The sequence below is a fragment of the Spermophilus citellus genome (genome assembly GCF_964194105.1).
Source record: "Spermophilus citellus genome assembly, chromosome: 5".
Classification (NCBI taxonomy): Eukaryota; Metazoa; Chordata; class Mammalia; order Rodentia; family Sciuridae; genus Spermophilus; species Spermophilus citellus.
In genome coordinates, this window is record NC_138186.1 from 150,728,874 (window position 1) to 150,864,515 (window position 135,642).

General features: G+C 34.1%; 2 protein-coding genes across 2 annotated transcripts; both read left to right on the plus strand.

Annotated features, from left to right (window-relative positions):
- Positions 1-19,737: 19,737 nt before the first annotated feature.
- Positions 19,738-21,448, plus strand: GJE1 (gap junction protein epsilon 1; the record flags this gene model as incomplete). Its single annotated transcript, XM_081295409.1, has 3 exons — positions 19,738-19,776; positions 20,393-20,575; positions 21,053-21,448. The coding sequence occupies 3 exons, from the start codon at positions 19,738-19,740 to the stop codon at positions 21,446-21,448; spliced, it is 618 nt and encodes a 205-aa protein (XP_081151535.1).
- A 9,362-nt stretch (positions 21,449-30,810) lies between these two features.
- On the plus strand, positions 30,811-107,397 carry VTA1 (vesicle trafficking 1). Its single transcript, XM_081295383.1, has 8 exons — positions 30,811-30,988; positions 52,455-52,549; positions 53,869-53,996; positions 54,675-54,750; positions 71,863-71,971; positions 89,535-89,714; positions 95,942-96,022; positions 106,767-107,397. Exons 1-8 carry the CDS (start codon positions 30,877-30,879, stop codon positions 106,910-106,912), a joined length of 927 nt encoding a protein of 308 aa, XP_081151509.1. The 5' UTR covers positions 30,811-30,876; the 3' UTR covers positions 106,913-107,397.
- Positions 107,398-135,642: the final 28,245 nt, after the last annotated feature.

The following is a 135,642-nucleotide window of genomic DNA, read 5'->3' on the forward strand; positions in this document are numbered from 1 at the left end:
TAGGTTGATTCCATAGTTTGGCTAATGTAAATTGGGCTATTACAACATGGGTAGTATGTATCACTGTAGTTAAGATGACTTTAATTCTGCAGGATAAATACTGAGGAGTGGTATAGCTGGGTTATGGAGTGGTTCCATACCTAGTCTTTTGAGGATCCTCCACACTGATTTCCATGGTGGAAAGGTTTTCTTTTATAATCTAAAGTCATATTTATTTTTCAGTTTTGAAGACAGATTGAGTCATTTACACAAAACATGACATATGAAGACTTCATTTATGAAAATAAACATTGGTGATTCAAAATTTTGACTTTTCTGAAACTACTGAAAGATTCATAAAGCACATGAAAAAATTAATATGGTTAAAAATCAAGCTCAATGACATTTAACCATTGGTGAGATTTATAAAACAGGAATATTCTATACAGAAAAAGCTTCACTCACAAACTTAAGCTCTTTCTTGTCTGAAATAATAAAACAATGTAATTTATAATAAAATAAAAATGAAGTAATTCCATATATGACTAAACACATTTATTATACTCATTTTTTCTACTATATACCTAACACAGGTAGAACATAAATTTTGGGTTTTTTGCAGGCTTATTTGTTTTGCAGTGCTGGGGATGTAACTCAGGGGCCCCTGCATGCTAGGCAAGCGCTCTACCACTAACTAAGCCACAAGCCAGGCCAGAACATCAGTTCTAAGGAATCAAACAATGCTCACACTGCATGTGTTCTTATCTACAGCATCCAAGTGTAAAAAGTAGCTTTACCAAAATTGGAGGCATCTAAATATCTACAAGTATTGAAATGATTGTCATGAACATAACTGCCTGGAATGTTACCTCCTCACATGGAGGCTTTGACATTTTGTAAATATAATCATAGCTCAAAATCAAAGTCAATCCCACTGTCCATGTGCAAATGTATTATTCCTTAATGGAAATCATCCTCACATACAGTTTCCCAAGCCTTCTCATGTTTGTGGCTATTCTTCCTGATCCCCTAGAGGCTTCTCAGCATGAAGAGCCCAATTATAAAATAGGAAAAGTTCCACTCAAAGCCAATACAGGCAGTTACAAAGTGCTCTGTAGAGGTTAAAAGACTGATATGAATTTGGTCCACAGAATATAACCTTCAGTGATATTACCAGAGAAGACAAGAATTTGAATGAGTCTAGGTTGGAAAACAAATTACCTTGTCGGCTTGAAGGCAATCTCCATGGGTCAGAGCTGAGACCTTTTACTTTGGTATTGTGTGGAGAATTATCTCTATCACTTTTTCCTTTCCTTTTCTTCTTTTTCAGAAAACTAGGTGATTTTGACATTTTTGTTGTTTGTAATCTGATATTTTTCCACAAATTATCTTTCAGAAAGTGGAAATTGTTCTCATTAATTACAGGAGTGATGAAATTGTGCTATTATCTTTCTCAAAACCCATTATAACTTTAAATCAAATTCAAGGTATTAATTATTAATACCTTTCTCATATTTATTTTCCTTCTGGTTTCAAATGTCTGTATATGTCTAGCTGATATCAATATTAGAAGAAAATAATATCATAGTTTTAAAAATGTAGTCCTGTTAATATTTCCTTAAAAGGCATTCAATTGATAATGATCACCAGGAAACTCTTCATCAAAAAAACACATTTGCATCTCCAAACATACTTAACTTACATACCAGAAACTTTAATTCAAGGAGAAAATACAGAAGGATCCTGAGCATAAGGATGGTAACATAACACATAATTATTGCAATTGTCAATAGAATTTAATGACTAGGGTTTATGTCCCTGGTGTTGAACTAGGTGATTTATACCCATTATTCCTTTCTATATTCATAACAACTGTATGAATTGCATATTATTATTACCACTTTTCAGGTGACAAAAAGAAATCTAGAGCAGTAAAATAATATAGTCACCCAGCTAGACAGCAATAGAATAGAGAAGCAAACTTTTATGAATTCCATGCGCTAAGCCAGGCAAACTGGCTGCAAAAATTAAGTGAGGAACAGAAAGGCATCTACCACGTGTTCTCTCTTGCATGTGGAGGTTTAAAAAGCTGATCCCATAGAAATAGATTAGAATAGTGATTGCCTGCAGCTGGTAAGGAGGAAAGTAGAGGGAAATGGAGGGAGGATAGTTAAGGAGCACAAGGGTGTAGCTGAATAGGAGGGATAGCTCTAATGTCGTATAGCACCATAGAGTCACCATGGTTGACAAAAAGTATTTATATATTTCAAAATTGCTAGTAGAGATTTTGAATATTCACAACACAAAGAAATGATAAATGCTTGAGGAGATAGATAAATCAGTTACCTTGATCTACAGTATAATTTGAATCCTTTTTTTTTATCAGAGCTTTATAGTTATTCAGAGTAGCTGGGTTCATCCGGACAAACTACTTTGAATCTTGAATGTCTCTCAAAGACCCATGAGTTAAAGCCAGTCCCCCAATTGAGCTGCTATTGAGGTGTAGAATAACCTTCAAGAGGCAGGGCTTAATAGGTCTTTAGTTGATCAGAACCATGCTCCCAAAGAGGCATGTGGGACACTAACCTGCCTTGCTCTCTCTTGTTTCCTGGTGATGAGGTGAGCAGTTTTGCTCTATCACATCCTCCCACCACAACATGTTGCTTCTCCACAGGTCCAAAAGCAATAAGGGCAAATAAGTCATGGACTGGAATCTCAAAAATGTAAACCAAAATGAACCATTTCTCTTTATATGGTTAATTGATTATGTCATATTTTTATGATGACAGATAAGAGGCTAACAATTTGATCATTGTACATTGTGTTCATGTATTTAGATATCACACTATACCCAATAAATATGTACAACTTCCAAGGGCCAATTAAAAACTGTTGTGTGTGTGTGTGTGTGTGTACTTATTTTAATTATATTTTTTTTTACATTTTTTTTATTGGTTGTTCACAACATTACAAAGCTCTTGACATATTATATTTCATACATTAGATTGAAGTGGGTTATGAACTCCCAATTTTACCCCAAATGCAGATTGCAGAATCACGTCAGTTACACATCCACAATTTTACATAATGCACTAATAGTAATTGTTGTATTCTGCTACCTTTCCTATCCCCTACTATCCCCCCTCCCCTCCCCTCCCATCTTCTCTCTCTACCCCATCTACTGTAATTCATTTCTCTCTTTGTTTATTTTCCCATTCCCCTCACAACCTCTTATATGTAATTTTGTTTAGCAATGAGTGTCTCCCTTCATTTCCATGCAATTTCCCTTTTCTCTCCCTTTCCCTCCCATCTCAAGTCTCTGTTTAATGTTAATCTTTTCTTCCTACTCTTCCTCCCTGCTCTGTTCATAGTTGCTCTCATTATATCAAAGAAGACATTTGGTATCTGTTTTTTAGGGTTTGGCTAGCTTCACTAAGCATAATCTGCTCTAATGCCATCCATTTCCCTGAAAATTCTATGATTTTGTCATTTTTTATTGCTGCATAGTACTCCATTGTGTATAAATGCCACATTTTTTTTATCCATTCATCTATTGAAGGGCATCTGGGTTGGTTCCACAGTCTAGCTATTGTGAATTGTGCTGCTATGAACATCGATGTGGCAGTGTCCCTGTAGCATGCTCTTTTAAGGTCTTCAGGGAATAGTCCGAGAAGGGCATTTTTAAAGGCACTTTTAAAAAATTAATTCAGAGAAGTAATTTGCTCACCAAGCTATGTGTCTTCAGGATTTGGGGCCAAATGAAGTTTGTTTTGTTTTGTTTTGTTTCGTTTTCCTTAATTTACACAAAGATGTCAAACAACCTTATAATATACCTGGTATTGCAAGTGTTCTAAAAATTCAGGAGAAAAGTTTGTTTTTACCTCAGTTGATCAAGGATGGAATTCTTCAGCTAAGAGATTTAAATTCAACCTAAAAATAAATACAATTTTAATTGGGAAGATAAAGAGAAGGGGGAGTAAAATAGAGCATTTTGAATTCACATGTGGAAAAAATATTAGGCACGTTTTAGATACAGGATATAGTTAGAAGTGGCTGAAGCACAGATTTTCTAACAAGATGATAACTGAAAGGCCAATTTGTGGAATGCTCAGAACACTAAATTAAGGGATGAAGTCCATGGTTATTAAGCTGTGAGAAGATATGAGGATTAAGAAGGGAAACAACAAAACCACACAGAGAATGATTATTCTGGCATTGGATGTAGATTTTTTCAGATCTAACATTTTCCCACAATCATCAAATTTAAATACCAGAATCTTTTGGAATTTGACATAGAGATAAGACTTGTGAAAAATTATCCAAAGACTTTAAATAATGATCTTAATAAAGATAAACCGAGATATATTTTTGGCAACCCTATCTATCCTCATAGTCTCACAAAAAGATACATCTACCCAAACATACATATTCACACCAATAGAAAAATACCTGTCAAGTTTACAGTTACAATAGAAAGCTGTATGTAGATCATTTGACTCTAAGAGTTATCAAAATATTTTTGGACATAGATAGGTTTTCAAGGAATTTTATTTTCAGAATCTTTTAGGAAAGACTCATGGGAAAATTAGTTGGACCATACATCTACTAAATGATAGTCTTGAAACTCTACAGTTTGTTACTGCTTTTGAATTCTGAAATGTAAGGAATCAAAAGAAATTTAAATGCCATTCAATTCCAAATTCTTCTTCCTATCAACTCCATGGAATTCATTTCAGCAGTGACTTACTTTTTGTCTATGTCTCTTTGTGTCATTGGACAATTAATAAGCAATTTGTAGCCAAGTATTTTTAGGACACATTCTTTTTAATTCTTACACATTCATGTTTCATTAATAATTTAGTGTTAAATATTTTTATATTGATTGATATAAGATCACTTTCAGCTTATTATACTGTAAATTTTAGCTACTATTATCCAAATAAGCGGTAATTATCATTATTATTGTCACATAATTGTTTTAAAACTGTTATTAACTACTACTAATGTTATAATTATTGATATCCTTGAAAACATGTTGTCTCACCAAAAATAATTTTTAAAATTCTGTATGTACAGTTTACAGATAAAACCTCTTGGAACACATAAACTCATCTGCAGTTGTTTGTGTTCCAATCTTGGTAACATAATGCTGGGGTTGGTTTCCACTCATTTGTATGTACAATAACACTTGCAGTGATAAGGTCATTAAAGGTCACCAAGATATTTACAGAACTTTCACTACACGTTGTAAAATACATACCCCTAACACATCAAGCTGGAAAACCATTCATTCTAAAATTATCAGAAAACATGAGATGGTTTTAGTGGTGTTGGTTTATATGATTCATAAAACTCAATTATAGTAAGTAACATATTAATAGAATCATCTCACATATGGTTTTATATTTTTCCAGCAACAGTATATCTGCATTATAAGATACACATTAACATTTTAAAGATAAATTAACATATACCAATACTTAATAAATAGAAATTCCTGGGAAAAATGGACATTACATTTTCCTTATAAAAAAGAGCCAAGGTGATTTATAAATTACGTGTTCATAACAGGAAAAGGCATTAATCAGCTTTCAAAAGCTAAATTTGTCTGGAGCTCATTATTATTCAAAGCAGTGAATTTTCCCTGGTAACATGTCACAAAGGGAATAAGAAACGGAAGTTCTAATGATAGCCCAGCAATTTGGCACAAGATTTAATTCAGTAACCTGCAGTTTATGCACATAAGACTGATTATATGCACAAAAGTTCACTTCCAGAAGCATTTCATAAATTAAAGGAATGCTCTATATTTCAATATACAAAATATGATTCAGTATATACTGAAATCAAGAAGCAGTTACAGTATAGTGCTTTGTTAAACATAAAGCAATCATTAATTTTCCCCAAACTAAAGCATGAACCAAAAGCATCTACAATTTCCCATTATGTACAACATTGAAAAATGACAACAAATTGATGACTTGTGGAATTATATTGATGAAAATTGTAATGAAGTCAGGAATAAGCACTGACAAAGAAGTAGCAGTAAGCATAGGCATTCTAAGTTTGATTTTGTATTAAATAATTTCATAAAGCCATTGTACATACATCTACAGATATTTGGTTCACAAAAAGAAGAAAAAAGGAAAGAAAACTGGACATGCACAAATTTTAAAATTTAATATTTATCAGAAAGATAAATATAATCTTCCTATCAGTAAATCTACATAATTACTAACTTTTTTGGTATTCATGTGATTTGAAATAACACAAAAACCTAAGTATGTTGAATGATACAGCTAATACTCCAATTGTAGCAGATTTGTAATCACCACCTAATTTATTACTAAGAATGTCATTATATGCATACAGCCAACTTTAATGGCCAAGTTCCTCATTTTCTGATGGCAATGTGTGGTGACTTCAGATTAAAGCCCTCCAAATGCAGATTGTCTCATAGTAGAGAATTCTATTAACTAAAGTTCTCTTATACCCCTCGATGATTATATAGGAATCACTGATTGGAGAAATGCCCATGTTCAAACATCTTTTGGAATAGATGGGCTATTCCAAGAGTGACAGGAGGCATGGATACTTTAGGAAGTTGACATGAATCTGAGAGACTGGAACAGTCCATCCTCTGGCATGTCTGAAGGGAAACACAGTTGCCTAAAGCTGTCATTTTATGATTTCAGTTCATGTAGCTATATCCAGCCTTTCTATGCCTCTTTCATATCCCTTCTTCCTCTTTAATCCTTGCTCAGCAGGCATGAAAAGTACTGAGGAATGCATGTATTATAAAGGTCTTTTAGTTTAAAAACATAAAACATTTTCACACTTGTTAACGTGATATAGGTCATGCTTAAGAAACATAGGGAAGAGAGGATAAAGAAATCATCTTAACAGTTGTACAACTGTTGATCCAATAGGTTGGCCATTACCAAATCTCAGGGAGAACCAGAAGAATGGGTTGGTTGCATTCAGAATGCAGCATCCTCTCATTTGCATATTTCCTACATTATTGCTCCCCAAGTGCTATAGTTTAGACCCCCAAAGTCCAGCTATTAAAAGACTTAGATCTCAGTGTGGCAGTATTGAAAGGTGATGGAATCTTTAAGAAGTGGTCCCCAACTGGGCACAGTGATGCATGCCTATAATCCCAGCAGCTTGGGAGGCTGAGACAGGAAGATCGAGAATTCAAAGCCAGCCTCAGCAAAAGTGAGGCACTAAGCAATTCAGTGAGACCCTGTCTCTAAATAAAATACAAAATAGGGCTGAGGATGTGGCTCAGTGGTCAAGTGCTCCTGAGTTCAATCCCCAGTACCAAAGAAGAAGAAGAAGAAGAAGGAGGAGGAGGAGGAGGAGGAGGAGGAGGAGGAGGAGGAGAAGGAGGAGGAGGAGGGGAGGAGCTCAGTAGGATATCTTCAGGTCATTTGAGACATGCCTTTGAAGAGGACAGTGGAACTCCAACCCCTTCCTCTTTCTTTTCCATTCTCTCTTAGGCCATGAGGTGAGCAGTTTTGCTCTACCACACGCCTCTTTCCATGATGTGCTGCCTCATCACAGGCCCAGAGCAACAAAGTCAAGCAGTCATGGATTGAAACCTCTAAAATCATAAACCAAAAACCATTTCTCTTTCTAAGTTGATTTTCTCAGTGGTTATAGTGTTAGAAAATTGACTAACCCCTCAAGTGTGTTAGACTGGGTTTCATATGAACAGATTCTAAGGTGTACAAGACACTTATCAAAGAGGACTTTCAAGAGTTTTCTCCACAAGGAAATGAGGAAGACAGGACTGAGTAGAAGAAACCCCTGCATTATGGTGGAGGCTAAAGTTTTGGTCAATACGAAGAGGAGCCCTGCAGGTGGGATAACACTGGACTATTCTTCTAGATTGAAATGGGAGTAGGCCTGCATTGGCCAGTTACAGGTCAGCCATGTGTCACCCTCTGGGAAAGGACATAAGCTCAGGGAGAAACTTCCCTGCCAGGCAGAGCTATGCTCAATAAAGGATATAGTTGTGCACTGTCAGCAATCTACATTCCCAGCAGCCTGAGAATGGTTATGTAGGTGAAGCATCATAACATTCCTGACTTCTGGGTCAAGCCCTCTCCCCATATAAACAGAACTATCTCATTAGGCCTGGCCTCCTGTACCAAGACTATTCATGGCTACTACTGGCTGCTGCCCTAGGAGCTGATCCACACAGCTGTGGCCAGAAAAATTGGTCTATTTTCACCCAAACTAGAGCACAAAGGATTGTCAAGAACCCTTAGGCATAGCAGGAACTTAAAATTTTATAGACTCATCTAAGTATGTCAAATGACCAGTTTCGAACAATATACTAATATTTCTATGTTTATTTGGTGCTTACAATCTAGGTATGTTAAATGCTTTACACAGTCTCTCTTATTTGATCCTAACAGCAATCTTATGTGGTAAGTATTATTGTTTTTCAGTTGCAAATGGGAAATTGAAACCTGGAAAAAAGCATATACCTAATACATGTAATATTATACAACCAATAACTTACAGAACTTGAAATTCAAGTGTGTCAGTGTCTTTTGTTTTAAAAACTCAACTACACAACCTACATAGCCTGGCTTATTACTGACCACATAATAACTTGACACTTTCATGGAACTCTGTTGACATCCCAATTTTAAGTATCAAGTTATATCCTCTATATTGCAAATATTGTAAAATTGACATTATATTTATTCAGAGATCACATATCCAATAACCTTAGCTCTTGAGAACATTGTTGAGTACCACAAGACCAGTGTAAGACTCAGTAAGAATTGGAGTGATAGGATTGCATGTTTGCTTCTGCTTTGGAAAGTTAGAAAAAAGGTCCCCAAAAAACCTGCAATGATCATTATAAAAGATGAGACAGACATTGAAAAATAAGCAGCATAGAACCTAAGAAAAAAAGAAACAAACCAAGCAAGCCCTGAAGGGGAAATCCTAACACAACCAGTGATCTCACTAAATCGAGGAACCAGAAATCAATATTGGAGGAAGTAAAAATGGCTTGAAGTTGCTGGTAAGACCATTGTAGAAGGGGACCTAAATAGAGAACTCCAGACATTTGCAGAGGGATCTTACTTGAATCTTTGGCTGAGTATTGAGCTGCTTTTGAATGAAAAGTAACTGCTCAAGACCAGAGAAAGAACCATCTGTAAGGGTTTGAAGTACAACCTGGGCTGAAAGTAGTTTGTGTCTCTACAGCACAATGGAAAGACCTTGTAAGGCAAGATAAATTCTAGAGAATTCAGTCATGCACCACATGACATTTCCGTAATGATGTACCACTTATACAACAGTAGTCCCACAACGTCTAGTGATAACACAGTCATCTTAGTTTGTAAGGGCACACTATGATATTCACATAACAATGGAATCACCTAACAATGCATTTCTCACAGGGAGCCTTATCATTGAGCAGTGCATGACTATACTCAGAAGAACATTACTTTAGTTATGAGCTTAAATTTGCCCTATAATAAAAGACTATTCTAAACCCATCTTAAAAATGTCTAAATCAAGCCTCAAAGACATCCGAATGATTCCAGTAGACTTACTGCACACCAGAACAAATTCTAACAAGGTTTAAAGAAGACAATAAAAAACAACAAAGTAAAATTTACAATGTCAGGCAACCAGTCAAAAAATATCAGGTATATAAAGTGCCAGAAAATATAACTAATTAAGAGGAGAAAATCAATCGTTAGTGTTATGGTTTAGATATGGTGTTCCCCCAAAACTCACATGTGACACAATGCAAGAAGGTGGAGGAGAAGCAATTGGGTTATAGCCTTAATATAATCAGTGAGTTAATCCCTGATGGGATTTACTGAGTGGTAACTGGAGGTAGGTGGGGTGTGGCTGGAAGAAGTGATTCACTGGAGGCATGGATATGAGGTATATATTTTGTATCTGAAGTGTGAACTCTCTCTGCTTTCGGATCACCATGTGAGCTGCTTCCCTCTGCCACACTCTTCCTCCTTAATATCCTACCTCACCTTGAGCCCTGAGGAATGGAGCCAGCCACGTATGGACTGAGACTTCTGATCCCATGAACCCCTAAATAAACCTTTCCTCCTCTACAGTTGTTCTGGTTGGGTCCTTAGTCATAGCAGCAAAAAAGCTGACTAAAATGATTAGAAAAAGACCTAAAATGACAGATGTGATGAAACTAGAAAACAAAGATATTAAAAAGCTATTAAATTATGCTCCATCTGTTTAAGATAGGTAGAGAAAAATATTAGCATGACTACTAGAGGAGAAGATTAAGAAGAGATCCTCAAATTCATCCTCTTGAGTAAGATTGACTCTAGAACGGCAGGCAAGCTTTTTCTTAGTGGGCCAGATGGTAAATACTTTAGCTTTATAAGACCATATTTCTGTAGCAATTATTCAACACTGACCCTGTGGCAAAAGCAATCAGAGATAATATGTAAATGACTATGCATAACTATGCTGCAATAAAAGCATGTTTCATAAAAAGGATGGCGGACCCATGGGCTATAGTTCACTGACCCCTTCTTAAGGATAAAAGTACAGCATCAGAAAGGAAAAATGCCCTGAATAGAAAAGATCAGTGAAATTAGCTAATTAACTAAATGAAACTAAAGATATTTTGAAAGCAGAAGATGGTAAGGATTCGTTACTATCTGCATCTGTTTTGGTTTTTTGTTTGTTTGTTTGTTTGTTTGTTTGTTTGTTTTGCTGCTATAACAAAATATAAGTTCCCTTCATTCAGTTTCACATCCCATGATTTCAGTTACGCACAGTGAACCACTGTCAAATGCCACAGTCTTGGCTGGGCACAGAATCATGAGCCACCACACACCTTGTAGTTCAAACAGCAATTCTTTATTCCCGAACTCACACCGGCCTCTACACACGTTCTGGGGAAATCCCAGTTCTGCCGCACAATTCACACACGTTCTCGGGAAATCCCAATCTGCCGCACAATTCATGTCCCCAAATACTTTTCAATTCCACGAGAACTCAACGGGAACTCAAGGATCGGGCGTGCCTGAGGCAGCAGGATACGCCCTATTCCCCCCCCACACACACCGGGTACACCTTAAACCTGGAACTTCCCTAAACCCAAGGACCGCATACTCCCTAAAACCTGATCAGCTCTAAACCCGGATCCGCCCTGGTCCTTGAGCAAGGTCACCTTACTAAAGCATACATGCAATGTCACAGCGAATAAGCAACATGGGGTACGCTGGCAAGGAAATTTTGATGCGTCATGTCATTCCTACTTGGCAATGGCCCTCAGCAGTCAAAAATACTAGATAGAATGTTCCAGAAATAAACAATTCTTAAGTTTTAAAGGATGCACCATTCTAAATGATGTGATGAAATCTCTCTGGTCTCACTCCATTCTGCTTGAGAAGAAAACCTTCCCTTAATTAAGCATCCACTCTGCTTATGTGATCCATGCATTGGTCACTCAGCTGTCCCAGTTATCATAACAACTATTGCAGCATCAGTATCACAGGACTTGTGTTCAAGTAATCCCTACATAGTATCAATGTTCCAATGCTTAAGTCATTCACCTCATTTGATATTGTTACTGCGGCTTTGAACATCTCACATCATCACAAGAAGGCTGAGTACAGTACAATAAGATATGTTGTGAGAGAGACTACCCTCACATAACTTTTATTACAGGTAGAATTGTCCTATTTTATTATTAGTTATTGTTAATCTCTGACTTGCCTAATTTATAAATTAACTTTCTCAAAGGTACTATGAACAGCAAAATATGTAGTATACATATATAGAGAATTCGTCACTACCTAGTTTCAGGCATCTACGTGAGCACTTGGATTGTATCCCCCATAGATAAAGTGGGCTACCATACCACAGACTGGGTAAATTATAGATAAAAGAAATATGTTGGGCTTCTGGTTCTAGATGTTTTGAAGTCCAAGAGCATGATGCTGTCTACAATGAGTCTGATGTCCATGGTAAGAGTGAAAATATTATTTACTGAAAAATCAAGTGCATTTTCAGACATTGTGCAAGATATCACCTTACATACTCTCATTTGATCACAACAAATCACAACACCTCTTTTAGCAAGAATTATGTCCCCCTATTTTACAGATTAAAATGCTGAAGCTCAAGAATTAATGCAAAATGCTATAATAATAATTAGTAATGGGAGAAAAAAGACATAAACTGAGTGAGGTCTTTTGGATATGCAGGCAATGTTTGACTTTAGAGTATGGCTGTGTGGATGGAGTATACAAAAAATAAATTGCTGTATCTGTTACCCAGCTAGAAGTCATACAGAAACATCTGAAATACAAACTCACCGAAAAAGAAGAAAAATAAAGCCTTTAGTTTAACTGTTGGGACAAGCAATTGCTGGCACCATTCGAATTGCTGACAATAAATCTCAAAGGTAGTCCAAGAGCTGCAAGTATATACTTAGAATCATAAAACCATAAAATTGTGAAATTACTTACAGATACTTCCTGTTAAAAAATCGGAAACATAACCCAGAAGTTTAAACCATTTACCCAAAATAACATCATTGGTTATTGACCTTTCTATGAAACCATCCCCCATTCCATTCCAGAAAATATAAATTATTCATACAGAAAGAAAAACCCAATGTTGTCAGGTCAGAGATTTCAGTGAGATGCGAATTGATTAAGGGGTGTGATTTATGAATCTAGGCAGCTACCCAGATTGCCTTATCTCAGCTGTCCTTCTGGGAAACCTACTATTGTGAGTACCTAAATTGACCCCAGTTCCACCCATTCAGCAGTCACTGGGTATCTCATGAGGAGGAAGGTAAATTACTATGACACAATATATAAAATACTTAGAATCAAAGAATATTAGAGAGGAAATTTATATTGAGATCATTTACCTTTGTTTGCCAGATATAAGAATAAGAGTATGTGACCATACTCCCAATGATTAAATTTAAATCATGTTCCATTTTAAGCAAATTCTCAGCAGCATGCATCTCAAACATATATTCATATACATATGTACATACATACACATGCACACATGCTCTTATGTAAGCTTTTTGAAGGCAAGGGCTCCATTGGTCTCACAGTAGCTGGTACTGTAGATGCTCAGTATTTATTGAATAAATGCAAAAATCATCAAATAAGTACAAAAACATAGAAAAGCCTGGCTCTATAGCAATACATGTAAATGAACTTACTTTTTTATCTTCAGCTTACTGAGGTCTCTGACAAAAAGTTATATATATTTAAATTGTACAGTATAATGTTTAAATATTCATATACATTGTGAAATTAAATCACCACAGTGATACTAATTAACACATCCATCCTTCTCATAGTTACCTTTGTGTGTGCTTGTGCCTGTGTGTGTGAGTCTTGGAAACACTCAGATCTATTCTTTAGTAAATTTAAAGTACACAATACAATATTGTTAACTCTAGTCACACTGCTGTGCGTTAGGTCTCCAGAAGTTATTCATCTTGAACAACTAAAATTTTGCCTTCATCTCCCTGTTGGCCTTTCTCCCTATCCCTAGCAATCACCATTTTACTCTCTACTTCTATAAGTTGGACTGTTTTAGATTCCACATAAGTGAGATCACATAAGATTTATCTTTCTGTAATCTGGCTTATTTTGCTTAGCATTTGTCCTCTTTTTTACCCATATTGTTGGAAATGACAGGATTTCATTTTTTTAAGTCAGAATAATATTCCTTATCTGTACATTCAGCATCTGCAGACAGACATTTAGTTTGTTGGGTATCTTGGTTATTGTTGAATAATACTGAAAAATGCTCCAAAGAACATAGGAGCACAGGCAGATAGCTCTCTAAGGTGTGGTTCATTTCTTAACATACAAACCAGAAGTGGGATTGCTGGATCATTAAGGAATTTCTAATTTTTTGAGGAACCTTCATTATCTTTTCTATAATGGCTGTACCAAGTTACATTCCCAACAGCAGGCAAAGCTTCCCTCTTCTCGACATCCTTGCTAATACTAATCTTTCTGTTTTGTTTTACTTACTTTTTTCCAGATAGCTTGCTACCTATTTACAGAAATGCCGCTTCTTTTTTGTAGTTTGATTTTCATAACCTTCAATTTCACTGAATTCATCTGTCAGTTTTAAGAGTTTTTTTGAGAGGTGGTGGTAGTGAGTCTCCATTATTTTTCTCATATGACTATGCTATTTGCAAACACAGATACTTTCACTTTTTTTTCTTTCTGAGCTAGATTTTTTCAAATTACTCTGGGTAGGACTTCCAGTATTATACTCACTAAAAGTGGTGAGTGTACAAATCCTCCTTGCCTTTATCAGATCTTAGAGGGACAGTTTTCCATTTTTTCCCCTTTGATAATGATGGTGGCTGTGGGCTTTTTATATAGGGCCTGTGTTGTGTTGAGGTCTGTTCCTTCTACACTTATTCCATTGAGAGTTTTATACTGAATAGTCATTCACATTTGTCAAATGGCTTCTCTGTGTTTATTGAAATGATCATGTGGCTTTTATCTTTCATTCTGCTAATGTGGTATATCACATTGATTTGCATGTGCTGAATATTTTGCATCACAGGGAAAAGTTCTTGTTATTATGTATGATCCTTGTAGTGTTCTATTGAGTTTAATTTGCTAACGTTTTATGAAGGGTTTGGCTCTTATGACCATCAGGAATCTAACCTGCAGTATTTTTATGGTGTCTTTGGCTTTGGCACATTGGTGATACCGGTCTATAAAATTAGTTTGGAGGTGTATGCTTTTCTTTCATTTTTTTAAAAGAGTGTAACAAGGATTCTTATTTGTTAGAGTCTGTAAACAAGTCAGGATGGCGCCTGGCATTTTGCCAGAGGGAGTGGTTTGTGAAGTAACGCCAGTGAGCCATTAAGTGTGGAGATTCCTTATTGGTTGACTGCTGTATCTAGTTTATGTTAATTAGATAAGCTGTGTGGAATGTATATATACCACTCCTGTCCTACAATAAACGGTTCCCACTCCTGCTGTATCAATCTACACAAGTTATTCGTCACCCCCCAGTTATTTTGCTGCAGCCGGACTCCGGCACTTATTAACTCTATGAATGTTTTGTTACATACTTTTAAAATACTAAATTACAGTAAATAGTATCATATATAGCATTTACAAATTTGTTTTCATGTCTTAGTCATCATGCATAGTGCTTTTACACATTTTTATTTCTTTCAGTCCTTACCTTGGGTTCTGCACAAAATTAGAGGTTTATTCACTTCTGAGTTAGAGCAGATAAGTCCTAATTTTATTTTTAATCTTAGACAGAAATGTTAGGATACCAACAAGGTCTGTCAAAATATTATACATTATTTCCAGGTCTTAGATTTGCACTGGCAAACCACAGTGATCATTAAGTGTCAGCAACTAATTTTTCGCACTAACACCAATAATAGTAGGTCTGAACTTGTCTTCCCTCCTTTGTCTGAAAGTGAAAGTTTTAAGTTAAGTTTGAGCAAGTAAGCTGGTAATTTTCCCTCAAGTTTTAATCCATTTACTTAGGAAACTCATGCAGTTATCCTGCTCATTTTTCAACTCCATAGGGCTAGGAGAACAGAGGTAAATTTTAATAATCACATTTAGTTAATGCCTTCCCCCACTAGACATGGTTGCAGAAATGAATGCCTTGGCACATAAATAGACTCTAAAGGAAGAGAATTCTCCTTCCCAAGTAGATTAAACAGAGACAGAAGAGAAACTGAAAACAGATGTGGGATTTGCATTTGATATTCATCCTTCTCTAAAATGTTTTTACTCTGGCTAACACAAAGGTTCTGTACCTGAATAAAATAGTGACACATCCTTCTTTAAAAATAATCATTGTGCTCAGTTGGTAGAATTTTTGCCCCATATGAATAAGGCCCTGGGTTCAATCCCCAGAACCATTAATAATAATAATAATAATAATAATAATAATAATAATAATAACAACAACAGATTTGTTAATATTCTGTAATATTAGGAAAATTAATTGAAAACAACAGGTGGCTTACTCTCATTGAGTACTGGAGAAATGTTCCCTGAATTTTTTGATGATCCACCTACAACAACCATAAGAGGCAAATACTTTTGTCAATTAGAGAATCTGAGATTCAGATGTGGTAAATAATTTGCTTGAGATCTCAAATCTTTAGTTTGAGAGCCCAAGATATTAGGCACTGTGTGCTCTTCCCATTCACAGTGATGCCACTGATTTCTTTACTACTCCACTGGTATGCACTGTCCTCTGCTTGGTCTTTTCTCTTAATGAGAATGGTCAGGAGTGTAATATAAGGTCAAACTCCACAGCACCATCCACCTACTATGTACCCCATAATCCCCTAACATTTTCACAGGAGAAAATAAGAGAAAAATAAAGAGAGTACAAAATATTTTCCCTCTTAATTTCCCATGTTTCTGGGTCCTAGCAATCAGTCTACATATATTACTTTGTCTAGAAGCCTAAAAATAAATTTATAAGCAAAATTTGGAAAAAATACATCGGAGTCAGGACATCCTACCTGGGAATGGAAATCTTTTGCTCACCTTAATCTCCCTGGATGGTAGAAATTTCTAATGTAAGAAATGGTCTTGGGATAAAATTAAATTAATGGTGTGGCTATAATGTGCTTATGTTACTTAAAAATTTAAGGCATGAGTAGTGAGTATCTCAGTTTGGTAAAAAGATTTCTAAAAATCTTAAAAGCATGGTCTCAGAGAAAGTCTAATAAAAAAATAATAGTAAATATATATTTAGAAAGAGAAACATGGCCTTAAAATAACAGTATTCCTGTAACCCCCATGGCTCAGGAGGCTGAGGCAGGAGGATCTCAAATTCAAAGCCAGCCTTAGCAATTCAGCAAGGCACTAAACAACTTAGGAGACTCTGTCTCAAAATTTAAAAATAAATAAATAAAGACGGGGGCTGCGAATGTGGCTCAGTAGGTAAGTGATCCTGGGTTAAATTCCCAGGATAATAATAATAATAATAATAATAATAATAATAATAATAGAATAATTGTATGATTTTTGTCAAGCTAAGTATATTAAATCTAATTCATAGAAAGGCAAAAATGTGATTAAGAGTGTTGTACCAACAAAAGTACCTTTAAGATGAATTAAAACAGCCAGATATTGGTCAAATTATAAAAAGGCACTGCTGGTTCTCCAGTTTTCTTCTAGCAGAATAAAGCATAAAGCAAACTGAAGAAGCTATTCAGCTTCTAACATATCATTTTTTTCTAATGTCAAAGGGAAAATACTTTCAGCCAAGAACACAGAGTACAGAACTACAGGCCACTGAATATCTACAGACTATTGTCAGCAAAAGCGAATCCCTTCTATTAGATATGAAAGCACAGTAGGCTGGAGAGCAGCTTTCAAAGAATAGTACTATGCCCTAGTCATGGAATGTTCCCTTTGTCCGAAGTAGGAAAAACTGACAACAATTCTCCTTGTGAGATTTCAGAATTTATGGACCAGAGACACTTATGTGCCTCTGGTTCTTCCAGTTTGGGATTAGAATTATCTATTGTGATCAACCTATACCTGTATCACCATTTTGTGTTAATATATCTGTTGTAACTCCAGGTTCTGGAGTAAGAAAGTCACATTGGAGCCATATCTAGATGTAATGCAAGTCATAAAGCCATAGATTTTAGCATTGATGCTATAATTAGAGAAGGGTTTCAGCATCCTGGGATAACAGTTAAAGATGGCTGGAAGAAATAAAAATACTTATGATAGAGTATTTGTAAAAGAATACAAAAACAACCGCCCACAATTTTTTCCTGTCTTTGAACCCATACCTCTGTGATATGATTTTGCAGATCCATGAAGAAGCAGAAAGCTGTTTCTCAATTCTGGATTAGCAAACATGTGCCAAGCAAATTCCTAAGCAATGTTTGTATATTGGGGGGCTTCCTCTCTTGCTGCTTTTTAAAACCTGCAACTATTAGAATGCAAAAGAGCCCACGGCATTACCTTAACAGCCCTGCCAATGGTCAGAGTGTGACTCCCGTCTCACAAAAGCTGCTATCTTATTTATTGTCCAGCATTTTCTTCCTGTGAGTAAGTTGCCCTACAAAGATCAGCAGTTCTATCTTGCTCTTTTCATGCCTTGACTCTTATAGTGGCGGGCAGGCACCCCACACAGGCAGGAAAAGCAACCATGATGTAGCATTGACTATGACACAACAATTTACTAAGAATCACAATTTCCTAAAGAGAGAAACCACAGCCCTCGTCAACCTCTAATTTTTATGTGTAATAAGGATAATATTTTGGCACCTTTATACCTTATTCCTTTGTCTTATTTCTCAGTTTGGTCAGAACCTGTAAGGGGAAAAACTGATATTATTCATTTGGCCCCTCATAGATTACCCAGCAATGAAGATGTTTCTGCATTTCCCTCTTCTACACGTACCATCATTTTTTAGGCACTTATCTACATCCCTTAAAGGACCAATGAAGATGCTGATGATTCATAGATGTCCAACACTTATATATATTTAACTATACAGTAACATTCATTACTGCACAATGTTAGAAGTCAAAACAGGATTTCTCCCATGCATATGACTCTTAGGGCTTTTAGATGTCCCTTCATAGGAATCGACACAAAGGAAACCTGGAATTCTGATTCTGGAAAGATGAGAACCTTTTCTCCAATACTTTTATCTAATCATTCTGAGGAATCATCAAGTTGCTTGTTTTTATTGCTTCCTATCCATCACATTAATCCTATTCAGCCCTGCTATCACCTTTGCCCTTTGCCCATAGTGACAAGTACCATGCAGTCACTTCTCCACTGCTAGAATACAGTGTGAAGTCTGGAGTTACGATCTTCAACAAATCACAAGACAAATAAAGATGAGAAAGACAGGTAAGGAAAGCAAATATGTTCCATCATTGGCATTATAGGTGGATGGAAGATAGAAAATAGATGCATCAATTAGAAGTAGTTACTTGTCTGTCTTGGTTAGTGAAGATCCTGAACACCCACAGCAAGAGGAACAGAGAAACTTATCTATTGAAGGATGAAAGAAAAAAAATATCATTCTGATGGTTCGGGCTAGACCCCAGTCTCACCTTGATTAGTAGTCCAATAAGTGTGTTCTTAGAATTGACACCTAATTGTGTTTCCATATATGTGGCAAGTATTCAGCAAAAAGACAAAGGAACACACTAGTAATATTCAATGATAATATTTATCATAGCCTTGTTATTATTTCTTATACTTGCTAGAAGTTAGTTATACTCCATGGAAGTAAACAAGAAGGGGTCTGGGATATTGCCCATATACTTATCTTTTAGGACACACCTAATGGAACCCCAAGCTAAAGAGTCCACTGGTTTACATGCAGACAATTCTCAGGTAATTGCAGAGGCACTGAGTGCTCAGAGCCTTTGTCCAGCTGGCCTCTTGCTTTGCTGGCACTCCTGGCTGACTGGCTGGCTTTGCTGATAGTGCAAGTCAAGGGATTATTAGATTGACCACATGCCCTCCGCTTTTGTGTCTTTGTTTTTGTTTTCTTTTGGGACAGAGATAGGAAAGTTGACTGGGGAACCAGAGATCTATGAAAAAAAAAAAGATAGAAAAGGAGGAGGGGAGAGAAATTTGCAATGATAACTGTTTTCTGCTCTAAGAGTCATGAGAGAATATAGGAGTTTGATTCTGGCAGAAGCGAACCAGCAACGTGGGTCAAGAATTAACCCACAGGGATGCCAGGATAGCATCTCCTGAGACATGTCTCTAAATTACATCAAAAACTTCTATGAAGGATGTGTAAGTATTATACCAAAAAATAATCAATTTTTATGATATTTGTTTGTGTTTATTGACCTGATTTGCATGAGTGGTGATAGGTAAGTTCCTCTATGTTTATGGTGAATAATATAAATAACAACCTTATACTTCAAAATATTCTGAAGTTAAATCTATAAATAGAAGAATTCAGTATGTACCTTTAGATGTTGATGTCTTAAAGTGATTCATTCTTTCAATTCCATAATTAAGAAGTCAAAAAATTTGTAGTGACAACTAAATAAACAATATTTAAGATAGTGTTTAATATTCAATCTGTCATCTAATTTTCCAAAGGGATTAGAGGGGAAGAGGATATTAATTGAACTCAAAGCTGCTTAAAATATTTTTAAAAATTACACATTTCATTGACAATATGTCCCTATTTGACTGTTGCATTTCATATTTTGAGGGTGAAAAGGCATGAGAAATCTCATAATACAGGCATTGTATTTGTCTGATGATTGCTACAAATCTATCTTGCTTCAAAACTTCTTGAACCTGAAGTTTTAAAAATGTGATCATGAGAACATCCTTTAGAATATTCCTTTATTAATGTTTATTTTCAATGACCTTTTTCCTCCTGAAACTATAAAAGGTTAAACCTCCGACTGTGATTGGTCAATTCCACACACTTTTCTTTGGATCTGTCCGAATGTTCTTCCTGGGAGTGTTAGGTTTTGCAGTTTATGGGAACGAGGCTCTGCACTTCAGCTGTGATCCAGACAAAAGAGACATAAACCTTTTCTGCTACAATCAATTCAGGCCGATCACTCCACAAGTAAGTTTTTCTGTGAGCACATTAACGTTGGCTCCACAACACACAATTTTTTTTTAAGTAAAATAATATCAGTAAAAGGAGTACTTCAACAGGCATGGTTTCCAGAATTAATATTACTTTTTCTCTCATTAGCTGTGTATTCAGAAATTCTATTATCTATTGATACTAAAATTATACTCCAGATTTGTATTTAGAATATAGAAATTAAGTAGCTACTAAAATTAAGTAATTCATTGTTGACAGGTAAAATATCATCGTATTTTAACAATTACTGTGTTTAAGGTTTTAAATGTCCTAGTAATTAAATATGATATGTCAAACATTGCTGTGCTTATGATCTTCTATTTACTGTTTGTAAGATTTCTATGAAACTTAGAATTTTTAATTTAGCTTCTGTCAAGAATCGGCATTTTTTAGGGTATTTTTGGTTATATATTGATCCATTGATTTGACTAAGATATTTCTGACATACATTAGGTATTCTGGGCATTACAACTAGTGATTGTCCTGGTTCCTGGAGCTATTTTCCATCTTTATGCTGCATGTAAAAGCATCAATCAAGAATGTATTCTTCAAAAGCCCATCTACACTGTGATCTACATCTTCTCAGTTTTATTAAGAATTACTCTAGAGGTGATAGCATTTTGGCTTCAGATTCACCTCTTTGGTTTCCAAGTAAAACCACTTTACTTGTGTGATGCTGCATCTCTTGGGAAAAAAATGACTATTATAAAATGCATGGTTCCAGAACATGTTGAAAAGACCATTTTTCTCATTGCAATGTATACATTTACTGTAATCACAGTGGTATTATGTGTCGCTGAGGTTTTTGAGATTGTATTTAGAAGATTATGTTTTCTAATTAGGCAATGACAAGGGTTAATCATGCCATAGTTATGTATCATTTTTATTTAGTTTCATCTTATTCAGTGAGTACCTCAATTTCAAATATAAATATATGTTCTTAAAATTTACTTTGGTGTGTCTGAAATTTATGTCTACTATAAAGTATAATACTAAGTTCTAAGACAGAGATTGTTGAACAAATGTTTCATTCTACTTTAATTTTAGCATTTATTTTATTATAAAATATATAGAAAACTAATGTCAACTCATCAACATTAGTTAATCATCTCTTCCCTCACAAACAACATCTTAGTTGATCAGATCATTTTGTGGCTAAACTTTCATTATCTTTTAGCATACTGAAAATTAATGTTTAGAGATGGTAATTTACGTGTTCAAAGTCATAGAAACTAGAATCCAGATCTTCCTATTTCCATTTCCTCTGAATCATGCAGTTTTAACTTTGAGGATGTAACTATTTTTGCATTCATATAAAATATAACTTACTGAAACACAAAAGTTATAATTATTGAAGGAGTAATTCCATAGTTTGATCACTAACTTGAAGAAATGGAGCAATTACATTTTTAATACTTACATTGTTTTCTTGAAATTTTTAATATTAAATGATTTGGAAATATAACCACCAAATAAATTTAAAATTTTATGAATATTATTGTGCATGGTTTCCTCTTTTCTTGTTGTTCCCGTAAGTATCAAGTAAAAATAACCTTTACTTGATTGAAATAAAAATTATGTTTACATTAAGTTAGACTTCCTCCATAGCTAGACTTCCTCCATAGCTATAAAACTATTTAAAATAATTTCATATTGATTTATACCTTTCTGTCTGCCTGTCTTACCAATAGTCATCTTCATTTTATATCATTTAAAATCCTTATGTAATATTGCCTTACATTGTTGTCTTATTAGAGAAATAGCCATATCAACCAAATACTGAGGATTTTAGTATTTTATTAAGCATTATTGAGCCTATGTTTACTATTATGATTTTCTGGGTTTAATTTTTTTACATCATTAAGCTTTCTCTATATGAAAGCATAGGAGTAAATATAACTTTCCTTCATTCAATAAGTAGCTACTGAATAGCTAGTTTTAACATGTACTGCATTGGGAATTCATTTAAAAAGATAGTTGAAATTTAGTATCTATATGAGAACACATTCTAATGAGCAGTCTAGTACCAAGCCAAGATAGTGAGGACTGGAATAATAACTTACCCTAAAGAAAAATAATATTTATTTATTGTCTTTGTTTAAGATATCTGATCTTTGGTATCAATAAACCAAAATATTAAATTATTATTATTATTATATTTAAATTATCTAAGATAACATACCCCTTTATTGCTTATATCCAAATTGAACTGTTCTCACCAATCTGCCCACAAAGATACACATATTATTATGAGTCATATTTTCTTTCCCACAACTTGGCAAGGCTGCTAATCGTCAATTGGATGTCAGTCATAGTGTCTTCTACCTTGTTGGATGCTAAATAGTTTTCTATTGAGAGATATTCCTAATGTTTCTTCTGGAACATAGTTACATTACTTGAAAATGGTAGTTGCCTCTGCTTCCTTTTAAATTTTGCTAGATGGGACCAGTATAGTCCTTACTTTGCCCAGTGACAAAGGCAGAAACCTTTCTGAGTGCCCTATGAGGTGTCCTTTTAATGGTTAGGAAATGTTTTCCTTCCACTACTTAAAATCCTAAGTAGCATCCTCACACTGGTTGACCCATGGCTGCCGAATAAACTGTTGCATTTGCAGGGACAGGTCCTCATTGTGCCCAAGGAAAGAATGAATGCACAACGGGGAAAAGGACTTCTTCCTGGTTTGCCTCTCATTATTATCCTTCGGGAAGATCATGTTTTCAAAAAAAAAAAAAAAAAGGGCACAGCCGATTTTCTCTTAATGTATGCCCATTCATACACAAATATTTTGATTTTTTTTTTATTTAATTCATCCTTTAAAGTTGGGCACTGTCAAAGTTGCCCCTTCAATAAGAGATTTTTCCACTCTCACAGTTGGGAACAGCAACGATTTTTCAGTCCTGTGTACATCTCATGTATTGTTCCTTTAAATCCTTTTAAGCAGTTCTTGCCCGAAAAATATGTTTGAAGATGTTACTCTACCCAAAACTCAGCTGAAGACCTTTGCAGATCTCAGGTGTCTTGCTTTGTGGCTTCACCTCTAACTACAACAGTGTGGCCTTTGAATTCCATCCTCTCTGGCCTTCTTGGACTGTTTCTCCTCTACTGACAATGTAGACAGATGGATTTATGAGCCCCCAAAGGAACTCTGCTTATCTCTACGTCTTTTAAGAAAACAGCACTGCAAAAGTTGGAACATGTCTCCAAAAGTTCATGTGGTAGATACTTATTCCTTAATGCAACAGTGTTGAAAAGAGAGATCTTTATTAGGTCATGAGGGCCCGGCTCACATGAATGGATCCATGTTGTTATCAGGGAGAGGGCTTGTTATCAGAAGAGTGAATTTGTTATTTAAGCAAGTTTGGTCTTTTGCTCTCTCACCATGTGATTGACTCCTTTTGCCATAAAGGTCATCTCCTGATGCCAGATCTCTGTTCTTGGAATTCTCAACCTGCAGAATTCCAAGAAATAAATTTCTTTTCTTTATGAATTACCCAGTCTGTGATATTTTATTATAGCAAGAAAAAAAATGAAACAAGACAAATATAAATTGTCATGTTTAAAGATAGAGATAAGGTGAGAATTTGTTTGGACAATCTTTTTAATTTCTTACTGAACCACTGTTCTATTATTTCATTTTGTAGTACCTACATCAGGAGTGTTAGCAAACAGTATATCGTCCTGGATAATAAATGTTATATGTAAAAAAATTGAGATTTAAATATAAAAATTCATTTTCTGACCAAAATGAAAATATAGTAAACCTAAAAAGAACAGTTTCACTAAAACTAAACAAATTGGCTGGTGTGGTGGCTCATGCCTATAATCCAAGTTGCTAGGGAAGCTGAGACAGGAGAATAGTGAGTTCAAAGCCAGACTCAGCAAAGGCGAAGCACTAAGCAACTCAGTGAGATCCTATCTCTAAATAAAATACAAAACAGGGCTGGTAATGTGGCTCAACCTGAGTTCAAATTCCAGTACAAAAAAAAAAAAAAACAAAACTAAGCTAAACAAATTATATCTATTCGAAAAGATATTTTAAACTATTTATATAAAAAGCTCTTAAACCAAATAAATAATTTAAACTAAAGTTTTTCAGACTATTTATGTATGAACAATAGGCAGAATATTACATATAAAAATGCATGGGCTATAACTAACTTTGTAGTGCTTAGAAAATGGACAGCAGAAAATAAGTCAATAATGAACACAGAAACAATAAAGGTAATTCAAAAACAAACTTAAGAACTTCCAAATAAAAATAAGAACAAAGATAGTTTTTAAATGATGTAGGCAGATAGTTATAAATTATAAAACAAATGATATAGAATAAATAAATCCAAAATGGCTTTGGAAAATAACAATAAAATAGATAAGCCTCTGACAAATCAATTTAAGTATAGAAGTATACTACTATAATATTCATAAATATATATGTAAGTTATATATTGTCATTGGCAGATATTGTGATGATTTTAAAGATATATTATATATGATATAAAATATAATACAACCAACAAATCAAATCAACAAAATTTTGGTTAACAAGCCAACAAAGAAAATTAAATAGAAATTAAGTAGAATCATAAAACATTAATCATAAAACATTCACTTAATATCACTTAATCTCAAAGTGAATTCCTACAATTTTTTTATAAATTGTGTTTGTATTATCATTTCATTTTCACTTGCAAAAAAAAAAAAGAAAAAAAATAAGACAAATAGAAAACAACAAGAAGTTAGTAGACTTAAACCCAAATACATCAATAGCTACAATAAATATAAAAGATTTTGAAAGTCTATATAAAAACAGAGATTATCTATCTTAATGTATTTTTTTAATTGAGACAAAATTATTAACAGGAACCCCATTTTAAACATTTAAAAATATTTAATATTCAAAACATTTAAATATAGATGGTAAAAATAAAAGTTATATCATGAAACACTAAACATCAGAGAGCTCAACTGGCTATATCAATAGGAAAAAACCCAAGCAAATTTCAGGGCAAGAAATAATAACAGGAATTTAAAAAACATTTCCTATTGAGATATATATATATATATATATATATATATATATATATATATGAAGCAAAGATAGATTAAAAAGAGAAATGAATCTAATTGCAGTTTAAGATTTCAATATTTCTCAGTATTCAGTTAAATAGTAAACAAACATCATAAAGATAAAACAAAATTAAACATTACTAATAACCAACTTGAACCTATTGATTCTTATACACCACTCCTTACAATGCCAGAAGAATATATATTCTCTTCAAGTGTTATGCAAAACATTCACAGAGAGATCATTGCTTGGCCATAAGGTTGGAAATCATACAGAATACATTTATTGATAACAATGGAATTAAACTAGAAATCAACAAAAATAACAAGAATATGCCCAAATGTTTGAAAAAGTAATGATGCACTTTTACTAATCCATGGATCAAAGAATAAATTACAATGGAAATTAAAAACAAAATGATAATATAAACACAATTTATTAAAAGAAAAATTGTAGGAAGCATTAAAACAGTGTTTATCAGAATACTGAAAGTTTGTTCTAAATATTACATTTGAAAAAAATTATAAAATAGTTTAAGCATCTCATATTATGAAATTAGAAATATGATAATTTAAATATAAATTAAATAGAAGAATGGGGGAAAAGCATATAAAACATAGAGATAGAAACTGAAAGATAATAAAGAAAATTCATTAAACAAAAAGCTGGTTCATTGAAATCTTCATAAAACTAATAGATTTTAAAGTAGACCATTATAGATAATACAGGATATATAAAAAATTATCCATACAATGAAGGGAAAAAAGGGATTTCATGATAGGACATTAAAATGATTACAAGGACTCTTGAATAATGTATAACAATAAGTTTGGTACTTGGAAAAGATGGAAAAATTCCTTGAAACACATTTTCCTAAAAGCTGATTCAACAGAAAACAATTAGTATAAATAGAAGAAACATCCCTGAATCTATTAAAGAAATCAATTTTAAATCCAAACCCTTTTCAAGAAGAAAACTGCAGGTTCACATGAACTTGCTTGTAATTCTATCAAATGTTTAGAAAGAAATCATACTCCAAGATCTCTTTTGGAAATGAAGAGGGAATATTTCCCATTTCATTTAATGAAACCAGCATATCTTTGATTTTAAAAAATCTTAGCAAAAGTGTATTAACAAATGTAATCCCTCTACGTATGTGCAGATAATACATTATGTTCAAGTGCAGTTTAATGCCAGGAATGAAAGTTTAACACTGTAAATCAATTAATGTAATTGAACTATATTAAATGAATGAAGAAGTCCACAGATATCTTAATAGATACATATAAAGGCATTTGATTAAATTTAACACCCACTTATGAGGAAACAAATGATTCAAGCCTTTCATTCTAAAAAAGAATTACCTAAACTTAATAAAAGCATCTTAGGAAATCTTCAGTAAACATCTCATTTAATATCAACAGAATGAATAATTTTTCCTATAATCTGGAAAAAGGCAAGGATATCCACTTTTATCACTTCTATTTCATGTTGAACTAGAATTCAATGAAAGAAATCAAAAAAAGCAAAATATATACTTGAACATACATTTATTCAATAAATAAAGCAAACAAAGCAAAACACAAATTGGAAAAAAAGAAAATTATCTTTACTCATAAACATAATAAAGCACATAAAAAATTCTAAAGAATGTACAAAACCCTACTTGAAAAATGAAATTTATCAAAGTTAACATTTCTGCAGAATATTTCAAACAAAAAAATTTAATGTTGAAAATCTTAATCATTTTTAACTTCAATCACTTCAAATTGATCTATAAATTCACTATAATTCCAGTCAAAATCCAGCAAATTTTTGTAGAAATTGACAAATTGTTTCTAAAATTTATGTGGAAATACAATAGACCTAAAATACCTCTTGCAATTGTGAAAAAGTAAAATAAGAAGGGGGACTTATACCAAATACTCTCAAGTTTTCTTTAAAGCTATATTAAGCAGAATCTGGAGCTGGAAAGAGGATAAGCATCCTAAATAGGAACAACAGAGGGAGCAGAAATAATTCAGCATATACACGTTAATTCTTTCTAAATGTATTCATGTAATTCAATGATGCTGTAGAACTAACTATGCATGTTGAAAATGTAAACTGTAACTTTTATGGTTTCAAAAATGTCACAGCCATAGCAGAGTAAATGTGCCTATCCCAGTTTTCAGGATCTTCCCTTATTTTTCTGATAGATTTTTTCTAACAAGAAACATCTTTATTTGGGGGGATTTCAACAAATTAGGATGTGAGTCTCATGATATTTGGATGGGGGTAACACATGCAGGATACCCAAAAGATATAGCTACAGATATAACTCTTACTACATAGATTGATTTGTCTTTTACCATCAAATTAATTCTGACCACAATGGAATAGAAACTTTTACTGTGAGGTGAACATACATACACAAGGAGTCCAGTGGGCATGCAAAACTTTTAACTTTTCCCATTGAAACATGGTTCAGTTCTAATTTCTCTCCCTTTTCTTCTTCCCCTAGTCACCCTCACCCCCATCTCGCTCTGCATCTCTACCAACCCCTCACTTACCAAGGTCCTGGAAAGTAAGGGCAGATCCCTCCGAAACTGGCCAGACAGAAGGGGAATTTAGGCAAAATATCATAGTAAGTTCTTCATATAGTAAAAGAAGAACAACAAACATCACTGTTGTTAATATTTGTTTCATCTCATCGCATAATTCCAAAGTGCTGTAGTGCTAACACAGTCTGAATTTCTTTTTTTCTTATTTATTCATTTAGTTTTCCTTTTTGTTAAAATTTGTTCTAATTAGTTATACATGGCAGCTTAAAGCATTTTGGTTCATTGTACACAAATGGAGCACAACTTTTCATTTCTTTGGTTGTACACAATGTAGAGTTGCACTATATGTGCAGTCATACATGTACCTAGAGTAATGATGTCCTTCTAATTCCACCATCTTTCCTACCCCCATGCCTCTCCCTCCCCTTTGCCCAAAGTTCCTCTATTCTTTCCATGGCACCCCATCATATCAATTATTCTCTCATGAAGGTATACAGTTAAGAAAAAAGACAGTTGTGTGTTGATACAATGGGGCAAAAGCCAATTCCATCCCTTTCACATATTTGTTTACCCCTAACACCTTTCCAACCTGCCCACATAAGCAAATGAAGGACTGGAAAATTGGGGTCCCAAAGGGAGAGGTCAGGAAATAACCGGAAGGTGCAGCCTTCACAAGAAAGAGGATGATGGAATAGGATAATGGAATAGAGCAAAGATAAAATACAAGAATATATTGGTCTACCGAGACAACCCGGTCCAGTGGTAATGGTTAGGTACACAGGTTCTGAAAGCAAAACACTTAGTTTTCAATGTTAAACACTCATCCTTACTGACTGTGACTTGTGCAAATTACCTAAACTCTGTGACCCATTTTCTCATCTGTAAAATAATTATGATATCTGCCTTACAGGTTATGGTGAAATTAAATAAATTAATAGAAAGACACTAGCAACATGCATGATATGTAGTAGAGGCTCAGCAAATGCTAGCTACAATTACTTTGAGTTGTGACAGAGGGAAGGTGAAAGAATTCGTATCTGTGGCCTCATAGCAGGAAGTAAATTGTTTGTCAAAGCAATTAGGGCAGAAGTCCTGACTTGAAAAAAGTAGGCAAATCTTGAAATATTATCTATGAACACTCACTAGGGCACTGGTCCTTGACTCTAGTACATGCACCATTAAAATTTCATTAGGACCTTTTAAAATACTGATATATAGGATACGACCCAGAACAATTGAATATGAATGACTAGGGGTTAGTACCTGGATACAATCCTTTTTAAAAGCTTCTAAATAGATCCTTAAGGGTAGCCACAGTTGAAAATGAAGAAGTTATAGGTAAATAATAAATGACAAGTTGTGTGGTTGGAAAGAAGACATATATAGGTTCCAGTCTGTGTTTCTTCATTGATTTCTCTACTGACCCAGAAACTTTAAGAAGTCAAGAGAGGTGAAAAGAGAAAGACAAAGAAGAAATACAATCTCAAGATATCATTTGAGAATGTATTGCTGAGATTGGTGAAGGGTACAGAAATCTGTTCATGCTGGGTAAAAAAAAACCAAACCCACAGTGATACCATGAATTCTGCAAACAATGAATGCAGAGTGTAATAATATAAAGATGCGGAATGAGTTATTGGTGGTAGGGAGAGGGGAGTAATTAAAAAAATTGTAGCCAAAGAGAAATTCTAGAGCTTGAGAGTGTGGTTCTTGAAAATAATAGGATTTCAATGGAAATGAGTTTTAAGAAAAACCCTCAAAACTGGGGAGAGACAAAGCAAAGATGCAGGTTGTTAAAGGAGGTAAATAAAACGTAAAGTCTTGAAGTATGATTTTATGTGATGAAAATGAAAGCAAAGAGAATTGAGATCACTGATGGTAGAAAGAAAGGCTGATGCCTGTTGCACCACGGTATGAGACAACAGCATTGAATAAGTCCCCAACACTCTGTATAGAGGACAAGATAATGAATGTGAAAATACTTTGCAAATTGCTAATCATTCTTCAGTAATAGCAGTCTACAGAACATTCATTCACTAAAAATACTCACTAGCAAGTTCACAACAGAAGTTTGATTTTAGCTTCATGCATTTAGTATTTATGTTGAAAAAATCTGGTTATTTTATCCAATGTATCAACACAGAATTTTCAAATTTGAAATTTAAACTCACAATTTCTCTTCTCATGCAATAATGTAAATTAAAATTCTAATCAAAAAAGGTTACTATGGACACTATTAAGATTACTTGAGGAAATAAATGAAAGGGATAAATGCTGAATGATGCCAAAAGCAATTGGGCTTTTACTCTTTCTCCCAGTCAATAAACATTATTTTCTTGTTTTTCCCTTTGTTATCTCTCCTTTTGCCACTAGCCAAATCAACAAACGAAAAAAGCAAAACAAAACAATTCTTCTTCTTTCTACCAGCAGAGAGCGCCGGTGTCATGTACAACATCGCTGCCGAGGCGCTCAGCCCTCTTTGGGCTATAAACGCCAAGAGCCAGGCGCGCACTGCTTGTCCCTACTGAGCATCCGTAGTTGACTTGACGTCGCTGAGCAACGAGAGATAGACTGGGATGTGCCCGACGCTCGCGCGCGCGACCGCCCAGACGGAAGCGGAAGTGTCGGTGACGCGCGAGTAGGAAGAGGTGATTCCTGGAGTAGAGATGGCTGCTCTTGCACCCCTGCCCCCGCTCCCCCCCCAATTTAAGAGCATACAGCATCATCTGAGGACCGCTCAGGAGCATGACAAGCGGGACCCTGTGGTGGCCTATTACTGTGAGTCTTTCCGAGTCGCCGCGCCCCTCCCCTCTCAGTTACACCCGGGGCCCACAGGCCACCCAGGGTTCTCGGGGCACGCCCCGCCCCCCCGGCTTTCGACCTGAGCTTTGACCTCTGGGAACGCCTGGGTCCCCGCCCTTCTCAGGGAGCCAGACCTTTTCACAAGCCCCAGAATGGCCCAAACTCCAAAAGCACCATAGTGTCCACCGCCTCTCCCGTTTCTTTCTGTTGCGTTCCAGAACTGACTAAAGGGGTTGATGAACTCTGGAACACACCCCCAGGTTTTCTGAGCTTCCTGCCCGCTGGAAATAGTCTGCATACTTGAGTAACTGAGATGAGGTAAAAACAAAAAAGTGTCTCAAAGCTAGTAGAGATTTGGATAAAAAGGAAGATAGACTCTGAAAACGGGGTAAGTGCAGGTTGGTTTTGACAGCACTCAGGTTCAGTACAGAATTCGGAAATGGTAATTAGAGAGTATATCCTACTAAACAGTTGAATTTGACAATTCCTGTTTCGCCTCCCAACTGCTCTTTCCCACCAATGGCAGTATTTACTCCTAGCTTCTTTTTCTAGTTGAAAAGTTTGTTAGCAGTATTCCCACTTTGTGCTACATATTGTGTATCTAGAGCTTATGGGAAAACAGGTTAAGTTTGTTTAGACTTTTTCCTTTACATTAGTTAAAGAGAATAGTGTGGGTATTTTTATATAAACTTTATTATATATGTGGTACTCCAAATACAACAAGTGACCTAATAAATCTTCTAAAAGGTTTTTTAGAGTAGAGAAGCTCTGTATATGTCCTCTGTTGTTGGCATTGTAAGGTCAGCTAAAATCCGATCATCTCTACTGTACTCCACATATACCCCATTCCCAAATGTCCCAGAATGCCCCCTTTTTTCTCTGCTTGGCAGACTCCTGATTTAAGATGCAACTCAATTTTCACCTCTTCTGTAGGCAGTAAATTGATTATACTGTATGCCTGACTTCATTTTGTTAAAATGTTACAGCATTGTTTTCACTATACTTCTTTAAGCAGGAACCATTAATCATTCATTTCGCATGTATTTGTTGAGCTTTTATCTTTTACCAAGAATTACTAAAAACCTTAACTGCGGTCCAAATTCACGAACCTTACATACAATGGGATTAAGGAAGTTAAACAATCAAATATATGTGCTATACAATATTAGAAGATAATGAATAAAAATAAGGCAGAGAAAGGAAATAGGGAGTACTAGAGTGGTGGTAGAGAGTGTGAAGGGGATTTTAGTTTCAAATTGGTCAGAGAACACACCTGAGTTGACATTTGATGAAAGGAAGGATTGGAAAGCAACTCTTCATGTACATTTGGGAAGGAGTATTCTTTATAGAGGGATTGAAGTATAAAAATCCTTAGGCAGAGGCCTGCTTGAAGGAAGAGTAAGGACACCATTGTGACTGGAGTGGATAGAGCTAGAGGAAAATGATAGGAGAACAACAAAGAAATAATCTCTCATAACAGTGAAATAGGAACCCTCGTTCTCATCTAAAATTAATCCTTATTCATGAGTTATTTTGTACCTTTGTGACCGCCCCAGACTCTTTATTTCTAATGTGATTATCCTTACCCTTTTGTTATTTCTTTCTAAGCCCGTCTGATTTTCTTTATTCAAAAAATAAAAACAACAGAAACTTTCACCAGGACTTCCCCCTAAAGCTGCAGCTCTATCTACCCAACCCCATACATAAGCTTGAATTGTCTATAGTCTGTAGTTGCCTTTATATTCTTAAAGAGCCTTTTCAGCCTATTGCAGTCTAGTTTTCATCCCCACTATTTCACTGAAATGGCTCTCCCCAGGGTGATGAACACACATTTTATTGCAAAGTCCAGGTATTAATAAAATTTTTCATATATAAGAACATGCATAATGTGCATACTGAGTTTAAGGAATAGTAAAATGAACGTTAATGTACTCATCATGTTTGATGTTATTAGACTTTTTAATTTTTACAAATCTGGTGGGGGTGAATGGTGTCTCATTGGAATTATATTTGCAATTCTCTGAGTCTTAATGATGTTCAACATCTTTTCATATGTTAATTACCCATATGTGATTTCCCCTTTGAAATGCCCATTTACCACTTTTGCCCTTTTATCTATTGTACTGTCTTTTCTTGATAATATATACATTAATGCTTTGTTATTTGTGTTGCAGATGTCTTCTCCAGTTCATAGTTTGATTTTTTTCTATGAAATTCTTTTTCAAAAATTCAGTTTTAAACTATTAAAATTTATCAGTCTCTTGCTTTATGGTTTACATTCTAATTTTCTAGGCCTGTATTTATCTATCTATTTATTTATTTCTGTCTACTTGTTTGGGACTTTTAGCTTCCTGAATCTGTAGATAGATACCTTTCATCAGTTTTAGAAAAATATTTAGAATCTATTCAGATATTACTTCTACTTTCTCTCTGTTCCCTAGTGAAACTGATTAATGTTGCACTTTCCCTCTTTAACTTCTTTATTCTTAATTCTTCCACAATTTTTCATTTTTGTTTGTTCTACATTCTGTTGATTTTTTTGGAGGCCTGTCTTCATCTCCATGAACCTTATTGTTTATCCCATTTATTGAGTTTACTTTTATTTTTTGTTTCCAGATTGTTTTGTATGGGTACATATTGAATTCCAACTCCTAATATAGTAACTAAGATAGTGAATACTTGTAAATTTTTTGGTTTTTGAATAAATAAATTATACAGCAGTTTGTTACTTTTTAAGATGCTATCCCTAATTAATTATCCCTAATTATTAAGGACATGTAATAGTATCCCAATATGTGTATTTTATAATTCATATATATCATATATACATCTCTCTTTTAAGGATAATGCCTCATGTTAAAAACTGTTCTGTGCTGCAGTGTTCCAGATTCCCAAAATGAAAAAAAAAAAAAAAAAAACCTCATCAAATGACCTTAACTGCTTAACTGTTCATAAGTAAAGACTATCATTCTAAGTTAATAGGGAAGGGGGAAAAAAAAGACTATTTCAGATAGTTTTGTTACCACTGATATTTTTTAAATACTTTTTACTTTGAATAATTCAAATGTTTGTATTTGCCATCTGATGATTGCTTTAGCTGCTGTATTTGTGGATCTTATTCTGCTGTTCAACAGAACACTAATCAAGATTTCTTTTCTGGTAATTGTCCATTAAGCATACATAACCAGCACTTTTCAAACTGGGGATTCTATAATATTCTTCGAAGTCTAAAGGAATCAATTTTCCAATTCACAACTTCCAAGCTCTTTTTCTAAAATTGTTCTTCCTGACAAGTGCTTTTGATCAGGAAAGCAAAGTATGCCACTGTCTTTGCCTACATCCTGTTTCCAGTTGCCTTTCTATTTTAACAAAGAAATGTATATTGTCAAATTTCTTCTTGTTATGGTATATTGCCCTGAGGGAGAAGGTAGAAAATCCAAAGTGTCTAGAAAAATGAGACAGTTCAAATTGCTGGTGTTAGTGAAGCCTCTATTAATTAAGATAATAGGTAGAGCTTCTTGTCTTTCCCTGTCTTGTAGGGAAGAAAATTAACTAGAGCAATGATTAAGCCCTTATTTTAAAATACTAGTCATGAAATTTTTAAAAAAAATCTAGTTTGAGGAAAGAGGGTAGAACATTGTGTTAGCAGGATGCAGGGAGTCACCTTGAGTTTTTCTCTTTTTAGGAACAGTTGAATACGAATGAATCTCAAAAGAGGGAGAAATTGTTCTGGAATATTAGCACCCACATTTTTTTATTTTATCAAGGGGGCTAGCAGGAGTGGTTTGGGGCCTAGGTCATGCATAAGAGGGTTTGGGGAGGGAGCTTTGGGAAAATTACCTGCAAGGGCCAGAGGGGGAAATTCTTCTGCTCTTAGGGGTAATGCTTCATTTTAAACACTGTCCTGTGTTGCAGTGTTCCAAATTCTCAAAATGATATGAATTTTCATTAGATGACCTTATTGCTGCATGCTTTGTTCATTAATTCCTAAGTTGAGAGCAACACATAACAATCAAAAGAAAAATACCAAAAGCAAAAGTTCTCTATTTCATCCAAACAACAAGCTCCTCTAGGGGCTCTGTGGCTTCTTGCTCTATTGAATTAGAATTTAGAAAAGGGATGGTTGATATTCCAGTTGGAATATTAAGTTATATTTTTCTGAAAAAGTAGTTTGGCATTAACAACTGGCTTTGTCATTTATCTAATATGTTAGACATTTCTCCTTAAACTAATGAGCTAAATCTTTGGCTCTGAGGTTCTCTTGTCTAGTTTTGTTTTTATTTGTTTATGCTTTGTTTTGTTTAAACAAAAATATATTTGAAACAGACGATGGGATAAAAACATTTAAACCTTTTTTTTTTGGCAAAATCATGTTGAAATTAATGTTTTTAACTGTGTCGTACAATAAACAAGAAGACTGATTCAAGGGAAACGATGAATCTTTGTAATATCATTTTTGTATATGTCATAGAAATTGAGAAAATGAGTTATTGGAATGGTAGCCTAACAAATCCATTTCTAGTTTTTAAAGAAATTTTGAAACACACCTAATTCAATTGTCAACCAAGATATTATTAAAAATATTGTTTGAAGGGAGGTAATTATATGGTTTTTAGCATATAAACCAGAAGGAATTTAAATGATTCAAGGATTTTTTTGTGACAAACTCCTTTCATTCTCTTCTAACTTTTTATGTGAATTGTTTCTTCCATGTTAAATTCATAAAAAAGTATTAATCATATTAATTTGATTTAACTGATTATAAGACACATTTCCAATAAAAATTTATTTTTTATATTTAACACTAAAATGTAAAATACGTATTTGTGTGGTTGTCAATTATATATTAACAATAATTGTAAAGACTCAAAATACTTTATTTCATGGAAATTTTGTAAATTTTTTAACACTTTTTGTTGCAGAAGTATAAAGGAGAACCAAGAATGGACTCTTAAGCATACAAATGCATCCTTTATTGTGAAATTCTACAGGCTAAGTAATAGAAATATCAGAAAAAGATATTTTCAAAAGAAAAAGGTACAATTAAACTTTCTTGACTCTTAGGAGCTTTTTATAATCAGAAGATTATGATAGTTACCACATTGTTAAAATATTTAAAATTGGAAGAGTGATGTATTTTTTAGATATCAGTATTGGATATAGTCTGTGAAAGAAAACTGAGAAGCGAGAGACAGGGGAGCCAGAAATGAAGGATGGAGATCCACATGAACGTTTATTTGTCAGAGCTGACAAATAAAGGCCATCCCTCTATAGAGTAGAGAGAGGCCCTGAGATGTTCAGGGTTAGGCTGGGGGTCCTTGTGTCAGCTAGGTGGGGGGGGAATAGCATGGGATTGGCTTAGGTCGATGGCACCATGGGGCTTTCAAGGGGTCATGTCCTTGGGATTGGCATAGGGTTATGGTACCATGGGGTAAGTCACTGTGGAGGGTGGGGAGTGTTCCCGCAGAGGAAGTACAGGAAAGGGAAACTCATAAGATGGCGGTTAACATTTAAGATGACTGCTCAGATGTTAAGTCAGTTCCCTATAGTATAGAATTCACTTTTTTAAAACCTGTTTAAACTTCTTGAAGAAAAGGTTTATATGTCAGCTTCTGAATGTGTGAAGGGATACTCTTCTATTTTATAGCAAATAATACTTTTCTAAACTCATAGAGTAAGGAAGAATTTTTTGTGAGAAAAAGATTAAAATTATATTGCTAAACTACATTCTGATTCATAAAAGCTTTATATCAGCTGCTCTTTGCCAGAATCCCCTTCTGACGTCGTCTGAATTTGACTAACTTATACTTACTGGTTCACTACAATCTTATTTCTTATAGATTGCTTTTTATGACCTCTTAAGGATGGTCTAGAAATTATTCTAGTATGGTCCTTGTCTTAACACATTGTGTTGTTTATAAACATCTATTTTCCTTTCAATCTTGGTCCTCCTGGAGGACAAGAATTAATATCTTGTTTTCTTTCACTAAGACATAGTGAATGATTCTTATTTCTTTAATTGAATAAGTAAATATACAGCAATTCATTACTTTTAGTTTTCTACCACTAATCTAGAAGGGAAATGTAATAGGATCCCAATACTGTATATTTTATAATTTATTTACAGGTTGTGTATCCTTAATCCAAAATCCAAACTCTCTAAGTATCTGAAGCTTTGAGTGCTGCATGTCACAAGTAGAAGGTTCCACATCATGAAACTATTTCATACACAAAATTAATAAAATTATTATAGAAAATGGCCTTCAAAATGTGTACAGAACATTAAAAAAATTCACTTTGAGACTTGAGTACCTTCCCCAGGATATCTCATTATGTTTATTCAAATATTCCAAAATTTGAAACATTGCTGGTCCCAAGCATTTTGAATAAAGGATTCTCAACCTGTGCCTTACTATGTTTGTTATCAGTTTTCAAATAAGTCATAGGTCATATCATGATAGAATATACACATTGTGCCTTCTCTTTTCTAGTATTTATTATAATTTACAAAAATGACCTATCTCTGGCCTTAATGGTAATTCTCCAGTGTTTAACCATATTCGAAAATTGCCTTAATTTTGTTTCTAGGTTGTTTGCTCTTTTATTTTCAGAACACTTCAGAAATGCTGAAACAATGTAAGTCAGATTACTTTTTGTCTATTTATAGAGATAACGTGTATATTGTTTCCCTGTTTGAATTTTGAGATAATTTGAGATTCATATGCAGTTTTAAGAAATTCAGAGAGAGGGACCCTATGTGCCTTTTACACAGTGGAAATATCTTACCAAATTAAAATATATCATCACAACCAAAATGTTAATATTAATACAATTCACAAGTCTTACTCAGACTTTCCCAGTTTTACTTACATTTGTTTGTGTGTATACATTCTGAGTTCTTAACAGTTTTGTCAAGTATATACTTCTGTAGCTATAGCCTTAATCAAGAAAGAATAGTCCACGAGAAAAATCATTCATTTTGCCTACTGATAACCATATTACTTTCCATTCTAGCCTCACCTCACCTCTGTCTCCTGGTAAACTCTAACCTGTTCTCTGGTTCTTAAATTTTATCATCAAAAATGTTATATAAATGAAATCATACATTATGTAAGTTATTGGAATTAGCTTTTATTTACTTGGTACAATTCTCTGGAAATTGATCCAAGTTAGTTTGCTTAGTCATATTCCATCATGTGTCTATACTAAAACTTAACAATTTGACCATTGAAGGATGTTTGTTTCCAATATATACATATTACAAATAATGCTAGAATGTTTATATACAGTTTTTTGTGTGAACATAAGTTATCATTTCTCTGAGATAAAAGACCAGAAGTATAATTTCTGGATCTTATATATACAGCAATTCATTACTTTTAGTTTTCTACCATTAATCTAGAAAATTAGTAATTGTACATTTTATTTTAAAGGAAATTAGTATGATTTTCCAGAGTGACTGTATCTTATTACATTCGACTTACAACATATGAATGAGTGAACCTGTTTCTCCAAAACCTCAGCACAGCATTTATTTATTTATTTATTTGGTTTTTTGTTTATTTAGATTCTAGGGATTGAACCCAGGGGCACTTAACCACTGAGTCATATATCCTCAACACACACAAACCTTTTTTTTTTTTTTTTTTTTGGAGACAGGGTCTCACTAAGTTGGTTAGGGCCTCCCTAAATTTCTGAGGCTGACTTTGAATTTGTTATCCTCCTGCCTTAGGCTCCTGAGCTGCTGAGATTATAGATGTGCACTCCTGTACCTAGCATTAATTTGTGTGTCAGAGTTTTAATTTTTGTTTTCATGATGGCTCATGAAGTTGAGCATCTTATCATGTGCTTTTTTTACTACATGCTTATCATCTTTGGTGAAATTTTTAAGTTTCTGCCCCCACCCCCTTTTTTTAAATCATTGGGTTACTAGTCCTCTGTCAGGTATTTGTTTTGCACATATTTTCTCCCAGTCATTAGCTTGTCTTTTTGTCTTCATAACAAAGTATTGCACAAACAAAAAGGTGGTAATTTTGGTACATCTATCTTTTCCTATTTTTTTTAATTCTTTTTGTATTGTGCTTTGGGACATCAAGACTCTAACTATTATTTTTCTTACTTAGTTCATTTTATTTTGTCTGTGTTCTCCCAAGAATGTTTTTAAGTGAGACTATTTAGTTCTTTCATTATCATTATTTTTAAGTTACCATTTTGGGATTTTGGGTGACAATGTTATGCTGGTTTCTTAAATATTCTTGAGAAGAGCACATCTTTTTCAACTTGAGTTGGGTTAAGAAGTCATCAATAAAGCAAAACTCTTGTAATCTTTGGAAAGTTTAATGTATTTCTTAAATTCTATTGAAAAAAATCTGCTTGAGCTAATGTTGATATATTGTTTTCTAGAATATCTTCTATTTCTGCCATACTTTCAAATTGCTGAAAATTAAAAGCTGAACTTCCCTTCACTCACAACTGACCACTCATTAATTTTTCATCTCAGTTTTTCTGGTATACCCTCACCTTATACTTGCACTGTTGTGTCTTCCTAGCTTCTGCTTCAAACAGGTGATTCCTGTTGCCTCAAATGTTTAATGAAAGAACTCAAGTAAATGGCATAGTGTACTCTAACCATGTAGAACTTCTGTGATACAACTTCTGCATATTACAAATTAATGTAATAGATAATGCATTAGGAAAACATTTTCAGTAACAGGACAAAGGATCAGTATTTCTAATGTATAAAACACAAATATATATATTTTTAAAACTGAGATTCCCATTTTAATTACTGAACAAAAAAAAACATGTACATACAAATCATGGAAAAGTAAATAGTAACTATTAACATTCAGCTTAGTAATAAGTGTGAATTAAAATGGTAAAGTTTTACCTGAGTGCCAATCAATGTTGTAAAGCCTGTAATGACATAGCAGGGTTGATTGATAGAAAGTTTTTGAAGGCTTTTGGGTAAAATAAAAATATCTATAATGAAGTATTCTGGTTTTAGGAAATTCATCTTTAGGAATTAATCACAAATATACTAAGAAACTTTTGCAGACTTCCTGAGTAGTTATTTATACATTTGTGATATCACATATATAAATATACACATAAATGTTACACATATATAAATGTTATATTATATAAATGTTAATATATATAAAAATGTTATTGTGGAAATGATTACTTTAATCATGTAAAAATTACAAAGCATTTTTTTCTGTAAGGGGAAAGTTATATGAAAATGTAGGGTACACAATTCTATATATACAATGATCTGATATATATTTTTGTATGTGTGTACTTAGGGGAAAGTTGTGGCTTTTAGGTTCAGAGATGGTGATTTTTTTTTTTTTAAGTTTTCTGTTTTCTTTTAAGGAGGCATATTTCAGACCACAAAAATAAGATAAAGCTTTATGAAAAGCAAAAAATGTTTTTAAAGCCACCTGTTAGGAGCTCCATATGTCAGTCAGAAAAAAAAAATGTGTCCTCAGTGGCCCCTTATGATTTGAATTTCGAATAATAGTTTGTAGTTTTAATCAATTTCATTCCACTCTTGGTACCTTACTTTCTCTTGTTTCCAAGACTTGAACATTATTTTTTCTACTTCCACACCTCTTCCTTTTCCCACCACACAAACTCCATTTTTATCTTGAAAGTACTACTAGCCTGAAGTAATTTTTCCTGGGAGGCCTTCATTTAAACCCCTAGTTTTCAGGTACATATTTGCTTTGTCTTTTCTGTCTTATGTGGCTATACCTTAGTTTTGTTTTTATTTGTCTTCTCTTCTAAACTGTATACTTATGGAAGCCAACTTGTTCCCTTGCTGCTTTGAAAGAATAGGAACTCCAGAAATATTTGCTAAAAGGACCTGGATTTTATTGCAATAGTGGTCCCTGGAGGGAACAATAACCATATAGTTGTCACCAAAACAAGAAGCCAGGCAACTGACATGCAGCTGTTGGCATTTGTAACAATAATGATTTCCTTCAAGATACCTCATTTGGTCTTTGCTGTGATTCTGGTCCTTTTGTTACTAAGTGATAGACTCAGGAACTTATTGTCAGATGTCAAAAGAGAAATGGCTGAATAAAAAATTGTCAGTAGCCTATAATGAGAGGACAAGTTGTTGAATAAGCAGCAGAGTGATTGAGGGGAAAGGGGATAGTTAAACTGGGAGGACAAAAAGACAGTGAAAAAGTGGAGACTGGAAATGAAGGACAGACTTTCTGTTAACACTATATCTTTGAATTGCATCTCCCTTCCCTTTAATAAAGCAGAAATTTTTTTTGCATTTCTAGTAACAGCAGACAGTGTGTGATAAATATTTTGATACTGCCAAGTTTAATCCTGTAGGTAAAGCTAAAGCCAGAAAGATCTTCCTTTCCCTTTTTAAGTTTGTTATAACTAAAAGTATAAAGTTTCATGCTTGTTTTTTTGAAGTTTCCTCTAGGGGGTGACATTGTAAAATCAATAGACTTTCAGTGAAGGTATATAAATGTTCCTGAGAGATTTCACTTGCTTATATGATCAAAGGGAAAATTAAATATTTAGGAAGTTGTTAGTTCATCTGCTTATTTTATTTCAGAGATGATATAGGACATATAGAAAAATTTAACTTAGTATAAGTAAAAGCTAAATAATACTGGATTTCTTTGTTATTAGATGGTAATCCACATAGAGATTAGCCATTAATAATCTATTTCCTATTGTTATTTTGATCACACAGAAATTGGATTTTTAAAAGTCAGACAAGCTTAACTAGTAAATAAAAGCAGTTCTTTTATTTCTTTGCTGGTTTCAGAATCTGAATGGTAAATTGGAGACCATAGTTCTTTTGCTTAAATACTTCTTTTTTTATTATAGACTACCTCAGGATACTATACTGTGGGAATGACAGGTTAATAACAAAAATTCACAGAAGAGTATACTACTAACTTAATCAGCATTCTGTTCATCATTTGTTTTTATGGGCATACATACAAATACTAATTTTATTTTGTAACAATAGTCATTTTAATACTCTTTTCTTGAATAAAATAAATCATTTTATATCTCTTAAGAAAAAAAAAACATGAGCTTGAAGGAATAGGGGTCTGTGGAGTCAAATAACACATCTTGAGCTTTCGTTTCTTTCTTTAGTACCCAGGCAAATGTAAACATCTTTGATAAAGATTTTTTTAAAATATTAATTACATTTGCTTTTCAAAGTGTAACTTTATGTCCTTTTTGAGCAGCATAGGATTCTCTATAATAGGTTTACCATGTTTGTTCAGTTCCTGCTTTTGCTCAAATTCATCACAGATGGATCATATTTACCCTCCCATCCAACTGTGCTTTAACAGGGCTTCTCAGTTTTGTTTTTTGTGTGTTTTTTTGGTTTTAACCTCAATTTATTATTGTTTATCTTTGGAAACACTGTTAGCGTCTTAAAGGGCGAATTCTTGTCAGGACTGCCCAGCACATTTCAGTATATCACTGTTTTAAATGGTCCCCCCAGACATTTCATTAACAGATTACAAAATTAAAAAATAAGTAAGCCTCCACTTTTCTGGCTTCCCCAAAAAACAGTGTTATTTTTGCCTCCCTTGAAAACCATTGGTCTAAATAATATGTACTTATAATAGAAAATTTGTAATGCATAGAAAAAAATAAAGGAAGCACATGGCTTCATACTTAAAATCATCACCATTAGCATTTTGCCACATTCCATTCAGTTTTCTTTAGTGAGCATCATTTTCTTGAACTAAAATTTAAAATTATATGCATTACCATCTGTTCTATAACTTCAGGTACCACCTACTCTCCTAAGGCCTCAGTTCTTTCAAGAAAAAAAAAATCAGCCAATTAATGATTGGGTCAGTAAGATTCCTATCAGATTAATATCTTCTTAATCTGTAATGATCACAAGTTGATTAAACAGTCACCATATGAAGAGAACTAGACTTTTTAATGTGTTAGTCCAGTGTATTAGACTTTACCTAAAGGCAATGTTGACACTGTAAAAAATAGACATATAAAGGTATCTTAACTGTTTTTTATAATAAATAAAATTGAGAAATCTAAATGCCAGTATGGGCAAGTTCAGGTACATTATTGTACATTAATATAATAGAATATTATGTAACTAGGTAAATGATATGGAGATATATTTATTACAGAAGATGTCTACAACATAGTATACAAAAGCATGGTGCAGAAAACATATTTTTCATCTCTAGGAATTTCCATTTGAGTTCCTTTGTGTTATGTTCCATTTCTCCATTTATTCAATTTCTTTAAATATTTTCATAACATATTTCCTACTATTGACTTATATCTGCTAATTCCATTATTTTGATACTGTTTGATATGTTGATTGTTGGTTTATTTCTTCTGGTTATGGGTCACATTTTCTTATGGGTCACAAACTTAAATATGTGGTTATATATAATATTATGTGCATGTATAAAGAAAGATGACTCTGGTGCCAAACTTAACCTAACACTTGTTTGCTGTGTGCCCTTGGGCAAATATACCTCACTTTGTGAAACTTTACTTTCTTTGATAATAAACTCAAAATAATAGATCAGGTTCATAATTTTTTTATATAACTCTTAATTTTATTTACTTATTTCAGTGCTGTATCATCAACTCCTTATTTTTTATTTTGAAATATGGTCTTGCTAAGTTGCCCAGGCTTCCCTCTAAACTTTCAGTCTTCCTGCCTCAGCTTCCTTTCCAAGTAGCTGTGATCATAGCCATGTCCCACCACACCCAGCTCCTCTTTATTATTATCATGGTATAATATATAACCTCACATATAAGGTAATTACTTTTTTTCACCTCTCCTGTCATTTTCTGTGGTTGTCTTATAATGTACATACACATATGCTATATAGCCTCTAATAGATTTTTTTTCTTTTTAAGTATACATTCCAATTAAAGATGCTTATAAAATGAGAAAATAATTTTTTTAAACTTGACCACATGAATACAATTTTCATCTCTTTTTTATTCTTTTGTGTAGATCCAAGTTTTAAATCTGATGTCTTTTTGTTCCCTTGAAGATCGTTATCATTTATTTTGCAGGTTTGCTGTCATTTAATTCTTTTAACTTTTGTTGTTTGAAAAATAAGCTTTCTTTCCCATCTTCATTTTTGAAAAATGTGAAATTTTTTCAGCGGTTTTTTGTTTTTGTTTTTGTTTTTTTGCCACTCTTCTCCCTTCTTTAGGAATTCAGTTACATGGATAATCCAAAAACAAGGTCTTTGAGCCTTGTAGATTTTGTGGGTTTTTTGTTTTGTTTTGTTTTGTTTTTAACAATCATTTTTCTCCCTGTTTTATTTTAGGTTAGTTTCTAATGCCCCATGTTCTGAAGTTCACTAATCATTTCCTTTTTGGTATCTATAATATTAATCATAGCCAGTTAATTTTTCATGTCAGGTATTATATTTTTAATCCCTAGGAATTTCCATTTGAATTCCTTTGTGTTATGTTCCATTTCTCCTTTTTACTCAGTTTCTTTAAATATTTTTCGTAGTATATTTCCTAGTATTGACTTACATCTGCTATTTCCATTATTTTGATATTGTTTGATCTGTTCATTGTTTTGTTATGGGTCACATTTTCTTAATCTGTTGGCATACTTAGTGATTTTTTGTTGTTGTTGAATGCAGGACATGGTGAATTTAAGTTCATTAATATCTGACATTTGTGGTCTTACTTTAAATTTAAATGGGTTTGATCTGGCCAAGTTATTTGCAGTTCATTTTAATCCTTTTGTGCCTTTGTTGTTGTTTCGTTTTTGTTTTTAGCTTTGAGGCAAGTATAAAATAGCCTTTGCTCCATGGACAGGTAAACCATACTATTAAGGTATGGATGTTGGAGTCTACTGAACACCCAGGGCAAACATCTGGTTCTACTCTCATTGGAACTTGAATGTTCTGTAGCTCTTGTTTGTTCTGCTGGCCTTTTGGAGTTTTCCCTTATACATGAACATAGTAGCATTCAGCTAATCACTCTTCACAACTCTGCTGCCTTTCAACTTATAACTGCCTCAGTCTCCTTGAACTCAGATTTCTCAACTCAACTGGAGGACACAGTCTTCTTGGAATTCTCCTCTTTGACCCTTAATTTGGAATGTGCCTCCAGGCACAGTGCAGGGCTAGTCAATGATGTCACCACTTCTGTTCTTTTCTCCAGCTCTGATGATCTGCTGTCTTTTTCTGTTTTCTGAAAACTTGTTTCCTATATTTTGTGCAGGTATATAAAATGGAATGATAAGTTGTTGTTTCATCATTACCAGAGGTAGACTCTGTGGTCTCATTTTAATCAAATATAGTCAGTGCCTGCTCTGTATTGGCACAGTGCTAACATTCAGGATCAAAGTGAATGTCTGCTTATTTTATAGAAAATAAAAAACCTGCATATTACTTTTTCATAACTTTTTTTTAAATTTTAGAAGGTCTGAAGTAATTGTTAACTTCATATTGTTATATTATAACATGTGCTCCAAAAATATTTATTTAATGGATAAGGAAATACCCTTTAGTACATACCCATTCATGCTTCCTTCCTTTTTTTTTTTTAATGTCAAATTGTGTACAAGGGGGTGTTTTTGTTATTTTACTTTGGAAAGTAGTAAAGTATACCTACATAAAAATTTTGTAATTTAATATTTGACTTAGAAGTCCCTTCACAAACAATAATGCTAATCATGTAGCAGGTATTTTCAATATACTTAGAATAATATATTCAGTTCTACTTTGGGGAATGAAATTTTGCTTCAAAATATCAATAAATATCCTATTTGAGTGCCACATTTCTTTAACCTAAGAAGCTTCACTCTTCACAATTGCTTTGATATATCTTTTTGTGCTTATATCATGTGTTTTATTTTTGTCGAGGATAAGCAAACTGTTAGAACGTTTATGTTCAGGCATATGGAACTTTGAATTACATATGCCTTTAGGATTAATAAATGTTGTTTCCTAAATGCCTCACATTAAACTAACATCAGGTTAGAAGTATTTAATCCTTTTGCAAACATGCCTCATAACTTAACATTGAATGATATTTATTCATAAAAATAAACATTTCTGTTATGAAATAAATCAGATTATTTTCTTATAGATGATTTTAACTACACATTTATTTGTTCTGCTTTGGTAGGTATTTTCCATGTTAAACATTAATTTTTCATATTGCTGTTGCTGAAATGAATTGTTTGTCTTTAATAGAGTTCCGTATTAAAGTAATCATTTTTACATCCCTATGGCAAAAAATATTTTAGTATACTTACAAATTTTAATAAGTAGATCTAAGATCTTCTCACTTTTGTTTATATTAGAAAATATAGCTTGTGATAATTTTCTGTACTTAAGAATTGTAAATCACTGAACTTATTATGAAACTATGCCAAACCAATTTTTGTCCTAAGGCATTCTGAGAGGATCCAGTTTTTCAATTAAGAATGTTACTATATAATAATGTCCTTATTATTTGCTAAGACTAAAAAAGTATGTATATACACACACATATATATGTATATATACACACATATATATATATATATATATATATATATATATATATATATGCATGCAAGTCCCATAAACTGTCTTATCATTTACACTTAATTTCAGGTGCATTAGGTTAACTCTAAAGGATAAGAGTTCAATGATCAAGGTGGGGATGGTGAAATGGAACCAACTTGATCTTTTTTTCAGAGAAGATATATGTATGTACATTTTACCCAGATGTAAAATATTATGGAGATTTCTCAAAAAACTAGAAATGGAACCACCATCTGACCCAGCTGTCCCACTCCTCAGCATATATCCAAAAGATCTAAAATCAGTGCACTCCAGGGATTCAGTCACATCAGTATTTGTAGCAGCACACTTCACAGTAGCCAAGCTGTGGAACCAACCTAGGTGCCCTTCAGCAGATGAATGGATAAAATAATTTGGTGAATATATGCAATAGTGTATTACTCAACCATAAAGAAGGATGATGAAATTGTGGCATTTTCTGGTAAGTGGATGGAACTGGAGACAATCATGTTAAGTGAAATAAGCCAGACTTAGAAAGCCAAAGATCAAATGGTTTCTCTGATATGCAGAGCTAGTATAAAATAAGGGGGATGGGGGGAGAAGTAAGGAAGGATTCCATCAAAATAGAAGATTGGTGGACTAGATGAAGGGAACGAAGGGAAAGGGAGTGGGAAGAACAGTGGAATGTTTATATTTTTAATGATGCTATCTTCTATCAGTTTTTGCTATTTAGATGCAGGCATAGAGGAAAAAGATAAATGGGATTATATACAAGTATGCTTTTGCCAGAGGGATGTAATAAAAAGTTTTAGAGGTAGAGGAGATAGGACAATAACATTGTTGAAAAGTATATTATAAAATTAAGTCTGGTTTCACAAAATAGTGAAGGGAATAGAGAGGAGCCAGCTGACTGGAAGCCTGTAGTAATGTGCACAGTTAAATGTTGGAAGAAAAGGAGATTGCATTCAGAGAGTGGGTGATTATTTTGGCACTATAGCGTTTTGTAATGTTAATTTAATTGTGGGATGGTCAGAGTGTAATTTAGAGTACATAAAATTATTGGGGTCAGTAAGAATTAAGAACATGTTGCTGGGGTTGCATTAGAATTAGATTTGCTTGCTTATTGCAAAAAACTAATGTTAATAATGGCTAAGTAAAATAAGGATTGAATCCCTTTTAAGAAAGGCTTATAGTGGCAGTGCCATTGTGCCATCTCCCTGAAGCTCATTCTAGTTTCAAAGCTACTAACTAGCACAGTTGTAATTTTTAGGGTTGCATGTAGACTAAGATGAATGCTAAAACCTAGTCATCTCACATATTCATTCTCGGCAGTAAGGAGGAGAAAAGAGAGAGAGGATCAGTAAGATCTTTCCTCTGATGTCATTTTTCCTTTTAAGGAGACTTTCCATAAGTTGTATGATGTTAGTCTTACTTACATGGCCTTAGTTTGCTTTGAAGAATACTAGGGAATCTACTCTTGGCTAAGTACATTATAATCCTTGATGATAGAGGTATCTTTTAGAAGGGAAGATAGGAAGAATCAAGTGAAATAGTTACTGTCTTTACCACGGTATTGATTATCTATGTAACAACAAAGTTTTCAAGATGATGAAGGGACAAGAAAAGACCCCAAGGTTCATAGGCGATTACAAGAGTAACATGTTTAGATGGCAGAGGGTGGCATGAGCCCAAGACCGGAATGTTGAGAAGACATTGAGAAAATATTGAAATTTAAGTAGCAGTAGAATTTAAGTATGTGAAGAGGAAAACATGCCAATCTTAAGAGGAATGTGAGAGAATTTTTTTTTAATTTCTTCATGTGACATCAGGTTTTAGTTAAGTCAGAGAAAGAGATAAAGGGTTATGCTGATTAAACAGTAGTAATCCAGGGACCTGAAATAGGGGGAATGAGGGCGTAGGGAGGAAACTGTTGGGGCAAGAAAATATCTCATCATAATTAAGAGAATTGGTCATGCAGTAGGGCCATGATCCTCAACCTTTTGATTGATCACCTGCCCATATATATATTTTTAAATGAACCTAAATCTCTTTTATGTATATTATTTGTAAATTATATTGATGTATTGATGTACTAATATATATCATGAGATATGTAAAAATATAAAATTTAGAAGAATGAAATAAAAATACCCAGTCAAAAATGGTAATGTTTTCTTTGTACACTCCAGGCAGTTGTTTTCTGAATCCTGGGATATGTGAGTCTCAAAGATCTTAGCTTCAGTGTAACTGAGGGTACTGGCTCTGTTAAGAAAATATGAGCAATGTGCATGCGACCTGGCATTCTAATTCCTATTCTCTACTGGAAGCCACCTTCTTAAAAATAAGAGCAAGGACCCTATTAGCCTTCAGGAATTTTGGCAGTACAGTAAGGCATAGTAAGATTAAATTTAGGGAAAGAAAAATTATATTATCATTTATAGATGTTATTGTGGAAGAAGATGACATGATCTGGGATGTTAGCAAAATCAAATAGCCAAAAAGCATTACAGAAGAAACCATAAACCACTGTAGAAAAGATTAGCATATTAAGTGATTTTGAAACAGATACCAGTAATTGTGGGAAATACAAGTTAGACTAGAGTTAAATTGAAAAGATTAAACCATAGGAAAAAAAAAACCAGAAAAGTCATATAACTGATTATTTAATTCTCTGGAGATAAAAGAACTTTCCAAACAGATTTGTTGGGGTTGGAGGATTGTCACAAATAGTAGATTGGGCTATATAAGCATTATAAGGTACTTTATTTAAAAATAACATTCAAAAATTAAAAGACTGGGCATAGTATTTACAGCCAATATTTTTATTAAAGAGCTCCATATGATACACTTTAAAAAAAAGAAATATAGGACAAACTCTGAAAGGACAAGGACAGCACACAGAAAAGAAGTGGTAAGGGAGTTCTAATAGTCTTAAGTAAAACAGCATGCTTTAGTCAGGCACAAGACTTGAATAACTCAAAAGAAATATGACTGGTTTTGGAAGCATTTTTTTCATGGCATTATTTTTTATTCTTACTTGCATCCCTTGAGTATTTTTATGTAATTTTTTTATTTATATATCACAGAAGAATGCATTACAATTCTTATTACATATAAAGAGTACAATTTTTCATATCTTTGGTTGTATACATAGTATATTCACACCAATTCATGTCTTCATACCTGTACTTGGATCGTAATGATCATCACATTCCACTTCATTAACTACCCCATGCCCGCTGTCTTCCCGTCCAACCCCTCTGCCCTATCTAAAGTTTGTCTATTACTCCCATGCTCCCACTCCCTATCCCACTGTGAATCAGCCTTGGAAGCATTTTTAATAGGGATTGAGGCAACTGATTAAAATCTAGCATAGTTAAGTGGGAAAAAGGCCTAGATATTTGGTAGATAATGTGAATGGTTAAAAAGAGAAATGAAAAGGAGAGAGAATTTAAGTCAGATGTGTGATCAAAGCAATGGATATTTAAGCTATTCAACATTTTTTTTTTTTTTTGCCTTTCAAATTAGTATCTGTACATCAAAGTGATCACTTTTGCTGGCTAGTATACAATAAAAGGACCATGCCTTTACTCTGTTATGGGAGTATCAAATGTGTATGGCATTTTTAAAATTTTTTTTTAGTTGTTGATAGACCTTTTATTGTTTTTATTTATATGTGGTGCTAAGAATCAAACTTGGTGCTTCACACATGCCGTGCAAGTGTATTACCGCTGAGCCCCAGCCCCAGCCCATGTATGGCATTTTGAACCTCCATGTTTTCCTTCTGAAACTGGATTTAATCCTTAGTTTTGGTATGAGGAAATAAATACATTAGTAAATTTCAAGCTAACATGAGAGGTCTAAAAGTCTTATTAGACATTAAAAAGTATAAAATTAGGGGCTGGGGTTGTGGTTCAGTGGTAGAGTACTCACCTAGTATGTGTGAGACAATAGATTCGATCCTCAGCACCACATAAATTAAATAAAATAAAGATATTGTGTCTATCTACAACTAAAAAAAATTGTGTAAGTACAAAATCAGATAATATCATTAAAATTAACAGTGGGTACAGTAAATCACTATCATGAATGTATTAATACATTTTCAAAGAGGAGTTTATCAGGTAGACATAATTGAATTGTAAATCCTAGGAGTAACTAACATATCCCATTATAATACTATAGTAAAGCAAATGGTGATAAGCTAATGGACTAAAAGCAGGATGAACAATTGAGTCCTATTTCATGAAAACATAATGGATGATAAAAGTGACATTTTTATCAGTGGGGCAGAATGCACTTTATTTCATTTATGTTTGTATCTATTCAGAAAATGTTTATTCAGAGCCAAGCGCTAGCCTAGATGCCAGGGATACATCAGCAACAAGATAGGATAAAATCCTCGTTATCATGAAGTTTGAATTGTGGTTAGATAAATACTAAGCATTATTAAATATAAGATGATTTTGTCCTTAGGTGAAAAGCAGGGAGGGAAGATAGTTTCACAAAGATTCCAGTGAAGGGGAAGGAATTTATATTTCTACTTCATAACCTGTAAGGAATTTTGCTACAAATCATTTTGTTAAAAAGAAAACCAATCTGAGTCAGCACCATGGTGCACACTTGTAATTCCAGTGGCTTGGGAGGCTGAGGCAGGAGGATCACAAGTTCAAGGTCAGCTTCAGCAACTTAACAAGGCCCTAAGCAACCTATCAAGACCCAGTCTCAAAATAAAAAAAAAAATATATAAAGATCTGGGGATGTGATTCAGTGGTTAAGTGGTCAATCCCTGGTACCAGAAAAAAGAAAAGAAAACCAATTTAGCAAAAGTTTGGTTTTTTTTTTTTTTTTTTTTTTTTTTTTCTGTATCCACAAAGGAGAATATAGAGCTATCCCATAAACATCTAATACCTTTTTAGAATTCAGGAAAATGCAAACTTAAAGAGTGAACTACTATTTTCAGTCTTCTGATTGACAAGAATTTTTAGGTTTAATTTGTGAGTTGAGAGAAAAATGGGTGCTTGCATATATTATAGATAGGAATGCACTTATATCTATATGCACCCTGATATGTGTGCCTTTTTTCATTTTGGGAATGTCTAAAATTTAGACATTTAAAAGACAATCCCAAAATGAAAAAAGGCACACATACCAGGACCTGAGAATTGCACCTAGCTCAGGAAACTCTCCTGTGTATATACAAAGAGATATGGTATCACAGCATCATTTGTAACAATGAAAAACATAATTTATAAAAAATGAAAATTTGAAAACTACATAAATATGCTTTAGTTTGAATGATACATGTATACTGTGGAAACTAGTGCTGACACTGATTGCTAGGGGATATAGTTGAATTTATATTAGAGGAAATGACAGACCCTGAATGTATATACCAGTGATAAGAGTAATTACACCAAAACTGTTCACAGCTCTTGTCACTGAGAATGCTATTAAAATTGTAATGTTTGTCACAAAGGTCTTTAGTCTTATCTCAAATGTTTTTATTCTTTTTTAAAGAGAAGGTTTATTTAAAGAGATACTACATAAAAATAACTAAAAGAGTTCTAACTATCTCTGTTCAGAAAGTCTGAGTGTTCTTGTACATATGGTTGTTCTGAATGTCTTGACTTGCTAATTAAATTGTAGATTGTTTTGACAAGTTAACCTACCTAGTCATTTCTTCGTTTTTTTTGTTTTGAAGCATAATCCAAAATATAATTTCTTACTTAGTGAAAATGTGCTATCATTAGGGACCTCCTTTTATTATTTGGATGATACTTTTGTGTCCTTCATATTTATAAATAAAATTCATAGTAAATGAGAATTTTATTTTAGTTATTAGGCAAAACTTTCTGTCATTTAAAAGGAAATTTAAAATCAACTTATTGTTCTTTCCTTTGTAGGTCGTTTATATGCTATGCAAACTGGAATGAAGATTGATAGTAAAACTCCTGAATGTCGTAAATTTTTATCAAAGTTAATGGATCAATTAGAAGCCGTAAGTTAAACACGGATAATTTATTATCAGAATGAGTTTTAAATGCCATTTTATTTTGTGTGTTTGTGTACTCGTGTGTATATATTGGTCATTTTTGTTCTTTCCCTTGGCAACGTTCAGCAGTATCATTATACCTGAGGAAAAAAAATGACACACCTTTTTTTGTATTTACATCATACTCTAAGAGGAATTGTTGAGTATAAATTAGGTTGAACTGTTTACTTATATAGATTATATCTTTTTCCCCATTTTTGTAGATCACTTTTGGCTTATCATCTGTTGAGTGTCAAACCCTTTCTAACCTTCCCTCACATAGTCCTATGGATGATTGTTTTGGAAGGCCTTAAATAGCTCTTATGATGAAGTAGGTTATTTTCTTTAGTGGAAGATGAAAAAGGAAATGACACCAGTTACTTATCTTCTCTTCCTCCCCTTCTGAGTGTCAGGGCATGCTACTCTTAGGGTTTAGCATCATTCCCTCCTAGCAGGAATGTGGGGGTGACTAATAAGTCACATTCTTGAACATTTTATAACTTCACCAGTCACTGTAGAGTTGGCTATTGAGGAAAACTCAAGTGGGTTGGATTGAATGTCAGTGCATAAAGCATGCAGTGCCAGTCATAGTAGTTTCACTTCATAATCAGGCTGCCCTGTGATTTTTGTGGCCAGCTGTCCCGGCGTTTGCTTTTAACAAAGTTAAGGGCTAGTCCATATTGATGCATCTTCTCCTAGGCTATTACACTGATAGCTGTGGCTTATTTTCTATTGTCTAAATTTTTAAAACTTCCATAATCTAATTCTAAGTTGGTCATTAGAGTTAAATTTTTTTTACACATTGTGCTCTAAGAGATACTGTTTTTAGACATAATGATTCTTCTAGTCTTCTTTTTTATATTTGATAGAAGAAATTTAAATGAGAATAAATTAAGATTTTTAATTATATATTTTTGGGGAATAATTTTCTAATTTTACTATTAGGGTAACTTATAGTATATGGGATAATATTGTTGAAATATTTTTCTGATGCTTCATAAGAATACTTGCATATATTATCTGATTGTTCTTGGTTATTTTTTGTCTTTAGAACTAAATTATACTATTATGTTATCATAAGTGTATTTCTTCATAGTTGTATAAAAATTGGATTTTGTTTTAAATACATTGGACTAAGAGACAACCACTTTCTGTAAGATTTCATTGATACATTTTATTGAAATGAATATAAAATAATTTAATTTAAATGATTATTAGTTTTGTGTGCAGTTAAGCAGAGACTTAAAAATTCAGAACTATGAGCTATGTATCTGATTTTGTTTCAGCTTAAGAAACAGTTGGGTGATAATGAAGCTATTACTCAAGAAATAGTTGGTTGTGCTCATTTGGAGAATTATGCTTTGAAAATGTTTTTGTATGCAGACAATGAAGATCGTGCTGGGCGATTTCACAAGTAAGTAAAGAAAGAAGAAACTAAAATTTACTTTATAAGTTTATTTATTGCCTGATATGAATTATCTTGTTTTCATTTGAAACTTTAATGATTTAGTTTTTTGTTTGTTTGTTTGTTTGTTTTGTTTTAAATTATAGACCTTCAGGATGACTTGGGGTTATAAATATGGGGCTTTCTTTTTAGAGAAATGGCTGAAAAAGGGCATGCTTTGCTGTTTTTTGTTTTTTTCCCCCAGGTAAATTTACTCTAATTAGCCATTAGCCATTCTTAACATTTAGGAAAATCTAAGAGTATGTTTTCACCAAAATCACAGCCTAACCCGATAATGTTGATTTTTAAAGTGTTCCTCCCAATTCGAATGATTTGTCATTATTATAATTTAATAATTAAATGTACAGAAGTGCATTATGATATGGTATAGATTCAGGTAGTACTCTAATTACATTTTATAAAATCAAAACCATACTATAAAACCTTGTTTTAGTATTTTTGTAAGTGTTGTTACTTTCTTCTAATAACATTAGTATAGGAGTTCCATTGTGTTCTTGAAATCTGATTTTATTTAAACATTAGTTTCAAAGTGATTTTATAAACCTTCAATTTTTCTTCTTCAAGCTAGGTGGCTAATCTTACATTGTAATTTTTTTCATTTAAACTAGACTCTCTTTTTTCTTCTAGAAACATGATCAAGTCCTTCTATACTGCAAGCCTTTTAATAGATGTCATAACCGTATTTGGAGAACTCACTGATGAAGTGAGTGTATATTCTTTATTGTCTTATTAGTTGAAGATGAGTAATGTTGCCATTTATCAATTTTATTATTTTATGATTTATTTAAAGCAATGTATCCTTCAGAAATATAATGGAAACAAAGCATAATTTAAAAAATTTTTATTAGCCACTGTTTAAAAGTGAAAAGAAATGGGTAAATTATTTTTAATAGTATATTTTATTTTTTGTACTAAGTTCTTTAAATCCAGCATGTATTTTACTCTTCACCACATGTATAACAGCTTTATTAGCCAGCTACAAGTTTAGAATTTGATTTTATTAAGTGTTCATATGTTATTAATCCTGTATAGTATTAAATTTCTATGCTATTATCTGATAAAATTAACAGAGGTAAGTCTTTAGGACTTTTTTTCCATTTCATTTCTAGTCAGAAGTGTTATTGCTCATGAAGTACATATGGAACTTGATATTTTAAAAGCTACTTTATATCCATTTTATTAATTTGTTTCTCATAATGATTCTAAGATAAGCATAGTACATAATTATTTTATACATGCCCACATAGAGGCTACGTGACACAAGTCATTGCTTTGAATTCAGTTTTGTTTTCACGGTAACAGGCTTTACAATTGGCATGAAAATTTTGTTTTGTGAAAGGAAAGATATTTATCTGGAAAGAGATAAAGAGAGCTACATACTCGACTGATGCAGTCATGATATATGGTGGTTTAAATACTACAAAGAGCATCATGTTCCATGATAGGATTTTTTAAAAATAATTTGCAGCTCTTAGTAAAATTCCAAGCAAAAAGTACTGTCTATCTGTGAGATATATGCATTTTTAAAAAAAAAAAAAAAGATTGCATATGGAAACTGCAGAAGTTCTTTTTATTTGTACATAAAATGTAGTTATGCTATAGCTTAGATGATTAGAAGTAGGGACTTTGCCAGCTTAAAAGTTGTATAGGACATTCCAGAGTTGTGACAAATAACAACCAATTATTTGACTGGATTTTTCTGTCCTTTCTATTCAAGAACATCAAGCATTCCTGGCCCTTTCTCACACAATGCCAGTAGCTTTCATTAGTCATTGAAATAACCAAGTACTACCTTTTTGTATTCTGAAGGCCTTATAAGTACATCCTACTTAACTGCCTTTATGGTTTTCAAGAAAACCAGGACAGTGAAGGAGAATAGTAAGAAAAGTAAGTTATAAGCCAGATTAGACTGATAATAGAAGGCCTGCAATCTTTGATTCGTGTAGTGTTGTAGTAAAGAACTGTACTTTGCGGGTGTTTATATGATAGGAATCTGTAGAAGGAGAGAACTGCAAGCCATTTGGCAAAGGAGGAATGATTTGATGAATTCTGTACACCTTAATTACAAAGTAGAGAGTCATACACATTGGATTGTTTTGATTGGAGAAAATAATATGTTCAGACTATGATTTCAAAATTTGAAGCATAAGTGACATCAAAAAGAAATCACTCTTGGAAGTAAATAGGTAAGAAATGGCAAAGTAGAGAGAACAGTTCAAGTTATGAAAGTCAGGTTGGATTATTTTAAAAGAGAGGAGAACATGTTCAACTAGATATCTTGGTAAACATCTGTATTTAAAATACAAGAGGAGAAAGTAAAGTTATAAATACTAGAAATGTTCAGATAATATGAAAAAAACAAGATAAAGAGAACAAAATTTCTAGAAATCTCAAGTAATAGGTTCTTCTCATTTAAAGGATACCTAAACACTTTCACACACACAAAGCGTATGATTTTTCTGCATTTCAGAAGAAACATCTAATTTCATGTACCCTTGACGACAGTTTCCCTAGTTGTTTGAATATTGTATCTAAGACAAAGACTTCAAATGAGGCCACTGAGAAGGCTTCCCACGAAGTTCAGGATGGTGAGGCAGAATTTGCATTATACTACCAATAAGATAGCATAAAACATTTTCCCAAAATGTTGACACTCTTCCCACTTAGGTAGCTCACTACCCAGTCAGCTACCTAAGCACTTCCTGTGCCCTGCACTTGCACTAAAACAAAATAAGAAATAGCATCTTTATTGTTGAATAAGGGACTCTAGATACCTGGAGGGGTCTGGAATGGTACAGGAAAAGAAAAAAAAGAAACAGAGAGAGGAAGAGAGAGAAAGAAAGAAAATTAAACAATTTAAGGCCAAAGTTGAAAGGGAAGCCCCTATTGTCACCTGATTGTTCTGAGGTTTATTCTTAGGCCTTCATGTAAATTCCACATTTTTAAGTTAGAAAATATGTGAGTACACAGTTAACAGGTAATTATGTAGCTGTTTTCATAACCATTATGCTATAGTGATCTTATCCTTACATGACTAAGGATTTTCTACTATGAATGAAGATTAACTAAATGTATAAAGTCAACCTACAAGGAAAGGGTGCCAGTAAGACTGGCCATATGCCATCAGCATAATTCTGAAACCAATTAGTTTGATCATCCTTGTTTCAAATTTGTTTTCTCTTAATTTTATTCCATTTTGTTGTTGTTGTTATTGTTCCATTGTTTTTTGTTTCTAGAAATGGAGTTTTCATAATGATTACTGAGATTAACTTTTAAAAAAAATAATGGCCTAAAATACCACTAATTTTAAATGATGCTCTGTTTCAGTAGAACAGGGAGAAATACACTCTAGCTGTGATTTTTTTTTTTTTTATCCTACAAATATGGATAGACAGAGCAATCAGTGGCATTAGCCCTTTCTCATAGTTCCTTTGTGTAAATGTAAGACTTGTATATACTGGTGATATAAGTATAAGGTACCTAAAATAAGACACAAACTATTGTAAAATTTCTTATTTTAAAAACTAATAAAAAGCTTAGTTGTATAAACTGGTTACTTAAAGCATTTAGCAGTTGTAACTCATTCCCTCCTTTCCACTTCCACTTTAGTTTCATCCTGTACTTTGAAAAAACTAACAGAAACAAAGACAGGAAACAGAAAAGTGGGAAAAGAATGAGTTTGAGGATTTCAGGTAGGCAGATTTTATTTTAAATATATAATCTTTAGATGTACTTCAGGACTCTATAACTAGTGTATTCATTTATAAGGGAAAAGCAGTGGTGGTACTGAACTGCAACATATTCCAGAGATTTGCAGCACAGTCGAAACTCTCTTCAAAATTGTTCCTTCCCTTGCTCCTCAAAATATGCTGTTTGAGAAACACTAAAATAGCATCAGAAAATGGGGAGAAGAGCGTTATAATTGTTTTTGTTATTTTATTTTTAAATTATATTTCCAGGGTTGGGGCTGTGACTCTGTGGGAGAGCACTTGCCTAGTTAACAATAGGCCCTGGGTTCAGTCTTCCAATTGTCTCTTACTGGCCCTAAAAATTATGCTAAAAAGAAAAGAGACTCTGGTTGTCAGAGCCAGGCTTCACTGAACTCCAGAACAAGAAGTCATCTTACCTCTCTGGATTGAATTACTCTCCTATAAAGCAGAAAGCTTAGATAAGACAATCACTGCAGTCATTTCAACTGTACCAGGCTGTGATTATATATGCAGGCACATGAGAAGTAATGGGAAAAGGAGAATAAATAAATAAAGAAGATGAAAAAGCAGACCAAAAAATGAAAAGGCAGAGAGAAACTAAAAGTTTTTAATTAGGAGCTAGGAGGGTGGGGGGTAAAAAATTGACTAGTGATAAGTAGAACCTGAAAAATATGGCAGCAAAGGAAGAAAGTTCTGGGAAGAAGGGGGATGTCAGGTCTCATAGCAACAATACTAGGAGGTTCAAAATACCAATATAACACAAAATATAAAAATAATAGAAGGTAATAAGCATAGAAGAAGCAACCTGAACACCTGAAGCCTTTTGTAGGATATTTGTAGCATAATGTTTGTGAATCTTCCAGTTAGGTTTTTATTTGAAATTTCAGCACTTTGCATAAAAATCACTGGATCACAAGCTGACATAGTGTAATTTACCTAATTTATTTATCTTCCTATTTTGACCTCTGTTTCTTCACAGACTGTTCTCTTCTGTCATTGTTTTATTAAAGAACGTTCAGGGACTTTTGTTTCCTGGCACTGCAAGTCTAGGCTCTCCTGCTAGATTTCCAGGCTTTCTATCATAGTTTTCCGTGCCTGACTTATACTACTTACCTGTCCTAATTTTTGTTTGTCTGACTTGTCTGCTCACCATCCTGTCAGTTTTCATTTGGAAAATGCATTTTTAGCCTGCTTTGCCTACGTTTTACCTTCTCTTCAAGTCTTAACTATCTTATTATAGCCTGTGTATGAATGAATTTGTCCATTTTCTCAATTCTTTACCCTTTATTTAGAGTTACTTATACTTACATTGTAACTTTAATGACTTTTTTTATATTATAATTCAGAATGTCTCATTTTCTTCTTTTCCTTCTGAAACATTAAGTATAAATTTATACACTGAGTAAAATATCAGATTAAAGAAGTGACTGATTACTTGATGTTTCAAACATTGCTATAGTCAGCCTTTTATTTTTCTATCTGTAGATCAAAATATTTAGACTTTTGTACACATAATTTCTTTCCTAATTCTCCTCAAAAGTAATAAATCTCATTTACTCACCAAATTTTTCTTGGTCCATTTCCTGGTATTTTTTTTTCCTCTTCATATTATTACTCATACAAAACTAAATAAGTGTATATTTTCCTTAGTCTTCAACTCATTTGTTGTTAGTTTTTAAAGTATAATTGATCTGCCCCTATTTCTTTCTCAACTCTCTTATCTCTGTTTTAAATATATACATTTAACTTATATCATTTCTTTTCAGCATTTTAGTTAAATTTCTTGCTATATAAACCTTTAGTATTCCTGTGGCTCTCTTTGAGTCAGTGTCCCAATTTGAGGAATAGAAACACCAGAGTATATATTACTTTTTTAAAAACATTTTATATCTTAGAGCAAGGGATCTTCAAAATACAATTATTTTTCTTCTATAATGGTATTTTATGTAATCTGCATCCAGTATTATTCATGGGCTTCCTTTTATTATATTTTAGATTTATTTTACTACCAACAATATTTGAGGAATGGATAACATTTTACCTTTTTACTATCGTAATCTTAGGTTAAAGTTTCATACTGCTAATTTAGAAAAAATATGAAATTGCAGGTAAAAGATAATATTGTCCTTATTTGTTGTTTCTGTTAATTTGGGAGGATCAGATTAATGAAATATATTTTCATACCTTCACAGAGCTTATATTCTAATGTAGAGAAGTAAAATAACTATGATGCTACTTGGTTGACTAATGAAGTGAAAGGAAGGGACCATGTGCAGCACCTGCCATTTGCCTGGCACTGTACTTACACATTTCACATACATCATGTTCCACCTTTCACATCTTTGAATTATACTGAGAAAATGGAGGGTCATAAAAATATGAGTACCATGTCCCAGGTACTATAGTCCAGAATAATGTTCCTCAAACACTCTATGATAAAATATACAAATAAGACTTTTTAAAATTTTTACTTTTTAATTCCCAATCCTTTTCAGAGTGATTGTTTTTATAAAATGTAAAGAATAAATGAATTATTAGAAAAATTAAAATTTAGAAAGAAAATATGAGCCTAATTTGCTGTGAGTTTTTTAAATACAGTCTCTGTGTTACAGGTTAAGTATCCATTATTCAAAATGCTTAGGACCTGAAGTTTTTTAGATTTCCAAGATTTTGGCATTTTGGAATAACTGCATAAACTTTACCATTTGAGTATGCTAATATGATATTCTGAAATGTTCCAGAATCTAAAATTATTTTGGCTTGTAACCTGAGTCTGAACCATACTTTTACTATATAATAAGGAATAATTAATATAATAAAGAATAATAACCCTGTTTAATAATGTTCTTGTAAAATGTATTTAGAGATATCAACAAATAGATGAGAATTTCAACAGAAACTACCCTAATCAAACTTATATATTTATTCTATTTTTAAATGAACTTATGCAGAAATACCTAAGCATTATGTATCATTGCCACTATATTTGGAAATCTAAAATACACATTTGGAGTTCCACAAAAGGTGCAGTATAAGGAAAATGAAAAGGAAAAGATACTTTAATAAAGACCATAGATTTTCCAGATTTTATGGAAAATCAGTTACAGTCTCCAAAAGTTCAGTACATACTAGATAAGATAAACATAAAGAAAATCACACCTATACCAATAAAAGCAGAGGGATTTTAAAAAGCAGGGAGGAGTTTTTTAAAAAGGGAGGGGAAATAAAATTAATTAATTAATTACTTTTTAAAGAAAAAATTTACACCTATGAGCATCCTAGTCAAACCAAGGAAAGTCTTGAAAAAAGTAGAGAGCAGAAGATAATAATGAACTTTTTAAAGTGGCGACAGAAAAAATAAAGGCCTATAAACTCAAGATTCTATCTATAGCAGTGATATACTTCAAAAAATGAAGATTAAAGTAAACATTGATTTATTGATAACAGATGAGTACTAAAGATGTAAACAACAGCTATAAGTTTTTCAGGCAGAAGGAAAATTATACCAAATGAAAACTTCAGTTTACAGGAAGGAATGAATACTAGGCATGGTGATGTGTGGAAATGTAAAAAACTATATACTTTCTTTATTTCTTTAAAAGATATGTAACTATGTAAAAATTTTATAACTCTACATTTTATATATGTTTATTTGTATGTGTGTGCATGTCTCTGTGAGTGTGCGTGTGTGTATGTGTGTGTGTGTGTGTGTGTGTATATATATATATATATATATAGTTAAACCCAGAAGAAGGGAAAGAAAGGGAAACAAAAACAAATGGAATCAATACAAAACAACTAGCAAATTTTAGGCCTAAATACAACTATGTTAATATGTGATATAAGTGCAAATGAACTAACACTTCATTATAAAAGTAGAAAATTTCAGTCTGGATGAAAGCAGCAAGCCTTAACTATATGCTGTTTACAAGAAACAAATACAGAGACAAGCATTTTGAAAATGAGAACATGGGAAAGACATCAAATACAGATACTAAGTAAACAAAATCACAAGTGACAATATTAGGTAAAGTAAATTTTAAGATGTTACTGGAAGTGAAATGGGATATTTCACAATAATAAAAGGGCTAGTTCATAAGAAAAACATTATAGTTACAAATGTCTATGCACCTAATAATGAGAGCTTCAAATTCTATGAAATAAAAATTGACAAGTAAAATATAGAAAAATTCTTAATCATATGTGGAGATTTTAACATGCTCCTCAGTCATTAATAGACTAAATATATTTAAAAATTAGTAATATTAACTAAAATGAATAAATACCAACCAACCACATCAGATGTTTTCCAGAATGTGGAAAAATAAGAGCTTTCATACATTGCTTGGTGGAAATATTAGATGTTATAACTACTTTGGGAAAAGATTTGGCAGATTTTTGTAAAGTTAAACATACTCCCACCCTTTTACCCAGCAATTCCTTTTCTGGTATTTATCCAAGAGAAATGAAAACATATGTCCAGAAAAAGACTTGTTCAGGAGTGCTCATAGGAAATTTATTCATAATACCCCAAAGCTGGAAACAACCCAGATGTCTACCAACAGGGGAATTGATAAACAAATTGTGCTATTACTTAGACACAAAAAGGAACTGACTACTAGTATAGTCTACATGGATGAATCATGCAGACATACTGAGTAAAAGAATAGTCAATACAGTTTCTGTGATTCCCTTCTTATCAAGTACTATTACAAATTGTAACTAAAAAAAATAATAATAGAAAATAGTTTTAGGGTTTTTTGCAGCAAAGGAAATTGAAAGGAAAGGAAAGGAAAGGAACTTGATATTTAAAGGAAATTGAAATTCTGGAAAGGAACTTTCTGGGGAACTAGAAGTGTTGTATATTGATAGCAGTATGGTTTACACAGGCACAAAACATCAACTCATACACTTTAAGATTTATACATATCAAGACATCAGTTTTACTGCAAATAAAGTTAATAGAACTCTCCATAAATTTGGTTTATTTTGATAAGGTAAGGAATTCTAAACCTACTTACTTTGTACTCAAGGACTGAGTAAATGAATATATTGAAGGAGACAGGTTTCTCATTTTCAGACAAGAATGGGAGATGACTAAATTGTGTTGTGGTATTTGGTTAGAATTGGAAGAATTATATTAAATCATGCTTTTGAATATATTAGAAAAATAAGTCTGTATAGAAGTTTTTTTTTTAAATCTCTATACTGAAAAGACCTAGAAGCATTGTTGCAGCAGTAGCAATAATTACCCCTAGTACATGAATATGGCTTTAAATACCAGTCTTCTATAACAGGAAACAAGAGTCCTATACAGATGACTAAATCTCTAGTTGGGTCAGAGAAAGCACTAGACAACTGAACTTTCTTGTGCCAGAAAGTAAGCAAGTACGGTCATAATCAGGGGCCCAGCAACTACTCGAATGAGTTCCCACTGTCCATGACATGAACAATTTAGCATGAAGAATGATAGTAATGAATAATAACCCATTAAGTAAGAGTCTGTGGGTTCATACTAACAAATACAATGCAATGGATAAATGATAGAACAAAAACAAGGGTCTTTACCATAGAGTCCAATGAATATTTCCTTCAAGTTGCTTATCAAAGAGGAAAAATTTTGTCATATACATCTCTAACCAGGTCATCAAACCTGCCACCACCAATATTGGACAAACCACATCATGTGCCTCATAAAATCAACTGAAAAGGAAAAACATCACTTTCATAGTAATGGACCAAAATGCACAATGAGAATATAATCATGAAGAAATATCAGACAAATCCAAGTCAGCAGACATTATACAACTAGGTTAATGTCAAGGTCAAGGAAAAACTAACAAATGGTAGTCCAGATTGAAGTCTAAATGAACATGACAACTAAATAATGCATGCTCCTTAGATCTAGACTTGGGACAGAACCCACGTAGAGGCATGTCAAGAAGGAGTTGAATTTAGGATTATTTCAAATATAGAGATGACAGAAGAGATTTGAGTGGTAAAGTGACTCAGGGTTTGTGTTGAACTGCTAATAATAACAGACAACATTTTGGGGACATAACCATCGTGTATTAGATTGTCCTGGAGCTTAGTAATGTACAGTGAAAGGATAAGGGGATACAGTGTCTTTAACTTAACTCTTCAATGGTACAGGAAAAAACATGTATATACACATTTATATTTTATGTTTTCATCTACATAAATAGATTGACAGATGTAAACAGTTGGAGAATCTAATTAAAAGTTATGTGGGAATATCTTGTACTATTGTTGAAACTCTTTTATAAGTTTAATGAAAACAAAGGATTAAATAGCTAAATCTTTTGGCTAATTTGAATGCACATTCAAATATAAAAAGACTAATTAAATTTAAGTATTTGAATTCAATTTTAAATGTGTTTTTTGGGTGCAGTTTTGTTCTCCTTTTTTAAAACTTGTTTTATGAAATTCTGTGTACTTTGAAAAGTATCAGACTATAAAAATTAATGAATCTCTGGAAGTACATGTAATTTGTAACTATAAATACTTCATATATTGAGTTATTACTCATTATGGTAATGTTTGTTTAATGCTTGTTTTTCAAGCATTTCTCATTGTATTACATCCTAGTATTGCTATATAGATCATCTGTTTGTATGATATGCTTGGGAGAATTTAGGGATTTAAGAATATACATGTATTATCTTCCCTATGAGCAAAAGTCTAAACACTATGAACTCAAGTTTGATATGCCTGTTTATTAATTAGCAAAAAGAGTTATGTTTCGTTTCAGTGATTTTCATAGTATGGTTTCCAAACAGCTTCAGAATCATTTGGTGTACTAAGTAAAAATGTGGACACTTAAAAACCTACCTATCCACTTATTCATTCACCAAATATTTGTTAAGCTCAATGCACCAAGCACTGTTCTAGGCACTAGCAATATAGAAATTGGCAAAATGCCTGCCCTATGGGAATCACAGTCCTATGAGAGACAATGAATAAATAATAATAATAATAAATAAATAAATAAAATGTATACTGTGTCATATGGTAAGTGTCATCAAGGAATTCAAGGTAGGAATAAAAAGATCAATTAATTTTTAAGTAAGTTGACTGAGGAAGGCCTCACTGAGAAGGCAACATTTTAGCAATGCCTTGAAAGAAGTGAGGCAATAAATGGTACAGGTACTCATAGAAGAGGCAAGAGAAAGTGCAAAGTTTTTAAGACAATCTAGGCTGCCTGTTCTTATTCAAGAAATAGCAAGGAGGACAGTGTCACTGAATCCAGAGTAAGGAGAAGAAGAGTGGCAGGAGATGAGGATGAGGAGGGGGAATTCAAACCAAATGAATGGCTGAAGATGTAGCTCAGTGGTAGAGCACTTGCCTAGTATGCATGAGACCCTGAGTTCAATCCCTAATACTGAAAATTTTTTTTAAAAATCTATTTTTCCTTTCACTATAGTGGACAGGGGTGGGGGAAAAAAGAAGCCTGTTAGTACATTATTAAATAATCCAAGTAAGAGATAATGATTGCTCAGTCCAGAATTTACAGTAGAGGTCATGTCAAGAAGGAGTTGAATTTAGGATTATTTCAAATATAGAGATGACAGAAGAGATTTGAGTGGTAAAGTGACTCAGGGTTTGTGTTGAACTGCTAATAAGAATGGAGTTGTCATTTATGACATGTGGAGTAGCAGATTTAGGGGCAGAAGATCAGTAGTTGGCTTGGAACTTTAAGAAGGCTATCCAATGTAGAATATGTCAAGTTGGATATAATAAGATTTAAGGTTCAGAAGAGAGGTATGAACAGAAGACATAAATTTGGGAGTTGACATGTGAGATGGTATTTAAATCCATAAAGTTGAATGAGAACATTAAGATAAAGTATAGGAGGAGAAGATTAAGAATCTAAGAAATGAAGTCTGGCACTCCCAGCCTTTGGTCCTTACAAAGGACAGAAGGAACTCTAACAAGGTAAAAGGAAAACCAGAAGACCTTGATAACCAGGAAACCCCAGGTTCAAGGTAAAAGTGATCAGCTTTTCATATTGATAGGACTGGGGAACATGACATTAAGCATTGGATTAGCAGTAGAGAAGAAATCTCACCTTGACAAAAGCAGTTGTATTGAGTGGTAGGGATAAAAACTTGACTAGGCTGGATTCAAGAGAAAATCGAAAAAGGAGAATTGGAGGTAGCTCTTACAAAACATTCTCTTTTAAGATGGTTCATTGGTATACTACTGAAGATTATTTTATCTTAAATTTTTTTATAGATTGGGTCGGAATTTTTTGGATAGAGTGTGTGTGTGTGAATGTGTGTACATTCATGTATGTGCCTTAATTTTATCCTCGTATCATTCTCAAATGTACTGAGTTTTAAAACATCTGATCTAGTCTATGGCTAGTGTTTTCCTACCAGTCATTCTTAGGAATATCAAGTCCAACCAGATGAATTAGGATTAAATGAAAACTTTGTATATTGCTACCAACTTTAGTAGCTTAAATTTATATTTGTCAGTGGTTCTCATTATCCATTTACAAAACAGAAACTTAGAGGCCAGGGACAAACGTAAAATGTTTTTTTGCAACTTCTGTTTCCCAAAAAGGATGTCTAATCAACTAAAAGGAGTTAACAGATTTCAAGAATATTGACATCTTAAAAATTTTCTCATAAAATATTCTGCAATACCAGCATTCTTTTTTTTAAAGAAAGCAGTATTTTAGAGTATATTAATTTGAAGTTACTACTGTCAGAAAATTGCTGCTAAATATTATTCACTCCTGTTTGTCCAACTGAAGGTATTTTGTAAACTGTAATATAAAACTATTGCTGTATCTGCTTTGGGGACACTTTTTAAATTATGCTTACTAAAATGAACACTTTCTAGCTTATTAATGTTTGATTAAACTTCATATACTATTAAGGTGAAAAGACAACTTTATAAAGTCATTATTGTACAATTTTCCCTCTTAGATCTTCAGAAAGAATTAAAGCATTCAAGATTGGGAAAGATTTGTCTTATTTTTAGGACTACTCTTATCCAAAACAATTTACTCATATACTTTCAAAGTGAAGCTCTTTTATCTTTCAAGATATATCCTACTTTAACATATTAAGTACTTGACTTGTTAGTTTAGATATGAGATGCCCCGAAAAGCTCATGTGTGAGACAATGCAAGAAGATTTAGAAGTGAAATGATTGAGTTATGAGAGCCTTAACAGGATCAGCAAATTAATCCCCTGATAGATATTAACTGAGTGATAACTGAAAACAGATAGAGTGTGGCTAGAGGAGGTAGGTCATTAGGGATGTGCCTTTGGTCCCTGGCACATCACTTGCACATGTGCTCTCTCTGCCTTTCTCTTATCCCTCCTCCCCCCTTCTCAGTCATATGTCCTTGCGTCACTTTCTTCCACCACACTTTTCTGTCATGATGTTCTGCCTCACTGGAGACTCAAGGATTGGGACCAACCTTTTATGGACTGAGACCTCTGAAACCCTGAGCTCCAAAATAAACTTTAGCTCTTCTAATTATTCTTGTCAGGTCTTTTGGTCTGGGCAGAAAAAAAAAAAAAAAAAAAAAAAAGCTGGCTGAAACACCTGTTAAAGCCCATTTTCCCTTTTTTCATGTATGTCCATCTGAATTGCTAAGTGCATAGCTTACAAAGGAAGTCCTGGATTGTCTGGCTTGACTACTAAATTATTGTAATCTTGGGCAAATCATTTGACTTTTTAATGGCATTTCCTTGTCTCTACAGTGATGAGATTTTTAAAACCCTAAGAGACAAAAGATGAAGAACTATTATGGGACTGCTGTGTTTTGGATAAGAGACCTCCAAAAGTCCATATGTTAATTGCTTGATCCCCAGGATGGTAGTAGAGCCCTTAGGAGGTGGGGCCTTTTTGAGATACTTATATAATTGGAACCCTGCCCTTGAAGGGAATTGTGGAATTCTTGGTCCCTCCTTACCCCACACTGCCTAGCCATGAGGCGAATAGTTTTGCTTTACTGTGTACTCCTATCCTTATGTGCTGTCTCACCATAGACAGGCCCAGAGCAAGCAGGTGAACCAGTCATGGAGTAGAGCCTCCAAGGAGTAAAATAAAGTTTTCTGTTTATAAGTTAATTACTTTAGTTATTTTGTTATAGCAATGGAAGACTAACTAAAACAAACTTTAGATAAGATGGGTATCACATTTAGGCGTGGCAGTTAGTTCCTGGCTTTCATATTGGACTCTAATGGTTATACCTGACTCATTGATCCTGGTAATCCTCAACACTTAGCATAGTGCCTGATTTAATAAATGACAAATGTTGTTTCTTACTGAAAAGCAGGAAGCTGATTGGGAATGAATATTTGGGTTGAAACTTGAGAAAGAGACTGTGGGTTGAAAAGGAAATCATGTTAGATAAGGGAAGGTGATGTGGGAAAAGATGGCATATAATAAACAATCCCTTCTGAAATTAATGGAAATAGCAGGAACCAAGACTGAAGCAGTGTCAACAATGTGGAGGGCCTTGGGTGCCAAAGTATCTTTATATTAAGCTAATCCTATAATGCCTCAAAGCCTTAATGGAACTAAAACATGATTAACCTATATTTCAAGGTTATTATGAGAACCAAATAAGAAGAAAATGTACAGAAATGCTTTATAACCTGTAAAGTACTATCAAGGTATTAATTCAAAACTTTGTCTTATTTTGGAATTGTCTTACTTATCCCACCAGCCCTGAATATGTATCTTCTACCCATGGCAAATTGATTTATCTTCAAATGAAATATTTCCTTTATTTCTGTCTTTTTGACATTGCTCATGGTTTTCCTTCTCCCCAGAGAAGTCTGACTACTACTTTCTACTCTGTCCCATCGTGCTTACCCTGGGAAACCAAACTAAAATATTGTTTCCTTTATCACTTATATCCAATTTTTTAATATTTTTCTCAACTCTTATATGCATTTACTGCAAGAAACAAATTTAATATTTCCTACTTAATTATATCATATAGTAATCTTTGATGTTTTAATTCTGCATCCAAAAAAAAGGTAGCTCCCTACAAACAGAAATAACATATTGATTTATTTTATATTTCCCATATTGCTAAATGAAGGTCTTAAGAATAGCAAACATGTATTGAGCCTACAAAAATTTTGAAGTGAACTATGCCTATCTTATTGTTTCTTTCAAAAGAAGGAAAATAATCAGTTTGCAAATAATGAATTCAAGTGAACAACTAAACCTGGAGTATCTTAAATTTGAAATAATGTAACATTTGTGGAACTTGAATTCAGTTGTTCAGGATTTTGAAAAATTAAAGAATAAAAAAGTTCAGTGCTTCAGTGTACCTACTCTTTACTCCCAAAGAATGAAATGGAAGAAAAACGTGAACCATATAATACTATTCTGTAGGTCAAAAACAGTCAAACACTAGAAATTTCAAATTATTCTATCTAACTGTATAATAATCTCTTTTTAAATTTTATTTTTTTTATTAGCTACACATGACATTACAATGATCTTGGCAATTCATACATTAAATCAATAATCTTAATTGAACTTTCTAATCCTAATATTCCATTACGTACTACAAAAATCATAATCTATTATATTAACACAGAAGTAATAAATATGTTTAGTGAACAGAATAACTTCCATTAAAATCAAACTATTATATGTTGGAAATGTGTATATTTGTTTGACAGCTACTATGTGCTGAAACCAAGGTCAAGTGCTTGTAATAAATAATAGACGTGAACTATGCCGTTTTTGAGTTTGTTTTCTAGAATATGTTAAGTGTGTGTTTGTGAGGAGAATACTCTAAAAACATATAGTTAAGTATATAATTATGAATTGTAATAAATATTGTCATAGAAAAAATATAGAATTACTGAGTAATTTTAGATTGGGATGGTCAGGGAAGTATTTTTGAGAAGTAACATTTGATCTTATATATAAGGGGTGAGTTGAGTAGGAGTGATAGGAGTGAATTGACATGTGGGGAAAAAAAAAGGAAATCAGGTGGAGAAGAGGTTGTGTAGACCTTGGCATGTACACAGATAAAAAATGTATCCTCCTGGCTGGTGGTACTGAATGAATGGGATACACATTAAAGTAGACTGGACAGTTAAGAACTATGTAGAATAGACTCCTGTAGCCCAGGTTACAAGTTTGTTTTCTATCTTAAGTGCATTGGAAAGCCATTGAAGATTGATAGGCAGGGATTTATATTTTATAAAGGCACAGCCTGAGTACTGAGTGAGGAAGATGTGGGGCAGGAGTAGGGCGAAAGTAAGGAGACAGATTAGGGGAATAATGCAGAGAAAGTGGAAATAAGAGCAATTCAGGGTATGTTCCAAAAGCAAAAACAACTAAAGCCCTAGTGGATTAAGTGAGGGAACTGGGGAAATAGGATTAGGTGGGTGGGTATGAACGTGGTAAGAATAACTCACATATTTCTCACTTAAGAGAATGAAGTTCACTGCAAGTAGGAGAGTTTGGGAGAGAATCAAGAGAAAAGTTTAGACAAATTAAATTTAGTTGTATATGAACATGCAATTGGAGATGTCACATAGTTGGATATTTGCCAGAAGCAAATTCAGGCTAAGTACAGACATTTAAGAGTGATAAAGATGTCCATAGTACTTAAAGCCATGGGAATGATTGTGAAGAGATAAGAAAATAGACTATATGAGGGTACCTTTTTCTTACCTTGTAGAAACCTGATAGGTAATGAATAAAGGCAGCCCAGTATGAAATAATAGGTGGCAGCTGATGATAAGCAACAAGGAACTAAGGGAAGGAGGGGTTGGGGAACTGGGAGAGAACCAGAATGAATGAGTATAAATGAGCATATATCAACTGAAGTTCAGTTCAGGTAATTATTACCAAGTAAGGCAGGCTCAGTGTTTTTAGAACTCCCATTTTTTAAAAAAGAGAAATGTGGATTTCCATAATTTTCCTATTATATGGAAAGCAATTCATACTTTAAATTCTGTGAGAATCAGCATTGACTGAACCACTAGTTTGCAATCTCTGCTTCAACAGGGTACTTCAGATTATTTGGTGTTTAGATAGAGCATTAAGTAGACACAGGCAGTAGAAAGAAAACCCAGGAGAGAGTGTCAAAAAATCAAAAATAGAGAGTATTTCTCAACAATTGGAATGTTCCAGATTCTAGTATTCTGCTGATAGGTTTGGTTAGGTGATAACCTGGAAAATGTCCATTAGATTTGCCAGTGTGAAGTAGGTTTTTGGTGGTGACGTTAGCAAGAGCAGTTTAGTGACATACAGGCTGCTCACACGTGGACTCCCTGTCATTAAAATGCACCATCACATTAAAATTCTCTGACAAGGAAACATGAACTAAACAGAAAAGAAAGCAAGCAAACCCCTTCCCACTGAGTGAACAGAAAGGTAAAAAAGCAAAGACTTTAAATGTGGATGTTTCTTTTGGTAAGATTGTTGGTAAAGTGAAACAAAATACAATCAGACTTGGAAGAAGACAGGAATTAATGTATGGAATTTAGGAAAGAGGCAGCTAGCAAGTTCTTAAGTGATATTTTCAGTTCCCCTCACAATACTACAATGAGGCATTATTTTCCCCTTAGAATTGAGTTAATGAGATTCAGAGGTATTAGGTAGCATATGACAGGTTAAAAGTTTAGTTTACTTGGCTATCAGTCTAATGTATGTTTTAACAACTGTGTCATCTTAGTTTTCATAGATTTGCACAGATTTTTAGTGAAAATAATTTAATTTGTTATTCTATTTTATGTTTAATCTTAAAAATTCCATTTAGTGTCTTTCTCTGTTGTGCATAAGAGTTGCAAATTTTGCTAGAAGAAAACTCTCATATTTTCCCTGCAGACTTTTTCTGAAATGTGACACTGTATAGAAGAACTGGGCATGTTCTTTGATGAAGATAGCTTTACATGGAATCTGTCAAGCCCTAGACAGTTAATAGAATCAGCAACTGGGTGGGGTGATCACCAGACACTTCAGAGCTGTGCGACATAAAAATAGGTTTTATCTCAGAAATATAATATAGCCTATCTTAAATGCTTAATATTTTTTACTTTTTTGCCATTATCTAATATTAATATAAAAATACTCTCTTTTAGAATGTGAAACACAGAAAATATGCAAGGTGGAAGGCAACGTATATCCATAATTGTTTAAAGAATGGAGAGACTCCTCAAGCGGGCCCTGTTGGAATTGAAGAAGATAATGGTACGTATTTATATAGCCTAAGTGAAATTATTTAGTGAGATAATATTTTTCAGAACATTATTCAAAATTTCTAGGAAGAAATGGTACAGTTTTAATTTTTTTATAAAGTCCAAAATCCTTAAAAAATCAAGTATAAAAATCATAAACTTGGGGACAATGAGAGATTAAGGCCAAATTGCTATAATATGTATTTGCGACATAATGACTTAAGTACCTCCTACACCTTTTTTTTTGGTACCAGGGATTGAATCCAGGGGTACTTAACCACTGAGCCACAACCCCAGCCCTTTTTGTTTTGTTTCATTGTTTATATTTTGAGAGAGGGTCTCACTTATTTGCTTAGGACCTTGCTAAGTTGCTGAGGTTTGGCTTTGAACTTGCAATCTTCCTGAGCCACTGGGATTACAGATGTACCACCACCACACCAGCTTATCTCCTATATCTTAATCAAATTCTATTCCTGTGTAGGAAAAGCAATGCATTCATAATTTATAAAATGTTTCCAGACAACAAAGAATATTATTATTAATAATTAATTATTATTTTTTGTATACATGTTTGAATTATGCAGGAGTTTGGGAGGATGGTAGGTAAGTAATACATGGTTCAATAATTACAGAGTATGTGAAAAGTACAAAGAAACTCTCTTCTACCCACACGATGCCCCATATTCCTGTCCTACCAAAATTCAAATAAGTAAACATTAGGTTTAGTTTTTTGTGTATTTTATAGAGGTCATTTTTTAACTTTATACAGACAGCAAAATTTTATCACATTGTAAGTGGGTTTTACACAATTTAATTATGAAAAAAAATGAAGGTCTTATTTCACTTGACCTTTTAGAGAATGTATGATGGAACAGAAAGGAAAAACATTTTTCACTTTTTTTTTTTAATTGATTAGACCTCTAGGTAATAGACCATTCCAAAAAGAACAATCCTGTTCTCTAAACTGAGAAAATTCATCTTCATCTGTGACAATGATCTAATGCAGGAGTCAGTAAATTTTTCAAAAATGATCAGTTACAATATTTTAAACTGTGGACCATGATTTGTTACAGTTGTTTGACTCTACTGCTATTGTATTAAGACAGCCATAGACAATATATAAACAACTTAGCATGGTTGTGTTCCACTAAAACCTTTTTTACAAAAGCGGCAACCAGCCACTGGCTAGTTGGCCTCTAATATGATTCATCTCCTTATGTTTTATGTTGTTATAGAGAATTTTTGAAAGATTGCCTAATGTTAAACGAGTTTTCACCATGCAACAAATCCCACTTGGGTGTGATGTTTTAATTTTATTGATGGATTCAGTTCCCTACACTTGTATCATTGAGGATTTTGCAATGCATTTATAACTAAAATTGGTCTACAGTTTTCTTTTTGTTGTCAATATTATGCTTCTCAAATAAAATTTTGAAAATTTCTAGTTTTTTTCTCTGCTTTGGAACAGACTAAATAGCTTTTGAATTCTCTACTCTGTAAATGCTTCCTGGAAATCTTTTGTGAAACCAGCTTGCCCTGGTCCTGAAGATGCTCTTTGGCACTAATTTTTCATGCAAATCTGTTGCCATGGAATTTTTTTTTTCCTCAGTCAGTTCACACTAAATGAATGTGCACTGATAAAATAAGTGGTATTTTACTTCTTTTAGCCAATCTCAATAATTTCTTCATATTTATAGTCCTTACCATTTTTCAGTCCTGAGTTACACTTTAGTATAACAATGTGCATACTTGTACAGAGTTGTATGTATCCACTGGCAAAATATGAGTTATCTTCAATATTTCTACAAATCATTTGAAGAATGAGTAGGGGGTCACATAAGCACACAGAAACATGCAGAAATCTTCATTCTGAAAAAACAAAAACAAAACAAGATTCCCAACACACCTACTGGAACCTAGAGCTAAAGTTTTACAGACTCATAGAATTACTGACAAGGATGCTGAACAGCTGCATTTCCCATATACTGCTCATAAAAAAAAGGGGAAAGGTTTGGTACGTTCATAAAAAATTAAACATATATTTAGCATATAGGCCTAGCATTCTCATTCCTAATTATCTGCCCAAGGGTAATTCAAATGTATTTTCACACAAAGACTTATATGTAAATGTTTATAATAACTTTATCTATAATTATCAAAATCTAGAAGTAATCCAGATATCATCAGTTTTCATGAGTCAAAAAATTGTAGCATATCCTTGCACTCAAATACTAAACAGTTAAAGGTAGTGAACAGATGTACGCAACAATGTGGACTAAATCTCAAGCCAAACACAATAAGCTACCTATTATATGATTGCATTTATGTAATGTTCTGAAAAAGGCAATACTATAAGTATTAGAATCAGATCAGTGAGCAGTCAGAGAATAGGGAAGGAGATTTACTACAAAGGAGCACGGGAAACTTAGGGGATGATGGGAATATCCTGTATTATAGCTGTGGTGGTATTTATACACTGTATAAGCTTTTAAGACTACCCATAAAGGATGAGTTTCACTACATATAAATTATTACCTTATAAGAATTTTTTTTAAATAGGAATTAGGGAAAATCTTTGTGTTTTGTTTATTCAAAGATTATTAAGAATTTTAATATGGTGAAAAACATCATAATTTTACATATGAATACTAAGTGTGAATTATTTTACTGTTCATCTCTTTCATACAGCATTTCAAGTTAATTTGTTCCTATCTATTTATGAAGTATATTTTACCATCTGTTTTTGCCTAATTTTTAAAGTAATTTTTCATACAAAATGCTTCTTCACTGGAACTGGGGCTGGGGCTCAACAGTAGTGCCATTGCTGGCATGTGATTGATTCTCAGCACCACATATAAATAAATGAAATAAACATCTATCAACAAATAAAACAATTTTTAAAAACCCAAAAAACTAGAAAAATATCCTTTAAAAAAATGCTGCTTCTAGTAATTTTATATAATAAATGCCACACATTCTTACAGTGCAATAAAACTTGCAAATCATTTTTAACATATTTTATTTCATGTCCTCAAAAATTCCTAAGATCTAGTTCATATAATTCCTGTTTTACAAAAGAAATTGGGTATTATCATGTGTGGCCTGCCTGAGATCATAAAAGCACAAGGAGACAACCAGAACTTGAGTGTTCTGAGTCCTGACCACTCTGAATTAAGTTTTGGGGTTATTCATCATTACAGTAGAAACTGATTATTTTAAGTATATTGTCCTAATTTTCTCACTTTCCAATTAATATTTTAGAATATTTTACACACTTCCTTTTCTATGATAATACTGACTATAATCAGGTATGTATCATACCAGGCCTCGTGTATATTACTTCTAGTTTACCACAAGAAAAAAATTGAGATTCTTAGCTAATCAACAAGACTCACCACTGTCTGATAACACTATATTTCACTTTCTTTATTTTCTAAACCTACCTTCTGTTGTATTAATGTGTTTGGGCTGCCATAACAAAATCCTGCAGACTTTATGACTTAAACAAATGGAATTTACTTTCACCATTCTGGAGACAAGAAAGTCCAAGACAAAGGTCCAACAGGATTGGCTTTCTTGTTTTTTTTTGCCATTTTATTTTATTTTTTATTGGTTGTTCACACATTACAAAGCTCTTGACATATCATATTTCATACATTAGATTGAAGTGGGTTGTGAACTCCCAATTTTACCCCAAATGCAGATTGCAGAATCACGGCGGTTACACATTCACAATTTTACATAATGCCCTATTAGTAATTGTTGTATTCTGCTACCTTTCCTATCCCCTACTATCCCCGCTCTCCTTCCCTCACATCTTCTCTCTCTACCCATCTACTGTAATTCATTTCTCTCCTTGTTTATTTTCCCATTCCCCTCACAACCTCTTATATGTAATTTTGTATAGCAGTGAGGGTCTCCCTTCATTTCCATGCAATTTCCCTTTTCTCTCTCTTTCCCTCCCATCTCATGTCTCTGTTTAAAGTTAATCTTTTCTTCCTGCTCTTCCTCCCTACTCTGTTCATAGTTGCTCTCATTATATCAAAGAAGACATTTGGTATTTGTTTTTTAGGGATTGGCTACCTTCACTAAGCATAATCTGCTCTAGTGCCATCCATTTCCCTGCAAATTCCATGATTTTGTCATTTTTTAGTGCTGCGTAATATTCCATGGTGTATAAATGCCACATTTTTTTTATCCATTCATCTATTGAAGGGCATCTGGGTTGGTTCCACAGTCTAGCTATTGGGAATTGTGCTGCTATGAACATCGATGTGGCAGTATCCCTGTAGCATGCTCTTTTAAGGTCTTCAGGGAATAGTCCGAGAAGGGCAATAGCAGGGTCAAATGGTGGTTCCATTCCCAGCTTTCCCAGGAATCTCCAAACTGCTTTCCAAATTGGCCGCACCAATATGCAGTCCCACCAGCAATGTACAAGTGTACCCTTTTCTCCGCATCCTCGCCAGCACTTGATGTTGTTTGACTTCATAGTGGCTGCCAGTCTTACTGGAGTGAGATGGTATCTTAGGGTGGTTTTGATTTGCATTTCTCTGACTGCTACAGATGGTGAGCATTTTTTCATGTACTTGTTGATTGATTGTATATCCTCCTCTGAGAAGTGTCTGTTCAGGTCCTTGGCCCATTTGTCGATTGGGTTATTTGTTATCTTATTGTCTAATTTTTTGAGTTCTTTGTATACTCTGGATATTAGGGCTCTATCTGAAGTGTGAGGAGTAAAAATTTGTTCCCAGGATGTAGGCTCCCTATTTACCTCTCTTATTGTTTCTCTTGCTGAGAAAAACTTTTTAGTTTAAGTAAGTCCCATTTGTTGATTCTTGTTATTAACTCTTGTGCTATGGGTGTCCTATTAAGGAATTTGGAGCCCGACCCCACAATATGTAAATCTGAGCCAACTTTTTCTTCTATCAGATGCAGAGTCTCTGATTTGATATCAAGCTCCTTGATCCATTTTGAGTTAACTTTTGTGCATGGCGAGAGAAAGGGATTCAGTTTCATTTTGTTGCATATGGATTTCCAGTTTTCCCAACACCATTTGTTGAAGATGCTATCCTTCCTCCATTGCATGCTTTTAGTCCCTTTATCAAACATAAGATAGTTGTAACTTTGTGGATTAGTCTCTGTGTCCTCTATTCTATACCATTGGTCCACCTGCCTGTTTTGGTACCAGTACCATGCTGTTTTTGTCACTATTGCTCTGTAATATAGTTTGAAATCTGGTATCGCTATACCGCCTGATTCACACTTCCTGCTTAGAATTGCTTTTGCTATTCTGGGTCTTTTATTTTTCCATGTGAATTTCATGATTGCTCTATCTATTTCTACAAGAAATGCCGTTGGGATTTTGATTGGCATTGCATTAAACCTATAGAGAACTTTTGGTAATATCGCCATTTTGATAATGTTAGTTCTGCCTATCCATGAACAGGGTATATTTTTCCATCTTCTAACATCTTCTTCTACTTCTCTCTTTAGGGTTCTGTAGTTTTCAGTGTATAAATCTTTCACCTCTTTTGTTAGGTTGATTCCCAAGTATTTTATTTTTTTTGAGGATATTGTGAATGGAGTGTTTTTCCTCATTTCCGTTTCAGAAGTTTTGTCGCTGATATACAGAAATGCCTTTGATTTATGCGTGTTGATTTTATATCCTGCCACTTTGCTGAATTCATTTATTAGTTCTAGTAGTTTCTTTGTAGATCCTTTTGGGTTTTTCTAGGTATAGAATCATGTCGTCCGCAAATAGTGATAATTTAAGTTCTTCTTTTCCTATTTTTATGCCTTTAATTTCTTTTGTATGTCTAACTGCTCTGGCTAGTATTTCAAGGACTAAATTAAATAGAAGTGGTGAGAGAGGGCATCCCTGTCTTGTTCCAGATTTTAGAGGGAATGCCTTCAACTTTTGTCCATTCAGAATGATGCTAGCCTGAGGCTTAGCATAGATAGCTTTTACAATGTCAAGTTAAGTTCCTGTTATCCCTAGTTTTTCTAATGTTTTGAACATAAAGGGATGCTGTACTTTGTCGAATGCTTTCTCTGCGTCTATCGAGATGATCATATGGTTCTTATCTTTAAGTCTATTGATGTGGTGAATAACATTTATTGATTTCCGTATATTGAACCATCCTTGCATCCCAGGGATGAATCCTACTTGATCATGGTGCACAATTTTTTTGATGTGTTTTTCTATTCGATTCTCCAGAATTTTATTGAGGATTTTTGCATCTAGGTTCATTAGAGATATTGGCCTGTAGTTTTCTTTCTTTGAGGTGTCTTTGTCTGGTTTCGGAATCAGGGTGATGTTGGCCTCATAGAATGAATTTGGAAGAGCTCCCTCTTTTCCTATTTCCTGAAATAACTTGAAAAGTATTGGTATTAATTCTTCTTTAAAGGTTTTGTAAAACTCCGCTGTATACCCATCCAGTCCTGGGCTTTTCTTGGTTGGTAGTCTTTTGATGGCTTCTTCAATTTCATCCATTGATATTGGTCTGTTCAAATTGTGTGTATCCTCCTGACTCAGTCTGGACAAATCATATGACTTAAGAAATTTATCAATGTCTTCACTATCTTCTATTTTATTGGAATATAAGTTTTCAAAATAATTTCTAATTGTCTTCTGTATTTCTGTAGCATCTGTTGTGATATTGCCTTTTTCATCCCGTATGTTAGTAATTTGAGTTCTCTGTCTTCTCTTCGTTAGCATGGCTAAAGGTCTGTCGATCTTATTCATTTTTTCGAAGAACCAACTTTTAGTTAATTTTTTCAATAGTTTCTTTTGTTTCGATTTCATTGATTTCCGCTCTGATTTTAGTTATTTCTTGCCTTCTGCTACATTTGCTATTGTTTTGCTCTTCCTTTTCTAGGGCTTTGAGATGAAGTGTGAGCTCATTTATTTGTTGGTTTTTCCTTTTTTTGAGGAATGGCCTCCAGGCGATGAATTTCCCTCTTAAAACTGCTTTCATTGTGTCCCATAGATTCTGATATGTTGTGTCTGTATTTTCATTTATCTCTAAGAATTTTTTGATTTCCTCCTTTATGTCTTCTGTAACCCATTGATCATTCAGTAACATATTGTTCATTTTCCATGTGATGTAGGATTTTTCCTTCCTTCTTTTATCATTGATTTCCAGTTTCATTCCATTATGATCAGATAAAATGCATGGTATTTTCTCCACCCCTTTGTATTTACTGAGGGTTGCCCTATGGCATAATATATGGTCTATTTTTGAGAAGGATCCATGTGCTGCTGAGAAAAAAGTATATCCATTTGATGATGGTTGATATATTCTATATATGTCAGTTAAGTCTAGGTTATTGATTGTGGTATTGAGTTCTATAGTTTCTTTATTCAACTTTTGTTTGGAGGATCTGTCCAATGGTGAGAGAGGTGTGTTGAAGTCACCCATAATTATTGTGTTGTGGTCTATTTGATTCTTGAACTTGAGGAGAATTTGTTTTATGAATGTCGCAGCACCATTATTTGGTGCATAAATATTGATAATTGTTATGTCTTGTTGGTGAATGGTTCCTTTTAACAGTATATAATGTCCTTCCTTATCCCTTTTGATTCACTTAGTCTTGAAGTCGATTTTATTCGACATGAGGATGGCCACCCCTGCTTGCTTACAAGGACCGTGTGCGTGGTATATTTTTTCCCATCCTTTCACCTTCAGCCTGTGTATGTCTTTTCCAATCAGATGTGTCTCCTGGAGGCAGCATATTGTTGGATTTGTTTTTTTAAGCCATGATACCAGCCTATGTCGCTTTATTGGAGAGTTTAAGCCATTAACATTTAGAGGTACTATTGATATATGGTTTGTACTTCCAGCCATGTTTGATTATTTATCCTTTTTTTAAAAAAAAAATTTAGTTTGTTTCTCCATGATTGTCTTTCCCCTCACCCTCTGTCTTTACCGAGGCACTTCCCACAGATGGTTTTGGTTATTGTTTTTCATTTCTTCCTCATGTAGTGTTTTGCTCAAAATGCTTTGCAATGCTGGTTTTCTGGCTGCAAATTCTTTTAACTTTTGTTTATCATGAAAGATTTTTATTTCGTTGTCATACCTGAAGCTTAATTTTGCTGGATACAGAATTCTTGGTGGGCATCCATTGTCTTTCAGTGTTTGAAATACATTGTTCCATGACCTTCTTGCTTTCAGTGTCTGTGATGAAAAATCCGTTGTTAACCTTATTGGATTACCCCTGAATGTAATCTGCCTCCTTTCTCTTGTAGCTTTTAATATTTTCTCTTTGTTCTCTGTATTGGATATCTTCATAACAATGTGTCTTGGCGTTGGTCTACTGTGATTTTGTGTGCTCGGTGTCCTGTGTGCATCTTCAATTTGTATATCTGTTTCCTTTTTTATTTCTGGAAAGTTTTCTGTAATTATTTCATTCAGCAGGTTACTCATTCCCTTGGTTTGAATCTCTGTACCTTCTTCTATCCCGATGACTCATAAGTTTGGTTTTTTTATGTTATCCCATAACTCTTGGATGTTTTTCTCGTGATTTTTTACCAGCCTTTCTGAGTTGGCTAGACTCTTTTCAAGATGATATATTTTGTCTTCATTATCTGACTTTCTGGCTTCTACTTGCTTCACTCTGTTAGTGATACTCTCAATTGAGTTTTTAATTTGGTTTATCGTTTCCTTCATTTCTAGAATTATTGTTTGATTATTTTTTATAATCTCTATCTCCTGATAAAGATGCTTAACTTCTTCTTTTATCTGTTTATCTAATTCATTCTCAATGTGTTCTTTCGCTGCTTGAATTTGCTGTCTCGTATCCTCTTTAAGGTTCCATTCCATCTGTCTAAGGTGTTCCTTGAGTTCTTTATATGACCATTTTTCTGATGTCTCTACGTCCTCCTGAATATTTAGGCTGTCCTGCATTGTTGGTACTCCTTTTCTTCCTTGCTTTTTAATGCTGCTCATGTTACTTCTTGTTCTGTTTGACTGCTGAGTTACTGTTTACTCCTATAGATTTATTTGATGCTTGGGAGGAAAGGTATTAGAAGGGAAGGGAAGAAGTCACTAAAGAGAATGAGAGTAAGCAGGTAGAATTCAAGGAAGGGGGAATAAGAAAATTGAAAAGAAATGAAAAGACAAAAGAAGAAAAAAATAGAAAAGAAAAAAAGAAAAAAATTTAAAAAATAATAATAATTAAAAAAATAAAAATTAAAATTAAAAGAAAATAAATTTTAAAAAAATTGAAAAAAAAATTTAAAAAACAACAAGAAAGAAAAATGAAAATGAAAGAAAAAAACCCAAATCAAGAAAAAAACCTAATAAATGCAGTCTTAGAGTTTGATTAACTTCTCTTCCAGTAGGTGGCGCTGTGCCCACCAGGCCAAGCTTCTCCTGTCAATACACGGGAACCAATCACTATGCAGCAGCTCCTCCTCCCAGACTGGGCGAGTCTCCAATCCTGAGTGCCTAGGGCCTCCTCTTGTGTCTAGTCACTTCCCCACTTTTCCTCTAGCCAGGCCCCTCTCACGGGTGCCGCTCACCACAATACTGGCTACACACCACGTCTGCTGCTCCTGGGAGCCCTGTTTTCATGAACAACTGGGCACACTCTCCCTGTTTGCCATTCCCTCAGACCCTAAGTTTGTAGAGCTTGGGGCTGAGAATCCTCAGCGAATTTTACTTGCCCTCCGGTAGCCACGCCCCCAGTAGCTGGTGCAAGAGACCTCAGTTGTCGGCACTGGTGGGAGCGGTAGCCGGGAGTTCCGCGCCGCGGGTCCCGAGCCACGTCTGATTCCCTCGGTCTGGCTATAGCGCTCACGGGAGAGCTGGGAGGGGCCCTTAAGGTTTCCCCATGTGTGGAGTGGGAAGGCTAGGGAATTACACACCTGTAGCCGCAGGTTTCAATGAAGGTATCTCCTCCGCTGCAGTCTGGTGACGTCAGTTCTCTGCCACGGTGGTATCTCTTGCAAACGGCGACAGTTCGTTTCCCTTTGCCGGGTGACCAATGCAACGGGTGGGTCCTTACTGTCTCTCCCAAGCCCCGTTTCAAACCTGTGGCCACTTCCTATGAAGGCTCGGTTGGCATTTACCTCCGTAGGATCAGAAGGGCTGACCAGTTGTTTCAGCCGGATGGATTAGTGCTGAGTCACAGCTGTTTGTCTGCGGGAAGCAGGCAACGGGAGCTTGAATTCAGCCAATCCAGGCTCAGTGTGTGTTCTGAAAGGCCCAGACAGTTCGCCCCAGGTCCACGTCAGTTCAGCATTGCCTAGTGATCAACATCTATTATGTCTCTGGGACAGCAGTCTGGCTTAGTTGGGTCATCAGCTTCAGGGACTTTCACGGGCTGCAATCAAGTTCTTGACAGGGCTTATCCAGGATTGGCTTTCTGATAAGAATTCTCTCTTGGCTTTCATATGGTTCTTGCTGTGTCCCCCCATGCCAAAAAGAGCCTCTTCCATTCTTCTTCCTCTTATAAGGCCACAGTCCTGTCAGATAAGGGCCCTATCTATGTCCCCTTTTGACTTTAATATGTTCTGAAGACTCTCTCCAGATAGTAATATTGGGTTGACAGGCTTTACTATTTGAAACTTGGGGTGACACACTTCAGTCTGCAGCATTCTGGTCCTTGGAATGTCTTTACCCCATGAAAAATACAGTAATTCTTTACTGTGCCCCAAGTCTTAACTTATTCCAACATCACAGTCTCACCTGTTAATCTGAATCAGATAAATGAGAGAGATTTTAGGTACAATTCATACTAAGACAGAATTATTCTCCAGCTTTGAACCTATGAATCCAAACAAGTTATATGTTTCCAAAAACTACAGTAGTGGGACAGTCATCGATAGAATAGATATCCCCATTCCAAAAAAGAGAAATTAGAAAGAAAAACAAGGGACAGGTCTTAAGCAAATCTAAAACCTAGGAAAGGCAAATTCCATTAAGGTTTTAAACTTAGAAATAATCCTCTTTAATTCAGTGTTTTACCCTCTGGACCCACTGGTGTGGTAATATCATCCCTGAAGTTTTGCCCACAAGACTCCAGGACAAGTGGCTCTGTCCCTATGACTCTGGATGGAAGCAATCTAGCACACTGAAATAGAGGTGATAGCTCCACCCTTAAAGAGGAAGAACACATATTTACAACTGAGCAGTTTATGGTTAGGTTCTATGTGATCTAAGAAGGATGACAGCCTTCCTTCATTTTGTCTCTCTCAATCCACTTTAGTCCTAACTGACAGTGTTTTTACTGCTAAAATTCCATTTTTATTCCTGGCTTCTGCTTAGACAGCTGATCAATTCCATCAGTTGCATCCTAGTTTCTTTATTAAATGGTTCTTCAGCCATACCCATAGTGTTTTCTGTAAAACAAGCATTCTAATTTTTTCAGTATGGATAAACTAAGAATTTTCCCCAAGTCTCCCATTTCCTGGTTCCTCTTGGCCTAATAAATCCTTCTTAATTTCCCCCTCTCTACATTTTACTATAAGTACTAAGGAGAACCTTCAGTATTTGCTGAGAAATCTCCCCTGCCAAATATCCAGTTTCTCATCACTAGAATACAATTTAGCCAAGATTTTTGCCACTATGTAAGAAGGATCACTTTTTCATTTCCATCTAAAACCTTACCAGAATTGTGTGATTTTGGTTTTTTTTTTTTTTTTTTTTTTTTTTTTTTTTTTTTTTTTTTTTTTTTTTTTTTTTGGTGTGGAATGTGGGATTTAAATCTCCAAGGGGCCATTATTTTGCCACTGGGTAACATACATCCACTAAGCTACATACATTCCCAGCCGACCCCCCCCCCCTTTTTTTTTTTTTTTGAGACATGATCTCAGTAAGTTGCCCAGGCTGGCCTCAAACTTGTGATTCTCCTGCCGGATTTCCAAGTAACTGGATTATAGGTATGCACCACTGGTCCAGCTGGAATTGCCTTTAACATCCATTATTTTTAGTATGGACCTCAAAACTAATAGAGCCACTATACATTAACCAGTTCCAAAGCTACTATCACATTTATAATTACTTATTATAATAGCATCCCACTTTTCACTGTCTTGATTTGAACTTCTGTTATAATATACCATAGACTGGTTGGCTTAAATAATAATAATTTGTTTCTCGTGATTCCAGGGACTAGAATTCCCAGATTAAGATCCAATAGAATAAATTTCTGATCCCTTCCTCACTTGTAGATGGCCATTTTCATGCTATGGCAAAGAAAGAAAAATGTCTCTATCTTATTCTCTGTATCCTCTTATAAAGACTCAGTTCCTTGGGACTAAGGCCTCACTCTTATGATTTAATTTCATCTTAATTATCTCCTAAAGACTATATCCAAATACAGTCACAAGGGGGTCAGAGCTTCACCATTTGAGTGAAAGTGCACAGTTCATTTCATAACATCCATATAATTTGTTATGACAGCCATAGTAGTTAGCAGAAAGCACCATTGTCTCCTTAGTGAAAACTATTCCTCCTTTCTTTCTTTCTTTCTTTGCCTATACAAATCCTAATGATATCTGATGACCTCTTTCATCTGAACTTCTGCGTAGTAAGTTTTATAAAATCTATTTTCAACATAAAAGGTATCTTTATAACTTACAATAATATGATTTATAGAGTACTTGCTTGATGTTAGGCACAATGCTAAACATTTACTATCTAAGTTAGTCGTCTTAAATTTGGGACATGGTTGATCATCCCTACTTATTATTGGGGAAATAAGTATTTAAAAAGAATAAATAACTTGCCCAAGTTCTAGTAACTAGTTAATATAGCCATCGTTGGAACCCAGATCTTTTTTTAATCCAAATGAGCACATGCATTTTTTTTCCTTCAACTAGTTTGACATAGAATAAGAAGAGTTACACATATTTATCTTCTCCGTGAGCTTTTAAGAAATAATTTCAGCCAGTCATTCAGCATAACTGTTAATCTTCCCTTGAAAGGATAGTATCAACATTATGAGGAGGATTTTTGTGCTTTAGACATAATACAGACCTCTACCTGCCAGGACATACACTTGTGCTTCTGTTTTTAAAATCTTTATGTATTTTTTCTTTCTTTTGTTCAAGAATTTTTTTTTCCTTTTTAATGTCATTTTTTTGTATTAGCCAAATACTAGATATGAATATGCCACACACCCTTTTCTTATAGGAGCTTCTATTCCCATGAGGAGTGATGATAGATTAGTCAGCATTTTTAATGGTAAGAGATTATGCCTGAGCAATGTCTTAGTAGTTAACTGAACTAAAGTCAGGTAAAAAGTGGAGAGGGATGCTATATCTGAAAAGAACTTCCACAGAAGCAGGGAGGCAGATTCAGAATGTGAGGGTATATGAATTGGAGGAGGAGAGGTCTTCTAATTATGAGACAAATTCAAGGGCTTTTGATAATCCAAATGATAATAAAAGCCTGTGTAAGTTCTCAGCCATGGGCATACAGAGAACAAATAGAGAAGTATAATCAATAGGACTTCAAGACAGTTTAATTCGAAACAAGACAGAGATAATGGCATATGACTCCTATTTTTCCAACTTAGGTGATTGGAGGCATGGTAATTCCATCAAAGAAATGGCTAGTACAGGGTGAGTAGGTTTGGTTGGAGAGATTTTATTTAAAAAGACATTGAGATGCTAAGGTAACTACTACTTGAAGTGCTCCAACTGGCAATTAGCTATTCTACCAAAGATTTCTGAAGAAAGGGTTGGGATAAAAGTAGAAGTTGAAGCTCTCAGCTCAAAAGCAAGAGGTGAAGCAGAAGTGCAATGTGAATCTCCCAGGGAGAACCAAGCATGATATTGGCCAAATTATTTTGTTATATTATGTGCATGTACAAATATGTTACAACAGATCCCACCATTAAGTACAACTGTAATGCACCAATAAAAAAATACAGAAAAATTTTAAAAGAAGATGGAAGCAAAGATGGACTGGGTCTTTATGTGTAGTAATCACATTTGATTTGGGAAGATAGCTTTTTCATATGGTTATGCTTATACTCTTAAATATACCATGAAAATACTTATATTAAACATCTGTTTGCTTTTTTAGGATGATTTCACATGTCATTTTAGGCATATCAGAGTTATCAGTTTTGTTCTTTAGGTATTCTTCCCATATCACTGGCTTCTTAAACCTTTACATTTTGGTTATCGTCTTGATCTCCTTTGTTCTGAAACAGTTATTTGTAGTCCTTTTATCACACTAAGTAGATTATTAAGTGTAGGTAGTTTTTGCTTTGTTTTCCAAAACTTGGTGTAAGGAGAAGTTTTAATTTCTTTTTTAAATTTTTTTTTTATTTTTTTGTAGTTGTGGACAGACAGAATTTGTTAATTTTTATGTGGTACTGAGGATTGAACCCAGTGCCTCACGCATGCTAAGCAAGTGCTTTGCCACTGAGCTACAGCCCCAGCCCAAAGTTTTAATTTCTATTCTTTGTTGTCATACAAATTTCATGGAGCCTCTGGATAGTAGAAAATTGGGTCTACAGAAATCCTGAAAGGCACAGAGGAGAATATTTTTCACTGTATACTTTTTTAGCTCATTAACTTAAAACAAACTTGGTGTCATAATCAGATGTTAATGTCACAACATCTTACAGTATCTGCTTAGAAATGGCTTAAGGCTCTACAAGAGTAAGTTATTAAATCTCAATTTGTATGAGAAAAAAATCTTTTTTTTTCCCATTTTCTCAGTATAGTATTATATTCTGTTGTATTTTTCAGCTCTTAACAGTGTATTTATATTTAACCAAAATCTAATCTGTTATCCTAAAATTGAATTTCTAATAAAACCAATAGAAAATAATAGACAGTGTAACTTAATTAATTTAGGTAAAAACCAAGTAATACACTTACTTTTGACAGCAGAATGTATACCCTTTTGCCATGACATTTGAATAGACATTATATAAAATTGATGATATAAAAAATATAAAATTGAAATAAACTCCTTTTATATGGTAACTTTATTTTTGATACAATGAAAATTTATCAAAACGTTGTCTGAACAGAATAAAGGATTCCTATATGCCCTTCATCGAGGCTTGACATTCTCTGACTTCATTTATATTCTGTCCATCACCCTTTTTTTTTTTTTAACTTAATTCCTCCAACACACACACAGAGAAGCTATGGATGTAAGTGCTACAGCTAGATTTCAGCCTATTTTGCCATGTGTCTCCTTAGTCTCATCTATTTTTATTCCCATCTTATAGGTTTCTTTTCTCTTAGAGAGTTATTCCTCTGCCATTCATTTTGGCCATGTTTTTCTTTATGGCTTTAATCATATGTATAATAGTTAACTTAATGTTCTTTTATGCTAATTTTATATCCAAAGTCTTTTTCTATAAACATTTTTTCTTCTGATTTCTATTCACATTGTGCTTTCTTCCCACATACGAATAATTCCTATTGCTAATAGCATGTTATACCCTCTCTGCAGCTTGTTATCTTCCTCTGTAAAGTCCTGTTTCTTGTTCTAACAGTTAACTTGCCTTAACTCAAACTTTTTACCACTTTCAGCTTTAAGTTGTTGCTTTCTTAAGGATTCCTTGAGTATTCCCTAAATGTGTATGTACAATTCAGGGGTATGCAGGTATCTTCTTGAAGTTTATTTGTATTTGTTCTTTTTAGATATACATGACAGTAGAGTGTATTTTGATATATTATACATACATGGAATGTAACTTATTAGAATCCCAGTCTTGTGGTTGTACATGATGTAGAGTTTCACTGGTGATGTATTCGTATCTTAATATATGAAACTTAAGTCCGATTCATTCTTCTTTCTTTCCTATTCCTATCCCTCCTCCTTTCCCTTCATTCCCCTTTGTCTAATCCAGTGAACTTCTATTCTTCCCTGTCCCCACTCCTTATTGTGTGTTAGCATCTGCATATCAAAGAGAACCTTCAGGCTTTGGGTTTGGGGGATTGACTTATTTCACTTAGCATGACAGTCTCCAGATCCAGCAAAAGTCATAGTCATTCTTTTTTATGACTGAGTAACATTCCATTGGTATATGTACCACATCTTCTTTATCCCTTCATCTGTTGAAGGACACCAGAGTGATTTCCATAGCTTAGCTATTGCGAATTGAGCTGCTGTAAATTTTGATGTGGCTGTGTCACTGTAATATGCTGATTTTAACTCTTGGATATATACTGAAGAGTGGGATAACTGGGTCAAATGGTGGTTACATTCTAAGTTTTCTGAGGAATCTCCACACTGTTTTCCACAGTTGTTGCACCAATTTGCAGTGCCATCAGCAATGTATGAGTGTACCTTTTTCCCCACATCCTCACCAACATATATTGTTATTTGTATTCTTGATATTTGCCATTCTGACTGGAGTGAAATCTGAGTATAGTTTTAATTTGCATTTCTCTAATTGCTAGAGATGTTGAACATTTTTTCATGTATTTGTTGACCATTCATATTTCTTCTGTGATGTGCCTGTTCAGTTCCTTTGCCCATTTTTGATTGGGTTATTTGTTTTTTAAGTGGTGCTGGGAATACTGGAAATTCATATGTAGTAGAATGACATTTAATCCTTATCTCCTACCCTACACAAAACTCAACTCAAAGAGGATCAAAGAGCTAGGCATTAGGCCAGAGATCCTGAGCCTACTAGAAGATGAAGTAGACCCCATTCTTCATCATGTCGGTTCAGGAACCAACTTCCTCAAGAAGATCCCTGAAGCACAAAAAATAAAATCAAGAATCAATAAATGTGATAGTATCAATCCAAAAAGCTTTCTCAAAACAAAGGAAACAATCAAGAGTGTGAAGAGAGAACCTACAGAATGGGAGAAAATCTTTGCCACCTGCTCTTCAGATAGGATATATAATTGTCACTTGAAATATACTATCAAAATTTAATTTTCTCAGATTAGTGTTCAGAGTCAGCTAATGATACTATATATTTTTTAAATGTACATTTCAAAACTTAAAAACAGGTATCTCATACTTCTTTCTACATAACAAAATGTGAAATTATATTCCTTTGTTTTTATTAACTTAATTTGAACAACATACATAAATTATTTAATAGCTAATACAAAGTACTGAGTAAAAGGCAGTTTTCAGAAAATAGAGTTCACGTTGAATAGCATAAATTCAACTCATTCTTTGTCAAAAATTTCCTTGATCTTTCATAAGTTTTTAAAGAAAGTTTATTTTAAAGAAAATTATGTGGACTGGGGCTGTGGCTCAGAGGCAGAGCGCTTGCCTGGCATGCATGAGGCACTGGGTTTGATCCTCAGCACCACATAAAATAAAACAAAATTATCGTGTCCACCTATAACTAAAAAAATAAATATTTTTTTAAAAAAGAAAAAGAAAATATGCTATGTGTAAAAATTTATGAAATTAGTGTTAAACTGAAAAAAGTGATAATCATATTGTTGGGGATAATTAATTTTTGTAAGAAATTGCAGTAATTATTTCAAGAGAAAGAGCCTACTTATCAATTGCCTTAAATAGAATTGCATATGAAGATTCCTTTTATCTTGTGTGTATAGTAAAATAAGAATATTCAGCATTTGTATTTCAAACTGCCTACTTTAATACGGTATATGTGTTACATAATAGATGTTGAGGAAAATGAAGATGCTGGAGCATCCTCCCTGCCCACACAGCCGTCTCAGCCATCATCATCATCATCTTATGACCCATCATCCAGCATGCCTTCAGGCGGCTATACTGGAATACAGATTCCTCCAGGTGCACATGCTCCAGCAAATACTCCAGCAGAAGTGCCTCACAGCACAGGTAGGAAATCAGAACTCAGCTTTCGAATTCTCCTTTCAGAAAGAAGAACTGCATTTATCATATTTGAACCTCATACTGATAGTCATAAACTCTGTGATACTTCAGTTTTATGTGATCTCATAAAAATTATTTTCATAATTTTGATGTTTTATAATCTACTTTTTTGAGCAATGACAAATATTTCTATGTGTGGATTACTATTAACTTTATATTTTATTAATAAGAGTAGTTTCTGTACTTTTTGTGAGTATTGCTGTTTTTCTAGACTCCCTTTTTTTTCTCTTCCACCACTGTTTAAGAATAGCACTGAAAAGAGTGGGGATTCTTGTAGGAGATATCAGGGTCACACTGTGATGGCAAGATTAGGACCTTGCTTCTACCCTCTATATGGAAATTATCAATGATTGGGAGCAGTGAAATCATAGCTGAAAGAAGGGAGTTCAGGTTACTTTTTTTTTTAAATATTATAAATGTGTGACCTTAAAATAGAGCAGGAGAGCTATATATGATCTTTGAATAGATCAGTATTCTGTGGGTGTTTTTATGAAAATACTGATATCCAGCATTGGGTCAGTATCAGTGAAGACACTTTCACAAAACTGAATATACATTCCAGTTTACTTGTGTTGTTGACAAGTACTATTCTTAATCGCAAATTAAAAACTATGTGTGTTCTTACTTAATTCTTACATTCAATTTTGATTTTTTTCCAAGAATTATCCTTAATTTTTTTCATTTGTCTCAGCCTCAATAATCTATGGTATGACACTATATAACATTTACAGGATATTTAATAAAATGGGTTAGCCTTCTTTTTTAATATTTTTTTATTGTTGATGGACCTTTGTTTTTATTTATTAATATGTGGTGCTCAGAATCGAACCCCATGCCTCACACATGCTAGGGAAGAGCTCTACCACTAAGCTACAGTCCCACATTTTCACTTCATAGAGTTAGTTTTCAGCCCCATTTTATCCAGCTCATTCAGGTGATTTTGCACAAATTGAATAACATTTAAAAGTTTTTCATCTTAACAGTTGTAGAAGCAATTACAGTAAATATTTTCCTTCCTATTTTAAAATTTTCAGCCTTATATTTTCTACAGATATTGCTGACTTTTTGTCTTTAAATTGATTAATGAAATTGATCATCATATCCCTGATCTCTTTGTGTCAGCATTTGGCATATTTTACCCTGACTTCCGTGTTTATTGGTCTGCATGATGACATTAATAAAATCATTTGAATTTATTTTGTAAGTAAAATTTTATGGAACTTTGTTTTAAATATTTTATTATCTTGTAGAAACATTCAGTATTCCCAATGTAGGATAATTAAGCAAAACCAGTTACTTCAATGTAGCCTTTTGTGAATACTTTTGAAAGGTACTTCAAAATTAAACACTAATTAAGAGTCCCAAACAAGCTTTCTTATAGAGGAATGTGGTGCATTTTTGTGTCAAATGGTATTTGTTATTAATTTCTACCCCTTCCTAAACCACCAACTCAACAATTTTTCAGCTTCCCTCAACCTAGGTTTTTCTTCTTTCTACAGTGAAATTAATACTTATTTCTCATGGGTATTTTAATTATTAAAAGGGGAAAAAGTATAAAAAATTGACTACTATTAAGCCTAACACAAAACTCAGCAATCAGCAAACTGGCTTTCTTTCCTTCTTTTTTTCCCCCTTTCCTTCCTATTTCTTTGCCAAAGACACAGGGCATTTAATGCTAAATTAATGAAAATTAGAAATAATTTTATGAATCAAAAGAAGCGTCATATTTGGGGGGGGGATATTAAACTTACAAAAAGATTATCCAAGGGATATTGTTTTAGACAATATATCTTAGGGCAGAACTATAGTAAAGTCACATATGTATATGGTGTACTTACAGATTTACTCAATGTGAAAGAAAGAACATACTGTTAGTAGAAGGTCTATATTAAGTTGCTTTATATGTAATTGCTAGTCTTATGCAACAAAAATGACAAAATATTGGTAGTTTCATGTGATCAAACTAATAGACAATGTCTGTTAGAATATTCATGTTGTAAAGATAGAAAATAGGAGGTGATAATAGGAAATTTTCTAGTGTAGACACTTGAATCTGATCTGATTAACTCCGGCATAAGCTGTTTTTTATTTTGGATTGGTCTTTATGACCTCCCCGGCCCCCCCACCCCCCGCTCTCTCTCTTTCTCTCTTTCTCTCTTTCTCTGTCTTTTGGTCCTCAGTGGACAGAATAAAATTTAAAACCTTTGAATTTTTACAGGATAAAGTTCTATCTTACTTTATAAATTCTTGCAAACTTTGCATTTAAAACAAATCTACAGTCTGGGGTTGTGGCTCAGCAGTAGAGCCCCCGCCTAGCACATGCAAGGCCCTGGGTTCCATCATCAGCCTCATATAAAAATAAATAAAATAAAGGTAGTATGTTCAACTACAATTAAAAAATAAAAATAAAAAATATACCCAGTGACATTAGCGAAATTTGAAGCCAAACCTCTATGACTTTATGATTTTATGACCTCCTTTCTGTGTCCCTTTCTCCAAAGAATTAAAATACTGTCAAATCCAAACCTACTTTGAGATATGGAACTCTCCTCCTAGTCCCCAGATATTTTTTTTCTATTATACTTGAAACATTTTAAAAATCAGTTTATAGTTGTCTAATAAAAAAACAGAATAACATTTTTAGTTTATAAATATAGCAGATGTTTCCCCTCTTTTTCACTTTAAGGGTGATTTACTTTCTCTCATATAAAGGTCCAGGATGCACTTTTATCAAAGGGAAATCCTTAAGATAGCTGAAAAGAATAGTGTGTACTAATTTACAATATTTAGTTCTTCCACAAAAAAGCAAAGGGGGTGTAAAGAGGACATGGATAGTGATTGTTTAAAAAGCTAAGTGTTTGCCTTTTTTGCTTTAACCACTCACAAACATCACATTGTAGGAGACTGTAAACTCCTTTTTTTCCTCTTTCTTGAAGCATATGCATCTTACAGTCTATAAATACTATAGAAGCTCTTGGTAGAATATGTAATTAGATGAATTAATAGAACATGTTTTAATCAATGCTAAGCTTTTCATTGAAAGTGTAGCTCACCTTATACATAGAAAAGTTGAACTATGTTGTGGTAGTCCTGGTGTCAAAAGTACTGAGTTTGTTTTCTGTGAGGCTTTGATGTGTTTTTGGTATTCTAGCCTGCCCATTTCTCTCAGTTCTATTTTCATGATTACACTGAGGTTTAACTTAATCTAGTCTTCCTATTTTCTTACCTTTTGTTCCTCATAGGCTAACTTTTTTTCTTCTCTCTGCCTCTCTGAATTCCTTTTTTGGGGTTTTATTTAGTTAGAATTTTTGGATCATCTTATCTAATTTTCTAACCAACAGCCATGCCTCCCTTTTCAGATCCCCACACTGCTTTGTCAGTAAAGCAATTTAGTGCATACCTACAAATCTTGCAATATTTAATATGTATTGATCCCATCTAATATGCTATATAACTATCTACTTAAAAGTTAATCAGAAGTTACTTCACAGCAGTTCTTTTTTATTAAATTGTTGAATAGAGGAAATCTCCAACCCAATTCTGCTTTCCCCAGGACTGCTGTAGGGTCACATCACTCCAACATATTGCAATCTAGAGTGCTACAACCGTGTGGCAAATTGTCACATGAGACCTGTCCAAATCAAGAAAGAAGGAGAAATAACTAGATTTGAGCATCTCATTAAATAAACAAACAGCATAAACAAAAAAGCATTTTAATAACTACACGGGTATTTATAAGCTTTGTTGAGCCAGTTACTCTAGGCCCAGTGGTAACATGCTCATGATTGCTGCCAAGAGGACAAGCCTGGCCTCTATGCTTCAAGATGAACAAGAAGTAGCATCTTTGTGCTGTCTGAGGCATGTTAAGGGGTCTGTGTTGTCAGTTCAAATCTTAGTTGAATGACATTATTTCATAACATGCAGACTGTTTAATATTGCTCAAATGAAATTTTACTATATAACTAAAAATTTTCTCCCTCTGAGTTCTGTTTTGTTCTTAATAGTGCCTTTTTACTTGATCACATAGAAGTTACACAAATAAGTTAAAAGGTTAGAGCAGGAGCCCAACAAAATTATATACCTTTTCCAAAAAGCAGTTGGAGAATTTTAATTTAAGAACAAATACAAATTATTTAGCCAAAAATGGTATTGACATATAGACTGTCTTTTTTAAAAGATGTATATGAAAAATATATACTATTATCTACACACATTTTTTGAGTATAGCTGCATCAGAGCACTGGACTTGACTAATCTTTGAAGATTCTTAGATCCTACATTCTAACCTATCTTAATATCATATATTTACATGAGTTTTATAAGAATATTCACCATAGCATTATCTGTAGTAACAAACATTGGAAACAAGTTGAATGTCAGTAAAGAATTACTTTATAAATTATGGTCCATTCATAGAATGGAGCACTTATGTAGCCATTAAAAAAGAACAGAGAAGAGGGCTGGGGGTATAGATCAGTGGTAGAGCACTTACCTAGCATGTGTGAGGCACTGGGTTCCATCCTCAGCACCACATAAAAATAAATAAATAAAATAAAGGTATTGTGTTCATCTACAACTAAAAATATTAAAAAGAAAAAAGAACCAGGAAGATTTACTTACTACTAAGCCATATTAAGGAGAAAATTCAAGGATAGATATAGTAAGCACAACATACTGCCATTTGCAAAATGTCTTGATAGAGAAAGGAGTGTGTTTAGAGGTTTTTTATTTAGGCAGGAACACATATTTCTTAATAAAGAATAACAAAAGTATATGTATTGATAGGTTAGGCTAAATATGAAAAGATGCCCTCAAAACTAGTAATAGCCCTAATGTGTCTAGGAGTAGAAATGAGAGGTAGGTTTTAACACATATATTTTTTGTACTATTTAAAAATTTTACTTGGCCTTTTGTCAATACCCCTTTGCATTTAAAAAGTTTTTATTAGCCCAGTTTTCAGTTAAAAAGTCAGACTTTTATGATGTTTAATCCTTCCAAAGTCTAAGAAATGTCGCTAATTTGCCCTAAAACAAAATAAGCAAAGTAAAATAGTCTGTATTTAAATTATTTTTCCCAATAGATTAGAATAAGAAGATCCTTCATAGTCAAAACATACCAGGAAGAACTTGAACCAGCCTTTATGAAACCAGCGTTCTAGAAAACATGTATTTGTATTCCTAGAAACTTTTCTCTTTATCTCCTGCTTTTCCTTTGTTACCCTTTCCTTATCCCAGTATTTTTACCACTTTACCCTTACTACCAATTTCTCACTTCACTTTAATCTATCTAAATGTAACCTATTTCAGTTTGAAACAAATGAATCTTATTTTGAGAGATTAGTTGACTTCATTGATTTGGAGTAATGAATGAACTTTTCTTCGTTTGCTTTTTTCTGCTGATTGAATCATTTAAGTCTTTTTTTTTTTTTTTTTCCTTTTTTGGGAATTTCAACACTGAGTTAATTTTTTAGGTAAATAATAATCTACAATTCTAATATATATTTTAGGCTTAGAACTAGTAATTCATTGAATGTGACAATTTTGACAGGTTCTAAAAGGAAGACAAAATTATTTGATCTATAAAAATACTATCTTAAAAATGGGTTAACTGGGCCTAGGGTTGTGGCTCAGTGGTAGAGTGCTAGCCTAGCATGTGAAGGGCCCTGGGTTAGATCCTCAGCACCACATAAAAATAAATAAGTAAAATAAAGGTATTGTGTTCAACTACAACTAAAATTAAATATTTGAAAAAAAATGTTAACTGGACAATTTGAAGTGTATAATTTGTAGTTTCATGTAGAGTGATGAATTGGGACTCATGTGAAGTTAAACCAGTCATAATTATGTCACACCTTGTCTCCAAACTATTTAATTGGCTAAGAAATTAAAAGATAGGAAGGGAGTCTATGATAAGCTTCAATTGATAAGCAAGTTGAAGAGTCACACATGACAAACAAAATATACATTAGGAAATATATGGCCAATACATGCAAGTAAACTGAGTTTTCCTGCATATTTTCTCTACTAGCCTCTAACCTCAAATAAGCACAAAAGTTTTAAGAAAATATTTAAATGAAGTAATATAATTCTTCCATTATCTTCTAGTTTTTTTGTCTAACATTTAATTTAAGAGCTGTAACCCTTTATACCTATTTGTAATTTTCTGATTTGCAGGTGTAACGAGTAATACTATCCAACCTACTCCACAGACTATTCCAGCCATTGATCCTGCACTGTTTAGTACAATTTCCCAGGGTGAGTCAGCTGTTTTCTGAGCTATGTTGTCTTTCCCATTTTGGGGTGTTATTTTGTAATATTACCTTTCGAGTACCATATATTTAAGTGTTTATATTTAAATTCAAACATCAAGATAATTCAAAACAAATATCTTTGCGGTTTCTCACAAGAACCAAGATTGTTTCATATTATTAAAAATACCCAACTCCCAAGGTGTTCCCTTTCATTGAAGTTCTTTTTTCTTTCACACACTACTAGGTATAGTGGCAGAAACATCTAGACAAAGCTACCATAGAAGTTTATGCTAAATTAGTTTGGTTTAAGATTACTATGTATTGTGGTTATGTTCTTTATTATCTACCCTGAGTTTTTAGATTATCTGAAAAGAATGGAGATTACTATTGTTGAAAACAGAAATCTTTGAGGTTAATTATTTTGGTTGATATTTTGGTTGGTTGGTTGGTTGGTTCAAGGCTGGGTGATTGGTTTGTTGATTATAATCTTTCCTGCTTTTCTGACTCTCCCCATTTTTTATCTCAAGTCATATTTTGAGTTTATGTTGGACTTTCTCATTCCAAGTTTATTTTCTTCATGTGTCTGATGAGATTTAGTCTTGTTCTATCTAGAATGGAGATCTTGATAGATTTTTTTAAGAAAATGTTTCGTTTTTCTCTGACTTTATGTATGTAGATATAGTTTGCGACTTTTATTTTTATGTGCTCCCTATATGAGTTGGAACTGGCCATTGTGCCTACATGTCTTTCAGTCATTGAGGGAGGAGAGTCTATTTTTATAGACCTATATACCTATGTTTATACGGTGATCTTGTTGTCCAGTATTATGAACTTTCTTGTTTACTATACGTTTAGATGTAGTATATTGTTTACTTACGTTTAAATGTATGAGTTATGTTAAATGTATTCTACTTGTTCCAGTTTTTTTCAAAAGCAAATGAATTATGGGAATTAAAATTAAGAGCTACAGTAAATTTAAATCCTGGAAGTCCTTGTTTTAAGAGCATTTATGTTTCTTAAAAGAATGACAGTGTTTGGGTAAAAGGAATAGATTAGGAAGCTGTCAAAAACTGGCACATTACTCAGGAGCATAGTGGAAGATATATACTTGTTAACAGACAGAAAATAACCTACCCAATTAATACTATATGCCTCTTGTTAGTCTTGGTGTCCAGGTTTCTTTCTATAGTCCCACCACTTTTTAAATCTAAAGTGTGATATGAAAATAGTAGAAAGAAAAATATACAAATAAATCAGTGAAACAGAATAGCTAAAATGGAAATCAAGTAGCATAGTGTGGACATTAAACTAATGGAAAAGATAGTATTTTATCATTGTGACAAGAATATCTATTGTAAAGCAACATTAAAACAATGGGCTACCTGTCTCATAATTCTTGTGTCTCGTTTAGTTATGACTAACAGGTTTGAAAGATGAAAAGTAACAAATTTCATACAAGAAAAGATCCACTTTCAACCATTATATTATTAAAATGCAGTTAATAGACCAGGAGAAAATATATAATTCTTAAATAATAAATAATGTCCAGAACATATGTAAAACATTCCTACAAATGAGTAAGTCAAACTTAATAGAAAAAAAAATGAGTGAAAATATAAACACGTACTACAAATGTACAATAAATTCATGAAAGATGCAGGACCTTACTAATTTAATTGAGGTGAGTTCAGTTCTTTATCAATCGATGCAAAGATACTTTAAAAGAATGATAATCAACAGTGTTAATGAAGGTATGAAGAATGACTCCTGCATCATATTGGTGGAAGTATAAATTGGTATTCAGTAGCATATTTCACTATCAAAATTGCAAATGCATAAACCTTTTTATTCAGCTATTTCACTTGTAGGAATGTTTCATTAGGAAATACTCAGACATGGGCACATGTATTTATGAAAATATTTATTACTGCATTGTTTGTAGTAATAATAAAAATGATTCTAAATGCTCATTAACAGAAAAATAGTTAAATTAATTTTGGTCTATCTCTACTGCATAATACTGTACATTTATTAAAAAGGGGGTTAGGGCTTGGGGAAGTAGCAACTGTCCTGTGGGGGAAAAAAAAAAAGATTGTCCAGATATACCAAGTGACTAATAAAGGCAAATTGCAGAACATTATATATAATATGACCCTGTTTAGGAAAAAAAGAAAACAAAAAGGTATCTTCCTATGTATACAATCTGTAGAATATACAAAGAATGGTGATTTCAGATAAATTAGAGTCTAGACAAATTAAACATACCTTATAATTTTTTTAAATTATAAATCATAAAGTTTCTGCTCTCAGACTTCACTGGAATTAAACTAGAAATCAATAATAGAATGATAGCTACAAAAAATCTCAAATACTTTGAGATTCAGAAACATACTTCAGAATAACACAAGTCAAAGGCAAAATGCAAAGAGAAATTTGAAAATACAACATATCAAAATTTGGGGAACCCTGAAAAGAGAGTACTTAGAAGGAATGCATATACTAGAAAAGAAGAAGCTAAAAATCAGTCATCTAAGATTCTACCTTAGTTTATTAGAAAAAGAGTAAATCCAAAGTAAGCAGAAGAAAACAAATAATAAACACTATAACAAGAAAGCATTTCCATTTATAATGACTCCCTCCCCCAAAAAGCAAATACCCCTCAGATTTAAACAAAGTGAAAAACCTCTACAATGAAAATTATGAAACATTGATGAATACATACCAAAAATAGAGAAGCTCCTATGTTTATGGATTGAAAAATTAGTGTTGTTTTTAATGCCCATAACTACTCAAAGTGATTTACAGATTCATTGTAATCCTTATCAAAATAGCAATGATATTCTTCACAGAACTAGAAAAAAAATGTATCCTAAAATTTATATGGAAGCACAAAAGAGCCCATATAGCCCAAGCAATCTTGAACAAAAAATAAGCTGGAAGCATTACATTATCCAATTTCAAGAGATAATCCAAAGCCAAGTATCTGTAACAGTATGGTACCGGCATAAAAAACAGAAATAAAGATCAGTGGAACAGAATAGAGATTCCAGAATTAAATTCATGCATCTGCAGCCAATTGATTCTCAACAAAGTTTCCAAAAACGTACATTGGAGAAAGGACAACCTGCCTCTTCAATAAGTGGTGAGGGAAAACTAGATAGCCACATAACAGATTGAAACTTGACCCCATCTCTCACTCTGTACGAAAATAACTCAAAATGGATCAAAGACCTTAGTGTTAGATGTGCAACTCTGATGACACTACTAGAAGAAAATATAGACATGCTTCAAGACATTTTAATAGACAATGAGTTTTTCGGGACTCAAAAAAAAAAAAAAGAAAAAATTGACAAATGAAATCCCATCAAACTAAAAAAGCTTCTGTACAGCAAAAAAAATGGTTGATGGAGTCAAGAAAAAACCTAGAGAATGGGAGAAAATGTTTTTTTTAATTCATTCAAAAAATGTATTAATAGCCAAAATATATAAGGAACTCAAAAAAGGTAATTCTATTAAGAAGTGAACAAAGGATCTGAACAAACACTGCTCATAAGAAAAAATACAAATGGCCAACATATATGGAAAAATGCTCAGTATCATTAGCCGTCAGGGAAATGCACATTAAAACTACAATGAGGTATCATCTCACCACAGATAGAATGACTTTTATTAAAAAATAAATAATAATAATAAATGTTGTCAAGGATATGGAGAGAAAGGAACTTTTACTCACTGTTGATAGGAATGTAAAATAGTAGAGCTGTTATGAAGAACCCCTAGTATGAGGGTTCCTTAAAACACTAAAATAGATAATACCAGGTGATATAACTTCCATTTCTGTGATATATAGTTTAAGGCAAGGAAGTCAGCATACCAAAGACATACCTCAGTGTATAATAGAGCACTGTTTATTGCCTCACGGTCTACAATAGCTAAAATATGAATCAGCCTAGGCGCCCATCAGTAGATGAATGGCTAAGGAAAATGTTATTTATATATATACATACATATATATATATATATATATGTATATATATATCTCACACAATTGGGAATTATTTAACCAGAAATCAGCCAAAATGAAATCCTATTATTTGTAACAAAATGAATGAAACCTGGAGGGATGGGGGTGTATTATGTTAAATGAATAAGCCAGGCCACAAAGAAGCATCTTCTCTCCCATAAGTGAACATTAAATTCAAAACCTCAACATAGAATAGTGATTACTAGAGACTGGGAGTAGGGTGGACAAAGGGAGGTTGGATTTGGCCATTACCTACCATATGTTTTGAAATATCACACCGAGTTCCATTAATATGTACAGTTAGTACTTGGTAATCAAAAATTAGAGAAACTGATGAAACTGGGAATAGAGTCTCAGTAAAGAAAATGTACAACCAAGAGCTAATTCTTTGGGGAAAAATCAGTAAAATTAATAAGCCTCTAAAGAGAGGCAAAAAGAAAAGACACAAACTATTCATGCCACAAGTGAAAGAAAAGACATTATTACAGATCCTGTGGACATTAAAAGGATAATAAAGAAATACTCCAAACAACTCAATGACCACAAATTTGATGTCCTACATGAAATGAACCAAATCTTTGAAATAAACTAACTGACCAAGCTCACATAAGAAGAAATAATCTGAATAGGTTTATACCTATAAAGAAACTGAATTAATAATTAATAACCTTCCAAAATAGAAAGTACCAGGTACAGATGGAACTCACTAATAAGTTCCATAAAACGTTTAAGAAAGAAAGTATACCATTTGGTATGATCTCTTTTAGAGGAGAGAAGTAAAGGAATACTTCCTAACTCATTCTGAAACCAACATTATCCTGATAACCAAATCTAGATAAAGACATTACAAGAAAACGAAACTGTAGACCAATATCTATGCAGAAAACCTCAATAGTGTGTCATCTTGTTGAATCCAACAATATCAAAAAAGGTTATAAACCACAACCAAGTGGGATTTATTCTAAGTATATGAGACTAATTGAGCATTTTAAGAGCAGTCAATATACTCTAGCACATTAATAGGCTAAAGAAGAAAAGTCACATGATCATATCAGTAAGTGTAGAAAAAGCATTTGACAAAATATCATACCCATTCATGAATGAAAAATGAGTAAATTAGGAATAAAGGGGACTTTCCTCAACTAGATTAAGAATATTTTCAAAAATCCTACAGTTAACATCATACTCAATGACGAGAAACTAAAAACTCTATGACCGTCACTAAGGAGGAAAGAATATCCCCTCTCACCATGGCTATTCAACATCATACTGGAAGCCCTGGCTAAAACCATTAGAAAAAAAGGAAATTAAAGATACAGAATGGAAGAAAAATTTTGCCATATACTCTGCCTACAAGAGATTAATAACCAGAATATATAAAGAACTCAAAAAACTTAACACTAAAAAAACTTAATAACCCACTCACAAAAGATCCAAAGAGACATTAAACAAAAGAAGAAATATAAATGGTCAACAAATATGAAGAAAAATATCCTTAACAATCAGGGAGATGCAAATCAAAACTACACTGAGATTTTATCTTACCCAGTTAGAATGGCAATCATCAAGCATACAAATAGCAGTAATTCTGGTAAGGATGTAGGGGAAAAAATACACATTCATTGTTGGTGAAACTGCAAATTAGTGCAACTACTTTGCAAAACAGAACCGCAATAGGATCCGGCTATCCCACTCCTTGGTGTTGTAAAGATCTAAAATCAGCATACTTTAGTAATACGTGCATACCAATGCTTATAGCAGCACAATCCATAATAGCAATTTATGGAATCAGCCTAAGTGTTCATCAATTTATCAGTAGACAAATGGATAAATAAAATGTTGTGTGTGTGTGTGTGTCTGCACATATATATACACACAATGAAATTATATTCAGCCATAAATAAGAATGAAATTATGTCATTTGTTTCCTCTTATATGCAGAAGCTAAAACTATGGAGCCATTAAAACAGGGTTGCAGGGCTGGGGATGTGGCTCAAGCGGTAGCGCGCTCGCCTAGCGTGCGTGTGGCCCGGGTTCGATCCTCAGCACCACATACAAACAAAGATGTTGTGTCCGCCGAAAACTAAAAAATAAATATTGAAATTCATTCTTTCTCTCTCTCTCTCTCTCTCTCTCTCTCTCTCTCTCTCTCTCTCTCTCTCTCAAAAAAAAAAAAAAAAAAAACAGGGTTACAGAATATAAGACTTATGGACAGGAGTCAACAATCTTTTTATATACCAGCAAAGAACAAGTGTAATTTGAAATTTAAACATAGTACCGTTGTATTTATGCTTATACAAATACAAATAGTTATACAAGGTACTATGTATATCAACACTGTTAAAAAACAATATTAAGGTATAGATCTAATAAAACATACAAGATTCCTAGAAAACTACAAAACTCTAATGAAAGAAATCAAAATCTAAATAAATGGAGAGATATTACATGTTATTCAGGGATAGGAAGACTCAATGTTCCCAAGATATCAGTTCTTTTTATTGATTCCATGCTATCCCACTCAAAATCCCACAAGTTATTTTGTGCATATCAACAAACTGGCTATAAAATATATCTGGAGAGGCAAAAAAAAAAAAAAAAAAAAAACAGAATAATCAACACAGTATTGAAGGAGAAGAGCAAAGTTGGAGGACTGATCTTACCTGACTTCAAGACATAGTATAAATCTACAGTAGTCATTACAGTGTAGTATTACCAAAAGAAGAGACAGATCAGTGCAGCAGAATAGCACATAGAGTAGTCAGCTATACATCCATCCAGATAGGATTCTGTTCACTGTTAAAAAGAAATAATTTCAGACCTTTGAAAGACATGGAGGAAACTTAAATGCATATTACTAAGTGAAGGAAACCAATCTGAAAAGACTGTTATACTATGTAATTTCCACTCTGACATTCTAGAAAAGGCAAAACTGTGGAGAGTAAAAATATCAATAGTTGGTCAGGGGTTGGAGGAAAGAAGGGAGGGATGAACAGAGTGGGGAACAGAGGAATTTTACAGCAAAAAAGCTATAATGGTGAATGAATGAATACTATCTATAATGATAGATATGTGTCAGTATAATTTGTTTTCACACAAAGAATATTACAGAACAAGAATGAACCCTTCAATGGAAATGTAACTGATGTGACACAGCAATCTGTATACGGGGTAAAAATGGGAGTTCATAACCCACTTGAATCAATCTGTGAAATATGGTATATTAAGAACTATGTAATGTTTTGAACAACCAACAATAAAATATTATAAAAAAAAAAAAAAAAAAGAATGAACCCTTATTAGACTCTTGGTGATGATGTGTCAGTGGAAGTTCATTAGTTGTAAGAAAAGTACCACTACACAGTTGCAGGGTGATGATAATAGAAGAGGTGATGCATGTGTTATGGGAAATCTCTCTACCTTCCTCTCAACTTGACTGTGAGCCTAAAACTCCTCTCTAAGGTTTTTTAAAAATAGAGGTTTTATAATCAAAGTAACTACCATCACCACCAACTCTAGTACTTCCTGTTTCTGCTACATTTGTCTCCTTAGTGCTTAGTACCTTTTAATAAAAATATGTTGTTTTACTGTATTTGTGTATATCAGTATCAAAGTATATTAAATATTTTTGCAATGCATTTGTGGCTGATTCTGGAAAAGAGAACAGAATTGGAATGAAGCACAGTATTTACTTTTTTATTTTTTATTTGTAGATCTCCATATGGCACTAGGATAAGAATAACAACTTCTGAGTCTTTTGAATCTTACTTAAATGATTGTTTAAAAACTTTCCAATTTATGTAGATAGTTATATCTGAAAAGTGTACACAGTGTATGTATATTTTTCCCTACATCCTCTAAGATTAACTGCAGGTCAGATTGTTCCCTTTCAGTCCTCCCTGTCAGAGAATAATAGAGTACACAAGGATGAGATTATCCAAGGCCCTGGACATACCAATTTCAAGAACTATCTAAATATATTAGAAAACTTTTAAAGACCCATTTTGGAAATTTTTAGAATTAATTGTTTTGTCTTCTGTCTTAACATTAGACAAATCAACCTTGGAAATGGATATTTATGTCAGTTGAGCATACAGAGGTTTCTCTTTACACCAAAAAATGTCTTTGATCCAGTGCTGACCCAGGCCGCCTTCACCACTACAGCAAGAATTTGATAGTATAGCTATCTTCTGCATATCATTGTCCTGCCCTCTGTAGGGGAAAAGAAATCTTCTGTAAAGAGGGGTTGTGGCCTGAATGGAACTTAGAAGCACACATTTTAAAAGAGATATAAGTGTTAGACAATATTTCTAATCCTGACATCATTTAAATCTTCATCGTACGTATACTTTCTGTCCTTCCTCCCTGGTTCTTATTATAACTTCTAATAAATTTGAATGGTAGGAAACAACTTGTATTTGGTTACATTAAGTTTATGTTTTGTTTTGAATATAAAATCAGGTAAACTGAAAGTGAACAGTTATTCTCTTCCTGAAATATGTTTCCCTTCTGCTTTCTCTGTTGAGTTTTTAAATAATGAGAATTCATAAGAATCATAATTAGGAAATGGATTTTATTTTTATTCTATTTAAAACTTTAATTTAGGTATTTTGTTATTAATGACTTATTTACTTTATTTTTAAATGAAAGAATGCCTGTTGTGTTAGATAATAGTTAAAGTAAGTTTTTGATAAGGCCTTTTAATTTCTTTAAATTGTTGAAAATAAGTCTGACATCTCTGACTATAAAGCATTTTTATATCTACAGTTAATTATCGTGAAATGATTGTGTTTTATATGAGTTACATAATTTTTATGCATATTTATAAACTTTATACATCTATATTTTTCAGTTAAAATATTTCATGTTTTAAAAATATTTAAATTATTTCATGAAAAATGTAATATTTGTGTTTTGAAATTGTTTATCATTAGTGGATAAGTTTATAAGAACTAAAATAGTAATAGTAACATTTATGCATTTTATCTTTTTAATAAATAAGCAATATGTCAGCAAAACAGTGCTAAAGCTATGCTGTATAAGTAACATTAGTTTGAGCATTAGGGCTTTCTTCCAGCAGGTCCAGTAAATTTTGGACGTAGGCCCTGCATATTTTAAAGGTTGCCCTAAGATGGTAGGATAGAGTATTAAAGCACAAATGGGTAGTGTTAAGTAAGGGAAGCTGTTTATCAAAAGTGCCTTACCTACATGGTGTATACATGCAAGTGACTAAAGTCTCTTAATTATTTTGAAAAAGAATAATTAAGAATCTGATCGGTGTTTTTCAAGAAAAATAAATAATTAAAGTGTGCTTACTAAATTGTAAACAGAACTGAAGGACAGATTTTTTTTTTTTTTTTTTTAAGATTTGATGGGAAACAAATTCCAAGTCCACTAAAATACTAAAAGAATTATGGAGAAAAATAATTTTCATTATAATTAGAATGTGTAATATGTGGTTCACAATAAAAGGACCAAATTTTATGCAATCTTTAATAATAATTCAACAAATACTAGAAGTATAGACAACTTGTTGGTGCTCATTCAGTAAAATTATCGAGCTGAGTACCTGCAGGTACCTGGCACTGAGATAAAAGCTTGAGATACGTTGTGTTAGTACTATTTGAAAATTTTAGAAAGCAATAATTATATTAATCAAAATTTGATATCAGTTTACCTGGCATTGCTACCTCTTTACCTAGGGAATGTCAAGAGTTTCATTTTATGTCTATCTACAGCAAAATTTAAAACAGCTTTAAAAAAATTATTCTGCTTTAAAAAATATAGCCTTATAAACAGAATTGAAATATGTCATCTGCTCTTCATGGTCTTATGACCCCAGCCCTCTCTAATCTATCTGTGGTTTGTATTAGTAATAAAATATTGAAAAGAATGAAGTAAAGTGATCAAAATGCACTTGAGTTTAAGAAAACTAATCAGTACTCCATAGAGTCCTTATTTCAAATGACAAGTTGCTTATTTCAAATGATAAGAAACAATGCAGGCATTTACCCTGTCTTTAGAAATATACATGCAAGTATATTCATATCTTAGATTAATATTTTCCCCAAATTATTTAGTTGGGCTCTATACATATTAATCATATATGTGGAGCTAGAAAACTTACTAGGGATAAATTCTGGAGAAAGAATTTATAATGGTTGTTTTCATGTTTTAATTGTTTATAGTAATGTTAAAAAGTTTTGGAAATCTTAAGAATTTTTCCACAGATGGTACAAAAGCATAAGATATTTTCATGCAAGAAAAAGTTAAGTGACATGTAATTTTTATATAAAGTACATTATTCACCTTTCTATATTGAGGGTTATATTTATATTCTAGCTCAAATGAGGGTTGACTAGTTTAGTCTGGGTGTATTGTTCCATGAAGAGAGAGGCTCAGCAATTCTAGCATGAACACCAAAGCTACTTTTCTTGTTTTGCACAAACTGTAACTTTTGCAGTTAATTTGCTAAAATATAAAGAATTCTAGTTTAATACCTCATGAAGGAAAATCTTCCACAACTATGTTGCCATATCTGTGGTTTGTATTAGTAATAAAATATTGAAAAGAATGAAGTAAAGTGATCAAAATGCACTTGAGTTTAAGAAAACCTTTATGTTTTTATGTAACCTTAAGTATGTTCATTAATTTTGAATGTAAGCACATGCCTAACAGCACTTTCTATAATCTAATAAATATCTTAATTATTATTTTTTTCTAGGGGACGTCCGTCTAACTCCAGAGGACTTTGCTAGAGCTCAGAAATACTGCAAATATGCTGGCAGTGCTTTGCAGTATGAAGATGTAAGCACTGCTGTACAGAATCTCCAGAAGGCTCTCAAGTTACTGACTACAGGCAGAGAATGAAGCCTTTGTACGACAGATCTGTGTATTTTTGGCATAAGGAACTACCAGTCCATTACTTTATCTTCAGCCTATCAGGAGCACACTTTTAAGAAAGACTTCAATTCCATTTAAAATGACAGTGAAATCTGTGTGTGTCTAATTCCTATTGAAGCACTCAGCAACAGCCTCTGCCAGTTTTCATTTATTCCAGTAAACAAGTCTTGAGTTCCTAGGGTCGGTGTTATCAATGTCCCCAAAATGCCCATTGAACTGGTTCATCCTTCCAAAAATGAAAACATACTCTGTAAAATTTTATCGGGAATAAGTTTTCCTAATTTACTTACATTAAGGGTATTTTTTAAGTCTATACTTGGACACACAAACCATATTTCTTTGCTATCAAATTCTAAATTTAACTTAAAGTAAAAAGATTTCCAGATTTCTAGATTAGAGATTGTTTTTGTTCTCTTCAAGGTTAATAAAACAAATATGAACATCTAAAAATATTAGATGAGTCCAAGAGATTATATTAAAAACTCAATTATTTTCATGTTAGATATAAATACGTTAAAAATTTAAGACTTCATGGAAGGAAATGTAAGTTTGAAAAGTAGAATGACTTTTAAAGAATAAAATTGGTTTCCCAAATGCTTCCTCTGATGCATTGAAGTGTAAGGTGAATTGGTGTTTGTTTCTTAGGCAGTTTGACTGCATGTATTAAAAAATGGGGCGGGGGGAAATGTAGCCTGGAAACTTGGTGCTTTAAATTAAGGTTCTCTGCTGTTGTGGGATGGAATCCACAGAGTGTATGGATGGAATGATGCAGAAAATTATAGGACTTTAGGTTCTTGGTTTTAAGTTGATAATTTTGTGAGGAATTATGGACTTACTATGTCACCTCCTACATTTGTGCTATTGAAAAAATAAATACAAGGATTCTTTTAACTAGTTCAACTTATTACAAAGCCAAATGTCTGTTTTGATTTGTGTGGTAGATTCGTTTTTTGGGGGTTTTTTTTTAAGTATTTATATTTAGATACAGGAATATAGATGTTTCTTTAGTAAGAAAAAAAAATTTTAATGAATTTGACAAATTTACCAGAAATTTATCTGGTCAATTTCATTTATGCTACTTGGATCGTAATCTTTTAACTTAGGGGTCAGCAAGCTGTGGCCCCTGGGCTATTCACATTGTTGTGTTAAGAATTTATTGCAATAAAACCATCCTTATTCATTTTTTTGATCTGTGGTTGCTCACCACAACTACAGAGTTTGGAGCCTGCAAACCTAAAATGTTTACTGTCTAGCCCCTTAAGAAAAGGTTTGCCAACATCTAATCTAACTACCCATTTGAAAGAAAATAAATCACTAACTCATAATTATCTGTCGGCTTTTTCCTGTGTAAATGTGATGCTTGCCTTTGTACAGGGTTGGTAGAATAAATATTCAAACTTAATGAACTATTCTAAATAATCACCCAAAAAAGTTCCCCAAAAAACTTACCTCTGGAAAAACGTTCTCGGATTTTTCATAAGATATGTAGACATTTGTAGTCTTAAGCATTTGCATCTGGAAATCCAGTACTCTAGTATAGTTGTGTAGGATATCATTGTAATTAAAAACTGGTCAGGGTGACCTTTTTAAAAGATGTAAACACATTTTAATTCAAACCTTAACAAGTCTGCACTCTACAAGGTCAAACTTGCCCCCTATTTGACACCCTTGTTGGTTCCCAGTGGGGAGAGCACATGGAGAGGAGGAGACATCATGGAAAGCATGAAGTCCACTGAGTAGCCAGATCTTTGGTGCAGCAGAGACCCTTTCTGTAAAATGGAAATGACACCATTAGCCACCTCAGAGTTTTATAATAATAATAATACATGAAGTGCTTAGCACCTGGTAGCATTCCATAAGTGTTTATCATTGTTCATTTTAATGCTATAGTAATGTAATATAAGTTATTAATAATAATTTATTTCCTAAATATCTAGAAATTTCACTTGTCTTTGTGGCCAAAGGCTTACAAATGCTTTCTTGCATGAGGAGACTGACTATATGATGTTTTCTAACTTTGTATTTTTCTTTCTTCATATAAAATCTGATGATAAAATTAGGATATGTTTTCTGATGTTATACTAGAATAAGCAATTTTCATTTGTTCATTCAACATGTATGCACTGAGCAGCTCCTATCTACCTAGTATTGTACCTTGCAAGAAAAATAGCAGAAAACAAAACAAAAAAAAAAAACAATCTCTGCTTCATAGACTTTATACATTCTAATGGGGAGGAAATGGACATATTCAATAGAGGTATACCATATATAGTATTTGACCAGTGGTTCTCAAAGGGTGAGTGTTAGGAATATAATTCTCAGGCCCTGCCTAGTCCTACCCAATCAGAAATCAGGATAGGACCCAGCTTTTTGAGTTTTCAGATACTTTAGCTAATTCCTAAAGTCTGATCGTCCCTAATGTTTGAGGGGGTTACCTCTTCCCAAATCAAGAAGATTGGGAAGCTGGGAGGAGAGATTCCCCAGAGGAAGTAGTTCCCAGTGATGTGGGAACTTGCTAGAAAGTTCTGAGGATGACACTTTAGAAACTTCAATAATGGACAGTGAAAACTAGAGCATAGACCTGGAAGGTATGTCCTACATCCCTATTTCACAGGTGAATAAAGTGAGCCACAGGTAGGATAATCAATCTGCCTGAAGTTACACTGCTAATAGTTATTTCTAAGCTCAGACTGCCTAGTTCAGATTATCAAAAGTATTCATATCCATGTAAGTTAATCACCAGTGAGGTGTTATGAGTGAATCCCACGTTATCAGCATCGTTGGCTGTTCCTTGTATTTGTGGGGAGCAGAGCAGCTAGATTTTTCCATTGTTTGAGCACTAACTTCTAATTGTGGATGCTAGATAGGGAACACAGAGTATGAACTTCAATATAATTGGACCCTTGATGTTTGGAACATACTAGATTATGACCTGAAATCAAAGGGACTGAGTTCAGCAGATAAAAATCAGGACTTAAGTAACTGTTGCAGTAGATCAATGTATAATATTGGAGAGGGTGTCCCACATCACTAGGGAACCCTAAGTTTTTCAGATGTGCTTTTGTGCTTTCTTCTTGTTTTTTAAATAACATTACTGCCTTTCCTAATTAGATAGCGTTCACCTTCAAAAGATCTGATTGGAATATGGACTTCAATACAAAATTAACAATGATGTTTGTTTTTAGTTATTTCCTTGTTCATCTCCCCCAAAAGATGTTAAGCTCTTTAATGGTAAGAGCTATTTATACAAATATATAAAACCTGGTGCATAATAAGTATCCCTAACTAATGGAGTTAATGGGTGAATAGATGAAAGAATTGTACTGAAATTAAAATCTGGGCTGAAAATGTAGCTTAATGGAAGAGCTCTTGCCTCACAGACTCAAGGCACCAGGTTTAACCCCCAGTACTGAAAAAAACATCAAAATCAGTTGTCAATCTGTTATCCAAAATAGCGACCATCAGAATATTGGAATATTACAGTGTCATGTCACCTAACAAGTCTCAATGATGTCTAACTTACATAGTTCTCTATCTTTTGAAATCATGAATTGTAATAGTGAATCAGATGTGCTCAGAACATTCTTAGAATATGTGCTTGTAACATCCTAGACACTATCCGTCCTCTGCTGACAGCCTACATACTCAATGTAACATTATGGCAAAAAATAATAATGTATCCCACCCATTAAAATTATTTAACAAGTACAATTTTGTGTGATAAAAGAAAAAATATCCATACCACATTGGAAACTGAAAATAATTACTGTGTCCAAAAAAATTGTAACCAAAAGATTACTTTTACAGGTGAATAGGCAAATCATTAAAAATTAACAGAAACTGCCATTAAGATCTGAATGTTTGGAGAAGATCAACTCATTTGATTTTCCTCCCTCAATTTATATTTTTTTCTGCTTCCCACAAGTCCATAGACAAGCAATTGAAAAGGTGTGAAGATTGTAAGTCAGAAGCACAGGGTGATGTAGAGTTAGGAAACTGGGGTTCTGGTTCCCTCATCATTGCAATCTGCTCTGTCCATCAAGTAAAGAAAATTAGCCCTACCTATCCTCCTCTGTTAGTTTTCCCAAATATAGCAAAGTCAGCAGAGTTAGATTTCTCACATCCTTTGAAGATCTAAAATTCTTCAACTCTCTGAATAATATTCAAGACATCTGCACACAAAATTTGGGATTAGGTCTGTGGTCCTTGAAACACTTCTCATTTCAACTAGACTCCTTATGTGATATTTTCAAGATTAAATCCTGACATTCTTCCTAATCAGTGAGTTAATGTCCCCTGAACATCTTGTGTTAATATGTCAAGAATTCATTCAGAAAATCCCATTAAACAAAATGGAAACAAAGGACTAGGAACACAAAATATTTGCTGTTTCTTTGAGCAGGGAATTTTCTGCAAATGCAAAATTACCATTAAGTTCAAACCTCGTATAAAGAAGATGTTAGAGGAAAGAATATGTCCTAGAATTAAGGAGAATAATTTCATAATGATAATTAAGGGGACAAAAATCAGAGGTGTATGTGTTTATCAAAGTATATAAAATGAAAGCTAACATCCCTAATCGAAAAATTAAAAGTGGCCAGAAATCCAGTAGTAGTAGAAAATCCAAAATGGTTAGAAGTCAAAAAAGTTTTGAACACTGACATGACCCTCCAAAACATTTCGGACTTTGGAGCATGTCGTAGTTTAATTTTTAAGTAAAGAATGGTCAGCCAGTAAAGTCTATGCAAATACTCCAGAATCAAAAATTTGATACACTTCTAGTCCTAAGCACTGTGGATAAAAATAGTCAACTTGTATTCAGTTGCAAAGAAAAATAAATGTTAAAACTTATCTCAATAGTTGATAGAAAAAAAATAGTTGATAGAACATTTAGAAAATATGGCTAGTATGCTGGATTCTTGGGGTCCTTAAGATCCTGGATAAAACTAATCATTTAAAAAAATATGGACTCCCTCTCATGTTCTTCATTTGGGGGTGATTCCTACATAGCATAGTATGAAAATGACCCATCAACCCTTTTTTCATTGAAGATGTTATTTCTCCATTTTGTGAAGATTGCAAATAGCATCTGTAATTTTTTTTTGTTCAACCTTTTGGGTTAGTTGGTTTTGATACTGAATGGAAGTGGAAACACATGTTGATTATTTACAAATGACTATATAACTTGTTGAGTATATGTGTTTATTGATCCTTTTTCAATACTGACTTAAGAGTAATCTCTTTTAAAATGATTTTTAAAACGTAGGAAAAAAGCAAATCACAATATTTTATTATCATTCTTAATCTCTTCATCTATTAGGTTGTACCTTCTAGAATAAGCAGGAATCCAATAGAGAAAGTGAGATGAGTAGTTAAGAAGGGAAGCCTTGGAGGGGAAATGTAATTGTGGGTGAGCAGATGAAGTTTTTTGGTGGCAACAAAATAGCTATCATAGTCCTAAGGCAAAACTGCCTGATAAAACAGGCATAGTCACATTTTCCCAGTGAGAGATAGGCATCAATCTTAGAATGTTCTATAGTTTATATATTCCATTCAATATATCAGTGAATAAATTTTTGAAAGATTACACCTTTTATTTTTGCATGTTTTACTAGTTTAAATTTTAAAGTTCAACCTATCACCTTTTCATAGTCCATAGAGGCTATTGTACCAAAATACTTTACACTGACTAGAACAATAGAAATGTATTCCTCATGGTTCTAGAGACTGGGAACTACAAGATCAAGTTTTCACCAGACTGAGGTTCTAGTGAGGAACCATTCTCTTGCCTTGTCTTCACATGGCAAAGAGGCAAACTCCTTAGACCCTCTTTTATAAAGGTACCAATCCTAATCACCTTGCAGAAGGCCCCACTTTTAATACTATCGCACTGGGGATTCGTTTTCAATACATGATTTTTGAGAGGACATAAGCATTTAGTCCACAGCATGCTTATAATGCAATTTCTGTACTTCGAATATGAGTTATTTGAGGATTAGGCAATGTTTTGTTCATCTTTAAGCTATAATGTTTACTACAAATCTTAAATTGGATAGTGACCATTTAAAAATATGTGGATGAGGGATGGGGTTGTGGTAGAGCACTTGCCTTGCACATGTGAGACACTGGGTTCGATCCTCAGCACCACATAAAAACAAATAAATTAAAGGTATTGTGTCCATCTATAAATAAAAATAAGTGGATGAACAAAATATATTTCTTAACAAAACACAAAACAAAAAGATGCAAGAAATAACATTCAAGTCTAAATTTCTTGCTGCAATTTTATTCTTCCTAAAGCTGAATATGCAGCTCCCAACTTTGTAAGAATTGAACCCAAGGCCTGGAGCTACAAGACCAGTGCTCTATACTGAGCAACATCCCCAACCCTCAGGTTCTCTTAAGGATCTTCATACACCTTACCCTGCTTTATATTTCTCAGACACCTGCAGGTCAAAGTGAGGACTGGGTTCCTGCTGAGAGCCATAGCCAAGTAGGTATGATGCATGGCAATTTCCTTGTCAGCCTACCCAATGTTGCTTAGAGGAAGGACTCTCCATTGTGGAAATGGGCTTGCCTTGGACCCAGGTCATTTACAGTGACATTGCATGAAAGGTGACCTTGCTCAGGGATTAGGGCGGATCCGGGTTTAAGGTGGATCCTGCTGGGAATACGGCGCCCACTCCTTGAGTTCCCTTGAGTTCTCTGGGATTGAGAGGGTATTTTGGTACGCAGAGCCTGGTGGAGGTAGTGGATTTTCCCAGAACATGCGGGTAGAGTGCCGGTGAGAGTTCGGGGGAAAAAAGAATTGCTGTTTGAATCTACAAGGCTGTGAGTGGCTCGTGATTTTGTGCCCAGCCAGACTGCGGCAGGTTCCCCATGGGGAGGCAGGTGCTGTGGAACAAACCATGTCTGACAGGCTAGAATGAGTAAGGCAGAACAGGGAAATTGGAGGATAGTGAAGGGATGGGATATTTTATCCAGAGTTTCAAAGACAAAAAAGTAAGGGTGCAAGTCACTCTCCACAACTTTCAGGAAATGCCACCAAAGTCGTCCTAAGAGATAACTGATGGATACTGTTACCATGACCCTTTCTGTTCAAGTGCTTAGGGTATGTCATCAAAATGCTGTAGTTCTTACGAGAACATTGTCAAAAAGTTCACAGCATACTTTCATCAAAATGTTTCCAAGGACCTTACCATCTAATCCTGCTTTCATCTCTTTTGATGAGGATTGGAGACCATATCAGTTCAAATGAGTTTTTTGACAAGAAGGCATGTGTCTTACTAGTGGGTGTTTGATACAGTCATGAGTTACCTTTTCAAGAAAGTCTTAGTGTCTAGGCATTTACAGTCTTAAACTATTCGGAAAAGTTGAATAATCCTGGAAACTTGAATTCAGTCCTAACGAAGTGCTAAGCTTTAGTAATGTCAATGAAGGTGACCTAAGTTTTTTGATTCACAAACTTTTAAAGATGGGAGAGACATTAGAGAGGTGCTATCCAAGACTTCCATCTCACAAAGGACGGAATTGACCCAGGGTTACTTTCACAGGATCACACAATTGGTTAGTGGATGAGGAAAAAAAAAGTAAATCATCTCTCTCAGACCAAGGATCTTTTCATATATCCTACTCTGAAAACTACTTCAAAAAACGCATTCTGCTCAGGGCATGGTGGCGCATGCCTATAATCCCAGCTGCTCAGGAGGCTGAGTCAGGAAGATCAAAAGTTCAAAGCCAGCCTCAGCAAAAGAGGTGCTAAGCAACTCAGTGAGACCCTGTCTCTAAATAAAACACAAAATAGGACTGGGGATTTTGGTCAGTGGTCAAGTGCCCCTGAGTTCAACCCATAGTAACCCGCCCCCCCCCGCCCAAAAAAAAAAAAAACCCACATTCTGCTAACCAAGCACGTTTTTGAAATTTGCCAGGTTGCCAAATTTTATGTAAGTCTACTAGGGAGCTTTAATTAGTCAACCACTTCCTAAAAACACATTCATTATTACCTAAAAATGTTACTGAAACTCCACAAAAGAAAAATGTGTACCACTCCTGTTCATAGATCTTCCAATCTCATCAGGACCTTAAAAAACATACACATCAGAAGGTATCTATCATCCCAAGGTAATGTATGACAAAATGCTTAATTCATTATAGAGAAAAAAGAACAAACCTGTAGGCTCTTTCTATGTCCTTGGAAATTTCCAAAAAAAAAAAAATTGTATAGAAAGCAGAACTTAAAGATAATTGGATTTTGCTGGGATTATGGAAACTCATTTGCCTGCTGACTTAGTTCAGGCTTCTGTCCAAGAAAATTTGCATGCTCCTATCAAATGTTCTCCACTCTTGCTTCTACCAAGATATCAGTGTTTCATTTCTTATTATCTCCTTAGAGCAAAGGTATTTGATCCTTGAAACGAGCCTTTGATAGTGGATAGGGGAAAATAGTTGAAATTTAGCATTTTCTATAATTTTGAATGTAAACAACAAACCACAGTTGTTAGGTGCAGGACAGGCTGAGTAAGTTGTCTGCAGGGCATGCCAAACAAAGTTAGCTGCAGGATGACCTGGCCACTCAAACCCTCTGTCTGGTTCTTTATCAATTATTTGCTTCAAGCCCAAACGCCCAAGCCCCAGCTCAAGGCTGAACACTCAACCCTCTGCTCAAGCCAGAACACGTAACCCCCCTTGTGCCAACAAGGCAGCTTGCAGACCCAGAGACCTCATTAGATTTGAGCTATAAAAACTCCCTCCTGCCGAGTCCCTCTCTCTCTTGCTATTTCTCTTGCCTTTTCTCTCTCTCTTCTCTTTCTCTCTTTTCTCCTCTGTTGTACTGCTGCAATAAAGATCTCTTGGTTGCTCTGAGTGTTGTGGTCACTTTTCTTTCAACAGTAGTATTCAATTCTGCTACTGCCACCAACAAAAATTGCCAATATTTTCATACCTCATTGTCATTGAAGTTGCTAATGATTATTGGTGAATAAATCTATAACTTTCTCATTTATGCACCTTAATTGATCTAGATCATGTTATTTAATGTGTGAATAAAGACAAACATGTTACTATATCACCAAGTTATTTTTTAATATATATCCATTACTGACTTTGACATTATTTTTTCTATAACCATATTAAGTGGAGTAATGGCCCCCAAAGATGCCCACACCCTAATCTCCAGAACCTGTGAATATGATAGCATACAATTGTCAAAACAGACTTTGCAAATGTGATTATATTTGAGGAACCTGAGGCAGGGAGAGTGTCCTGATTTATCCAGATGAGCTTTATGTAATCACATGCATTCTTAAATGCAGGAACCTTTCCTAGGTGTGGAAAGAGATAAGTTGTGACAAGGACTTGATTCCTCTTCACAGGCTTTGAGGATGGAAAAATGCATCCATAAGCCAAGGAATGTGGGTGGCCTCTAAAAGCCAGAAAGGCAAGGAAACAGATTTGCCTTATGTCTTCCAAAAAGAAATGCAGCCTTGTCAACACCTTAATTTTAGCCCAGCAAGACCTCTATCAGATATTTTTGACCTTCAGAACTGTAAAGATTATAAATGTGTGGTAATTTGTTACAGTAGCAACAGATAACCAATACACTATTTTATTTTTTGCATTTAAAAATATTATTCTGACAAAAAAAAACTTTACCAAACAAAGGTGTTTCAGCACAAAAATTATATAAAAACTTTTGCCTAGTAGTCTGTAGCTCAAATAAAAAATAAATTCTTATATAGTTTGACATTGACTAGTGTTGATGTCTAGTGCAACCTAAAAGGAGATCTACATACATGCATATTTCACAATTTTACACGAATCTTTTGGTAAAAAGTTTTTGTAGTAAAATCATACGTATAATTCCCACTTGAACTTGTTTTTTTTTTTCCTCTACTTTCTTTCTCAGTGATTCTTATTTTTTCTGGCTTCCACTGTTTCTGAATTTGGACTACATTCACATGTGCAATTCATTCATGCAGGAATACGAGCCAAGGGGGTGATTTTAATTCTTTTAATTGACATTATTACTTTATAAGCTTCCAAATGAACTCAGTGGTTACTAAAACATCATGCTAGGGAGTTGCAGTAGGAAAATGTAACCCAGTGAAGAGGACATATGCCAAAGGAGCCACATTTCCATTTCCCAAAAGTGATAGCATCTCTGACCATTTCTAGATTGGAATTCTCAGGATCAATTCCTAATCTTGTTATAATATATTAATGCCAAAATAACTTTTTAAATAGTTTCCACTTTCCTATCTGTTTAAGGTAAACTGCACTTTCTAAAGTATCTAGCAGATTAAAGTTGATAGCGATATTTGAGTTCTATAAAATTCTAGAGAAATAGTTTAGGTAATTTAGAAGTGCATGTGTTTTTTTAAGTACTGCTTTATTTTAAAAAAATGCTATGAGGTTGTTTTCTTACTGCTGTATTTTTTCTTACTGCTATGTGTTTATTCACTTTTTGAATATATAAAACATTTATATGCCTCAAAAACCTAATGTAACTCAACAATAAAAAAAAATCCAATTTGGGGCTGGGGATGTGGCTCAAGCGGTAGCGCGCTCGCCTGGCATGCGTGCGGCCCGGGTTTGATCCTCAGCACCACATACCAACAAAGATGTTGTGTCCGCCGAGAACTAAAAAAAATAAATATTAAAAAAAAAATTCTCTCTCTCTCTCTCTCCTCTCTCACTCTCTCTTTAAAAAAAAAAATCCAATTTGAAAATGGGCTTGGTCTGGGGAATATAACTTAGAGGTAGAGTGCTTGCCTAGTGTGTATAAAGCCCTGGATTTGATCCTCTGGGGTATTAGTTAACTTTTCCTCCCTGTGACCAAATTACATGTCAAGAACAACTCAGAAAAGGAAGAGTTTCTTGGCTCATGGTTTCAGAGGTCTCAGTCCATAGTCAATAAGTTCATTGCTTTGGGCCTGAGGTAGAGCAGAACATTATGGTGGAAGGGTGTGTCAGCACAGCTTATAGCAGCCAGGAAATGGCAGGAGAGATATGGATAAAGGGAGAAAGGGACCAGAGATATTAATCATTCCAGGGCATGCCCCGAATGACCTATTTCCTACAGCTAGATCCTACCTTCCAGTAGTCTATTCAGCTTCCATGCCCCTCCTGCCTGCCCCCAATAGTCCCTTCAAATTATTCACAAAATGGATTAATCCACTGATGAGGTTACAAATCTCATAATTCAATGATTTCCTAAAAGTCCTGCCTCTGTATGATGCTGCATTACCTAACACTTGAGCTTTTCAACATTACAGATCCAAACTATAACAAGGTCTGAGGTATTTTGCAGGTGTTAGAGTATGCATTTACTTTAGTAAAAATATAATTTGAAACTATAAAGCACAACTTAAAATTTTGTAGATTATTCAACTGAATTTTAGCATCACTTAGCTATTTTCATATTCTCTACAAGACATTCTGAAAATATGTAAAATGTAATGCCACTTTATGCATCTAAGGCAGAATGACTCTCTGTCCTCAGTAATGAAAAATATTAGTTTTGAATTCCTTAAAACACATTAAAGTTCATGAAGTATGGGGAAGAGATTAATTAACTAAACAATACCTCACGTAGTGGAAAGGTAGAAATATTGTAGTTTTGCATTCCATTTTGTTGAAGGACAAAATTTCATACTTTATTTCACACTATATATTCTTGACCTGGACTAGAGACACACATTACTGGCATGAACGTGTTTCATTACTGAAAGATTCTAATATTGGAAAGAGAAAGATTATATTCCTTTATATTTCTAAATTTTGCAGTGTTGGGAATCTTACCCAGGGCCTTCCTTGCACATACTAAGCAATGCACTATACCACTAAGCTATCTTGTCAACCCTTATGCTCTTTTAATGTAGCTGAATACTTCCTAAATTCCTGTGCACTGTTATGATAAATGGTACTAGAAGACAGAAAATACTTAGTGGTGACATAGTTTGCAATTAGTGTATTTGAATTTTTTAAATTGATTTTAATCTAATAAAGAATATACTCTTTCATACTATTAAAAAAAGCCTTCAGGAGTTCATATTAGTGGAGTTCAAGTAAATAAAATATACATGTATTCTAAAATGCATAACAGCATGAACAAAATATTGGTCTTGTTTTTTTCCTTGTATTAAAACCCAGGGTAGGTTTATCTGGTCAGGGGTACCTCTCATGTAGGTGGTAATTGATGGATCCAGATTTCTTCCAGCTTGTTGCTCCATCAGCCATTGCCTTTTTATCATCCCCATTTAGCTCAAAGAAAGAAAACAAGAACTCATCAGTGCTATATCATCCAATTAAAGCCTTTCCCCCAAAGCACTCACCACTTCCACTCAGATTTCATAGGAAATAGTCATATGGCCACAGTTACTACAAATGAGAATAGGAAATAAATGGAGGCATATGCCCAGGAATAATAGGAATCAGATATTTATTTGAATCTTCTCTTTTTCTAGTCTAGCTAAGGGTTTGTAAAATTTGTTTCTCTTTTCAAAGAATCACCTCTTTTGTTCTTTTGTACTGTTCTTTAGTGTCTACTTCATTTATTTCTGCTCTGGTATTTATTATTTATTTCCTTCTACTAATTTAGGGTTTGGTTTTTTCTTGTCCTTTGAGTTCCTGAAAATATAGCAATAAGTTGTTTATTTGAGATCTTTGTGCCTTTTTGATATAGGTGTTTATATCTACAAACTTCCTTATTAGTACCACTTTTGCAGGATCTGAAAGGTTCTCGTATGTTGAGTCCCCATTGTCATTTGTCTCAAGAAATGTTTAAATATCCTTCTTGATTTCTTTCTTAGTGTTTCAAGAGTAAATTTTAATGTGCTGGGGTTGTGGCTCAGTAGTAGAGAGTTTGTCTCACACATGTGAGTCACTGGGTTCAATTCTCAGCACCACATATAAGTAAACGAATAAAATAAAGATCCATCAACAACTAAAAAACATATTTTAAAAAAGTCAATCTTAAAATTTCCATTATTTATAGTTTCCAATGTTTTTAAAATTGATTTCAATTTATTGTATTGTGGCTTTGAAAAATACTCAATATATGTTTTTAATTTTTGAGAATTATTTTGTAATCTGTTATATGATAGATTCTGGAATATATATTTAATAAATATATATGAAATATATATTTATATTACATATTTAACAAATATCATATATATGTAATAAGGATCACTCATAACAGTAAGGATGCCACTATTCTGCTCCATCATCTGACCCATGCCTACCTTCCAACAGGTCTTGGACCACCCCTTCTCTTAATATATATTTAAGCCACTCTAGATTTATTTCAATTTTCCTAAAGTCATTTCATTCTCTTGCCCCAGGACCTTTGCACATAATGAGGCTTTGCCTTAAAATACTTTCCCATTTAACCTCATTCTATACTTTACCTAGTTCAGTCTTCCTCACTTTTTACCTCAGGTCTGTTGCCTACTTAAACATGTTTGGTTTAATCACATTTTCAAGAAGTGGAGATCCTCCAGTTTAGAATTTATAGTAATTTAAACACTTGCATGTGTTTATTAATAGTTTAAGTGTTTCTGACCCTGTACTACTATTCAAGTAAAGTTGACATTTCATTATTAAAATTAAGAACATTAACAATGTATCTGCCTATGAAAAAATTCATCATTTCACTGATAAAAACTACCACTGATTTTGTTGTCGTCTTCAACAATGCTACCCTTATGAAGATGCCTTAGTATTCTGCATTGTGGGATAAAAGGTCAACAAAGTAGGATCTATGGACCAAATCTGGCCTTTCACCAGTTTTCATCAATAAAGTTTTATTGGAACACAGCCATGCATTCATTAACGTTTTGTCTGTGGTTGCTTTCATGCTACAATGTGAATAGCTGAGTAGTTGTGACATAGAATGCATGGTTCATAAAGGCTAAAATATTTCCTTTCTGGACCTTTACAGAAAGTTTTCTGGCCCATGTCATAAAGCAAATGGCAAGGATTTTAGCCTACAGAGTTCAAGGTCAAGCAATACCAGTAATCCTGAGAGACCTTTAGTATGAATTCTTGAAAATGTCTAGTTTATACTGCACTCTAGTATGATGGACCTGCCAGAGGTTATCTGGAAAATGTACCAAACTGGCAGAATCAATTGATTTGTCTGAATAGTGAATAGGAATAACAATCAAGAGTTACTAAACAATCAGAAATAATGTATATAAAACGCCGACCTCAGTTAACAGAGTAGAGATCAGCATAATTGATGTGATTACACTTTATGATATTTTATTCATTCATTCATATTCACTTACTCATTTTACCAGAACAGTGTTGTCTCTGAGACAGTGAAAAGTTAATAATCCAAACACATTTTTTGGGGGGGTGTATCAGAAATTGAACCCAGGGCACTTACTACCGAGCCACATCCCCAACCCTTATTTTATTTTGAGATAGGCTCTCCCTAAGGTTTCTTAGGGCCTCTCTAAGTTGCTGAGGCTGGCTTTGAACTTGCAATCTTCCTATACCAGTCTCTCAAGTCACTGGGATTACAGGCATGGGCCACCCCACAAAGCTTAGTCCAAATACATTCTTGACATACATTTTATTGATGTTTATGTACAAAGGTTTCTGCAGATGTAAGTACATATGCCAGTGTGCACTAAATAGCCCAAAACAGTTTGAACAAGTTGTGTATTTATGAAACAATGAAAAGAGAAAAGGAAGAAAATCATTATACAAACAACTAAAAGCAGAGATCTGGCATAAATGTGAAGTATACATCACAAAGGGAGCAAAAATTGCATTTCCTGACTTTCAAGGAGCTCATCCCTAAAAGATAAACCAATAAGTATGCACTAACCCCAGTCTCCTGGATCTTGAGAAATACAATGAATTAGGGTCTAAATATGCATTCTCAATGCTTATAAATAAAACTGCCTTAGCCAACTTTTTCACTGCTGTGACTATAGACCTGACCAGCACAATTATAAAGGAAGCAAAATTTATTTGGGGCTCGTGGTTTCAGAGGTCTCAGTCCATAGACAGCTGGCTCCATTCCTCAATGCTCAAGGTGAGGCTGAACATCATGGCGGAAGAGTGTGGCAGAGAAAAGGGGCACACATGATGATCAGAAAACAGAGAGCTTGGTCTCCACTTGTCAGATACAAATATGTATCTCAAAGCCACGCCCCAATTCCCACCTCCTCCAGCTACACCCTACCACTTCAATTACCACTCAATTAATCCATATCAGGGGAGTAATTCACTGATTGGGTTAAGACTCTCACAACCCAATCATTTCTCCTCTGAACCTTCTTGCATTGTCTCACACATTAGCTTTTGGGGGACACCTCACACCCATACCAGAACAAAAACTTTAACATCAATGAAATACTTGCTAGATACAGAAAAGGATTTAAATAGAAATCTGCAGCGTCAGCAGTAAAATTGCTGTGTGGGGGTGGGGTGGGGGCTTCAACCCCTGTCCTTTGACAGGGGAGGGGCAGGCAGACATGCCTAGAAGCTCTGTTTCCCCATGCACTGATTTTATTTGGGACTCCTTTGTAGTGGCAAAGGAGATCACACAGAATGTTAAACTACAAGTCAACCCATCATTTCCTGTCAGTGACCCTGCAGCACCACTTCTGAAATCTGTTTTTAGAGTTGGTTTTATCCTTTGCTTGGAACCTAAAGATAATGTTTATTGTTTGAACATATACTGTGTACCTGATGGGTACTGTAGCAAATGCTAAGTAAAGACCCAATTTCTTTTCCCAAGGAGCCCAAGTTCTATGGCACAGAGGTCTGAAAACAAGAAAGTACAGCTATCTGAGAAACACTTTTATCTGCACTTACTTCTTTCTAGGGTACTATTAATGGGGTGGAAATCATGTATCCGTTCAAAATAAACAGGGTCATCTTCACAGAATGAACGTTGTTGAAAATAAAACCTGAAGGAAATCTTGTCTCCATTTCAGTTTCTTCTTCTCTCACATTTCAGTTTCTGTGAAAAAAAAAAAAAAAGTTTATTTTCAAGACTCATATTACTTGCAAATACTATCTTCACTAATAAATTCAAGAAATGACTTAAAATGAAAAAATATTTGAAATAATTATCCCGTGGAACTCAGACTGGGAAAAAGAAAATCCCTAGTGTTTCAACATTACTTTTGGAAGAAAAGAAAGCTACTTTAGTTACTCATAACTAATTTAGTTAATCAGTGCATAATAAAAAATAAACCTTATTTTATCTTGGAAATTTTGAGTGGTTTCCATGAGCCAAAGACAGAGCTGTGTCATTTACATTATAATTTCTCCATCAGAATTCCAAAGATACATCTTATAAAAATTTAAACTCAGTGCCCTGAATTAATGTTCTCAGTAATCATTTTGATTTCTAGGAATATTCCTCCTTTCATGTACCCATGTGACTCCAAAGGTAGAGTTTGAAAAGCATGACCCTAAAAGGCTTAATCTCCTTTCAGTTTGGGTCTATGTGGGAATCACAAATATTTGGTTTGGAATTGATAGGTTTTATTGTGCCTGAAAAGAATCTCATATTCTTATATGGCTCTATCTGAAATATTTTCCAAAGACTTGGGACTATAATATTGACTTTATAAAGAAATGACTTGTACTTTTCTCCTGTGCCTAAAAAAGGAGTTAGTTCAAGAAGAAAATGTAATTCCAGCTAGGAGGCTGAGGCAGGAGGATTGTAAGTTTATGACCAGCCTGGCAACTTAGTGAGACTTGGTCTCAAAAACTGTAAAAATTTTTAAAAAGATCTAGGGATGAGCTCAGTAGTAAAGTACTCCTGGGTTCAATTCCCAGTACTGCAGGAAAAAAAAATAGTGGAGGAGGACGAGGACGAGGACGAGGAAGAGGAGTTGTTGTTTAATGATATATTGAATAGAAAATTTCTTTGTGTCTCAAGTTTAGTACCAAATATTGGGACATGTCCAGCTAAGATTGTGCATTGTGATATATAAACTATGTGGTCTAGCTGGCCAGGCTGCTCCTCTATAAACCAGGAAGATGACCCAAAGAAATGGAGAATCTTCACTGGCATTGTGCCCCTTGAAGAGACATGCAGGTAGGGCTAAATACAGCTCTTCATACTCTATTGCACTCACCTCATCCCACCATACCTCTGCTCTGCTGGCTACTATGCCTCTATGATTTACCTTCAGCCCCCACCTCTCCTTCTCTGCCCTGATTTTTCTATGAAACTACAATTTTGTGTTTTCAACACTCACAGGATTTTTCCAGTGTGTGTTTTCACGGCCTCTCAAACTCTGTGTGTCAGACTGAATCCATTTTATATACAAATTTTGTTCCCTAAAATGCAGAGCACACTTCCTCATTGCTTAAGAACAGGTTATGCACAGTGACTTAATTCCAAAGAATGCGGTATGAAAAATGAGAGAGAAAGAGTAATTTCCAGTGGAGAAACCTGACCAGAACGGCTCCTCCAGGTGATAGGGCTCATAAGGAGAGCATGTGAGAGCATGTCACAATGTTAATATGCTGCGATGAACACAACAGTTCTTTTCCTCTGTAATCTTCCTTCCCAATCCCATAACCCTCATTACTCATGAGAAAAACACGAGATATATGCAAATGGAAGAACATTCTACAAAACACCTGGCCAGTACTCCTCAAAATCTCCAAGGCCACCAAAAGCAAGGGAAGTCTGAGAAAATGTCACAGCCATGTAGAGTCCAAGGAGACTTGACTACTCCCCATAATGCACTATCCTGACCAGCATCGTGGAACAGAAAAAAAAGATGTTAGATGAAAACTAAGAAAATAGGAGTAAAGAGTGGACTTTAGTTAATAATAATATATTAATATTGGTTTATTAGTCATGACAAATATACCACAACAATATAAGAAGATATGAATGGGAAATCTCGAGATAGGGTACGTAGAAACTTTCTGTACTGTCTTAATACTTTTTCTGTACATCTGAAACTATTCTAAAATTAGGACTTGATTTATAAAATAAATTTATTATTTTGCCTCCCAACCCCTTTTCTACTCTTACTTCCTCTGTGTTTGGTCAATGTAATTATGGCAGGACTTCACCCTAGGTTGCCCATGTTTATAAGGCACCCAGGTCTTAGCAAAAGCTATTTTATTAATTTTTAAATTTAATATCTGATTTCCTACATAAAAGGAAAAATAGTTAAAGTAGGATGCTTCTAGGTACCTACCCCAGTTATTAATGATATAAATCATTAGTCTGTATGCTAATGGCACCATAGCATAAAATACAAATTTGGTTTGAAGAAATCTGTAGTGAAATCAAAATGAACCCATTGGTTAAAGCAACAACAACAACAACAAGGCCAAAAACCCTGTAAACTTATTTCTCTATGACTCAGCTAGATTGCCACACAAGGGTCACCCCCAGAGGGCTTTCTACCTCTTCGGCTTGCTATCTTCATTAGAATCTTCCCATTCATATCCTATATCCATCTCCCTGGTTAAGAAAGCTCCTTTTGAGCACCTGCTGAGTCCCTACTTGGGATTCACACTCTGGGGCACAGCAGGATTCCCCTTCATCACTGGGGGCTTCCTTGCTTCTCCAGGCTGACTTCTCGGCTGTGACCTCTGGTGCTGGCAATTCCCTCACTCTTAGCCCCAGCTTCCTGATCTCTGCCCTCCTCCAGTTCTTCTACAACACGCATGAGACTCTGAGGACATAAAGAAAGTTCTAGTTCACTTGCACTCCAGACACAGGCCCTAGAAATCAAGAATGGTATCTCAGGCCCAGGCATTTAACCCCCTTGTTTAACTTTGGAACTGATGGTTGGGTTCACTGCTGTATTTCTCCAGAGATGCTGGATAAAGATCTTCTCCAAGGAGGGTGCACCCTAGGACAAAAGATCAGGTAATCCCTCTGATTTGGGATTACCCCCAGAACTCTTGGGGCTTTTCTACCACTGTTCCTATCACCAGTACCTGTCTTCTCTTCACCTTGGTAGAGCCACCGTGGAGCATGAACTAGGTCCTCAATTGACTAAACTCTTTTATTTTTAAATGACTTTTAGTTGTAGATGGCCACAGTACCTTTATTTTTTTTATTTATTTGTATGTGGCGCTGAGGATCAAACCCAGTGCACGTGCTAGGCAGGCATTCTACCACTGAGCACAACCCCAGCCCTGAACTCTTGTTCTTCTCGTTGTTTAATAGTGCTAGGGTGTTTTCTCTTGCTCTCTGTTCTATCTTTCTTGCTCTCACTCTCTTCTCCCCTCAGACATAGGAAGAACTTTAATTTTCTTTACTTGTCTGATAGAAACTACCTTATACCATAGTCACATCCTTCCCTACTCTATAGTTTATATTAAAACTTCACACCATAGTCTTCTGTGCATAATTCAGTATTCAAAGCCAAGATTGGGAAATTCTGAGAAAAATCCTTTTATAGCTCCCATTAAGTAAGGCTCTTACAAATCAAAAAAATTTGTTCTCAGACCATCCTCTCACCATGAACTTCAAAAATCTCTATTTTGAGATTCAAAGCCGAACATTGATTTCTTTTGTCTAGGCAGTGTCTGCCCTCTGCTGCCCTTGGGCAATAAGATCAGGCTCAGGTCTGTCTTCATGGCAGAAAAGCTGCCAGGGACAAATCTCAATCACTCAGAGAAAAAATGCAATAAGTTATACTTAAAATATTATCCCAAAATAAATGTCTTTACTCTGCTTGGCCCAGATTCCAACCATACAGGACACGTTTCCCGACAGAGCTCTCAATCCCCCTGACTTATTTTTCTGCTCTCATGGCCAATGAAATGTCACGTAGGGTCACTTCTTCTCTAATTGTCATGTTCCTACCACTTTCCCCTCCTCCTGATTCCCATTCATTCACCCTAGATTATTCTCCCTTTATTTCCGCCCGTGGATTATTTCTGTGAACTTGTAACTTGTTTCACTGCCTAGAGTCTCTGTTTCAGTTTCTTTCAGAATTTCTTTCCTTAGATTGGGAACACGAACCTCAGAGTGATGTAAACCTGAAATCCAATTCTTTTTCTGCATTTGCTAGTGTGTGAATATGAGCAAATTGTTATACCTCAGTTCCCTTAGGCTTAGGAGACTACAGGTCTTATAAGGAGGGGAATACTTTGCAGAGTGATAAGCTCAGTATCTGACAGACACAAAACAATGTCAACAATTGCCATTATGAATATTATTATTCTCAAAGTTCTAAAATGCTTCATGCAGTCTAAGGATGAGATAGACATTGAAGGCAGGGGAGGCTTCAGAAAAGTATAGCTGTGAAGAGAGATCATGAATATGGGTGTGAAGACAGGAAAAGAGAGCAGTCAGCGGCTGTTGGATGGGAGCAGACCATGTCAGGAAGGTAGGGAGAGAAATGTTGGACAGGTGGGTTACGGGTCAAGAATGACCAGAATTCCTAGGGCAAACAATGTCAATGTTCATAGACATTGAAAAGGTTTTTGTCTGTTTATTTGTTTGTTTGTACCTGTAACAAAGTCATGTGTATATAGTGTATGTGTGTAAATTCTAAAAATAAAAAAAAATCCAGAAAATTTGAAATAGAGAAAAATGAATGTCTGTCATTATTCAACATGCATATGTGTTCTGAATATTTGCTTTGGATTTTTAAAAAGAAATACATCCTTACAGATGATTTTCAAGTATAAGAATCGGCCCACCCCAGTCTTTTAACCAAATACATCACCAGGTTTCTTTGAAGTTAAACTGTTAGACATTTTAATTTTTTTTAGCCTCAGATTTGCCTTTGCAGTTAGGCCCTTCTGCCTTCCGTGTGTTTACTCTTAACAAAAAGAAATACGGAAATATATTAAGACCTGAGAAAAATGGGGAAAGAAATCATCAACAGAATAAGATTTGGAAAAACCCAAGGATAAAAATCTAAAAGATGGAGGTCATGGGAAGAAAAGCTACGGAGGCAAAAATGGCAATAAATGAACTCCCACACCTAGATCAAACTCAAAAACTGCCCGGCCATTTAAATAGACAAGGAAGGAGCTGAATTTATTTTGTCTTTGGGGAAAAAGGCTCCAAATGGACATGGCTGCCCTGACAGACAGGCTGGGACGAATTCATGACTCTGTTCCTGGGGTTCCCTCTGCCAGGCCCTTGGGAAGGTCTTGTGCCCTGTTTCTTGTATCAGCTCCTGTTACTCAAACCTAATTGGCCCTCCATAAACTTACTGAAGTGAACTAAACGGAATACCCACGAATTGGAGAATGTGAACTTTGGCCACGGGATTGAGCCAAACTTTAGCGACCTCCCCCAGACAAGTGACACCTGTCTGTAAAACTGGTTCAAGCAAGTCCTGTTAATTTCACATCTCACAGAGGAAAATTGTATGTCTTTTTTTTTTCCCCCTTTGCTTTTGTCCCTTATTAGCTGTTCAGGACAAGAGAATCTATTGTGACTTCAAGTAATTTTTGACTACCTATTATCAGGAGCTACACAGAATGGGCCAGTACTTGGGCTGCCATGTAGCTGCTGGAGGATGATATTCAATAATCCTATTCACTCCATCCTTCCTAAAAGATTATCAGATGTTCAGCAAGGCATTTAGAATTACTAATGATAGCTAGGGAAAAGGTGAAGAGTTAAGAATACTATGATAGGTAGATGAATAAAAAATAAAAACTTGAAATAATGTTCTGTACCCTTACCCCATGTCCTTTGGACTCGTGGTTATCCATTTCAGTGTACAAGAAAAATAGGAATTTAATTCCCAGGGGATAAGCACTCTTTAAACCTTTATGGTGTACTTGAATTACAGCTATTAATAGTGAGATCATGGAAGATGAGTAAGACATTCCTACTCATTAAAGATCTCCCAAATGATGCATTCAAAACTTTAAGTCCCTGAAGTGGCTGTAACTTTCCATTAATAATGAAAAAAGTTTCCTTATTTTAAAATTTCTAGGAAATGAGACTTGAAATACATCTACCCTAAAAAAGATCAATTCATTTGTTACTAATTATCTAGTATAATTTTCTCTTCTCTCTTTTCCATTTTTGGGGTGGGAGGATTGAGAGTAGGGTCCTATCTTTTATTTGTAAGCCTCTCCCAGGGGTTACATGGATCAGTGAATTCTATGCCAAGCATTCAGAAGTCTCAAGATATAAAAGTATGGAAATGACTGTTACTTACAGTCTTCGTAACTCTGTTAACTTTCTACTCCCTGTCAGAGGTGCTATCCTAATAAAAAGTCTTCATTCCTATCAATGTTTGCTTGGTAAAGACCAAATAACTAACAAAACTTCCCCTTGGATTTAGATGGAAGCAGAAATAAAATAGTAAAGATGGGAGAGATATGTTCCTTGAAGTGTTAACACACTCTATTTTTTTGCAATGGTGGGGACTGACCCCAAGGTCTCCCTGAGTTCTAGGCCAGCGCTCAGCCACTGAGCTACACCCTCAACCCCTCAAACACATTTTTGGGATGTCTTCATCTAGGACAACTCTGATTATCCAGATCCTTCACAAACAAACTTTTCTTACTTCAAAAAGCATCACACTTTTTATCATATTCAATTTATAAATTAAGAATCATTTTCTCACCAATAGGAAAAACATTTTTTTAAAGACAAAGAAAATCTAGACTTTTAACTTACAGTTTTTTAATTGGTGCAGATCTTTAAGAAGCCCAGGTTAAATTTTTGTTTTGTTTTAAGTTGCGGGAGGGAATAATATTGCCTTGAACTGAGAAAGTGGTTGGTTGGGGATGAGAACCTTCTAATTTTATTCAAATTCCTGATTGCAACATTAACCTGAATGGGGGAAGGTTAATCCTACAGGGAACAGAGTTAAAAAATCAGAGACCAAGCCAATTCTCATGTCTTCTATACATTAGCCTTCATGTGTCTTTTATACACATGCGCGCATACACACACACACACACACAGAATAGAACAGCTATAAATTCCATCATAAAAAGTTTTCCAGTGGGAACAGGCAGTAAGTCTGTTTAAAATAAACCACAACAGGCATTTTTTTTTATGATGGAAAACATTATAAACACCTTATAAGCTGGCAAGAAAATATAATGAATAAATGTGTTCTAAGAATAGTAGACTGGAGGAGGGAGACTACCTGTAATAAATGACTTCCAAAGGAAATTCCAATTATTAGAATAAGGCCAACAAAAGAGGAGGAGAGCACCTCAGTCCCAGCAGGCAGGCCCATGTTTCTTTCCACTGGCTTCAGTTAAAAGAAAGCACAGTTTCAACTTCCCTATTCTGAGTAGTTCACCTGCTTTTATACATCAGAAGATTTGCATGTTTTCCCCACAATGTAACAGGGAGCTTCATTCTTTCAGGAAAGAATGAGAATTGCAAGCACTTCCTCCTATTATCATGTCCATAGAGGTTCATATTTTTGTATCTTGTAAAACAGAATTTACAAATGAAGCCAGATGGCCGCCATGAGTGCTGGTCCTTTAAGAGACATAGGTATACAGGGGGCACACTTGCTTTGATTGCCAGTTAACAGTCACGGAGGATTCCAAGTCAAACAAGACCTTGACCTTTCCATCAATGATTATGCTTGAGTGAAGGAGACAGAAAAATATTTAGGCAGCCATATAATCTGTGCAATAAAAGAGGCATGAAAAAACTCCAAGAATGACATCTACAACCCATCAAGAGGCAAGTTACTTATGTTTCTGGGACCAGGATTTTCTCACCTGCAAAATGGAAACAATAATAACTACATTGAATAAGTATCAAAAGGATCAGAGGAATCATGGAAGGCTTTTTAAAGCTAAGAGTACTATATGACCTATTATTACTAAGATTACAAGATTTTATTATGTGCTAGGCCTTGTTATTAGCCATTTACATATATAAACAAGGGTGTGAAGTGGGTACTATTTTTGTTATTCATATTTAAAAAAATTTTTAGTTGTAGATGGACACAATATCTTTATTTATTTATTTTTATGTGGTGCTAAGGATTGAAGCCAGGGCCTCATGCGTTTGAGGCAAGCTCTCTACCGCTGAGCCAAAACCCCAGTCCCTTGTTATTCATATTTTACAAATGAGAAAACTGAGACCCAGAGAGATTAGTAACTTGTGCAAAGCTGCACAATTAGTATCACAAAGCTAATGAAGCTTAAGCATTGGGACTGCTATTTGCGTGGACCTTTCCAAGACTCTGGGAAGGACCCTAGTAAAATGTTCTCATGCTCAAATGACCAATGACTCCTTATGTTACTGCTTACCATTGCTTCTAACTCTATTAACTTTATCAGGACTACTAATTCTATAGGTCAATTAGACTGAAATGCTGACAAAATCAGTTACTGTGGGTTAAAGAGAAACAAGAAGGCTGCTGGGATCAATGCAAAGATGGGGATGCAGGAAGAAATGTCACCCTTGAGAAGGAAGAAGCTAATAGACCACTTGAAATCACAAGACCAGAAATTGCACATGGGGTGGGGGCTTGGCACATGGCTACTGCACTGAGGAGGGAAAAGGGGGAGACAGCAGCAATAGCAGCAAAATTATCAAGATCACAGACAAGGCCATGCCAAGCATGGTCTATGGTTCTCGGTGCCAAGTGCCTATTAGAATCACCTAGAGAGCTTTTAAATGAAACAGTGTCCTGCCCCATTCTGATGTGATCACTGAGTATCCCAGGTGATTCGAGTATGCAATTAGATCTGAGCACCACAGGTCTAGGTGCTTTGTTCTCTGGGGTAGCCCAGAGACAGGATGCTCGTAAATTCCCTCTTAAACAAAGGCTGATATTGGAGCTGGATCCAGTTAAGAAAATAATCCAATTAAATATAGATCTCACAGAAAGGAAAATTACTTTAAGCTGTCATTAGCTACTAAGATTTTTACTGGGGCTCTGTCCAATAAATTGTTTTTGAGACAATGAAAATGTTTCATATTTGTACTGTCCAACTCAGTAGCTTATTAGCCACATGTTTATTGAGTACTTAAAATGAGCCTAGAATAACTGAGTGACTGAAGTTTAAATTTTGTTTTGTTTTAACTAGTTTAAATTAGTAATTCCCTGCAAGAGTCTAGTGGCTACCATATTGGTCACTTCAGTTCTGGCATGAATGAAGGATGAGTAAAGTGATAGACAAGTGTACAGAGACCTTGGGAGAGGAGGGAAGGAAGGGAGAACCTGGAGATCAGATCATGGAAGTCTTCCCAAGGAAGAGTGGAGGACATGCAGAAGAGGAATTGCCCAGGAGGTGACTCTGGCTATAATTTATTCCATTTGTCTTGTACAGATCACCACCTGGTCAGGTGGTAAGGCTCACAGAAGCCCCTGCTTCAGGTAACAGTAGGTGTGTGGCAAGGAGGTAATAGAAACGGCAAGGTGTCTGGAATCAGGCAGACTGGTTTGTATTCTGAGCTCTGACACCTACAATCTAAAATAAAGAAATTAAAAGTCACTTTATGCCTCTGAGTCATAACTTTTTTTAATCTATAAAGCACAAGTGGTACTACATAATTTTTGTGTCATTTACTTAGCATTATTCAACATATCTGATGGGAAGCTCCATAGTCCATGAAGGAACCCCTGAAATATTACTGATTGTTCTTGTGGAATAACCTGGGCCCACTTAAACACCCCCCCTTCCTGAGGTCTTTTATAGAAAACATGATGGGTGTGATGTCTAAAGATAACAAGTCGGGAAATAATTTTGTAAACAGAAATTTAGGTCCCCCTACAGCAGGCTGCCAGACCCTCGATAGATGGCCACCTGTACTGTTAACTCTTGAGAACTGTTCTTTGCCTCCAGTCCTGAACTTGCTCCACAACTTGGGTGTGTCTGCATCAGACTCTGAACATTTTTAAAAACTTGACAATGTACATTGAAAATGGGTTCATCTAGTTGAGTAATTTCCTAGTTATAGAATTAGTTAAGAATATTTAGGTCTTACATCTACCCTCAAACCATTTTATATTTAATGAAACTGTGGTATGAGTTTGCTTCTTTTGAGAAGTTGGCAAAGAAAGATACTTTTTTATGTTTTATTTGTATAATGGTGCTACAGGATCTTGGCACTTTGATAGAAGAGTGAAAGATGTTCAGGAAAACCAATACACAAAAGCAAAACAAAAAAAAAAAACAATGAAAGAAAGGTAAACATAACAATAAGACTGGTTAGAAGTACTAGTGGAACTATTAGCAATACTGAGGAATGTATCTGGCTGCCATCCACAATTGACCATATTTGACACAGCACCTTGCACAATGGCGTGACCTCTAGTAGATTCCCTCTGATCTTGACTGTGTGTAGCAGTCCCAGTCAATCTCACAAGTCTTGCTTTGCATATGGAAGGCCTAGGTCAAGGACCACTGGGAACTCCCCATGCAGATTTCTAGAGTCCTCTTTCGTTGCAGTACCTTTCTTAATTGTTCTTTTAATTATTCTCACTTTTTCAACATCCTAGGACTCAAAGCTCTGTTTCTTCAGTCCAACAGTTCCCCAGTATTCTTTCTGGTTGCATTCCAATATCTTATGCTCTGCAGAGAAAATTTTCCCCACCACAGAGCCAGGATGAAGTACAGCTCATCTCACAAGACACCCTTCTATTAGGAATTGGAGGCTTGCACAGCCAATGTCCAGTGTCTGATGTCTGCAAATGGTTGCCTTGTATGTCTTGTCCAATATTTTAGCTTTATGTTTTGTATGGGGGGACACGGAAGTCACCATTCTTTTATAGGGTTTCTAACAAACCATTGAAATGTCATTGATAAGAGACATACCAGTATGTGATGAATACATGGAAAGAAAGAGAAACGTCATACCTGTAAAAGATCACTAATACAGAAACGTCATACCTGTAAAAGATCACTAATACAAAGTTCACATAGCCTTATCAATAAGATAGAGATGAAAACGCCATAATAATAAGCAAAAATTATTTATTTATTGCTAACAGAAAAAAAAATAATGGAAAATATAAGAAAGCTAAACTTTTATGTGTTTAAAAACATAGCCTCAAAATGAAAATAAGGGCTGGGGCTGGGGCTCAGCTGTAGAGCACTTGCCTAGCATGTGTGAAGTACTGGGTTCCATCCTCAGCACCTCATAAAAATAAATAAGTAAAATAAAGGCATAAAAAATGAAAATAAAATTTTAGTTAAATACATAGCTGGGGCTGGGGATATAGCTCAGTAGTGAAGTGTGTGCTTAGCCTGTACCAAGGGCCTCACTTTGATCCCCAGCACAACATTTTAAAAATACATAAGAAGGGGCTGGGGATGTGGCTCAAGCGGTAGCGCGCTTGCCTGGCATGTGTGCGGCCCGGGTTCGATCCTCAGCACCACATACCAACAAAGATGTTGTGTCCGCCGAGAACTAAAAAATAAATATTAAAAATTCTCTCTCTCTCTCTCTCTCTCTCTCTCTCTCTCTCTCTCTCTCTCTCTCTCTCCTCTCTCACTCTCTCTTTAAAAAAAAAATACATAAGAAAATTTGGTAGTATTTCATCATAGTAGGACATTTTAGCCTACCTCATTTAACAATTTATAAAACAGATAAACAATCAAATGATAGAGGATGAATATTATTTGAAAAATATGATTTACAAGCTTTACCTAAAGGAAAGGTACAGAATTCTACACTCAGAAATTGAATATACACACTGTTCTCACACACACACACACACAAAACATATGCAGTTGGCCCTCCCTATCAGCTGTTTCCATGTCCTGGGATTCAAACAACCATGTATCAAAAATATTTGCAAAAAAAATTACTTCTACACTGAATATGTTCAGACTTTTTTCTTATTATTATTCCCCTAAACAATGGTAAAACAATGATTTACATGACATTTACACTGTGTTAAATAATCTAGAAATGGGTTAAAGTGTACAGGAGATCAAGTGTAGATCACTTACAAATACTACACAATTTTCCATAAAGGACTTGAGCATTTGAGGATTTTGGTATCTGTGGGAGTCCTAGATGGATCCTCCATGGATACCAAGAATGCCTATAAATACTGAATGCATTCCATAAAACAAATATAAAAAAATAGTAAAGCTATGTATATGTGTGTGTATATATATATATATATATATATATATATATATATATATATATATCAGTCCTTTTATAAGTTTATAAACTATCCTAGAAAATTTTGTGTCTAAGAAAAGAAATCATAGTATAAATTTAAAACTAGAACAAAACAACAATGATGTGCTATGTATAAACCATGTGAGATGCAGTTATGAGAGAGTTCATAGAAAAGGCTAGTCTTAAATACAAACATGAGAAGAAGTATTGAAAACAATGAGTAATCGACAACTCAGTTTTGGAAAAAAATCAAAGCAAAACACAGAAGAGGCAAAATATATAGGATCAAAAACTCCAAATGTTATCTACTAAATCAATAATCCCTGGGTATAAATTATCAAGGACAAATAATATGAAAAGAAGGACACTACATTTGTAAGAGATCTTTAAAATCACTGAAGACTATGTGACTATTCTTATGTTGGGAAAATTTGAACATTTTCATAAAATGAACAATTTCTTGGAAAACATAATATTAATCTTATTCATGAAATTAATAAAATCTATCCATGATTAACAAAGAGCTATTTTTTAAAAGCTCCTGAAAAACATCAAGTCAAATATTTTACTTGGAAAATTATGTGTAATATTCAGGCAATATATAATATCTAACAGAAAAAAGTTATTCCTGAGAATAAAAATGTGG

Bases quoted from the DNA above. Each gene is read 5' to 3' on its own strand.
- VTA1 (XM_081295383.1), top strand. From the start codon at position 30,877: ATGGCTGCTCTTGCACCCCTGCCCCCGCTCCCCCCCCAATTTAAGAGC. The intron at 52,550-53,868 runs GTAAGTTAAACA...ATTTTGTTTCAG, and splicing joins TAATGGATCAATTAGAAGCC to CTTAAGAAACAGTTGGGTGA. The intron at 96,023-106,766 runs GTGAGTCAGCTG...ATTTTTTTCTAG, and splicing joins GTTTAGTACAATTTCCCAGG to GGGACGTCCGTCTAACTCCA.